Raw genomic sequence first — 144179 nt, 5'->3', positions numbered from 1 at the left:
AACCAAGGTGATGATGCTTGCCTTCGCTTGGAGCTAGTCAGACAATTCTGTTATAATTCGCCTTATTACATAATTAGTTATAGTTATTTTACCATATTTATTAAATATTATATTCAAAGCTCAAGGCTTACTGTCAACTTTGTAGACCATCCTCAAAAATTCCCGATCGAGCTTTCTGTTGCCCAATACGTGATATAGAAAACTTGTTTTTCATGCCTGAAAGAAGCTCTAGAAAGCCCTCGAAAGGTGCCGTGCAACTGTTCCCAATGCACTTTTATTGCACTAGCAATTACATGGCCACTCCAAGCGCATTTTTGCCGTCGCCATCGGCGTCGCCGTGCGGTTTCGTATAAAGTCCAACGGCGGTAAAAGCATCGCCGTGCGCCGTACGCTGCGTGTGCGAGTGAAAGCGTGCGTGGGTGAGCCGGCAACCGCAGCTTAATCTCGCGCACGCGAGAGACGAAGGCTGCCGGAAGCGCGCGGTCTTCGTTCGCGCCCGAGGCACGGGGAGGAGGTGACGTAGACGAGGGTGTGGAGGGGTTGGCCGATGGCGGGGTGCGTTCAGCTGCCGCGGCTGCTGCTCACCGAGCTGGCGCGTATGCGCGGTATCTTGAAAGCCACCTGCGATGTGCCCGAAGTGTGCGTCCGCGGGAGCTTCATCTTCACAGCGATCTGCTATGGGGACAAAGTGCATTCGCCGAGTGCCGGTATAGCGTCGTATGCGCTGTGTATTTGACGCTTACTTCGCGTTGAATCGAGAGCCCGCGCGAAGGTCCATTTGCTTCGCTGCCGCTGGCGCGCTTTCTCACTGCAGCGTTTTGATGAGCTTCCGCGGTCATCGAGCGAGATGTGTTCATGTTTACCCGTGCGCGCGTGACACCGTGCTTGTTTATTAGGTTAGTAAGCGAATATTTACAACTTTATATGGCCGATAAAACTATCCTTACATCGATAGCTGTCTACTAATTTGCTATCGCACTCAATGCTTCACCTTTGGGGGGGAAGTACGAATTTCTTTTTTTGTTTCGCGGAAATTCGTTCAACCTTCAACTATATATATATATATATATATATATATATATATATGTGTGTGTGTGTGTGTGTGTGTGTGTGTGTGTAACCGATGATTACGATACTTCCTAATGTAAAAATTGAGCGCAGCTGTACACGTGTTTTTATTTCGGGATATATTGAGGCATCGCACCGACCGCCGCGAGGAGAGGCGCTGCGGTCGCCGAGGTCTGTGGACGTGCTCTTATCGGCTCCGTCATCTTCACATGATTGCGAGCGATTTCTATACAATTTCGCCGAAGTTCTTGCACCAAGAGTTTCGTGAAGTTCCAAGGAAACCGTGGATACCCGATTTGGAGGTAGGGCACTATTTTTGACGATTCTACGAGAACTTTTATACCGCGTCCACGCTGCTACCGAACTGAGCCTCACAGGACGATTGAAAGAAACACCGTGACCGCAACCCCTTGGCACTAGCGGCGAAAAGAATCAAGAACTCATGATCAGTGATCATTGTGTTTGATGGACTTCGCGTCCCAAACTTCGTAAGATATGGACCAACACTGGTACCCTGCTCCTTATATGGCAGACAAGTGGACATATGCTACGTATGCGGCAAACTCGGACATCGTGCGAACGTTTGCCCCGAGCCAGGCTCCACCGAGTACAGGGGCGGTGGGCTTCCTAACCCCACCTCATCCCATGTGTGCGATCCGAAATGCAAGCTGTGCGGGGGCTTGCATGCGACAGCGGACAAGGTGTGTAAGAACCGCTATCTCATTCCATACGTAGTACGCGCACGACGACAACGAGCGCGGCTGGAGGAACAAGAGAAGGCACAGCTAGTCGAAGAAGAAAAGCAACACGCGGAACGAGGCCGATCTACGTCGAAGACGCCGGGACGCAGCCGCTCACGCTCTCGATCGAGGAGCCGCACACCTGCGAGGACAAGCAGGAGTCGTTCAAGGTCACAGGTGCGCTTCGGTAGAAAGAACAACGGAGGCGACGGCACGTGGGCAGACAAAGTCAGAGGTGCTACGACGACCACGCCAAAGGAAAGTGAGTCCCGCAACCCAGATAAAGAGCCGATAGCTATGTTAGAACAGGAACTAAGAGAGCTTAAAGCCGCGTATACTAAGCTAACACTCGAATTAACTGAAATACGTAAAGCGAACAGCAGTAGGCCAACGCGCACTCCCGGACCACCAACCGACATCGAAATTCCCCAGCCAGTTGAGATTTCGAGACAGGGAGAACAACGCGAAGAATGCCCGCCTCCTAAGAAGCGAGCTGTAACGCAACCGCGAATGGCCGTGCGATCAGACGTTAAGGACGCCATGGACGCCATGAGCGAGAACATGAGGCTAATGCACGAGAGCATGGTGCGAATGAACGAGAAAATGGACATATTTAGCACGCGAGTTCAGAAAAATGGAAATGTATCTAAACAACACTGTAGTACCGTCCATGGAGAGGATGAGTTTACAACACGTTGGTGCGCAAGGCCCACCACATGACGGTTTCACTGCAAGTGAAGGGGGCTACAACAGCCAACATGACAATGACAAATAAGACACGAACTCTCCGCATCTGCAAATGGAACTGCAGGGGGATCGCCTCAAAAAAGGCGGTCCTCCTGCAGATGGTCAAATCAGAAACCGAGAAGCCACATGTCATCTTGCTACAAGAAACGCACATAACTGAACTGGCCCTTACGGGATATAAAGCCGAAGCCCACAGAAACGAGCAAGGCAGAGGCGTCGCTATTCTGATTGGAAAGAAGATCCCGTACATTCGGCACGAAATCCGCAACACAGCCTGCTATCTAGAACACCTCACGATCGAGATCATACCAAACGACCACGTACGGAACAAGCAAAGATTTTTCTCACTAATCTGTAAAGCAGCCCTAAGAACACGAGGCAAGGGTTCAGAAGCTTACTGGGCAAGACCGCGCGCATCGCCAAAGATAGTCCGCTGATTGTAGGTGGGGATTTTAACGCCCCACATCAGGCATAGGGCTACGCGTATCCCTCTAGCAAGGGAGATCGTCTTCACACGACAGCCTCCGATCTCGACTTCACGCTGATCACAAACCCGGAAACCCCAACTAGATGTGGCACTTCCACATGTCGAGACACCACACCGGGCCTCACTTTCGTCCGGGGCGTAGAGAAATGTGCCTGGCACAACTCGGGCATAGACCTTGGCAGTGACCACTATATTCTCCGAATTGATGCAGAGCTCCCGGGAAAGAAGCAAAGGGAGTACAAACTAATCGATTGGGACAAATTTCGTGCAATACGGACGCAGACATCCAACTCAACAGGAGCAAACACGAAGCACATGATAACTAGTTGGACCGAACAGCTCAAAGCAGACATCGTAGCCTCGGAACGAACGATTACGACGGACGTTAAGGTAGAGAGAATGGACAGTCGGCTAGCGAATCTACTCGAAGCAAAACAATCCATACTAGCGAGGTGGAAGGGTCAACGTTTCAAAAGAAGACTACGAAGGAAACTCGCCGAACTCAACAAGACCATTGAAGAATACTGCGTGGTTCTCTCCCGACAACAATGGGACGAAGTCTGTAACTCCCTCAACGGGCAAATACGCAGAGGGAGTGGGTGAAGGCTCATAAAACACCTCCTCGACGAAAACGGAACAAAGTCCAAAACTATGCAACGGATTAGGCTAAGCAAATGAGTACACCACGCGAAGCAAAGCTGTACTGCCGAAGCCCTTATAGAAGACCTTGCCAAACGGTACTTGCCACTTAAATCGGGGCAGTCTCGTAGCTTACAAAGGAAGAACTACGACGGCGTCCGTTTCGCAATTCACAACGTTTCGAAAGTACGTTTCGCAATTCACAACCTCAACAGCAACTCTGCAGCAGGGCCCGATGGTATCACAAATCGGGCTCTCCGAAATTTAGACGACACTTCGGTCACGTTCTTAACGATCAACGAAGCCTGGAAAACCGGCCATCTACCTGCAGAGTGGAAGCATGCCAACACGGTCCTCTTCCCAAAACCGGGCCCGCTGCTGGGGCTACCAAACCTGAGGCCGATCTCACTAACGTCCTGCCTTGGAAAACTAGCCGAACACGTCATCCTGAACCGACTATCGGAATACGTAGAGGAAAAGGAGTACTTCCCCTACAATATGATCGGCTATAGGCCGGGTCTCTCAACGCAAGACGCTATGCTAAGAATCAAGAAAAGTCTGCTGGATCGCCCCACACAAGACACCAAGGCGCTGCTAGGACTTGACGTGCAGCAAGCTTTTGACAACATCCAACATCAAGCCATTCTCAAAGCCATATCTGAACACAATCTCAGAACACGTTTCTACCGCTACGTCAAGGCGTTTCTGGAGGATCGAACGGCCACTCTCCGGATAGGCGAGCACGTCTCGGAGATCTTTGAACTGGGCGATAAGCGAACACCGCAAGGCTCGGTACTTTCGCCATTCTTATTTAACTTGGCAATGACAAAGCTCTCTCGCGCACTGGGTGAAATTGCCGACGTGGAGCACACCATATACGCAGCCGATGTCACCATCTGGAGCACTGGTGGCAGTGATGCGTAATTAGAATCTCGCATGCAAGAAGCCATCTCGGTTACTGAAGCCCATCTCACCCCAATGGGATTTCGCTGCTCTTTCAGAAAATCCGAGCTACTCATCTACCATCCCCCAAGACCTGGGCGCCCGTCCAACGTCTGGCGCAGACACCACACTCCATGCATCGAGTTACACGACAGGGACGGAAATCGCATACATACGGTTGACAAAATACGAATCCTAGGACTAATCATCCAAAGTAACGGCTCCAACTGGGTGATGCTGGACAGCATCAAGATCAAGATTGCGAACGCGATCCGAATGTTTCGGCGCATCATGAATAGGCACAGGGGACTGAGCGAGGACAACGCCATTAGAATGGTCCACGCTTTTGTACTCTTTCACATCACATACGTGGCTGCGATGCTCAACTGGAAAAAAGAACACCAGAAAAGGCTCGAAGTACACATACGACGAGCTTTCAAGACAGCGTTGGGGCTCCCCGATAATGCCTCCACTGATCTACTCTTACAGCTAGGAGTGCACAATACCCTTGCCAAAATCATCGAGGCTCAGCACACGGCACAGATCGCACGCCTGTCAAGCACTAAAGCGGGCAGAGAGATTCTCGTCAAGCTGAGCCTGAACACCATAGCGGAAAGGGACAACGTCTTGCAGTTACCTAAAGTCATGCGAGAAGCAATTAAAGTGCTCCCCTTTCCAAGAAACGTACACCCGATCCACAATCAAGGAAGACTCGCCCGCACCAGAGCCCTCGCGGCAGACGCGACAAGGTTTCCCGACCAGACAGCTTTCGTTGATGCTGCGTACATACCGGGAAAGCACGCCTACTCGGTAGCAGTAATCGACGGACACGGGCGAATGCGCAACTAACTCACGCTTTACACTAAGAAGCCAGAGGTAGCTGAACAAGCAGCGATAGCACTAGCTCTCACAGACTCGAGCTTCACAACTGTATACAGCGACTCTAGAGCAGCCATTCCAGCTTTCGCCAGGGGCGGGATAGACAAGACGACGCTACGAATCTTAGGCGGAAGTAACATCACCGATCACTCCATTGTATTGTTCCCGGCACACATGGGCAGCTTAGGGGGCGGCCTGCGGAATCTCAACGAGATCGCACATGAGGCGGCGCGAGGACTCATCGTCCGCGTCCCTCCGGTTTCCCTCGCTACCCCACATATCGAGAACAGGGATCAATATTTCACTTACAACGAGCTCACTAAGCACTTTTATTTAAGCAGACGAGAGTTCCCCCTCCCAGATAAGAAATTAACGCGCAGCCAGTCAGTCACGCTACGCTTGCTCCAAACGAACTCATACCCCAACCCCTGGCGCATGAAGCACATCGACCCACACTACGACGGACAACATGTGTGTGAACATTGCAGTAAACGTGTTGATTTGAATCATATGCTGTGGGGTTGTGCATCGAGTGACGCTTACGCTAAAAACAAGGAACAGTGGGACATAGTGCTAAAAAGTGCTTCACTACACGACCAACTTCGGGCTGTCCAGAAGGCCGCGAGGCGGCGGAGAGCTTCGGGCTCTCTGTGCCGACATGGGAGGTGCCCTCTACACCTGGCGCCTAGCCGAGTGTCCTTCAGCACCCCTTATTTGGGAAATAAAGTTTTACCACCACCACCACCGACCGCCGCACCGACCTGCAGAGCCTCTACGCTCACAGCTATATAAAGATGGCCCCACAGTTGCCGCTTCCCGGCAGCTGCAGCTTATGCAATCGTAATCTTTACCGGGCAACGCTTGCGGCGGACGCTATGTACGAAGGCGAGCTCTCTGGTTCTTTTTAGGGGCAAAGCTCCTTAGGGTGTGGGTCTGTCTCTCCACTGCAGTATGTAGTAGTAGTCGTCGTCGTCGTCGTAGTGGTAGTCGTCGTCTTCGTAGTAGTCGTAGCCACGTCTACTTTTATGAGAAAAAAAAATCCGAAAGTTGTGTCCGTAGCGGATTCGATCCAGGGACCCCTCGCTTCCGAACGCGCGGCGCTAACCACTACTCCACGAAGCGCACATGGACACGCGCACCAAGATGGCAATAAATACCCAACATTTACGAAAGACTGCGCGTTTCTAACGCGTTTGTGCTAGCGCGTTACGGCCCGTGTAAGAAGCTGGTGTAGGACGCTGTGGCCTCTCCGCCTTACCCCCGTATTCATAAACGTTGATGGCGTCGGCAAACGCGGTGCACGTTCCGGCATGTGTAAACTGCTGCGTAAGACGCTGTGGCCTCTCCCCCTTACTAGAGAGTACTGCACGTTTCTAACGTGTTTGTGCTAGCGTCCCCTTAAGCGTGAGATGGTGCAATTATAATGAAGGGCGCTGTTATAAAATAGGAATGACGTCACATATGGCGCGTGTCATTGGTGGAAGTCAATCGTTCGATTTAGTGCGGCGATACTGGGCGAATTACACGGAAGATTCACGGTTTACCGATGATTCCCTCCGGAGCTTCGCCCACTCATCATCATTCACCCCGTGGATATGCGGTGTTTTATTGCGATAGCAATTATATGGACACTCCAAAGCAGATTTATGCCGTCGCCGTAGCCGTCGCCGTCGCCGTGAGGTTCCGTATGACGTCAATGGAGATGAAATCGTCGCCGCGCACCGAACGCTGTATGTGCGCGTGAAAGGGCGCGAGGGACGCGCGCATTCACGGGGAGTGAACCCACGGCGGAGAACAAACGCGCGTTCTGCGCCTTGCTCCCTTAAGGGCTGCAGAAGTAGGCATCTCTTTCCTCCTTTACAATCACCCTATATGTAGAGCAAACGCGCCTTCTTCCGATCGCGAAAGGCCGTGCGGGGGGGGGGGGGGGGGGGGGGGAGCGAAGGGAGGCGACGTTTAGCTGCGGCACCAAGTGCCTATTTATATCAGAGGCTCTGGCAACAGTCACCAACGCCGCACGCATTTTGAGCGAACGCGGGCAAAACGCCGACGGCGTCGACAACAGTTCTGCGCGTTGCTGGTGCTGCTGCATGTCCAAATTTATACAGCTGATAAAACTACTATCCTTACTCCGTATAGCTCTCTACAAATTTGCTATCGCAAGTGATGCTTCGCCTTTCAGGTGAAACTGCGTTTTTTTCTTTCCCCACACGGCCAGTGCCGCTGCTGCCGCGGATTTGCTGAGGTTAACGCCATCTGGTGGTGCTTCAAGGCGACTTCCTCCACTCTCCTCCTCATGCTTCTGCTGCCTCGCCCTCGCCGTATTTCATCCCCTGCTGTGTTCCGCGTTCGCTCTTCATTTTTCGCTGTTCACGTTCGCTCAGTTAGGCCACTGAATCACGCCGATGCTGAACGCTGGAACAGGCGCCCAAGAACTACGTTCTAAAAACTTTTATGTAGCACGTATAGAGCAACAAAAAGATTTATCGGGAATATTTTATGATTGCCTACAATGTTTTATTGAGAATCTTGCTCTCACAAAATACAAGTGCATTTCACATAAAGTCAGTAGCGTAGGTAATGATTTAGAATGCAGTCAGCAGCGGAGGAAGGTGCAGCGGAATGTTGTTGCGGAAAGCGGAGGTGGAGAGTATGGCGAAAACGGGAGGGGGGAAACAGCGTTGCATGTAGGCTCTCTATTCTTTCTGAACAATAAGCGACGGAAGTGCTTCGTCGGCCGCTTCTGCTTAAGAAGCTGCGTGAGCAGAGGCCCAGCGCCGCCGCCGAGAGCACCCTGCCGTTCATATTCATATTATTTGCCTCAATATAACGTGAATTCAAAACACCTAAGCACCTGCTCTCAAATTTCGCATTAGGGGGTATCGTAATCGTCGTTGAATTTTTTTTCGTTGCGGCTTGAACCAGTAAACATACCATTGGCCTAATTTTGAGAGTGTAAAGTCTTGTGTCGCCGAAGTTGCCCTTCCAAGTTATTCAAGCGGAGATCAAGGTGATAACCACGCGCCCTCTGTGCGGAACAGCAGTGACATATTGAGTGGCGATGGTGCTTGTGGGAATCAAACTAGTATAAGTAGAAAGCAATATGAAATGAATTTTGGGTGACAGCCCGTCTAGCCAGTCTGCTTCTACATTCGCGGCCATCACTTGAATATAATTGCAGTTGCAGAGTTCCGGGGTAAGACAGAACTGTGCCTTTGTTATCGCGGGTCTGCGATGAGCGTTTATTAATGTTTTGAGAATATTTCTTTACACTATCCCATCATTCGGCGAAATAAGTGGCGTAGTTTTATTTGTAGGTTGTGGATTTTAGCCTGGTCGCAGGACTAATATCCTATACAGCATGCCGGCTGAAGCAAGCCCAGATACAGGATGCAGCATGCCGTAAATCGAAATTCATGAAGACAGAAAAGATGTGAAAACCCGCACAAGTAAGTGAAGCTATGCGTTACATTTTCTCTCAGTATAATCTAAATGCCCACAATAGTGAGGCGGTTTACAGCGTTTCACTTAGGTTTATTAATAACGGATGTAACTTCAGTAATAACATATCATCGAAAAAAAGTTAGCTTGTTTAACAGTCGCTACCATGAGACTGGCAGTTATAGCAGTAAATTATTATGCCGTTCAAAGCAACGAAATATTCAGCGAACTGCGGCAGGAGACAAGTGGTACTCGCTAGAGCTCGCTCCCTCACAGTGCCAAGTCAGCTAGCACCAGGAACGCGGGCACATTTTCACAACAAACAAATCAGTCAAGCAACTGAATAGTCAACTTTGCCTCGCTACAGGCCACACCGTGCATGGACTACAGTAGGCGACGCAGCACTGTGTGCTAGCTACAAGTTTCTTTGCCATCTATGATTTTAGCCACAAAGCAGCTTGCTCACCGGAACACAAGCTGGAACTCCTTACCACGTGAGTCGGCGCTCCTGTCTATGAAAGCTGCGTGGTCGTAATCAAGGTAAATGAATAAACTAGTGTCATAGGCAACAATGCACTACTTGTATAATAAATCTAAGGTCACCACTAACTAAGCTCATGTAATAACCGTACGCTTTACTGAAATATTAGCAACAACATGTCCTTGTCTAGATGAATCACTTATTAGAGTGCCTAAGCAAATATTAAGCGTCTGGTCGACGCAGTTAGGGCGATTTCTGTCCCCGCCCCCTATGTGGGGCTGGTGCCTATTGTAAGGTGCTGACAATAACAAATCAAGAACAAGGAGGAGAACTATTCATGACCATTTTCTCAAAAGAACTCTGCCGCACAAGCCAATTGAGATTTTACTGCTAGTTTGCTTACCATAATACGTGCCTTGACTTCGGGTCTGAGGGCAAGTTTAAATCAAGTAGCGAGCTTTTTCGAGGTGCTGACTACTAGAATTCCGGTAAAAGCGTATACTGGAAGGCTGCATGTGGCCCGACTTCCTTAAGTTTACCCCGGAGTAGGTGAACACATTAGCAATTTCATCATGCTGGCGTGAGCTTTGTCATGACGTAAATGTCAGTGATGCCAAGTCTAAGGTGCTGAGTCAAAGTGGAGCACCAGATGAAAATAATGGGATTTTCAACCTTCATACTTTGCTAAGTGCCACCTTTTAGAGCGCGAGAAGAGCGTAAGGGGATTTCGATAACATCAAAAATTTGCGCGTGCGCATTTCAAACACTGCGTTAGCTTCAGTGCGCTGCAGCCAAGCCAATTGAACAGGTTTGTGTCCGGGGCAAATGGAAACTGGTATCACAAAACATAGTGCCCCCTCCCCCCCCCCCCCCCCCTACTATCTCTCTGGTCATGTTGAAATAAGCGCACAAGCCATTTCACCTTCACGTCTATAGCGTCATTACGCGAACTCCTCATTCCACCGTTCTAATCATTACAAATATTTAGAATTTGACGCGGAGCCACATCGGAAGTGCGTGATAGGCTTGAGCTATCTTATGCGATAATAGAGAAAATATTTTTTGCCGCCATCTATTTGTTTTGTAGTTGTTTATGATGAAACCTTAAATGTGCAGCCCATCCCAACTCGCCAAACAGTGTAAACTGCTGGATGAATGCGCAAACGCCATGCGATTATTGCGAGCAGCACTTAGATGAACAATATTGGCGAACTTGCGCTGCCGCCATGATGTTGCATTTCAACTTCAAGTGTGGTAAGAGCCTATTGGGCACCTCGTGCTTTTGCTCTCGGTGCGAGGGAAAGTGTGCCGGGTCGAACCAAGAAGACTGCTGGAGACTGGTGGCTTGGGGCACACCAGCTTCTCGCGCGCCTAGTGTTGCAGGTGGTGGTGGAAAAAACATTTAATCAGAAAAGTACACAGAGTTGCTCTACAGAAACACTTTGGTGGTCTCCCTATTCCGGAAGTCCACTGGAAATGATCGCCGCTCGGGCGCGGGCCACCAAGAAGCGTTGAGCGTCCAGGGTAGAGCAGCACAGCAAGAACTCCTCCCAAGCCTCTCTTGTGGGTAAGGGGAAGGGGGATGAAAAAAGAAGGGGCAGGTCACGCGATCTCAAGTTTCCGAGATGCCGTGATGCAAGATGGAGCCCGAAGTGCTTCCTTCCCACCGCCGGCGCTTAAACAAGTGATGAAGTCCTACCTCCTCCGTGGACTTTTGTTGTCGTCGAGCATCAGCACAACGGTTAGCATAGTAGTTCCTCCAATGCTTTTGTGGGGGGTCACGTCTAATTACTGCGTCCAAACGGCATTGTCGCGTTCCCCAGGGTTCGTCAGACGGCATTGTAGCCCCACTCTACCAAAACGTCGTTGACATCACGCCATCTCGTCTCCCGCACACATTCCATGACTTCTTATCCCCCGCCTGCAAGGCAGCAGCAGCAGCAGTGGAAAAGTCGAAGGGAGCTGCACAAAAAGTTTGATTTAAAATTAAATATAGGTAACTAAGAGAACCTTTGTCAATGCATCGAAAACATGTCCACAATAAGTGTCCTCAATCATCGCCTGACACAGCTCAAGCACAGTGCGCGCATCGGAAGCTGATCTGCCTCAGATCCTACGTACTTATATAGAGCATATCGAATGGAATGCGAGTAAGAGAAAAATTATGTCGGTGTGCCGGCAAAAAAAAGTTTCTGAGCTTATTTCGACAAGGTGACTAGTTTCATAAGTCATGCAATGTTGCCCAAGACACTAACCTATTCAGTTGACTTGATTACGACCACGGACTAAAATAGACAGGAGCTCCGACTCACCTTATAAGGCGTTTCATCCTTTTCATCCTTTTTTGATAAGGCGTTTCATCATTTTGTGTCCCGTTGACCCTGCCTATTTGTGGCTGAAACAAAAGATGGCACAGAATCGTGCTACTAGCAGCCAGGGCTGCATCGCCGGTAGCGACCCATACGTGCATGGTGTGGCGCGTAGCGAGGCGAAGTTGACTTTGAGTTTGTTGACTGATTCGCTTGCTGTAGAACTATGCGCGCATTTTGGCCGTTATTCGCCAGTCGACGTTCGCTAAATATTTCGTTGCTTCAGAATGCATAAATATGTACTTCTGTGACTGCCACTACCTTGGTAGTGGCTGTTAAGCAATCCAATTTTGTATGTCCATATGTTATTTCATTTTTGCGTTAAAGAATACAAGGATTTTCGGACCATTAGCTTGCTTTCAGTATTGCATAAAATATTTGCAAAGATGATTTCCAATACAATGAGGGCGTATGAGTAATCTTCATGAGTAATTGCATGAGTAATCTTCAGTGGGCATTCAACCTCTCTCAATGGCTTTCATAGATTATGAAAAGGCATCTGATTCAGTAGAGCTAACAGCAGACATGGAGGAATTGCGCAATCAAGGTGTACAAGTACAAGGGGTATTGCGTGAATACCTTGGAAAATGTCTGTCACGTCGCCTTTAAGACCTACAGTTGGGCTAGTTGGTTAGTCATCATTCATTATAGCAGCGAATTTTGAAACGATGACGTGACACCGAGTAAAGAAGCATGGCGCTCGTGTTCGTTTATTCTGTGTTGCGTTACTGTTTGCAAGTGCGCTGCCATACCCCATCTTTACAATATCTCTACAGCTACACAAATTATCCACAACAAAAGTGGGAAATTACCTAAGAGTACAGGAATCAGGCGACGACACACAATCTGACCGTTGCTATTCAATGTATGCTTAGAATAAGTATTCAAGCTATTAAGCAAGAAATACTTAGGAGTGAGGGTCAACGGCGAATATCTTGACTACCTTCGGTATGCAGGTGGCACATTCTTGTTCAGCAACACTGGGGATCAACTGAAACAAATCATTCAGGACCTTGACCAAGAAAGTGTTAGTACAGTCGAAGATTATTAGGCAGAAGTCAAAGGTACTGTTCAATAGCCTGGCATGGGAAAAAGGAATTATGGTCACCAGCCAGTCTCTGAAATCCTTGCATGATTACGTCTGTCTAGGTTAATTACTCACAGGGGACTCTGATCCTCGAAATGTAATTTACAGAAGAATTACCATGTGTCGGAGTACGTACGGCAAACATTACCAAATTCCCGATTGGGAGCATACCAATGTCGTTGAAAAGAAAAACGTACAAACATTGCATTCTACTGGTGCTAACATATGGGGGCAGAAACTCGCTGGTTAACAAAGATGTTTGAGAACAAGTGCCGTGCAAAAAATTGATGTAACGAAAAAATGTCGCAGTTTCACCCGAAAGGCGAAGCATCATTTGCGACAGCAAATAAGTAGAGAGCTACACGGAGTAAGGATAGTAGTTTTATCAGCTGTGTAAACTTAGACATGCAGCAGCACCTGCAGCGCGCCGAACTGTTTCTCGACGCCGTCCCCGTCTTGCCCGCGTTTGCACCGAACGGGCGCGGCGTTGGTGGCTGTTGCCGGTGCCTCTGGGGGTGGCTAGGAGGTTTTCGACAAGATCAGAACGGTACACTCGTCGAGCAGAGTCAGAAATCTTATCCACCTTCTCGCCTCACAACGTTTTAGAGTGTAAGTTGTTACGGGCTCATTTCAATAGCCGTTTCGGGTCACGATGATGCCGCCTCCGCCGCCCCGTAGCCGCTATCGCACGCGAAAAAAAGTACCCGCTCTCCGCTGGATGGAACCCAGGCCAGCTGCGTGGGAGGCGGATACTCTACCACTGAGTCACGCAAGCGCTTGCTATTCGAGGGAGGGAAATGCGCTAGCCATCGGCGATGCAACGCGTCGGCTTGCACGCACGACGGCGTCCCAAGCAGGCCGCGTCGTGCGTGTTGCAATGGGAGCGAATGTGACAGCCATATTTGCATTGTCGGCCGCTTGGCTGGGACGAACGGAGCTATCCATCGGCGATGGAACGCGTCGGCTTGCACGCGCGACGGCGTCCCAAGTGCGTTCCTGACGCATTCACTTAAATTACTAGGTAGTACTGTCGAAACGCTCGTCTACCTTACGGTGTGACTGTGCTGCGTGTGCCGCGCAGGCCCGGCATTTTCTTGCGATAGCAATTATATGGACACTCAAAAGCAGATTTCTGCCGTCGGCGTCGCCGTCGCCGTGAGGTTCCGTATGACGTCAATGGAGATGAAATCGTCGCCGCGCGCCGAACGCTGTATGTGCGAGTGAAAGGGCGCGAGGGGCGTTCCGCTTTCACGGGGAGTGAACGCACGGCGGAGAACAAACGCGCGTTCTGCGCCGTAGTAGTAGTGATTTTATTGAAGAAGAAAGTGACGCTTATTTCTGCTGCCCAATAGGGAGCACGGCGCAGCGTCGTTCTGCGCCGTGCTCGCTTAAGGGCTGCAGAAGTAGGCGTCTCTTTCCTCCTTTACAATCGCCATATATGTAGAGCAAACGCGCCTTCTTCCGACGCGCGAGAGGCCGTGGGGGAGGGGGAGGGAAGGGAGGCGACGTTTAGCTGCAGCACCAACTGCCTATTTATATCAGAGGCTCCGGCAACAGTCACCAACGCTGCACGCATTTTGAGCGAATGCGGGCAAAACGCCGACGGCGTCGACAACAGTTCTGCGTGTTGCCGGTGCTGCTGCATGTCCAACTTTATACAGCTGATAAAGCTAATATCATTACTGCGTATAGCTCTCTACAAATTTGCTATCGCAATTGATGCTTCGCCTTTCAGGTGAAACTGCGACAACTTTTTATTTATATAAATACGCATTTGGTGCCGCAGCTAAACGTCGCCTCCCCTCCCGTCCACCCCCATGGCATTTTGCGCGACGGAAGAAGTCGCGTTTGCTCTCTATATATATATGGTGATTGAAACGGAGGAAAGAGACGCAGCCATTCAGGGAGCACGGCGTAGAACTCGCGTTTGCTCTCCGACGTGCGGTCGCTCCCCGTGAAAGCGCACGTCTCTCGCGCCCTTTCACTAGCACATATACAGCGTCCGGATCTGGGAGACGATTTCATCGCCGTTGACGTCATACGGAACCTCACGGCGACGCCGACGGCAGAAATCCGCTTGGGAGTGTCCACATAATTGCTTCGCAACAAAGCTTTGCGACACATATTGCAATTTACGAATTGTATCAGGTGAGCTTGTAAGGCGAGTATCCACTTGGAATGAATTTCCCGAATGACACCACTTTGGGGATAAGCACCATAAAACTCGCCGTAAAAATGCAGAGTTGTTCCACTTACTTTTTCACCAAAGCGCTGTTTTATATATTGAAGGACAAAAGTACTGGAATGCCCACGCATTTCGTCCCCCACTTTGGAAAATATTACCTCGAAACTGGTGTCATCCTGAAAATATATTTCAAGTGGATACGCCTTCCAAACTCAACAGCTACAATTCGTAAATTGCAATATGTGTCGTAAAGTAAATAAATAAGAAGTTCATTAGTGAATTTTTGTTAATTAGTTGAATATATGTTTCGATTTCTCGTGCCTCATCGAATAACCCAGCTCAATCATAATCACTCTACCTGCCACCGGTGATTTCAAAAAATTGCGTCAAGCTTAATTTGGAACACCGTGCAGTATTACTGCGAAGACTGCATTGTGCAGCAGAAGGTTAACATATGTTGAAAAACACGAGGCTATCAAGGTAAATTGTGCTAATAACGGGAATACAGCTCCTGGATTGAATGATTGATAGGACTATCCCGGAACATGTTAGCTGAGAAATGCACCCTATTGTTTGAATGGGTGCAGAATTGCGTTTTTTTTTTTCAAGCGAATCATGTATACGCTAGTCTGCGCCGGCGATGTAACGCTAAACTCCCGGTCCAGCGGCAGCTCGCCGGCGCCGGTGCCACAGCTACACCGTGGCTGTAGCACATGCGCCGGCCGCAGCTGCATGGGGGGCGCTGCGGCTCAGGGGCCGATGGGGCGTGGCTACAGTGAACACGATCTGTGCGCGCTCTCCGCCGTGGCGGACGGCGAGTGTCAACACCTGAAGTATATTTCTTACACCGGGGACACGGTGCCAGCTGCGTAGGCGCGCGCTCACGCCACCTGCGCAGCCAACCAGAGCCGTTTCGTTTCCGCCTTGGAGGGAAAGGGCAGGAAAGGGTATCGCGCGCACTGTATGTAATTACAATAGTTGATAAGTATTTAAGAATTATGTAATTACCTTGGTTGTGTCCAGCTACGTGGCACTTGCATATTTTTTAAATTTTGGAGCGTGATAGTTGGGACATTCTGTATATTCTCCTGGCGTTTCCATAGAATTTGTTTTTGATACACATGTTTTATTGTTTATTATGTACTTGCACTCAAGTTCCTATCGTATGTATTTAACAACGTACTCTCTTATGCAACATTTTCTATTTAGTATTTAACAATTTACTCTCTGACACAACATTTTCTATTTCTACAGTTAGTAAACATGAATCGTTGGTCTCACTCTGACAGTCTTTGAATTTGAGGCATTTTTCTGTATGCATTTATTCCAACATGTATTTATACTACATCTTGTAAACATAATAGAAATATACAGAACTGTAATAAAGTCAATATAGCGTAGCCCATGGGCTTTAATTTGCCTGCCCGCTCAGCAAAACAATATGAAAAACATGCCACAGCTGTCCAATTGGCCCGGACTTCAACAAGCAGGTCTTCTCCACCTTCATGCATCAGGCCTTCACCCACGACACTGTTCCGAAATGGAACCCTGGAAACATGAACCTTACTCGAGAGGGAAACAGCGCATAATAAACACAAGAAGAGAAGGGAGACACACACCAGCGCTGACTGACGACTGAATTCTTTATTCAAAAAGGAACACATATATACCAAAAGAACATGTTCTTTTGGTATATAGAACATTTCTATATTTCTATATTTATATATTTATATATTTCGTATATAGAACATCTAGAACATATGGAACAAAAGAACATTCTTTTGGTATATATGTGTTCCTTTCTGAATAAAGAATTCAGTCGTCCATCAGCGCTGGTGTGTCTCTGCCTTCTTGTCGTGTTTTTTTGCGCTGTTTCCCTCTCGAGTATGTACCGACTCGCCCAAGCCTCTACGGTCTTGCAATGAACCTTACTACATTGGTGTATTCGCCTAAAGTCATACTTTCTAAATAAAATATATGCAGATCCCACGCACTGTGAGAATTAATGTAAGCGATGCTTTCTGTGCTGTTTGTCTTCATTGACGATGTTCGGCGGTGATGTTGAGGGCATCTGACAGTCATGATGTGATGTTAAATGTTACCTTGCCTGCTGCACTTCTGTTTGTCGCCGCAGTAGACAGAACAGAGAGAAGGGTGTCATTCATTCACTCATTCCTTTGAAGAGAGTCCCAATGAGCAATGCTTTCAGACGAAACATTTTCTTTATTTCTCCCGTATCATGTCACGTGAACTGCCACGAGCGCAGAGCGCTAAGCTTAACCACCCCTTTCCTGACTGCGTCAGTACGGAATCTACTTGTACCCATTCCCGGCCTCAGATCTCTCTATTCTCTCTCTAATGTTTTCCCTAAGTCCTCCCTGGACTGTCGTTGTCGTTGCGCGTGAGCACAAAGGCAAGCGTGGTAGTTCCTCCAATGCTTTTGTGGGGGGTCACGCCTAATTACTGCGTCCAGACGGCATTGTCGCGTCCCCCAGGGTTCGTCAGACGGCATTGTAGCCCCACTCGATCTACCAAAACGTCGGTGACGTCACGCCCATGTCGTCTCCCGCACCCATGCCGTGACTTCCTGCCCCCCCCCCCCTCCCCCTGCCAGGCAGCAACAGCAGCAGTAGTGGAAAAGTCGAAGGGAGATGCGCAGAATGTTTCACTTAAACTGAAAGTAGAGATAAGTGTCAGCCGTGGACGACCTTTACCAGTGCATCGAAAACATGTGAACAATAAGGGCCCTCGATAATCGCCTGATACAGCTCAAGCATAGCGCGCGCATCGGAAGCTGATCTGCGTCAGATCCTACGTACTTATATAGAGCAGAGCGAATGGAATGCGAGTAAGAGAAAAAATATGGCGGTGTTCTGGCAAAAAAAATTTGTGAGCTTATTTCGACAAGGTGGCTCTAGTTCTATAAGTCGTGCAATGTTGCCGAAGACACTAACCTATTTAGTTGACTTCATTACGACCACGGAGTAAAATAGACAGGAGCTTCGACTCAACTGATAAGGCGCTTCAGCTTTTGTCCCGATGGCCCAGCTTATTTCTGGCTGAAACAATAGATGGCACAGAATCGTGTTACAAGCAGCCAGGGCTGCATCGCCTGTAGCGACCCATACGTGCACGGTGTGGCGCATAGCGAGGCGAAGTTGACTTTGAGTTTGTTGACTGATTCGCTTGCTGTAGGACTATGCACGCATTTTTTCAGTTATTCACCAGTCGACGTTCGCTGAATATTTCGTAGCTTCAGAATGCATAAATATGTACTTCTGTAACTGCCACTATCTTGGTAGCAGCTGCTACGCAATACAATTTTCTTTGTCCATATGTTATTTCGGTTTTTCGTTAAAAATTCAAGGATTTTAGGACCATTAGCTTGCTTTCAGTCTTGTATAAAATATTTGCAAAGAAGATTTTCAATACAATGAGGGCGACACTTAACTTCAATGAACCAAGAGAACAGGATGGCTTCATGAAGGGATATTCTATACAATTAATCAGTAATTGAGTAATCTGCAGTGTGCCGTCAACCTCTCTCAATGGCTTCAATAGACTTAAAACGCGGAACACCTTGACACAGAGAGCACTCCTTTCTGAAACACGACATGCTGTGCTTGAGCACCATTACGGTGGCACATAATTCAAGGACAGAGCATTGCAGTACTAGAACATACTTCACGAGCTGCTGGCAACAAACATCTTTTCATCATTAGTATCATCATTCGCCTATATTTATGTCCAATGCAGGATGAAGGCCTCTCTCTGCGATCTCTAATTACCCCTGTCTTGCGCAGGTCGATTCCAAGTTGGGCCTGCAAATCATCACGCGATCAAGTTTTCTGCCATCCTCTACTGCGCTTTGTTTCTCCTGGCGCCCATTCTGTATAAGTCTAATGGTCCACCGGTTATCTACCCTACGGTTTACATGGCCTGGCCAGCTCCACATCTTTTTGTAAATCTTGTCATCATCATCATCATCAGACTATATTTATGTCCACTGCAGGACGAAGGCCTCTCTCTGTGATCTCCAATTGCCTTCGTCCTGCGCTAGCTGATTCCGCATAAGAATGGATAGTTGGGCGAGTTGGTACGGTAACATATTCTTGATTTAAGCGCGAAGAAGACACGGACGGTGGCGGAAGAAGTCAGGACGAGCGCTAACTCACAACTAAATCTTTATTGGAAAAAACAAACATATATATATATATATATATATATATATATATATATATATATATAAGTGATTGCAAAAAACCGTAGCAAAGAAAGCATCACATGGTCAAACGGATAGCAGTTACCAGAAAAATCTAATCAGGAAAAGGTGAAGCCGCTAAAATTTAAACAAGAAAAAAAGAAAGAAAAAACTCTACTTTGCACTGACGCACGTGCTGAGCAAATATTCAAATTCACCTTCTGACATTGATAATGATGCCTGGCCAACACAAGTTTCTCCTAGTCTTTTAATGTGAAATGCCTCAATAATTTCGCGCGTAGTTTGGCATTTGTGACTAGAAAGGACTTTTGTGTCCTCAAACAATGGCCTACAACTGCACGTAGACACAAAGTCCAAACTACACGAGAAATTATTGAGGCAATTCACATTAAAAGACTGGGAGAAACTTGGGTTAGCTATCAATCATTATCATTGTCAGAAGGTGAATTTCAATATTTGCTCAGCACGTGCGTCAGTGCGAAGTAGAGTTTTTTTTCTTTTTTTCTTGTTTAAATTTTAACGACTTCACCTTTTCCTGATTAGATTTTTCTGGTAACTGCTATCCTTTTGACCATGTGATGCTTTCTTTGCTACGGTTTTTTGCAATCACTTATATATGTGTTTGTTTTTCCAATAAAGATTTAGTTGTGAATTAGCGCTCGTCCTGTCTTCTTCCGCCACCGTCCGTGTCTTCTTCGCGCTTATATCAAGAATGTGTTTGCTGATTCCAACTTGCGCCTGAAAATTTCCTAACTTCATCAACCCACCTAGTTTTCTGCCTTCTTCGACTGGGCTTCCCTTCTCTTCGTATCGATTCTGTAACTCTAATGGTCCACCGGTTATTCATCCTACGCATTACATCGCCTGGCCAGCGCCATTTTTTCTCTTATTGTCATCTATAATATCGGCTACCCCGTTTGGTCTCTGATCCACACCACTCTCTTCCTGTCTCTTAAGGTTATGCCTGAAATGTTTCGTTCAATCGCTCTTTGTGCGGTCCCTAACTTGTTCTCGAGCTTCTCTGTAAACCTCCAATTTCTGCCCTATATGTTAGCCCTGGTAGAATGCAATGATTGTAAACTTTTAACAGGATTTGGCAATGCCTGCCGTATGCACTCCAACTCAATTTTATTCGTCTGTAAATTTCTTTCTCGTGATCAAGGTCCCCTGTTATTATTTGACCTAGATAAGCGTGCTACTTTAAGGACTCTAGAGGCTGACTGGTGATCCTGAATTCTTGTTTCCTTGCCATGCTATCGTCATCATCATCAGTCTATATTGTATGTCCACTGCAGGACAAAGGCCTCTCCCTGCGATCTCCAATTACCCTGTCTTGCGCTAGCGTATTCTAACATGCGCCGGCAAATTCCCTAACTTCCTCACTCCATCTGGTTTTCTGCCGGCTTCGACTGCGCTTCATGCCTTTCAAGGCCTTTCTAAATTCATCGCTAGTTGTAAAACGAGCCTCTGCATCCTGTTCAACACTAATTCGAATGGAAGTAACTCGGCTGCTCTGGCCACTGTGTAGGTCAGTATAGAATTCTTCCGCTGCTTTTACTATGTAATTATATGGCATATCTTGTAGTATACCATAAGTACAGAGAAAATGCGTGCCTCTAGTCTAGATAGTTTACAAGACTTCTTTCTCCAAAGACTTTTGGTTTCGTTACCTGGGAGTTAGATGCGCCAGGACGTCGTGGTCAAATGGTTTGCTTTGTTCCCGCAATCGCTGCGGATTGGGTGCTTGCTCCAATGCCACCAAAATAAACTTTCCTAACGCCTTTGCTGATATTTTATCAGAGTACTCATTACAGATAACCTCTGCTCTGGACAGAGTCCGGAAAATGTGCTCTGCCTCAGCACTTCACAATATCGGCGATGACATGGACAGACATTCCGGAACCAACTTTAAACAAATGCGAAGTGTTTTCGAACCTCTATAGAAGTCCCTTGTCAGCGTTGTAAATCTGGGAAGCTTGCTGAAACGCATCTGCAATTTTCAAAATGTGTGTTCGAAGTCGTGTAAGCTGGACGCTGTTAGAAGCCGTCATCAAGACGGCTGCTTAAACGGTTGCAACCTGTTTAACACATTAAGAAAGCAGGCTTCATGGAAACAAGTGCGGTGCTTTGCTCGTACGATTAGTCGAAAGAAGCGGTTCGCAGTAAGTGAAAGCCTTCAAGTCATCAGAACTGGTCGAACTTTAGGCATCTCTGATATGAACCACGTTGATGGTAGGACAGTAGACATTGGACTGATGTTACAGTTTTCGCTCACTTGCACGACGTTTTCCGTCCCCTTGCAATACATACCAACGTCAAAGCCAACGCAAGGCAAGGACATGATGGCGACAGAGCTTTCGACGGCGTGCTGTGAGATGCAAGATCAACTAGAGCGATGGTCGGTGAAATCTAATTGGCGAACTCTAATGACTCTTCTTGCATGTTATTTACATGCAAGTAGTAGTCCATAAGTTTACATCCTTGATTATCTCCATATTATGTAGAATATCTATCTATCTATATATCAATCCATCTATCTATCCATCTATATAGGCTTTTTCGCTGACCCAGTGACCTAATTTGTCTGCTAGCTTTAGGCAATAGGTATGTTCTCGTCGTCGTGATTGCGTCGTGGTCGACCCATAATTGTCATTCCAGCTTCGTCATGCGACTCCCGTCACGCCGTCATCCTTCCTCTCCCGTCGTCATACGGTCGTCTCCATCACGCTATCATCGCAAATATTGTCATTATTGAAGAAACGTCGTCTCGTTGTCTTTCTTATACTGCCATCGTCATTCCATCGACGTCATTCCTTCGTGATTGTACTGTAAACATGCTGTCGTAGTTCAATACTGGTTATGTCGCCTTCATTGTTATGCAATCATGGCTAGTTCCGGCTCGTCCTACATTTGCCGTTATCCAGTTGTTAACACACTGTTGTCTTGACGCCATCATGGCTGTTACAATAACGTCATATTATCTTCGTCATCCGTTCTCGTAATACCGCCGTTGTCAGGAGGATCTTCGTCAAGCAATTGGCAGTCATGCAGTCATCGGATGAGGACTGCATAACATATGTCGTTGTCTTTATCCTCATCATTATTTCTTCATCTATCCTTTTAAGCTTTTTTTTAACTTTTTCTTACTTTTATTTTACCAGACATGGGCATTTCAAATGCAACTATTTGGTGTGGCTGTAAGTGAAGGCAATCAGAGCAGCCAGCCCTTGAAATTGAAGTGTCGCTTCATCCTTCCCCTTGGGCGGTGCTGCTCGTGGTTGACGCGCTGCAGAGGAGCTGCAACACTAAAAAAAACACCGTTGACCATAGCCTCACAATGACACGTCCACCAGATCAGGCCACACGAGCCTGTCAGGCGTTGAATGACAGCTCCATTGTTCTTATCCTTAAGAGGAAACTCCCACGTGTTCTATTCAAATACATGTCAAACGCCGAAACGCTTTTTTGGGATAACCCCTATGCAGATTTAATTAAATTTGTTGCAATTGAGTGAGACAGTTAAATTATTGTAACCAATGGAAGGGCAATTTCGATTTATGGCCTCAATGTTTTAAAAAGATTTTTCAAATATTTGAATGTTCGAAAAAAATAGAAGCACGAAGTTTACAAATTAATAGCTCTGCATCAAGAACAGATATCGTGGTTCTGTAAACAGCATCCATTAGATGATTCAAAGTGGACCTATTCTTGATGTCAATTTATATCTTACATGAATTTATTACGTTGTGTACAAGGGTTCTTCAAATACTGTACTTCCATATTAGTAAATTTGTTGAGATGCATGTGGTTACATATAAATTTTCTCCGTTTTAGATGTACTATTGGATGTAATTCACAGAAATATCATATCCTTTTGCACTGCTGAGTTACAGATTTGTAAACTGTTTTGTTTTCAGAAAAGTTGCGATATTTGCCAACTTTGATACAAAATTGATGTCCTAAATGAAAAATTAAAGACCTGCCGTGACTAGATTATAAGTTATTGTTTTAAATGCAACAAACCTCGTGAAATTTGGCGGATTGGTTGGCGAGAAAACCGAATTCTCATTTTACATCTATTTAGACATGAGGCCCTGAGCTAAAGCTTCCACATCTTCCGGTAGCGTTGAGCAGCAAATACTTCATCGTTATAGTTTCAGACAACTATGCATATTTTATTTCATAATGGTTACTTAAAGGACACGGAGGCACTGTCAAGGTTTTATCACATTTTATCCACGTAATGGTGCACTTGAATTATATTTTTATATTATGAGAAAAAATGGGCCCATTACGCAGAGTCAGCACAGTGGCCTTACAGATTGGTTCTGCAAGTAGCATGCGCAACCACTCGGCTCCATAGACAGTACCTCGGCCTTGCGACATCTTTGCGAGGCTATTTATTACTGGATTATGCGAAGGTGATCTACCCACTCTCCATTTTAACCAATATATGTGCTGGCGCAGGCCATGCAACACGCAGGATGGATAACCGGTGGACTATTAGAGTTACAGAATGGATACCAAGAGAAGGGCAGTGCAGTCGAGCTGGTCTATGGCATGTGCTGGTAAAATGAGTGAGTGAGTGAAATAACTTTTATTATAGGTCTGGCGAGGACGCGAACTCGTCGCGCACCCGGCTAGTCCCACGTTGGGACCGGCAGGTCTAGCCCACCGGCCCGGTCGCGGGCACGCCGGACAGCCAGGATTTGCTTGTCTAGAGCGGGGCTACGCAGAAGCGAGTCCCACTCATTCTTGCTGAACTAGGGGTATCTCGACCCGCACTCCCAGAGCATGTGTGCTAGAGTGGGGGTCTGCCCGCAGGATGGGTTTTCGCGATTCCTGACTGCCGTTTTGGAATCGCTATAGATCTCAGACTCACGACCGTCTAGCAGGGCGAGTGCGATGGCGGCTTGCCCGGCGATTTCGTGGTCTGAAGTACGAATTGAAGCGCTATTGGAAAGCTTGCCGCTGCAGTCGACCACGACGACGGCAAAGGTCTTTCCATCGCTGTACTCCGCGGCGTCGACGAAGCGTGCTCTGATGCCTAGTTGATAGATCTGTTTGAGAATTGCTACTGCTCTTGCCTTGCATCTGCCCTCGTTGTCGACGGGATGGACGTTTCGAGGCACGGGAGCCACTTCGAACTTGTCTCGAATGCACCTAGGGATCGGGGTACTGACCCTCGAAGATACCACAGGAGGGTAACCCAGCTCTTCGAGGATGCGTTTACCTGCCGCTGTGGTGGTCACGCGAGCGAGTTGCGCGCGTTCTTGGGCTTCGGCAATCTCCTCGGCGGTGTTGTGTACCCCCAGCTTGAGGAGATCTTCGGTATGGGTCCTAATGGGTAGCCCGAGAGCCCTTTTGACTACTTTGCGGATGAAAGCATTGAGCTTGTCTCGCTCCGCTCTGAGCCAGTTGTGTATAGAAATCGTGTACGTGAAGTGGCATAATACGAAGGCGTTGATAGGGGTGAAGAGATTGGCTTCCTTCATGCCTCTGTTTCTGTTTGCGATTCTGTGAACGAGGCGGAAATTGTTGTTCGTCTTTGCGATGATCTTGCGGAGAGCCGTTTCGTTATCGCCGTTGAATTCGACAAACATGCCCAGGACCCGAATGACGTCGACGCTGTGTATCACCCCTCCATCACAAGTGTGAAGACAGATGCTGCTTTCGGAGACTGGCTTCCAGTCTTTGGGTCTTCCTCCCTTCTCTTTTCTGTAAAGCAGAAGCTTCCACTTGGCGGGGCAGCACCGAAGTCCGGTGGGGCGGAGATACTCTTCGATCACGTCGATCACCTCCTGCATGGCTTCTTCGACTCTGCCCTCGCATCCCCCGGCGCACCAGATGGTAATGTCGTCGGCGTAGATGGTGTGCTTGATGTCCTCGACGCGTGCCAACCTCACGGAAAGACCAATCATACAGATGTTAAATTGTGTGGGGGAGATTACGGCGCCCTGAGGAGTGCCCTGTCCTTCGAGGGGCACATCTTCAGAGCGGAAGTCTCCAATGCAAAGCTTGGCCTTCCTGTCCGTTAAAAAAGAGCTGACGTAGCTGTGGAATCTGGAACCGAGACCTAGGTCCGAAATGGTCTTGGCGATGAAGGCGTGGAGCACGTTGTCGAAAGCCTTCTCGAGGTCCAGACCGAGCAGAGCGTTGACGTCTCTGGAACGGCCGTCCACGATCTGATGCTTGATTAGTTTCATTGCATCCTGCGTCGAGAGTCCGGCGCGGAACCCGATCATGTTGTACGTGTAAACGTCGTTGTCTTCGAGGTACCCGTTGAGTCTGTTGAGGACGACGCGCTCCACGACCTTGCCGACACAGGAGGTTAGAGAAATCGGCCTCAGGTTTATGGCTGGTGATTTATTAATTACTCTTTTCTGTGCTGCTGGTTGCTCACAGCGGAATGAGAAGACTTTTGATGTCGCCGGCAGATCATATATCTCCACATCGGAAGAGGGAGAAAGATATATACAGAAGAAAAGGAAAATGCCGGGAGTTTAACCAGATGACAAGATCCGGTTTGCTACCATGCGCTGGGGGGATAGGTGAGAGGCAGGTAAAGTGATAGGAAAGTAGAGAGAGATAAAGAAAGGGGACAAAAAAAATGTGGTTGATCCCTCTTATATAGGAATCGGTATAGAACACGAAAGTGAAACGTGTCTTCACAGAAGTAGTGTAATGTTTATTGCACATTGATATATAATGTCTATTGGTGTTTTGTGGCTAAAGCGCCCTTAGGCGTTGATGCACCCACGCTGACGCCTGGTGGCACGTCTCCTCCATCACGACTACCAACGTCGATGACCATGAGCAACCGTCGTGCATATGGAAGCTGCACTACGCTGCACACGCTAGCACAACGCGAAAGACGAAGCACGTAACTGACACACTAATACAACGCGCAAGACAAAGCACGTAACTGAATCGTCACCGAGTCAAATCAGCGCGTACAGCGCGTCGTAATTGCAGCCTCCGCGATCAACTTCAGAAACATTTTCAGAGCTAATTGCGGAGGCCACGCTCCGCTGTGCTGAGTACGGTGAACGCCACCTAGGTGGCGTTGGTAGTGCTTCTTGATGCCAGCGTCCCTTCGAATGCGTGGCATCGAGGCGTCGTAGTGCTGAGACCACCGAAGCGTTCACTGTCGGTGCGCGTTAGTGTCATAATGCAGTACTTCTCTTTTCTGCTCGTAGGCGGCGGCACCGCCCCGAGCAAGAGCGCGGGTACACGGAGGAGTGTTAGATATATAAGGCGCGTCTGTGTATTATGTTCTATGACGTATTTCCGTGACGGAAATACGTCAGTGAAGTCTTGGTGGACCCCGGCATAAAACACTTTCGTGTTAAAATACACAACCACCGTCGGTAACTATCGCCACATGCTATCAATGCACAACACAGTAGCCCTTGTAGCACTATAAACATCAGTTCAGGCTAGAGCCACTTCTCCAAGTCTTAGTCGTATATTCTACGGCATATAGGACTATATAAGACTAGGTGTTATATGCCTCAAGGGCTACATTCACTTCTTTGTCAAACTTTTACTTAAAATTGTATTTTGAGTACATACTGCGTGCTATTTTGTCCAGTTTATTTTATTAGTACATGGAAGTGTGACATCTCATTGCTATTTTATTTGATTTTGAATAGTAAAACGCTTAGGAGCTGTGCAAGCAGAGTTAACACCTCGTCAAACATTCACAGCTTTTTGTCTCTGCATCACAGCATATATAATTTATAGGCATGCTGGAATATATTTGAATTCACCAGGTGCATTCTCATCTTTAGCATTTTGTGTTGATTACAGTGACTGTTTGGTGTCATTTTCATCACGATTCTCTTGTGTCAACATGATCATCAGCCTATTTTACGCCTCGTTCAGGAAGAATGATTACCCCTCTCTCGGGTTAGCACCAACTTTGCATACCTGGATGTAACCTATGCTTATTATATAACCTGATCCTATGTCGCCCTCAATTGCGTTTCCCTCACCTTGAAAAATACGTTTTATGCCAGCTATGGCAGGCTCCAGTTAGGGAGATAGGCCACGAATCAGTCCACAGCAGCTAAATATTTGAGTAAAAAAGTAAAACTTTTTTCTTCAATTCCCTTTATTTCTGTTTGCATCCGCCGCTTCCTTCCCAGAACTTTGGTTTTCGTTCCAGATGAATTTTGTTTGCCTGCCGTCACACAAACACGGATAAGCTCAAGCTTTCACCATAACATCAGCAATTGCTTCACTTTCAAACATCTTTCATTGTCTGCATTTCTCTTTGTACAACAGCAATGTCGCCAGCGCGGTCTTCTTTTCAGTTCAGAGTACACCAGCGTCGATAGAGTGCGATGTGATGAAAACATGCTGGTCGTATAGTCTAAACGTCACACGCAATGAAAGAATCTTGTGCCCGGAATGAAAAGCTGAGAAAAAAATAAAGATGAAGAGAGCTGGATGTGTGGCAATTAAATTTGTGCAATATAATTCTGGGCACTGCTGCTGCAGTAAAGATCCAGAGACCATTCAGTACATCCTAATGGAATGCGACAGGATCCGCCCAGCGAGAACGGTAGGTAACCTGCAACTCCCAGAAGCGCTTGGGTTTAAAGTGGGAGGAAACATCAACAGATCAGCCTTAGAGATAAGCAAGAGACGAATAGAGTACTGGTGGAAAAAAAGCAGGGAAAAGATGGATCCCACCTGATCTCTTAAAATCATAGGTAGCGGTACAAGGTAAATTTTTGAAAAAGAAAAAGAATAATGAGAGGTATACAAAAATGCTACATAAAGAACATGTACAGTAAATCAAGCAGGCTAGGTGACTGTTTGTCGCCGCAGCGTTTCAAAGGGGATGCCATTATTAATCATCATCATCATCAGAAGCGCTGGACCGAATCACGGATGCCACTTCACACATTTCTAACCGTTAGCACGCACTGGCGCGCCGTGCGTTTCGGAGGCCACACGCAGGCTTCACGACAGTGGCTCTCACTGGCGCCGAGTGTTCTAGGGAAGCCTAAAAGAGGCGTCCTGCTGCAGTACATGCCTCGTGCATAACCTGTTTCGACGGTGGCAATCCGTCATGTCGCTGTACTGATTAGGAGATGAATTCGTTACCACTAACAGCGTTAATGAGATGAGACCTGGCAAATCATTTTACTGCTTTCTGAATATTTCCCACGTTATTTCGAATATCGCTTACTTTCTTCGTATTTTACTACTTCCTGAGTATTTCCGACGTTATAATTTCAAATATCCCTTAATTTGCTCTGGATGATCAGTTTTCGCACTTCAGCGAATTCTATCCGGTCTCTCAAGTTTGACATTTATATGTTTTATTGTTTCTTTATTAGGTCCTTTGTTACTTGGGCGTGCTTACCTACTGGGTGCCTTGGTGCCTTACCTCCCATTTCAATTGGTTCTTCTGAGATCAGCCTAGTGACGGTTTATTTCATTACATCTATGTTGTCTTCATCTTACTGTTCTAAAGCTGCATATTTGTTTGCGAGCACCAGCCTGAATTGGTCTGCTTTTACCCTGAATGCATCAAGGTTGGCGTGCTTCTTCTTGACAAATTTTTATTCTTTCCCTCTTCAAACTGCGCGAAATCATAGGCCTCACTAACCTATCGTCACTGCACTTTACCCTACCTAACACTTCTTCAACCTGCATGCACTATGATGGTATCGGCAGAAATAATGAAATCTATTTCAGTCCTTGTTTCTCCATTAGGGCTTTTAAAGGTCCACTTCCTGCTGCTGCACTTCCTGAAGTAGGGATTCATTATTCAGAGCCTTTTCCTTTCCGCTAATTATACCAACATCTCTCCTCCAATGTTCCTAGATCCGATGCCATAGAAGTAAAATGGAATACGCTTGATCAATTTGGGACCCATATGCTGAGACATTACCCAGTCTCTCGAACGTGTTCAAAATAATGCGCTGCGTTTCATCTTAAGCAATTATAACCGTACGGCAAGCTTAAATTCTATGAAAAATATCTTGCAACTTGCACCGCTTTCTGCTTGTCGCAAATGCTTTCGCCTAGCTCTGTTTCGTAAAATATACTTCCATAATTCATATCTGCGCGATAATCTTATTTCATCGCCAACCTACATATCTCCTCGCATTGAACATCATCGCAAAGTTGGAGTTTTGCAGTGTCGGACAAAAGCATGTCATGAGTCTTTTCTTCCCAGGACATGTGCATAATGGAACCACCTTCACGGCACGTTGATTGCTATTGAAGACCACGCACAATTTCATACGGTTATAATCGACACCATCGCTTCGGGCATCTCATGTCTATGACTACGTCACTTGCTGCCTTCTTTGTTTTCTTTGTTTTGTAACTTTTTTTTTACCCCACTCCCCTCTGTAATACCTTGTGGTCATGAGGGTATAATAAAGAAATGAAATGAAATTGCTTGTTCACCAGCCTGCCTTTTCCCACTTTTGCATTGAGGTCGCCCTTGACTACAGCATTCTGAATTTGTACCTTTGTCATTGCTAATTCAACATCTTCATAAAATTGTTGTATTACCTCATCATCGTGACTGGAGGTAGAGGCGTAGGCTTGTACTACCTTCTACAGCTCCTATTCAGCTTTATTACGATGACCCTCTCATTAATGCTGTAGAATTTATCAATGTTGCCCGCTATGTCCTTATGGATATAACCTTAAGAGACAGGAATACAGCGGTGTGGATCAGAGAACAAACAGAGATAGGCGATATTGTAGTTGAAATTAAGCGGAAGAAATGGAGCTGGGCAGGCAACGTAATGCGCAGGATGAATAACCGGTGGACCATTAGAGTTACAAAATAAATACCAAGAGAAGGGAAGCGCGGTCGAGGACGGCAGAAAAATAGGTGGGGTGATCAAGTTCGGAAATTTTCAGGCGCAAGTTGGAATCAACTAGCGTAAGACAGGGGCAATTGGAAATCACAGGGTGAGGCCTTCGTCCTGCAGTGGACATAAATAGTCTGAAGATGACGATGTCCTTATGGACTAGAAATCCTACCCCGAATTCTCTCTTATCTGGAAGACCTCTGTAGCAGAGGACGTGGCCGTTAGTCAGCACTGTAGAAGCCTCAGCAGTTCTTCTAACCTCATTAAGGCCAATAATATTCCAGGCAATACCTGATCATTTCTCAAATAGCCCCGCCAAGCTAGCCTCACTCGATAGGGTGCGCGTGTTGAACGTTACCAGGTTCAGTGGTAGTGCATAGCCTAGCCCAAATAAGTGGCAAATACCTTGCGATAGCCAATCAATAGCTAATTCATAAGCGACAAATAATAAATTCCGAGAAATGCTGGTAGTGCTTAGCCTAGCCCAAATACGAGGACAATACCTTGCGATAGCGAATCAAAGCCAATCAATAGTTAATTGATACTCGAATAATATTCAATAAATTTCTGAAAATGCTGGAGATGACTTGGTGGTGTTTAGCCTAGCTCAAATACGTCGTCTATACCTCCTGATAGTCAATCTATAGCCAATCAATAGTTAACCAATCATCTATAAATAATCAATAAATTCCGGGAAATGCTTGGGACGACTTGGTAGTGCTTAGCCTAGCCCAAATACGTGGCCAATACCTTGCGACGGCCAATCAATAACCAATTATTTGCTAATGGATAATCGAACACTAATCAATATATTCCGGGAAATGCTGAGCATGACTTGGTAGTGCTTAGCCTCGTCCAAAAGCGAGGACTAGCTAGGTTCCCATCAGCTCCGCTGCCTATTTAGCATTGCGCCTCCAGTGCAAGCTACGCTATATATATATATATATATATATATATATATTGTTGGGGGGGGGGGGCGCTTCACTGTCACTTTCTGAGAGTTGAACCTATAATAGTTTCAGTGTCATTTGTGGCTGTCGCACAAATTTAAACATGGCTTGGTACACATTTTCTCCCTGTTTCTCTCCGTTTTTCTCTCCGAGGGTAGTTGTATGCCAGGAAATGCATACACAAACACACACCCGCACATACGAACACGCAGACACACACGCACACACACGTTCACATGCATACGTGCTCACACACGAACGAACATGTTCGCACACATATTTCAGACGCGCCCAACATACACGCATGCAAGCACACACACAGCAGGTGCACGCACTCACGAAAGGTACACAGGCAGCACACTTGCACACGCACAGACTCATGCAGGCTGTTAAGTTTTCGGCGGCAGAACGACTGCCGGTAGTCGAGGAACGAACGACCAACACCGAGGCCCGGAAGCGAATCCTACTTATTTTTGTGAAATGTGCTTATTTTTGTGTGCGCTTCCGGACCAATCACGTTGGCGCAAAAAAAAAGGAAAGGGAGTGTCGAAAACCGTGGTAATCTTATCTCAAGAAGCAAGCGTGGACGAAAGGGCAGCACTGCAGACATAATAAGGGGCTCACTCACGGGCACACACACGCACGCAAACCCAAATGTCCACATACGCAAACACAGGCTCGCATACTCACGCACGCATCCACGCACTAGCACGACCGCAAATGAATTACGCAGACACACGCACGGGCACACAGACTCAAACACAAGCATGCGCACAGTCAAGCTGTGAACACGCCTAATCACTTTCTCTCCCTCCCTGCTACCTCTAAAAAGCCTGCGCGTGCAAAGAAATTGATTGAGACTGGTTCTGGCATTATCTTTCCAATGCCAGCTGTCATAAATCGCTTTATTCTTTAGATTTGTCGCCTCTTCCACGGGGTGACTTCGTCTGCTGGCTGGATGGTGCATAATGATTTGCTCCTGTTATGCGATTCACCGCTCATCCCTGACCAAAAACGTCCCCCCAATGCTGCGACTAAGTGCCTTAAATGCATATGTTGTTAGAAATGCGCAGTTAGATTTGTTAGATATAACTTGTTTAACCTCGGCCGATATTTTTAAGTGTAATTTCTTAAAAATCGTGCCTATTCGGTTACACTGATGCATTGCCGTGAAGTTTGACATAATGCGGAAGAGGTAATTTCCGAAATTTCTTGTATGAGAATGGACGTACACTGATCATGTACCCAATGCAATTGCGCCTGCCTCATTTATTGAAATGATGATTTGAAAACCACTCTGTGTCTTATGTTACAAGCGCTCGGCACTGCTTGTATGATATTCATGGGTAACAAAGACGCTGTCCTTGTGACACACCAATATCCACCAAACCAATCTTTGGTTACAGTGTTTTTAAACAGAAAGTGAGAGATGCATAAAGGAGCGATGCCTTTACACAATAGAAATTCCTAATGAAGAAACCTAATACTCTACGGCTGTATGTGACCCTGACTACCTAAGTAATACGGCGCATGCAGTCAACGGCCGAAGTACGAGAAGGCCCTTTATCATACGCACGTTTCAACGTACCTAACCACGTCACACTAGGCTGACAGCGCATCTTCATCAGTAATTTTACTGGACATACTTTATTATAATTTCTGCATTACGCCAGGGGTCGGAAATAGACTGTCCTCTCGAATTTGAAGTGAGCATTGAACGCGTGTGGCAGCAATAGCTACGGGGTACCAATATAAATGTTTAAAACACATTTTCTTCAGAGGACAAATTATGTGACAATGCGGCACGCTGCAGCATTTCTTTCACCTGGAATAAAGCCTGGTATTTTCATGTTTCCTTTTTTTATTGTATCACAATTTCATAGGAGCTATTCAGACTTTGATTCTCCGTCGCTGTCGTCTAGTGGATAGCGGCAAACCTCCTGCTGATATTCCCCTTTAAGTAAACACTTGAGTCGACGTCCGGCTGTCGTCTGCAGTCCGTCAGCATTGCAAATCTTCCGCAGCTCCGTGAGCTCGCTGTGCTCTTCTGAGGCAAGTTTCGACGCAGTGAATACTATCGTAGCAGTATAGTTGCATTTCTGAAAATGAGGGAGAAGTACGTTAGCCATCATTTTTTCTGATCAAGTAAAAAAAAAAACGGTAGTACACTACCCAGACGGATGTGCTCACATACAGAAAGCGTGCAAAATGTACGTGTAGCAATCAAATGATAGAATCAATAATGTTGAAGCATTGTATAATGCTTGCCACCTTTTACTTTCATATTCTTATCTTCCTGTTTGTACACTTGTACTTCAAGAAAAAAAACACTTCATTAACATACACCCTCATTCAGATCATTAGCCTGAACACCAGAGCAAATAGCCATAATGATGAAAGAGAGGAGCATAACATTATTAGCTGCGATTCTAAATGTCCCTGTAATGTCATCTTCTGATGGTTGCTCTGATTCCTCAAATCAGAGAGGATCAATTTCGCAAGTACACTTGGTCCAAGTATGAGACATCAAACTGGACAACCGGCTGATTTTTGAAGTAATGAGAAGGAAGGATGCGAAAGTTGAGCGGTACTTCAGGTAACGCTGCCAGTGCTACCACCTCCCGCTACGTTTAGCGGTGAAATATGGCGGCGATGGCGGCTACTGGATCTTAATCGCCATCCCCAAGATGCAGCGAGAGTCCCTCTTCACCAGCGCGACCACAGAAATGAGCGTGGTTACATGATCTGAAACGAAATTCATTTCTCGGCTGCTTTGACGGCGATACTGTGAGCGCCTTTCGGTGTTCTGATTTGGAATCAGGTTATCGAAAAAAGTCCGTGCGAATATAGCCAGATCACCCCTTTTTACCAACCAGGTCAAAATAGACATTTTGGGAAAGATTAAAAGCGCTCAAATACAATCACGCGAAGATTTCGTTAATTATTTCTCCACATTGTCCACATTATAGGCTCAGCATCATTACCGTCATCAGCCTAATATCGCGATATCTACTGCAGGAGGAAGGCCTCCCTAACAATTTTCAAGTTACCGATGCCTTCCTGCCGGTGACTCCATCTTAAGCCTGCATGCGAAATTTATCTGGGTCACCAGGTAAGCCTCTCCTTTCTCTACAGCTTTTCTCATCCGTTGGTAGGCAATAATTTAGCTTAAGCATCCACCGATTGTCTACAATATTTGCAGGACTTGCCCAACTGGATTTCTTGCTGTCCAATTCAATTAGAATATTGCCTACCCTATTTTTTCTCATACGCAAAGCTGTATTCGTGTCTTCTAACGTTATGTCTGTCATTATTCGTCCAAACGCTCATAGCGCGGTCCTTATTCTTTCACGTAGCGTTTTGACAGCCTCAAAGAATCTTCCTGATATGCCAGTATAACAGAATGCACTGAGTATACGCTATTTCTAAAGAACCTAATGGTAAGCTGCCTGTGATGGATCGAGATGGCCTGCCATACGTGATCCAACACATTTTTTTTGTTCTCGCTATTTCTTTCTCTTGTTTTGGTTCTTTATACAGTCGACCAAAAAATATGGCCATTCTTGCGCAGCTTATACAGGCCCACAAACATTGACAAATTCTAGTTTTCTTGAAATTTTTCTCGTATTCTTTATAATGCATACTATAAGTCTTTAAAATTTTCGCAGGCGAAGTATATAAATGAAGGAAATGTGTTGCGAAAATAAGAAGCAAATACTTGTGTAACTGTCATTGCCGAAAACTATATATAAAGAAACCTTTTATTTCAATGGAGTCTGAAATCAGAAAATATGCTCAGTAGCATACTGAGCACAAAGAATACAATGCACAATGTAACAATACTTTTCGGTATATCAGCAGTTCATAAAACGCAAATGTCATCCTCCATGGATAGGTCGAGTCATGTGTTGATACACAGACAGTGTCAGTATATTACACCCACTTTTGTTTGTCAAAGAAAGTATGGTGTGGAACGAATATAATTTGATAGTTTGTATCTTGTTCGTCTCGTGCTGAAAAGTCAGACATATTTAGGTGCGCAAATCTTACCCGGGAGATAAATTATCGATGAATAAATTTCAAGCGTCCTAGTTGAGCTTGATGCTGTGGCAACAAATTTGCTGCATTCGTTGGAATCTGTATCGGTGAGTCGGTAATTCTGCACTTATAGTAGACAATGCCAGCCACGTTCTTTTGGATAACTTCTAGTTTGTTCATATCTTGTTTAGTGTAGGGGTACCATAAGACGGTGGCTCCTGCTAATACAGACCATACGTACGCGTTATGTACTAGTAACTGGGTAACTGGTGCGAGGTGTAGACACCTTTTAAAACTAATAAAGTGGCGGTGCATTTTGAGGTTTCTTTGGACTATAACAGGTGATAGCAAACCAAGGTACTTAGGCTATCAGAGTGCGTTTAGAGCTGCATATTGCGAAATGCAAAAACGCCTGTGTGCTTGCGTTGTAGTGCACGTTAAAGAACCCCAGGTGGTCAAAATTATGCCGGAGCCCTTCTCTACGGCGTGCCTCATAATCCGAGCTGGTTTTGGCACGTAAAACCCCGGAAAGACGAAGAAGAGTTGCATATAGTTGGATACAGATTTCCTTTTTTTTTTCGTTTGCTAGTACTGCGCATTTAGTGTCATCTACCATATACTGTGAGCCACTTACTCATACTTTCCAACGCGATTGGCAGTACAGCATGATCACTATCGCAGTTATTCGATATTATATAATAATCATGTCAGTATCAGACTGTTTACAGGATATTGCGTTAATATTAACGCAATATCCTGTAAACAGTCTTATACTGACATGATTATTATAGGCATAATATTCATGAATATGAAAATAAAACACGTACAACATCGACACCTTTACGTACTCCGGCGGCTACGTGTACTAAATCACTGGTTCGATTGTCAATCTGAACAAATCGGTTACGCCCAGTAGGCAGTCAGTAACCCAGGCAAATGTGCATTCTGTCCTGATACCCAATTTAACCAGTATTTTTCTATTTTCATTGTGAAACATTTGGTTAGCTAAGAAATACTCTCATTTGTTGGCATTGAGTAAGATATCGATGGGTGCTTTCTCTATACTCGGTTACTGTGCAATGTCCTCACGTCTGTGGGTATCTGTAGTGAATCTAGCACCCTTTCATTTCCTTTCAAGACGTTATGATGATGCTGACTACAGCACACAGGCTTCGCATTGACCCAATTTATGACATAAATAGGTCCACTGTTCAATGTTTACTTCGTAAAAGTAAACGTGAATCAATTCTCTTGGCTGATTGAACAAAAATCATAAACTGACTGTATTTAAACGCCGATTAACATATATTTTTTCTAATTTTCCAAAGGAAGCTTATGGGCCTATATTTTTGAAGATGTTCTAACGTCTCCATACGAGATTCATTTATCAGTTCCATATCATAAATATTTTCGCAAAGTAGGTATTAGAGTAAGCGCTGATGTTAACAAATCCATAAATGTGCTCAAAAATAGACATCCCAGTTGCGTAAACTGCAACTTTTAGAGAAATTAAAACGAATGAAATTGTTACGTCATTTTTTACCTTACGTGAAAGTGTTTACTATGTTTGCAATCGGTTTACGAAAAGTATAATCACGAATTATTGATTTAGGTTCACTTTATTTGTAGCGTCAGGTGCAGGCCTGATAATTGTGATATCGTTTTTTTAGGCTGTGCTAAAAAGTTCAAAAATTAGTACACGAGCTTTTTATTATTGTAATTATTACGAATTGTAGCAAATAACAGCCTAAATGAAACGTTTGCGTGCTACAGTCAAATATTTCAATTTTTACTTTTAAATGCAAGAAATCTAATCAATATTGGTGAGCTAGTTGTCCAGCGGAAAATTCCGACAGAATCCATTCCAAGATGTCGGCGTTAATGCCGTTAGCACTCAAGCAATGTTGCGTTCAAGCAAACCATTAGCGTTCAAGCAAACCGTTGTGTAACGATGAACACAAATCTTCTGGACACTTATTCGCTTGTCGATTACGTCTCCATTGATTTGGTACCATCTTCTATGGCGTATACAAGGTGGTTGCGACGCACGTTTTGTCGCGCATTGTCACTCAGCTTTGGTGGAACGGCCTCTCCCCATCGCGTCCCACTCCTAACCCTTTCAGGCCCAAATTAATTCTGTTCAATGTAAAAAATTTATCTTTACTATTTGAGATGTGCATGATCGTGGTAGGCAAAAAAATTAAAAATCTGTGCTCACACTTTTCAATAAAAACTTATTTAATGATTCCAAATGGAATCAGTGGGTCTTGGTTGACTTGAAATGCGTCGTTTCAAGTAATACGTGAAAAGTCTACTTTAGATGAAGCTCTTTAAAGCAATTCTATTCTTTGTTGAGGCAGAGGTGTGTGCCACACTTCTCGCACCGAATGCGGGAGTAACAGCACATTCTTCTCTATTTTTTCTGGTTTGGGCGATGACTTCTTTTTCATCGGACGAATCAATGTCACCTCGAGGGATCTGCACAAGCTTCGGGACTTTTCTTTTCCCCATAAAACTCGCATGTGCTGATTGTCGCCATCTGTTACAAAAGAAAATCTTTCCGTATTACGGAGGTATTTCCCCCCAAAAGTTTATTTACACGGCCTAAGCTCATATCAACAGCATAAAATCACAAAAAGCAGAGCAAGGCTCCACCAACAATACAGGCTCCAGACACGATAATGATCCATCAGGTAACACGCGCCCAAAGCATGGCCAAGTACGGCATGAAAACACCGTTTGAGCGCGAACACACACGCGATTTAGCCAGTGAGGTAACGTAAATCGAAAATGCATCACCTGAGTAGTCGGAGCCGCTACGTCCCAATGATTCCATTTGGAATCATCAAGATTCGCAAAGTTCTCCGGTACCCGCAAATACTTTTCGCCGAATAAATTCACTGCGAAGGGATAGCATAACCCCTAACAGTCAAAGTCCAAATGTTCGAGACGAAAATAAAATGATTGTCGTACCTCTGCACGGTGAAAAGAAGAGGAGATCTCAGCGAATGGCGGGAACAGTGCAAGCGATTCTTTAATTTTTTTTGTTCAGAGGTGGCAGCAATTCCTTGAGTCTACCAGCTTGCCAGCATATGTAGAGCAAGGGCTAAATATGAGTTGTAGCGTAAGAACAACCTTTATTTTCTAACCCAGGGTTGCCCCCTGAGCTACAAAATGATGATTACAATTGGAATCACTGGGCCTTAAAGGGCTAATTAAACGGTCTGTAGGTGGTTAGCTGCCTCAGCACGACGCAGTTTGCTCTCTCCGACCTCTAGAAACGTTAAGGCCTTCTAAGGTGAGGCCGTGACAGTACTGAAATAGAGCCGCTTCAAGCTGTTTTATATATAATTGAGCGCGATGTCATTTTGAGGGCAACCTACTGCACTGTCATTGGATCGAAGTACGCATGCATTTGTAGAATTTGCCTTCAGCATGTCGCACTTCGAATTAGCTACAGCGTGATTGCAAAACTTCTTTGTCAGGTGTAAACCTACAGTTCTTTTATGAGCTAGGAGAGCCCACGTTTTCGTTTTATGTCATGAACGCAACCCACTTTCCAAGCGTCTCAATGCGCTAGCTTGCATGGTTGAAGCTGGTAAGGATGCTATGTGGGATTTAGAGGCGTGCGTTCATGCTCTAATTTGGGGAGCATCTGACCTATGAGCAGAGGGAACCGGGTTAGAAGCCAATGGTCGTACAGGGTTTGTTGATGCGAAAGTGTCAAATGGCCCATTGAATTAAAAACCCGGCGTCTGTCGCTTGGAACACTGAAACGGCGCCTAAATTCCCATTGACTGCGACGTCACGTCTTGAGGTAAGCCTAGATGGAGCAGAGAGGGTGAAAAAAAAAAAACGCCTACTGCTGCGATGGCACGTCAGATTTCCGGCGCTGGCAGTCGGGGCATGAGCGAACGAACTTTTCAATGTAGTTGTACATTCCTCGCCAGTGGTAGCGTTGTCAGAGGCGCTCGGTAGGTTTTGAAAACTCCCGAGTGTGCGCACTGTGGATCGGCGTGAAAGGATGCGCAGATTCCGGAGCGCAGACTCTGAGGAACTACTAACAACCACTGGCGGCCGTCTGCGGCGTAACTGCGTCGGTGAAGCAGGTTGTCGCGGTGGCGAGCCTGACGACGCAACGTGCAAGTGGTTGACTGCGGTGATGGGTCAGCAAGCAAGTCTATAATCGAGGCAATCCACGGGTCCTTGCGCCGCTAGGAAGTGATTGTCTCAAGGTCGATTGGAGAAACAGCGAACTGGTATAGTGAGCAGCGGGCATTGTCGTCAGGCAAGGGAAATCGTGATAGGGCGTCGGCGTGCGTTGCGGTACAGCACGCGGATATCGTAGTCCTGCAGGCGAAGTGCCCAGCGGGCAAAACGACCTGAAGGATCCTTCAACGATGACAGCCAACATAGTGCATGGTCGTCCGAGACGACATCAAATGGGCGGCCATACGGCCGGAACTTAGTAAGAGCCCATATGATCGCCAGACATTGTTTTTCTTTGACAGAGTAATTGGTTTCGGCTTTCGTAAGGGTGCGACTGGCATAGGCCACGACATATTCAGGAAAGCCAGGTTTGCGCTGCGTAAGGACAGCGCCGAGGCCAACACTGCGGGAATCTGTGTGTACCTCTGTAGAGGCCGTCGGGTCATCGTGGCGCAAAATTAGGGGAGTCGCCAGCAAATGACGGAGATGTGTGAACGCTTCCTCGCACTCTGACGACCAGGAATGAAGGGGTCAGTTGCTTCCAAGGAGCTTCGTCAGAGGTGATATGATGGCGGCAAAATTTCGAATGAAGCGTCGTAAGTAGGAACATAAACCTACAAAACTTCGCAGTTCTTTGATGGACGTAGGTTTAGGGAATTCGGCGACGGCACGAAGCTTGGCTGGATCGGGGAGAATTCCATCCTTGGAAACGACGTAACCCAGTATCGTCAGCTTCCGAGCTGCAAATCAGCACTTCTTTAAGTTTAGTTGTAGGCCAGCATTCCTCAAACATGTGAAAACACGCCGGAGGCGTTGAAGGTGCGTGGAAAAGTCCGGAGCAAAGACAACGACGTCGTCAAGGTAGCACAAGCACATGTGCCATTTCAAGCCGCGTAGAACGGTATCCATCATGCGCTCAAAAGTTGCTGGCGCATTACAAAGTCCAAACGGCATGGCATTAAATTCGTATAAGCCGTCCTACGTGACAAAGGCTGTCTTCGGTCGATCGTCATCCGCCATAGGTACTTGCCCATATCCGGAGCGCAGATCGAGAGATGAAAAAAATTCTGCTCCTTGTAGGCTGTGAATAGCGCGGTCGATTCGCAGAAGCGGGTAAACGTCCTTACGAGTGATCTTGTTGAGCCGCCGATAGTCCACACAGAACCGTACAGAACCGTCTTTTTTCGCAACAAGGACGACGGGAGATGCCCATGGACTGTGGGAATGTCGGATCACTTCGCGGCGGAGCATATCGGCCACTTGTTCAATAATCACGCGGTGTTCTGTAGCTGATACATGATATGGGCGTTGCCGCAATGGCGATTGGGAGCCAGTATCGATGTAGTGCGTAACAGTGGACGTCCGGCCCAGGGAAGGTTCCCGACGTCGAAAGGAATACGAAATTCTTGTAGGATGCACAGAAGCTGTCATCGCTGGCCAGGTGTAAGGTGATCAGCAATAGAAGAATCGAACACATCATCTATGGGCAATGGGTCAGCCGTAGAAATCGAGCCGAGCGTACTGTAATGGGCACAGTATGTGTCTTCGGGAACGTCCGTAATTTGTACGTCTTCGATAGCTTCGACAATGCTGATACATTCTCCTCGGAGTAGCAGCACAGTTTACGGGAACGGGTTACAAATAAATATAGCACTCGAGCCCTGTGTGATGTTCACCGTCGCAAAAGGTAGCAGGAGACCTTTTCGAGTGTAAAAGCGGCCAGATGGAGAAAGTAGTGCGACGGCGTCAGAGAGGCTGCTGCATTACATAGAGACAAGCACTGATGTGTTGGGAGGAACGGTGGTGTCGTGTCTGACGAGCAGTTTGTTCGGAAGAGAAACATTGTCGGCGAGCGTCAAATCTGAGAGCGGCGACAGTTCTAGTTCGGCTCGTGCGCAATGAATGACGGCATTGTGGCGGCAGAGAATATCCCAGCCGAGGATATTATCATGGGAGCACGACGAAATTACAATAAATTCAATGGCGTACACAACGTCCTCAATGACAACACGAGCTGTGCACGCGGCTAACGGGTGAATACGCTGGGCACCGGCTGTGCGGAGGGACAGTCCACTAAGGGGCGTCGTGACTTTCCGAATCAAGCGACAAAGTTTAGCGTCCATAACTGACACGGCGGCTCTGGTGTCCACGAGTGCATATGTGTGAACACCATCAACAAACACGTCTATCACATTTGTCGGGCTATCCTGAGGACTTTCGCGTTTCGCCGGCGTCGCAGCCCTTGCCTCGTGGACTGCGACGATTAGTTTTCCCCCTTCCGAGCTGCGGGACGGGGCTGCATCAGTGATAGCGAGCGTCGGCCTGGAGAAGGTGAGCGGCGGGTATTGGGCGTTGGGCGGAACGTCGGTGACGATGCCGAAGTGTCGTCGTAACATGGGCGGGGAGAACCGACCATACGACTTGGCGCATACGGTGTAGCGCCAGGTGACTGCATGCGATTACACTAGCGTGCGACGTGACCTGCGTAGCCGCACGCAAAACAGATAGGCCGGTTGTCAGATGTACGCCACCGATTCGCTGTGGTGGGCCCCGTCCACGTAAGAGGACGCGTTGTGCGGGGCGGCTGGTGATACGGTTGCATGGCGGGCTGTGGTCGGGGCATAGTCAAGACGTCGGCGTAAGTGAGAGGCCCACCTTGAGGGAAAGGATGGGGCCTGGCGACGACTTCAGCGTAGCGGAGAGGTGCGGCCGCAGGAACATGTTGATGGCACTCTTGCAAAATCTTCGTGCGCGATGGCGCTGCGGAGCGGGGGCTCAAAACTTTGACGTCGGCTCTTGTACCGGTGGCGGTTGTTCAAAGGCCATCAAGCAGAGCTGGCGTGCAATTTCCTCGCGCGCGAAAGCCTTCATTTCCGCCATCAACGCTGACGGATGAGAAATGGCCGTCAAGCCAGCGAGGTGTTCGTCGCGCGATGTAGGGGGACGGGTCAATGACCGCTGCCTGCGTAGCTCCTCGTAACTCTGGCACAGCGTAATTATCTCCCCCACCGTGCAAGAATTCTTGGCAAGCAGCATGTTGAAAGCGTTGCCTTCTATGCCTTTCATAACATTCCCGATCTTATCAGACTCCGACATGGTCGCGTTGACTTTCCTGCAAAGTCTAGGATGTATTCGATGTAACTTGTGAAGGATTCACCTACTTTCTGAGCTCGTTCCCGCAAACGCTGTTCGGTACGCAGGCTTACCAACAGCAGGGCGACCAAAAACGTCGACAAAAGACGTCTTGAAGTCTGAACACGTCGGAAAATCTGTTTCGTGGTTGTTGTACCATAAGCCGGCCCCACCCGCGAGGTAGAAGAGCACGTTGCTGACCTTAGCTGCTTCGTCCCATTTATTGTGGGACTCACCCGCTCGTAGGTCGTAAGCCAATCCTCAACGTCGGTGTCATCCGCGCCAGGTGAAGATAGCAGGGTCCCTGTGGCGAGGCACACCAGAGCACGGTGCCGGTGCAGGGGGAGGCAATTGCTGGGAGGCTTCTTCAGGCATGGTCGACGGTACGGTGCGGGATCGAAGTTCCAGGTTGCCGATTTCGAGGGCGCAGCACACTCCACCAATTGTAAAGGGCTTTATTAGAATTCGGAGAAGCGCAGCGGCGACAGTCAAAATAGAGACACGGCTTTCAAGCACGAGCGCCGTTGCCGAGCAAAAGCGCTGGACTCACTAGCGGCTGGGCCCACTAGAGGTGGACCTACTGGCGTCTCTCTTCGCTACAATATGTACAATTTTGAAGATCAGTAGACTCTCTGGTAGATAATAAAGGTTCCTCAAAGATTTGCCGCTGTGCCATGTCTGCGTTCGCAACGCCCTCTCTTGGTCGTCGTTCCAAACTCATGTGTGCGTAGTTTTCTTCCGCTCTCCCAGGGCGGCGGCACCGTCGTGTGTTATCGGAAAGACGAACTGGCATTCTCCATTTTGAATTTCACTTCTCTCGCCGTAATGGGGAAGCCGCGTGTAGGGCGAACTTCTGAGGAGCAACGCGCCTACGAAGAGCGACGGCGAGAACAGATGCGAGAACGCAATCAGCGGCGGCGGGCGGCAAACACCGATGAAGATTGTTCTCAAAAGGCTAGCCGCTTGCGTCGTCTCCACGCAAGACGACGCAAGAAGTGTGCTCTGCGTCGTGTGCCATCCACCTTCCCGGAGTGTAATGGTTCATGATTGTTTCTTTCGTGACTACGCTTTTTCACTCCGCTGTTCTTTCCGTCTTTCATTGCCCCTTACCCTTCCCCCAGTGCAGGGTAACAAACCACAAACTTTTCGAGTTAACCTCCCTACCTTTCCCACCCCGTTTATATATATATATATATATATATATATATATGCAGGGTGTCCCAGCTATCATGCAGCACAATTTAAAAAAAGAGGAACGGCATTACGTGAAGCAAATCTAGTGCGTATTATTTCCAGTACAGTGGAGTAGCCGCCAGTAATTTTTTTTTTCGTTACTGAGATTGAATTATCTAATTTTCAATAATTATCTAAGTCGAGAAGTACTGTCCTAATTATCAAAGTGTCGATGAGAAAGTTGTCGAGCAACATGAAAAACTCTCGATACAGCTTTCTGTTGCTCAATACGTGCTACATAAACGTGTTTTTCTGAGTGTGAAAGAAGCCAGCAAATACATGCAGAATTGCCGCCCGACTGGCCGCTCGAGGCACTTTGCATGTATTCGCGTTCTTCTTTCACGCTCCGAAAAACACTATATATAGAAATATAGGAATCCACCTTCCAAGAATTACAAATGGCTTATATGGTGAACCAAACATTATTCATGTATATGTTCATATAATACACTCTGTTCAAAGTAAAGAAAACACTATTCAAACGCATTATCACTCTAAATTTCCTGACTTCATCAATGCTTAGTACAATGATTAAGTTCTCCTTTAACCTGTTTTTTTTTTCTGGGAACACTTATATCAGAGTCTAAAAGGCATGGGATAAGTATACTATGGTAATAGTTTAATTGGGATATTATTCTTGGCATCAATAATTATGTACCAATGAAAAAATGAAATAAAAAATACATATATACCCTGAATAGCACGAGAGGGTCGTCATCCCATGCCTAAGTAAAGCTGCCTAAAAAATCCCTAAAACAATGGATTTCCCTCCACAACAGGAACAAACTCACAAATGCTATTACTGACATGTATTCAAAATTGAAATTCAGAAGAAATGCCTACTTCAATACACTTCGAAATTTTATACGAACCTACCTTGGGAAGTTATAGAAGCACCTTAACTAAAACAAAACAAAAAATGACAGCGCGCCTTCTCAAGAAGATTGTTTACAATGCGTTAATGGCATGAATTACAGAAAATCTGTCGGCCCTTCCACTCTGAGGAGGAGGTTATCCTGCGAAGCTGAAACGTGCGGCTCCGGTGTTTGTCACTGGATTAATCCCGAGGGTTCATTAAAGTACTTTTCAAATATGTGGTTACACATACGTTCCGCTGCGACAGAGCGAATGACGTCACTGACCGTATGCCCGCAGCACGCCGTTGTAACGAGTTTGCTCGGCGGCGTGGTTAGCAGCATTCGCCCGCCCAATGTGACTTGCGATTCTTCGAAATTAAATTGCTTAAAAATTAAGTCTGCCCGTTACGTAAAACAATGAATGGCTCATACCCCCTTAAGCAATCGCACATACCTCCGTCAACGCGGCCTCCTCATTACGATGACAGAAGAGAAGTGAAATTCTACGCCGGAATGATGACTGGCAATGCAGCCAGATGTGGAAGCAGGCGACGACGATGAACATGGGAGCAGTGGCACCAGCGCGTGTCAAGCCCGAGCACGCGCTCCGGGAACCGCGTCAACCTCATTCATGCATATAAAACCCCGTTTTAAATTGCGCGTATGATTAAGAGAGAGAGAGATAAACATGCTTTATAGAGATGCTGGAGATGTTAGCCTGGCTATTCGCCTGACATGCTACTCGAGGTGGTTGATGCATGTAAGTTCTGACGTATGTAAGATTCACAGGAGTTTTTGCTGCGTTCATTTGGGCATCAGATTGGGAAGTATGTATCCATATGAACTTGTTTAAGGGACACTAAAGGGGAAAAAATTGGCGGTGGCTGAACCCACATATGCCTGGGTGTGCGTAGAGAGAGGTACGGTTAATCTTATTGTTTAGCTTCGTTCTCTGTACGGTGTCATCTTCATCGTTTAGCTTCGTACGGCTGAGTATTGAGGTTTGGTTGTTACCTCTCGTTGAGTAATGGTTACAATAAAGACTAGACATTTTTATAGTGTAACGCATTTATTTTGAAAGTCTTCATCTTGTTGTGTCTCAAGTGCCACAAAGATAGCCCGATGGTCGGTGAGGCGGGAGGATAAGGGGTTGTCGTCCAGTGACTTGAACACGTTTCGGGTGCTATCCCCATCTGAATCCACTCGCCTGGCCGCTTCGTACTTACGACGCTTCACGAGGCGATGCGGCTCATTCTTCCTCCGTCTCCTCGGCTCGCTGCCTCCTCTTGGTTTCGTTCCGACGACGAAGCTTGGCTTCTTTCAGTCTCTGACTCACCTTCCACATCTGCCGACGAATCCCACCGAGCCGCCCCTTCTATATATACGATGCAAGGCCGGCTCCTCCCCTGTTGTTGCAACGCGGTTTTACCGGCTCCTCCTCTGACGTCATTCCAGATGGCGTGGCGAGCGGCGCTGCCAGCTGCGGCGGTTGCTAGGCAACGGCTCATCGCGTGCTGAGCCGTTGAACTGGCCACTGCGAAACGGCCACTGCGAAACGACTAGAATACGGCCCCCCCCTCTATATATAGGATGCAACGCCAGCTCCTCCTTTGTTTTGTTGTTACGCGATTTCACCGGCTCCTCCTCTGACATCATGCCAGATGGCGCGGCGAGCGGCGCTGCTAGCAGCGGCGGTTGCTAGGCAATGGCTCAGCTCGCGGTGCGGCCACCGGCCATAGCGAAACGGCGAGAATACGGCCAATGTATCTCTCGCTACAAACTTATTTCTTCAGTATCAGCAGATTTCCCTTCCACAATACCGAAAACACCAGTATTACCACGAGGAGCCGCTTGGTAAGCCAGAAAAAAAAAACAAAAACACAGAGGCGAGTTCGCGCCCTAACTCACTGTGACGTCATGGACTTTGGAAGCGTCTTCGAGGTCCCCGTTAATTCTTTAGCGGTAAAGATTGACTACATTGCGTTCTCAAGGAGCCCAACACTGAATGTGGCAAGTTTCTCGAATTTTTACTCAGCCAACGTGGCCCAAATACGAAAAATTACATTAGAAGTCGTGACGTCACACTGAAGTGCTGACGTTGAGGTTCCCTCACGAAATTAAAAAGAAATAAATTTGAGCTTCAGTTTCTCTTCTAATAACTGACCTATTGCAGTTTAAATAATGACAGCAGAGTTTCCGAAGCATACTTTATCAGCCTAAGTTGCTTTATTGTTTTACTTTAGTGTCCTTTAATCGGCTCAAAGATGGGGGCGTAGCTAGACCTGTCACATCCTTTAACGCGACAGCGTTAAGGGTCCGTGTTGCAGAAAATCCGGCGTCAGCGTCGGTGTCGTCGGTGTCGGCGTATGGCGGAAATAATTATGCCGAACCACTCCATCCCAAACCACCCCGCTAGGGCGGGCCCTTCGTGTGGCGCAAGGGGTTAGTGAACAAAAATTGAATTTTTCATAGTAAAATCCGCCAGAAAAATCGTAAAGTACGACTTAACCACAACCTATAGCGGTGATAGCGTCATGATAGCCTCGGATTGTAATTTGAATATGTGAGAGAAAAGCATTATAAGCAGCCAGGAATCTTTGAATGCTATCGCGTTCCACTCTTAGAGGCGAAGCTTGAGCGTCCTCCAATTCTGATGGTGTTTCGCTGTACTTTGGTTCTAGGCAACATTGAGGGAAGGGTTGCAAACCGCGCCTTTATAAGTTTTGATCGGACCCCATGTCGCAGAAAACACCTTGTCGGTGTCACCGGCAATGGCGTCCAATGACGCTATCGCCTTCCACTCTTAAAGACGAAGCTTAAGCGTACTCCTAGTTTTTGGGTGAAACACCTAGTGAGCAGGTTTACTTTTTCCGAGACGTGCGTGACCCCTTTCTGCGAACAATATGCCAGTTTCGACTGAGCAAGCATCTGCCGGCTTATGTGGTAAGCAATGTAAATATGCCTGGTGCCCTTCGAGGGTACGTAAGGGAAGTAGTTGACAGCATCCGTTTTCTCTCCGTACGATTTTCTGATAATTACCTTTTTTTCGGAAGTGATTCTATAGCTGAACGCTTGCACTGTTGTCTGCGTTTTGGCTTTGTTTCGTTGCCATCTCTGGGAGCTGCCGCTCCCTCGTTGCGGCAATGGACGAAAATACTTCCGAGCACCTTCCTGGCGCGCAGCCGTCAGGCCGGCTTACGTCCAGGAAACGCGGGAGCCAGTCAAGTTACACGGACAGCGAGGCCACCGAGTTGTACTCGGACAGCTACGATTCCTCGGACGACGACTTCAAGGTTGTCATGAGCCGAAAGGCAAAAAGAAGACTGCTGCGAGCGTCATCGCCGGCAAGTGTCTCCACCGTGACGGATACACCACAGCACTGGCCGCACACTGTGCTCTTCTTGCCCGTGGACCCCACGACCAATCTGCGGCTCCTGAACAGGCAGGTCCTTTCAACGTTACTCGAGGGTATTGCACCGAATGAGATTAAGGATGTGAGAATCAACTCACGGAAGAATGTCATGGCTGTAGACATTTTCCATCGTAGCGAACTACAAAGCCTTCGGAATGTCACAGAAATTGACAAAGTACAAGTGCGACCACAGATTGCTACTGGCGGTAACGGCACTGTTGGCGTCATTTATGACGTCGACATTTCCATTCGAGCGACGACTTGCCAATATTAATAAAGCCAGCAACTGAAGGCACGCTCATCGCTCATCTTACCAGACCCGGAAACACACGCTGCGTGAAGCTTGTGTTTGAGGGAGATTGCCTTCCCTCTCACGTCAAAGTTGGTCATGTCCGCCATCCAGTTCGACCATACATACCGAAGCCCCTGCAATGTCACAAGTGCTTCAAGATTGGCCACATAAAAAGCATTTGTGCGAACAATGCCGTGTGCCCACAGTGCGCTGAGTCCCGTTTGGAAGACGCCTGCCACGCGACCGTCCTGAAGTGCCCTAATTGCGGCGGTTCCCACGAAGCCTCATCGAAGGATTGCCCGCGGGTGCGGAAGGAATTCGCGGTTCTAAAGCGCATGGTTCGGGATCATTCCACACACCGCGAGGCTGCCGCTACACTTAGACGGCGACGGCATCGCCACCGAAAAGCGCAACGTAAAACCGCACAAAGCAACACAACGTCTTCCGCCACAACGGCTGCTCCATCAACGCGGAGCGCGAACATGAAAGATGCCGCGCAAGCGAAAAAAAATGTCAAGTGTCGATCATCCTGAAGAGTGGCCCGCACTTCCAAGTGCACAACCTGCCACGGAGACACCTCGAATGCCACCTCCACCGACACCCTCAACAACCACTGTTCCAACGACGACTGATGATCACCAAGTTCTAATAATGTTGTGGTCACTGATGGATGCTATGCGAGTTCTACACAACAACATGAAAACCCCTGCGGCGCAGAGCGCGCTGCAGGTGCTGGACGCCCTGGGTCCAGTGCTTGCGGCCCTAGGTAAAGCATTGGCCCACCAGAAGTCATCGTTCAGAGAGGAGGTCCAGAATGCATCTGTTTTTGAATGGAACGCCAGAGGACTTAAGTCGCGTATGTCCGATTTTCGACAGTTTGTATTCGTAAATCAGTTTCCCATTATTGTCATTTGTGAGCCAAACCTGTCATATCCCATCAGACTGTCCGGGTATGAGTGCATTACGTCTTCCACCCAGGGGCAATAGAGCAAGGTTATTGTTTTCATACGCTGTGACTTGACATAGGTTCATCATCCAGTGCCACCTGACACTGAAAACCAGTACGTGTGTTTGACTGTGAAGAAGAGCAAGGTCACCTTCACAATTCTGGGAGCCTACCTATCACCATCAAGTCGTCTAAACTGCGAGCGCTTACGGGAAATTTTGACAACGACTCCACAGCCATGGGTTATCACTGGGGATTTCAATGCCCACCATTACCTCTGGGGGAGCTCCAAGATTAACTCGAGGGGCAGAAGATTGGTGTCGATTGCTTCTCAACAAGAACTTTGCTTGTTAAATGACGAAAGCCCCACCTATGTGCGAGGAACGGCGTATAGTAGCTGTCTTGACCTCAGCTTTGTTTCGCGCTCCTTTAACATAAGAGTTAAATGGTTCGCGGACTTGGAAACGCGGGGAAGTGAGCACATCCCAACTTATCTGACGATTGAGGGGCTGACTAGCTCGAAGTGCTCCGGTGCCGTCCAATCCATCGACTGGCCGAAATTTAAATCAATCCTGAAAGACCGCTGTAGAGACGAGATGCCATCCAGCCTAGGGGACGCTATAAAAGGTGCCTTACAGGTTGCCACACATTCGACTCTGAAAAGCTCCAAACGCATTGAATTCGACATCGAGCTAGAGAAACTTCGTGCACTTCGACGCCGTGCGGAACGAAGATATAGGCGTACAAAGTCCATTCATGATTTGAGATTGGCCAGACGCACACAGAAAAAAATACAGCGTCGAATGAATAAGCTGGCTTCACAACGATGGGCACCTTTCTGCGAGTCTCTGGATCCCCGAAAGCCTTTGTCTCTTATATGGAGAACTGTTCGGGGCCTCCATGCAACCCCTGGACAGCGCCACCCATTTAATTCCCTCGCCCTTTACCTACAATGCAGCGAGATTGAAGTCGCAGAATCCTTCTGTAGGAGGATTGTCGGTGTAGCAAGTTCCACTGGAACGCAGACTCCTGACCACTCACCATCCTCACGTGATCCCCGTATGGAGTGCCCTTTTTCTCTGGACGAACTTGAAGCTGCGCTCGCTTTATGCAGGCGTTCCTCTGCCCCAGGACCAGATGGCATTACATACCGCGCTTTGTGTAACCTTGGTGAACCAGCTCGAATGGCACTCTTGCTCCTGTACAACGACTCGTTGCAGACAGGCACCGCTCCCCAGGAATGGAAATCAAGTCGCCTGATTCCGCTCCTCAAAGCTGGCAAGTCGCCTTTAGACATTTCGTCATACCGTCCGATCGCGCTTGCAAGTTGTGTAGGCAAAGTAATAGAACGGATGGTTCTAACGCGACTGGAGTGGCACCTAGAGCACTATGAAGTTTACCCAAACAGGTTGACAGGATTCAGGCGCGGCCATTCGTCTATAGACAACTTTGGAATGGCGGGCAGTGCGAACTGCAGCACATGTGGTGTTCAGGAAACCACCAGACATCTCTTATGTGACTGCCCTAGATACGAAGAAGAGAGGATTGCCCTTCGGACTGCTTTGGGGCACTTAGACGACAGGCCTTTTACGGAGGAGAAGATCTTGGGCCCGTGGCCTCGTGCGTCTTCTGTGTACAGGGCTACAAAGGCGCTGCTGCGCTTTTTGAAGTGCACAAGCCTACATGACCGCCTGTGATGAAACTTAGCCATGAACGCTTGACTGTAAATGTGTGAGGTGTGAACTGTGAACTTCTCTCTTCCTTCTCCTCTTTCAATCCCTTCTCCCCCTTCCCCAGTGCAGGGTAGCCTACCGGGCTCAGCCTGGTTAACCTCCCTGCCTTTCCCTTATGACTTCTCTCTCTCTCTTGTCGATTTGGTAACGTATGTCGAATTCCAGAAGGTCTGTAAACGCTTGTCTGCTGCCTTGTTTCTAGACGTTAAAGGAGCGACAACGTCACCCATGAAGCAATCCTTAAAGCGCTAGAAGTAATAGGACTTGGTGGCAAGACACACCTCTGGGTTCGCAGCTACCTACAGATGCGATCATTCTACGTGCTCACCGGGGATGGCCCGACACCTCAGTATTACAGTAGCCGCGGAGTCCCTCAAGGCGGTGTCTAAGCCCGACGCTTTTTAATCTGACCCTTATCGGACTAATCGAGAACCTTCCAAGCACCGTTCGACTCTCTATCTACGCCGACGACATCTGTATCTGGACGTCGGGGGTGACACGGCTTCAGCTTCGCGCTCGGCTTCAGAAGGCGGCCTCATCGACATCATGCTACCTTCGTAAACAAGGACTGGAGGTGACGTGGGAAATGTGCGCAGTGGTGGCATTTACGCGGAAGCCAATGTCTGCATACGGCATATCAATCAACCGACAAGTGATATCGTTCAGCAAGAGTCACAGGTTCTTGGGAGTTGTGATTGACAGAGATCTGTTCTGGACTCCTCACGTCAACCACGTGAAAAAGCGCCTGATGGCTATTTGTCATCTGTTCAAGTTCCTTGCAGGAAAGAACTGGGGGGTATCCACACAACCCATGTTACAGCTATACAGGGTGTTGTTCGTTGGGTTCCTCCGGTACAGCCTACCTGTTATATCCAACACCTGCAAAACTAATTTGCGCACAATTCAAAGCATTCAGGCGCAAGCTCTTAGGATATGCCTTGGAGTACCACACAGTGCGTCAACGGCTGAAACTATCGCCATTGCTCAAGATTATTCCATCACAACGCACATCGCCATCGAGGCAATGCGTGCACATGTCAGGCACATTGCCCGGACTCCTTGTCACCACCTCGCCGCACTCACCGTGGAAAGACCCCGCACGTCATATAGCACAACTGTCAGTGCATATCGTGCCTCGATTACATCGGGGTACGCAACTCCGGCCAGGCTGGTGTCTCCTCCATGGTGTTTGTGCCGCCCTGAAGTCCGACTCAGAATTCCAGGAATTCAGAAAAAGTCAGATTTATCACCGTCTGCACTCAAACAATTGAGCTTACTTCTGTTGTACGAGAGATACAGCAGTCACGTGCACGTCTATACGGACGGATCGACTACATCGACCAGTTCTGGCGGTGCTGTGTTTATACCGACGAGAGGACTAACAATCCGATTCAAGACCTCACATGTCACGACGTCCACGGCTGCAGAGCTCACGGCTCTGCGCAGTGCACTTCAATTTATAGACGCAGAGACTCCTGGTACATGGGCCGTGTTTTCCGACTCGAGACCGGCTTTGCAAAGTATGCAGGCAGTTCTCCGACGTGGAGCTCAGGAACAACTAACGTATGAAATTGTCAAACTTCACCACGAGGTCAAACAGAAAGGCCACGAAATTATTTTCCAATGGCTACCTGGCCATTGTGGCATCAGTGGAAACGATCCCGCTGACAAAGCTGCCCGAGAGTCACATCAAGAACAGAGCGTTCCCATTCCTCTTTCCAGGACAGACGCTGGAAGGCAGCTTCGTCAATGGGCACGCAAGCTCTCTTTAACAGAGTGGAAAATCCCAAATATAAGGCGCACGCGGCTACACGAACTGAACCCTTCGCTCCAACTCCGACCTCCACCCGGGATTCACCGACGTGAAGCATCGCTTCTATACCGGGTGTGGTTGGGAGTGGCTTTCACGAAGGCATACTGTGCTTTGATTGGAATGACCGAAGGTGCCACGTGTGACGTCTGCGGCAGCGAATAGAACATAGAACATTTATTGTGTCACTGCGATCGATTTCAGTTGGAAAGACAAACTTTATCGAACGCATTGCGACGACTTGATGATCGACCGTTGTCCGTGCAGGTGCTCCTTGAAGACCGTCCCCATCGCTCGTCAGCCCACAAAGCTGTGAAGGCACTGTTGTCTGACTTGAGGACGACTGGCCTATGTGAACGCCTTTGAATTGCTCAGACCCTCCGCGAGCGTGCGCGATCTCATCGTGACCTTCCTCCCCCCCTCCTCTCTCTACCTCATCTTTCTATTCCCTCTTTCCCGTCCCCCAGAGTAGGGTAGCCAACCAGACGCCTTTCTGGTTAACATCCCTCCCTTCTCTTTCTCTCCTACTCCTCCTCCACCTTTTTTACGGTGTCACGGAAGAAACTATGCAGGGATGCACTTGACAGGATTATACCGGTTCCTATGTACACAGCCATAAACATTTGAGGGCAGGGATATGACTTTTAAAGCGTGTAAAAAATGCAGGCGCATTCAGGTACTAAATCAATTTTTTCTTTAAGTACATACTGGGACTTTGCCGATACGGGCCTTTTTACAATAGCATGGTTTTCATTTACCTTTGCGAGAAAATTGCTTTATATGAAATCAATCGACCGCGTTTTTTTATATTTCAAAAGGGGTTTATTCTTGGGACGTTCTTCAAAGAACACTACAGAAGGAGTTGACCTTAAATGTATTAGGTATTAGATTTTTAACTATAGAAAATGAGGACGAACTGTCTTTGGACCTAATTATGCTAGTCGGCCTCCATTGTTTGTGGCGGGCTCGAGTGGGAAGTCTGTTTTTAGGCCTTACCGGCGGCCTGCACGATTATTTCTCGGGAAGGGTGGTTCCAAGTTCATTGACGTAAAGGAAGATCAGGAATGCCCCCGGCATTGGCTGACCCCACAATATGTATGCATGCAAGTTTGAAAGTATGTTGCCGTGGTAATGTGTATAACTATGTACAGCTTTCTTTTGAAAAAAAATTGATGAAATCTGTGTTGCTGAAGTGAAAGTTCCGGGAATAACGAAAAAAAAGCCAAGGTGACTGAATCGGTTAACGTGGTGGTCTCGTAACCTGGAGGTTGGTGGTTCGAATCTGCAGCCCGATGAGCAATTGTTATTTTCTCGCGGCTTGCGTTTTTTCACAGAAACACCTTCTCTTATACTCATCGCCTCTCCTCGTCGCGCCCAGCGCGCCCTCTCATTAGTCGCCTCCTCCCCCAGCGCGCCTCTTCTCCCCTGCTGGTCGCGTGACCTGCACTCCAGGGGCGTGGCTGTAACTATCTCCTGGTCACGTGACCTGCGTGACACCGCCGAACAGACAGACGGCGAAGGCTCGACTTAGAACAGATTCGTTGTTAGAAGGACGGTAGAATGCCATAACTCGAGCCACGGCTTCGCAATCATTTAGAACCAATCAACGTCATTGAGCAGGAAATATTCTATCTTCTGCTGAATTTGTACACAAAAATGTTCTCCTGACGTGATAACGTACCAAAAATCTTCTCAGAATATTTGGTGTAATTCTTCATAAATAATTGCGCATACGCGCAACCATTCGCTAACCACGTGTACACACCCTAAGGAATGGAAAAAGACAGAAATCGTGCCTGTAAATATAGGCCATATATTTAACTTGTACTGCTTGCAAACTCTTTACAATGCAATACCTAAACAACTAACCGTATACCTTTAAAATGAGAATTTATTAACAATTTTCTGCGCCCGCCTTTCAATGAGGGTTCCAAGCTGTAACCGAACTAATTGAAAAGTTCAATGACTTATTACTTCGCATAGATAATCAGAAACAAGTACGCCTAATTTTACTGTTTTTTGAAAAGTTTCGAGCACATATAACGTAAAAAATAATTACGAAACTTCAGTCAGCGATAGACAAGGAACCTATCGTTGGCTCGAGTAATGACATTTTGACTGGTCGTAACAAATTTGTTAACATTGCCAATGAAGCCTGCTGATGTAGACATTGTTTCTTCCGGAGTACCACTTGGCCGAAACCTGGCTCCTGTCCCATTCATTATCTTCAATAATTATCTGCATAGTCAGTTTAACGTCAATGTAAGACTTATTGGCAGACTACTGCATGATGAAGCAGTACGGAACAACACATTGGAAAAGAAGTACGCTACTGAAAAAAAAAAAAACATATTCCCCATCACTCCCATATCCAATAACGTAACAGGACATATGGAAAATCGAGCTTGCATATGAGAACTGTTATGTTAAATATCAGATTAATGGATATAGATGTTATGGGGCACAATGATTTTTCCAGAAAGTAAGGAGTGCACAGACAGGCTAATGACTCTTAACACTACGAAATGCGCAGTGCTAAGAATAACAACAGAAAAAATAAACCTGTATTCTAGTACCAGTGGCGTAGCCAGAAATTTTGTTTGGGGGGGGGGCTCAGGTTGCCGCGCGGCCTCCTCCTTATAGAATTTGTCGAGGGATCAAATGCATGAATAATAACTGCATTGCCAATTTCATTGTATATTAGATGCTGCAAACGAATTATTGAACGCTATGCGCTGTCCATTAAAATATGTATGTTTTCATAATATAATATATTCGTATGCCCCAAAAATTGCGGCAGAAATAACTGATATCAATGCTTCCGTGTTGTTGTTGTTTTTGTCTAATTAATAAGTAAAGAAAACATCACATGAACTTTAGAACTATTGACCCTTTTCGCGGAGCAGTTTGTTTTAGAGAAACGAGATGGCGCTCACGGCGGCACGCCATACCTCTCCTCAGCGACCGCGCACGAATACGAAACCATTACTGACTCTACCTTGCTTCTGTGCGATCAGCTGTCGGAAATGCAACTGAGTTTTCGCTAACACACTGTGCTCCAATCATGCTAGATTGAATAATGTGGATTGAAGACGTGTGCAGTAGTTGGCTGCAAAAATAGTGTCTGGCATGTTAAGGAATAGAATGAACCTGTGTGGCGAAGCTCGCGGACCGCTGCTGCAACTGTCCGAACGTGTTACCGGCACTTCGTGATGTACGGCTTTCCTCGAGGATACAGAAATTTTCTCATCCGCCAGCTTTGTATCGCTAAACTTCAAAGAAAGGGCTTCATTCCCCAGAACGTCGGCAAAGTGAGTACCACTCGTTAAACAATGACAAAGGGAGTAGTGCCACTGCCTGTCATAGTAAGTTTCGCGTACGTTATCTATACACATCTGTCCAAATGGCAAGGAAAACTTACGCCCACTCTATCGCCGACGTATCAAGAATAAGTGAATGGACGCACACTTGAATATATGCGCACTGTATACACACAGTAAATGACGGACTACACCTATGGCGCTTCAATGGTCGAAGCTGAATGTTTCGTGATGGTCCACAAGAGTAAGCAAGTTACTAGCTGTAATATATCTTTGCTACAAGGTATTACAATGTACAAAACAGCTACGTTTCAATGCCTTGTGCGCGGCAAGAACAAATCTATCGGATTCGGAACTGAGCACACCCGCGAGCGATTAGGCAGAAAATAATCAGATAGTGGCCGCACCGAGTAACTTCACTGAGTCAGAAACTGACAAGCCACTGCTTCAAAATATTTGCCGAATAAAGAGCAAAGAGCAAAACACACTAATCCTGACTGAATTCATAATCGCAAAGCTTGGAATGCATATTATGCCCCGATTTAAGAAGAAGGACCATATAAACTGCCTGCGCCGTTTGGACATAGCTCAATCAGCTCCGAAAGCGCTTTTGCATGTTCTCTGAAGCTGTGATCAAAGCTTCGTGTCGTCCGCCTAGTCTCCGTCTACGATATCTCCGAAAACAGAGGTTTTCTCAGCCGCGCCGGCGTCATACACTTCCATTGTAAACAAGGAGGCAACGGGGGCAGTTGAGGCAAGCAATGGACGCGTCACCACGTGATCAAATATGACAGCGCCCACGGGATCGCCGCGAAAAGGGTCAATATCAGTTCGAAACCAGCAAAGCAGTGCATGCAGCTTATATGAAAAACGTAAAGGCCATGAAATGAATAAGTTGAGGACAAATATTTTGATGAATCTTTGTCATTCAAGAACCTTGTTTACATTTTTCTACATATGCAACGGCCAGGAAGAAACCTCAATGACGCTATCCCTCGTTGAAGCTAAACCTCAATGACGCTATCCCAACAGGAATAATGCCTAAATCAGTACGAAAATGTGTGATTTAACTGCCTGAACAACGCCAACAATTATTCTGCACCCAAAATTAAACGAGGGCATTTCTTCGTTTCAAAAAAGAAATAAAAGCAGGTAGCTGAAAAGGAAAGACAAGGACAAACGAAGGCCACAGATGATGCGGTAAGTTGAACTACCCAATATCCGAGTGTTTTTGGCGAACGCCGCGTGGGCCGGGCTTTCAATGAGGAAGGTCGGTCAAAATTGGTTATTGGTATCCACGTAATTTTTGTATTGGCGTGATAATTGTGATCATGATGCTAACTGCTAGAATAAACGGCAAAACTTTCTGCGGTTTTAAAGGCTAATGAGCGGTCATACGTTTTCATAATTAAGAACTTATGAACCTGACGGAACAGTGCTTTTTACTTGCATTGATTTTTGCTGCCTCCATATCTAAAGCAAAAACTTCTCTCGGCGGGAAAGTTGAGCGAAGTGGTCAATGACTTCGGACACGTTGATACCGACGTCTCTGTGGGTGTATAGAAGCGCCAGCCTAACCGCGCGTTCCACAGACATTGTAGAGCGCAAGTAGTTTTTTAGTGAACTCTTGTTAAAAAAATATTCTCTCTGCGCTGGCAGTGGTCACTGGAAGGGTGACTAGAAGCTGCACCTGTATTTACACATTTAGATAGAACCTGCTGTCGCAGTGAGAGATTGGCATATATTCCGGTGCTAAAACCTAAAACACTCCCTTGATGTCGTTGGCATACTTGTTTAGGTACCTTGCAGAAACACTAGGCTATTGGATTCCAGCGATGTCCGTCGTTTCGTCAGGAAGTATGGAGAAGCAGCCTGCTTTTGAATCTAAGCTTTCTTTGATAATGTCACCACAAATTTCTATAATTTGGTTTTGTGCGTCTGGGCTTATATACGAGGCAATACTGGGGCAACTTTCCAAATGGTCCTTCAGATATGTATCTCCACAATCAGCTCGCATGCGAAGAATCACTCTGAAACTGCCTGTATTTTCAGCAGGGGCATTGCTTAAATCCCCAGGGCCCCTGTCCCTTTGGCCACGGAAAGCCAGACCTTGTCGCCCCCCCCCCTCCCCCCCCCAAAAAAAAATCCTCAATAATAGGCCGTTCACTTTCTTCTGTTTTCTCATATTTTACTTTGCCTGCCCTGGTCCAGCTGATCAATCACATTGGACACGCTTCCTGAAAATGTTTGGAGAAAATTATCAGCTGCTAGCTGGCAGTCACGGTGATATTTAGTATTTTCGTTCGTGTGGGAGATTGCGAGAGCGCGCTTCCATTTATGGAACGGCTTGGACACGAGCGTTCCAGTGCGCGCATGTTGGCCCAAGCTTATAAGAACATTAACCCCATAAAGTTCTAGAATTGAAAATCTTTTAAAGCATGCCTTTGGAAATGTCAGCGCACCTTTCGCGTCAAAAGTTTATGAGAACTTTATACCCATAAAGTTTCGTCATTGAAATCCATGCGCTCCGTATATTCCGCGGCCGCTGCGAGATGCCGCAACGCGCCGGCTCGCTATCGAAAAGCCGTTGAAAGTTTGTGCTCGGATGGGGCTCCTTGCGTTACGTGACTCCAGGTGCAAGGGCGTTGTCACGAAATCCAGCCTGAGTTCGCAATGTTCGTGCCGAAATGTCTTTTCGAGCGTGAAAAGGACATTGTAGACAAAATCCAGAATGATTGCCGGCGTCGGTGGTAGTTTTGGTCGGCGGTGCATGCCAGCACGAAAAAATTTCGGGGGGGGGGGGGGGGCGGGGCTGAAGCCCCATCAGACCCCCCCCCCCCCCTGGCTATGCGCCTCTCTAGTACATCATGAATAACCGAGCTTTCGCTACAGTAACGAAATACAAGTACCTTTGTCTGTTAATCCCTCATGACCTCCGATGGAACTTCCACTTAGGCCATTGCATTTCAACAGCAATAAAGCGGCTCTTGTACATAAAGCGCCGGCTTGAGTCTTACATCTCCCGAAACTAAGTTACGCACAGTGCCAGAGTGTTGCGCACAGAAACTAAGCCACGCACTTGTGCCATTTGCATCCAGAAGAAGATGAGGACGGTCTAGTTCATGAGCTAGCGCCTTGGTCTTTTGTCGGTGCTGCGCTGCGCCTTCGACGGCTCGACGACTCGTACTTACTTTAACGGCTTCCGTTAAAGTACGATTCCGTTAAAGTAAGTACGAGTCGTCGAAGGGGGAAACGCAGCACCGACAAAAGACCAAGGCGCTAGCTCGTGAACTAGACCATCTTCGTCTTCTTCTGGAAGCAAATGGCACAAGCGCGTGGCATTACCCCTCCTCCCCGAAGAGCATCGACAGATCTGTATTAGAATATGCTAACGCAGAATGGTACCCCTTTACTAAACAGGCTGTTATAACCTAACTGGTATGCAGATGAGGGCAGCTATAGTTATCTACAATAAATATACATTTTCTTACTCACCAACCGAGCTTTTAAAAACATTGCAGGAAATCCATCTCTACCGCATGAAGCTCAATTGATCCGACTAAATTTTGTGCTTTTAATAATTTAGAACCTCTTCATTATAGACTCGCGTAAATGCGTCTGAATGTCGAACACAAGACCAAGAACACGGAAAAATTCACAAACAACTAGGTAATTATATTCTAGGTAGGTAATAATGTTCTATGCAATAATTCTTTCATAAAGTACAGGAGAATAGAATACCTTGAACCCATCTCGTATCAACAAGACATTGTCGCATGAATTCCCCTTTGTCATTAAGGATAACGTCTGTAAAATATTAACTACCAATACAATGGCAGGTCCTGTTTAGCTGTTAGTTGGTTTAAGGGTGCTCTTTCTACCAAGTGTATTTTTCGATTCCTGAATCTTCTGAAAAGATACTTTTTATAATAGTTTATTCCGCTTTATTGCGTATTTTACTTGTATCACTGTGACATTTTTGTTAACGTATACCCCTCCTGCTATTGTTGCATTGTTTTACGATTGTTTTTTGTATTATTTAGTATGCATCCTTATTCTAATTGTATTTTCTTACTTCTTGGTCTTTGTATAGTTCATTTTATATATATATATATATATATATATATATATATATATATTAAATCGCGTTGGCAACAGCATTTTGTTTTAATCATTTAAACTTATTTATTCCTATATGCCTCTGCTGCTAAAATCCTGCGAATGATAGGCAATATGTAAATATTCAGCACATTTACCAACCTACCTGGAAACAGTGGATTATGTTGGAAATACGAGTATGTTGGCTGAGTTCTACTGCGGACAGCTTGGGAAGTTCAGGACCCATCTGGATATTTATCCTTTCCCTGCTAAGCAGCGTTTCTTCTTGTTTACTCTTTTCCTACTACTTCAATAGTATTATCACTAATTAACTTATTGTTAGCCTCGCCCAGTGCAAGAAATGCCACTAGCAATGTCCAACTTGGCATTATTTTGTTGACTATTTAATTATTAGGCAAGCCTATAATTTCAAAGTTTGTGGTAACACCCGGTGATCAAGCACTCCTGTGAATGCGAAAACATTATACAGAAATGGGGACGGTGTCCGGTGAATTTAGGTAGCAGGGGAAGCAACCGAGAGCCACTTCCCCACCTCAAACTTTCAGCGTGAAAGATGTAGTAGGAGGCTCCGTGATAGATACTTGAAGTACTTGACGCAGAAAAAGTATCGGCCCAGCTCCGCAACTAAGCATGGGCCGTTTCTAAAGAACACAAGATGCTTCAGTTCCGTTCATCAATGGGATAAAAGAGGAAAAAGATAGTGAAAAAATGTCCAACTGACCTTCTTAACCAGTCTCAAGTTGCCATCCTCTAAACTGTCGTGAGCCCATTTCACTCTTGCCTCCTTCCATCCTCCTGATCCTAAATCCAGCTTCACAATTGCAGTTTTTCGCGCCTGTGGCTTCCGAATCATGGGGACCGTGGCGTTATACAGAAGCGGGACGGGGCTTTGCCAGCCATCCGGAACATGCCAACGGAAGAGCTCCAGACACTGGTTTGCAGGCACTTTCTCGTCTCCCTCTTTCTCTTCGCTACCAGGATCACAAGTTACCAACATCACTATTCCGCTGATACTGGCACTGAAATGAAAACATTTTATTGTTTCAACGCAGTGCCGTATTACCTACATTGGGCTATTATGTTCTGTTCCTCGACAGTGCAAGTAAGACTCCCAAACCCTAGCTACAAGCCCATCTAAAAGAGATAAAATAAACGCAAACAGTGGTTTTACCCTTGGATATTTAATGCCTGTTCGACGTAAATAACGGAATAAAACAACGACTGGTTACAAATAACATTTTACAAATTGACCACAAAAGGTAAACGAGTGTGCACAGAGGTTAAGTTAATGCCTTATGACATTGGAACGTATCTTTTGAAAAATACAATGAAGTATAGAGTGATGAATGTCAAGCGACCCTCTAGAAGCAGAAATGTGGGATCAGCTACACAAAGCACTGCGAAGCAATGTTTTAGCATGCTTTGGCGTGGTCATGATATCGTTTATCGGTCATAGTGGCTAACTATTGTTATTTTATTATTGCTATCCGATTGGTTGAGTCGTGTCAACGTTAATAAATATATTGTCGGATATTGAAATAGAGAAAAAGTTATTAAATTTGGTTAGTGCAGCACGAAAGTAATCTTTCACTCCGTCATGACTTAGATGTTACATTTATATGCCGAATAAAATGTTTACGTTTACTGTTTCAAGAGTTTCACTCCCGCTGTTCGAAAGCACCAATTTCATTCGCCGGCTTCAAAGCCTGTCATTTCGCATAACTATTGGAGGGCATCCCACATTTCTTTAAGCGCAACTCATGACAGCTGTAGTTTCCTGTGCGTTTGAGGTCTGCGAAAGCAACGATATAGCGTTATCAAAATGCGCATGCACATAAAGTATAGAACATTCTCGCATCTCACGAGCGCACGCTTAATGCTTGTGTTGTGGGCCTCGTGTACATGAAGGGCTCTACCTACTGTGCTCGCGAGAAACTGCCGCTCAGTCTTGCTCATCAAGAGGGCGCCAGTGTCATCCTACAAGGGCACTGGTTGGAAGCGACGATCACAATAATTTGCGCGACACACTTTGCAGCTCAAAACCATGCAGCAAGAGCATAGTACAAACACGCGGTTCATGCATTTAACAAAGCATGGCTCTGACTCTAGCTAGTCTTTGACAAACTTGGCTTTCGTAGCGTTTATGCCTGCCGACACAGGGCATAAATGAGCATAGCAATGCGAATGGGAGCATTAACTGGTCAGCGGTCGGGGTAAGCAAGAGCTGTTTATAGTATAATGAAAAAAAAGCAGGAAAGAGATCAATAGCGGCGCAGGTCTATATAGATATATGTTTTTGCTGAAGACAACGATGATCGAGGAAGGCTAGCAATATGCGAGACTGCAATAGATGTAAAACTTAATAAGCTCAAGCTGAATAAGTGAATATTTGTAAGCACCCTGTTTCAATAAATATACTAAAGAAAATCATCGTCTTCATCACAATAATTATTGTTATCATCAACAAAGAAGGCTATATTTGGCCACACCGAACTATAAACGTGCTGAGTTATTTAAGCGTATAACGCAAGAGAAAGCTCACATTCCCGTGTGCAAGGCGTTTATGCAGCGGAATTTAAACTGCCTCTATATATAAAATATGGTCTACAGGTCATTGTTGCTGCACCTTCCCGCATTGGCGACGTAAAAAATGGTGAGCTATTCGTAGGGAAACTTCCCAGAGCAGCTACGCACTCAGATTAGCTGGTCTCGAGCACTTCTGAAAACTTCAGGTATAAACTACCATAAAAAAAGAAGACAGCCCTATGGCCCAGCCTAAAGTCTCAGCGCACTGCCAATAACAGCAAAGTTATTCAACACGCAATGTATAGGCATTTTGCTTTCTTGTATCGCTTGGTACCACAACAAGACACCGATGACACCCAACAGGCAAAATTGCATTAAATGGGCTTAGAGTCTAGCAAGTGTGACGCGCTAGTGTTGTAAAAAAACTGCGTTTTGAACACAACTCTTACTTTATAAGCTTACCATTGCATTCGATAACTCATGAAATTTGGATTTGAACTTCTCGACAGCCTTGCTATGTTCTTTTAGGCATTAGAAACACAGGGCTCGCTCCAATTAGAACGAATTCAGAACACCCAAGCTCACCATGAAAAGTTCCCCGTTTACCGTGCATTGGTGCACGTTAAGGTAACCCAGGTGGTAAAAATTAACGCAGAGCTCCCCACTACGGCGTGCTTCCTAAACAAATCATGGTTTTGGCACGTAATGCCCCAGAATAATATATTTAATCATAGGAAACTGAATCCCTGGTAGTACATTACCGTTACGCAATGCAGCGCGCCGTTTTATTACCTTACCATAAATACTCCCCAACTGGGCAGCCCCACAACACATGAATAACTGATATCGCATTGCTTTATGACTGCTGTTAATTACGTCAAAGCCGATAGGTTCAGAATGAATATTACCACAAACAGTTTGTTGTTCTCTTGATCAGCTGTACTTAGACGACAGAAGGTTAAGGAACGACCTTAGCTAAAATAGCTGAAACCCTGACTTAGCTGAAAATCTGAAGAAGCCATATGTGCACATGCGCGGCACCTCGGCCTATGACACATGCGGAAAGCGCTATTTTTTTCCATTGCGATACTTGCGAATGATTGATTGTAGTCCCACCAGAAAAAGCCAATAATGTTTTCTTTGCTTGATTATGTTTTGTGAAAAGCAAAAATAGATCACGCACCTTAAACGGGTTGCATAATCACTTTGACAAGCCCAAGGGTAAAAGGGGGCGTTTCCTGCAGTGGAACATTTAATAAATAGGACAAATGCGCCTGATATTCTTTGTAGATATGGACGTTGTCCAACACGTATGACGAGTGAGAATAACCGCACGTTTGATGAGTTCTTCGTGAGTGCTGCTTGCATTGGATAATCAACCCAGCCAGGAGAGTGAGCCACCTAGTAAGGTGTTTCATTTCTATTAAGCCGCAACTCGTAACGATGCACAATTCTTGATAATCACAGGAGTGGGTAGCCCGCGCCTTCAATTCATTAAGGAAGCATCGTACGAACACCATTGATATATGTGTCCTACCAGAGTGATGTCATTAACGGGCTGATAACGTACCCGGTCGTTTGTTTTTTCGTACTTTTTTCTAATTGATATTGCTACCATAATGACTTACTACGAGGTCAAGTGCGTACCAGCGCAACACTCAACCTCTGGTGCTCTTCTCCTCTGAAGTTTCACGATCCGCATACCGACGGCTGAGCTTCGCATTCCAACTGGTGTGCCTACTTCTAGTATTCGCCAGTAAAACCAATTTGCGGTGCGCTTGTTCTTTCAAAAATCAATGATGGTGAACGCGCTTTCTAGTGCGGCCTCACCTGTTCGTTTGCTGGCTTGTTTGTATCGAGCTGTCGCCCTCCTCCGCTTGTTCGGAACTCACTGTTAAGCAAAGCCCTTAAAAGAAAGAGAAAGGTACCGAAATACCCAGAAAACACATATAAATTTTACCAAATATATATTTCTAACGCGACCGGCAACCAATATTTATGGTGCCATTTTATGTGTTTGCGTGTGTGTGTGAGAGAGATAGAGATAGAGAGATAGAGATATAACGGAACCTTTACTAGTCGGTGTCCAAATCGGCAGTTGTAATAATGAGAACGTCGTGGGACGTTTTTTATCAGAATATTTCGAACTGAAGTCGCCTTCAGATGGAGCCGTCTTCATGAGGGTGCGACCAATATGCTGTTGATTTCATCGGCTCATTGCCTATAATTTTTTTTCTCACTTGCTCTGTAATAGCTTGGACATTTTAACGCGACAGCGTTAAGGGTCGCAATGGCGTCGGTGTCGGCATCGGCGTTAAACATCGGCGTCTCGTGAAAATATTCATGCTGAACCACATGATCCCGAACCACCCCGAACGGCGGATCCTTCGTGTGGCGCAAGGCGTAAGTCAAAGAAATTGAATTTCTCAATGTAAAATCCGTCAGAAAAATCGTGAAGTACGACTTAACCACGGCCCAGAGATGTGATAGCGTCGGATTGTAATTGAGTTAGGCCTGATAAGCAACCGGGGATCTTCGAATGCTATCACGTTGTACTTTGAAAGGCGAAGCTCAAGCGTCCTCCAATTATGATGGTGTTTCGCTGTACTTCGGTTCTAGGCAACATTGAGGGGAATGCTCAAAACTGAGCCTTCCTAAATTTTCATCGGGCCCCATGTCGCAGGAAATACGGTGTCGGTGTCGGCGTTAACGGCGTCCAATTCGGCGTTCGCGTTCCACTCTTAAATGCGAAGCTTAAGCGTACGCCAAGTTTCTTTGCATTGGTAATTACTCTCGTAGTTATATAATTAATGAGTCTCGTTTCTAACGAAAATAGTCTTTCTTAGGCTACATAAACGCGAAAAACATTGTATGTGTCTCTGTCTGTCTATCTGTCTGTCACATGATTCAACTGACCGGCCAAAACCAAGCAGTTAAAAACATGCTTGCTACAGCAGTGGTGGCACGGGGTCATACACGTCCACGTTATACAGCGACAAAGGAAGCCTCAGGCCTATTTGAGACAAAATATATCTACATAAACGTGATCCGCAACGTTCATTTAATTAAGAATACACATTTGACTGGTTTTTAGGTTAGTAAATGAAAAATAAACGCGTTAGAAATGGTGTCGAAGAGACGCTACGCGTTAAAAACAAGCTGACTTAAGTCCGCGGCTCTGTAGGCTCTGTAGCCGGCTTTAAGCCAAAAGTAATAAAAGGTGCCAACACATGGCGCGAAAGCAGGGCGAACGCGGGAATTTTAAATGGAATTCAGTAAAAAACCTTCATTGCATTCATCATGGGAGGAGTGAGAGGGGAGAGATAGAGCGTGAGGGGGAGAAGAGAGGGTGTTACGTATCAGGGGCAGCAGAAGACTATCATCATTTTACGTCATTTCCAGCGAAGCAAGCAGATATGCGGCCAATTTTTTATAAACGTAATGATCCATTCATGTCATCTAATGTTGAGCTAAGGACAATAGAACAATCAGTAAATTCAGTGTATAAATCTTACCTTCGAATATTGAAAGCTGCAAAGGAGAACACAAAAGTTAGAAAAGCCAGTCATGATGAACAGGCTCATGCAAGAACCTGCAGAAAATACCGAGAAGTTCCGAACGCTCCCCTGCCATCTGACGCTTTCATTTTCTTATTCCGGTTTTCCACCGAATAAGGCGATCACCTCCTAAGCTCTCGTGATATTCCAACGTTGTTAGCATCTAGCAAACAATTACAGGCATGATCTCCCGTGGGAGTTCTCTAAATGGTGCGTAAGCATTTATTTGTTGCGAATCACCTGCTGTTTCATCGTCGTATGCTACTGTGTTTGGTATAATTGCGAGAAACACCGCGAGAGAATCGTGAAACGGAGAAGCGCGGTTGCGAAAATTTAACTGAGGCGAGCATCAGGCGATGAAGAAGAGGCGAGTAGTAGCAGTGTTCACTCATGTTATATGAGGTTCCTGCTTCGTGGAAGATGAGCACTGGCCGATACGTGCTGTAGTGCGTGACGTAAATGAATAGTGTCCTGATTTGTAGACCTCGTACGCAAACGTGGTCAATGACGCGGACTCCGCTCTATGTGAACCTATTATAAACCGTAACTAAGCGTATTCCGGCGATGACTACGCATGGCGCAGCCGCGCGAAAACTATTTTGAAAGCGATCAGGAGAGGACAGAGTGCACCGAGTGCTGATAGATTCTTGTGCGCTATGTTCTCGCCGCTTAGTTCGCGTTGAAGCGAGAGGCAGCACGAAGGTTAATCCGCTCTCTGCTGCAGGCCCTATCTCTAAAGCGATCTTATTTTACGTGATGGTCGGACGGGTTTTCTCGATGGCTAGGCATAGAAATGCTTACGCATTAAAAAAAACTACATTCCACACAGAGATGGAGAAATGCCAGCTACTCGTGAAAGGAGAAAATTTATCTGATCACGGTACGGTCGAACACCTCTACAGCGAAATTACCTGTATAACGAAGGATTTCGTATGCCCCGGCCTAATCCAAACCTGAAACGTGATATGTGAAAGCCTCTACAGCGAACACCCGTACAACAAATTTGCAATTACAACGAAGGATTCTAGGCAACAGTGAGAGTTGATTTGTTGCTCTACAACGAACGTATATAGAGTGGAGCCACCAGTTTCCCTGTGTAGCCGCCACAGAGTGTCAGTGCACATAGGAATCGCCACCGTGCGAGAGGGTGAGGGCACAGCCGCAGCTGTCGTACCCACTCCCCACTCCACTCTCCTAATTTCAACTAACATGATGATCTACTCGGAAATGACGACCGGTGAAACTGTGAAGGCTATCAAAGACGAAATGGAGGCCAATGTCTTCGAAGGTAGCAGTGTTTCAAGAACCTGCCGACGGAACAACAATTTCGACGTGCTAGAGGTATTTGATGCTCTGCAGCTGCTTGTTGCATCACTTCCTGCTTTCGCCTCTAACGCCTGCTGAGAAACTCGTTGTGCTAACATGGAATGCATTCGCACATTCTGTATAACCTAATTTCAGAAAGAAAATTTGTGACCTAATTTACTAAGTATTTCTTAAATTCATCTTAAATAAAGATTCTAGCTTTGCAAATTTGCTTAGCCTGCTGTATAGGCAGTGGTTCGCTGCAAAATGTTTACAACAAAGCCACCTGCATAACGCAGAATTCAGGTAGTCCCAAACCGGTCACGAGGTGCTTCGGTAGACGGTAAGTGTCACGAAAAATCTTACGAAATTAGGTTAGACACTCGAAATGGCACGTTCACCGCAAGACTGAAGCGCCGACACGTATGATACCGAAATATTGCCAATTGTAAAACTCAGTACCTCTAATGAAGTCTTGGTGGCATCGAATGGTATGTTAGGACTGTACAATTTTTCCAGTCAGGAATAAATGTGAATGAAATGTTATGCTTGTAATTCGACACAGGTGTATTGCCAATACATGAAAAAGCTTTGTATTTGCGTGCATATGTTTTTTTTTCTTTATGTAAAGTAGATGCAATCGTGTCCACCTTCTCCTAGTTTTTCTGTGCTTCCAGAGCTCCATTTTACGTGTTTCCGAGCATTGCGACTACAATGTTGCCCTCGTTGTGCGCCGGCCTTAGTTTGCATTTTTACCATGAGAACAGAAGCTACTGATGTTTTCGCAGTATGTGTGCGTAATTTGAATCGTCTTGTCCACAACCATTTTTCACCACAAACAAGAAACATGCATGTTTTTTTGGTGCCTTCTACAGTTCCCAGGGTTTTCCAAAACAATGCTTGCCAAAAAAAAAAAAACATTCTAACTTGCTCAGTGGCCCGCTATGAACTTCTGGGTTAAACCCCTTCTGTAAAGCTTGCAGCTTTATGAAGCTGATAGATAAGTTTTCATGCGGTTTTCTTACGAAAACAAGGAGTTCCAAGGATCTCGCTTGCAGCATCAACACATCCGGCATGAGCTGAAAATTAAAATAACAAGTACAAGTATTTCGTGTTTTGATAGTAATAAGTCTGCCTAGTTAGAAACAACATCATGGCACGTATCTACAAAAAGTTTTTGTGCTAGGCATTTTCATCAGACTATAGTTAGCTAAGGCGTTGCGCTGCTGAGCACGAGGTCGCGGGATCGAATCCCGGCGTGGTGGCCGAATTTCGATGGAGGCGAAATGCAAGAACGCCCTTGCGTTGTAGTGCACGTTAAAGAACCCCAGGTGGCATGCCTAATAATCAGAACTAGTTTTGGCATGTTAAACCCCAGAAAGAAGATAGAATGCAGTAATGGCGGCCACATTAGTGAGTGTGCACGAAATGTTTCAAAAAGCATTTACGAACGAAAACTTGAGAATTAGACTCTATGTCTGCCAACAAAGGCATCTTGGTTTGCTGAGTGGTTACACTAATATCTGCTCTACCTCACAGTTCACTTGGCCCCCGTATGCTAAAGTGTACATAGAACCATTCAGCTGGTGGCTGCCACTAATGATACTTGTATCACTTCATTTCTTGTGCACAACATTTTTCTTTCACAGAGCAAAAAAATATTTATATAAAAATATTCAGAGAAAGTTGTTAGATTGCTTCATATGACTGCTTCGTAAGAATAAAGTTCGGCGAATCCTAAAACTGGACACAGATTAGCGAAGGTGGCATGCAAATGGCAAACACTCCTAAAGAAAAACTTTGTAAATACGTATCCAAGTTTTTTTTTATCTTGTAATTTTTCCGATGTGTCAGAATCCCCTAAGCCCTTTCTTTGTAAGCATTGCAGCGCTCTGCACCATGCCCTTTCCACACGCATCTGTATGACACCGCACACTGCAATCAGATGCACCTGCGCGCATGAGTGCAGCTGTCCTTCCCTTTCTAAACAAGCCTACAAAAGAGGTCTGCGCCCCACATACACATTGTAATCACAGTAACATTTATAAAAGTGAACTTTTCAAAATTTTTAAAAGATGTTTCAAAGTTTGAATAGAGGAACAGTCCTACGGTGGTGTATATATATTTTTAGATGTAGGTGTAACACGAGTGGAAGCAAAGTTACAGGAGTAATACAGAATTCTGGTGCACGCCTGAATGTGTATTTTACGCAGTTACTTCTAACTCAGCTTCGTAGCATCGCGTTGCAGTTTGCGTGATAAACTGTGAACAACTGTATAAATTAGGCGCTATGAACGAGGTCGAGGTGTACCGCAACAATACTTGCAGGTCACAGTGTGTGGAGCGGTGCATTGTACGATGTTTACGTTTTACGTGGTCCATTTTATCGCGTTTGAGCAAGTTATTATTTTACACACACATGCAAGCAACAAAGGTTCTTGCGGCGCTGTTCGAATGCCACAATCACACAGGCGTAAGACTATGCAAATGTGTCACGTTCTGATGGAGCACACGAGGGCGGCTTATTTAAAGAAAAGGTCGTTTTGGTATGGTAGCCGTGGCGCATGTTTCGCTCATCAATGGCAGCATCAAGGCCTTATTGTCGCTAGCCAAAGTGCTTTGGTAATATTGTTTCAACATCATGATTGGCTTGCGTCTCGTATTGCTAACAGCTGCGTCAGAAGAACATTTTTATGCATAAGGGTCCTGGTGCCTCGAAATGTCGCCTAAATATCCCCAAAATGATGCTAGTACGGTTGTGTCCTCTCCATGATATGGTTGTCGACTTTAGACCTCTTTAATTTGCAGCCAACGTGGCAGCTATACTCGGGGTCCGTATCACAGAGAAATCTCACAAAACATATACAAACAACATGAATTGATGGTGCCCTACTGTATTCTCGCACAGAGCGCGCTCAATTGTTCCAGCTTCCATTCTTCGTACTACTGACAATTCAAAGCGGTGATGCCGGTTGGCGTATCAGGACTACGAAAAACAGGCGATAATAAACTTTGCGCCCAACTGCCTTTGTTATGAGGACATATTTTTGCTGTTTTTATCAGTATTTACATCAGATATCTGGTTCTGCGAAAATAGCCTGCTTTCGAAAGGCCAAGATATAGAGCGTTCATAAGCGTTCGGTTTGCTACCACTTGCAAAATGGTAAGATGGAAGCACGATACACAAACAGATTGAACTCAGTCTTCGAGAACGCGTAAAGAATGTGTTCTACCTGTCGGTTTCGAGATAAATATTTAGCTACGCAGCTGCAGAATAATTGCATAGCAACAACAAAAAAGTCGTTTGACACGGCATTTGCTGCAAAACTTTTATACGACTTGCTGCACTAAAAAGAAAATGGCAGAATCTACCAGCACAAGCAGAACAATTTTAATACACCTATTTTGATAAGTATGTCGAAAATTACAAACTTACAAAAAATTACAAACATTTACAAAAAATGATGTCTAAAGCTTTCAACTCTGTACATCTACAATATAAAAGGATATCATGACCCTAAACTGAACCATTGCAGTATCGAGAGTGGCTAAAATTTATGTCACTCACTGCTCCACTAACCAATTATTGCTCCCTGCTGTACTCACGATATGGAAAGATACTACGTTAAGAGTACGCCTTTTGCGAAACCGTCGTCAATACTTCAAAAATTTACCGTGAGCTGATTACTCGCATACCAAGTTTCTCCATTGCAGTTGCTTTAACACATACAGTGAACGTAACTTTCATATCTATTTTTGAGGAAATATTACAATGTTTTTAAATTGATGCTTCATTCTTTTTTACGCATACAAATTGCCAGAAACTGTTGGGAAAGCACAGGTAGGAAAAACTTAATTTCGTGAGCGTTAGGTCGGGCTATTAGGCGTGGTTTCTTCAGGCGGGCCGAATGGCCATGAAGAGATGTTTGATGGCGACCTCTTCAGCTCGTTGTATGGACCTGCTGTTAGGATGTACAGGCCAGAACTGAGCAGCTCCACCTACCATGCTTCAGATGAGGGAGAGGCCATGAGGTTAGGAGGGTGCTTGTTCTCCTCGCAGTCTCATATTATGGGATTAAGTTGTGCTAGTTCCCCACAGAATCTACAGAGTAAGCTTATTTGGTCGGTGTATTTGTGTGCATATATGCGCGGATTTGGGTATGTTTGGTTTGTAGTCGCCCCCAAGTGATTTCTTAGTGTTTGCTGAGCGACTCGTATGGTGGGGTTGTCGTTTGTCGGTTAAGACGATAATATTGTGTGATGTGTTATGTGTATAGATTATCGCTGGGTTGTCCGCGGTCTGAGGGGCTCATCGCTCGGCTGACGAATCCTCGAGCGTGTTAGTGTGCCGCTTCGTTCCCCGCGTTCTACGCGTGTGCGGGAACCCATACCAATTCTATTGTTCTTCATTCCAAGTAGGAGTGCTGTCCTGCGAGGACTCCCATGGTCAGTGTCACTATTCGCCCTATTGCAAAGTTGCTTTTGGCTGCTTTGGAATCACTTAAGATGATCCGAGAGCCAGTGGAGACAAGGACTAGAGCTATAGCTGCCTCCTCTGCCACTTCTATCTGTTTGGTTCGTATCATTGCTGCCGCTGTAATTCTCGCACTGTTGACCCACGTTGGGCCTGTTGTGCCGCAGGTGGCATCTGCTTCCCAACTCTACCTGAATTAGGCGTACCTTAATTAACGTAGCATTATATAGCATAAAGGTCGTGGGTTCTACTCCGACCAATGGCTGTGAGCTTGAGTGCCGTCATGAACTCAATCTTAATTAAATCTGTGCCTTCATAAACTATATCTTAATTAACTGTGCCTTAATTCGCCATAACTCAGACGAAAGGTCGAGGGTGGGACTCCGCCAAAGGCGGTGGGTTCGTGTGCCTTAATCAACTGTATATTACTTAGCTGTGCCTTAACTAACTATGCCTTTTTTCACCCCAAGTGTAGTTGGTTTGACTCCCATCAATGGTCGTGAGCTCGAGTACCTAATGTAACTCTGTCTTATTAACTGTGTCTTAATTACCCCGGCCTTATTTAACACCAGTGGTTTTGGGTTCGAGTGCTGTCAAGAACTAAATCTTAATTAAAAATGTTCCTTAAAACTTATATCTTAATTAACATTGCCCTAGGTAACTTCGCCACATTCACCACCAAAGGTCCAGCGTTGGGCTGCCACCAAAGGCTGTCGGTTCGGTTCCTTAATCAACTGTATCTCAATTACTTACGGCTTATATCACGCCAAACGTCGTGGGTTCGACCCCCGCCAATGGTCGTGGGTTCGAGTACCTTATTTACTTTGCCATAATTCATCATAATCATAATCATGAGCCTATATATTTATGTCCACTGCAGGACGAAGGCCTCTCCCTGCCATCTCCAATTACCCCTGTCTTGCGGTAGGTGATTCCAACATGCGCCTGCGAATTTCCTAACTTCATCACTCAATCTAGTTTTCTGCCGTCCTCCACTGCGCTTCCCTTCTCTTGGTATCCATTCTGTAACCCTAATGGTCAACCGGTTACCCATCCTACGCATTACATGGCCAGCCCAGCTCCACTTTTTCCGCTTAATGTCAACTAGAATATCGGCTATCCCTATTTGTTCTCTGATCCACACCGCTCTCTTCCTGTCTCTTAACGTTAGGCCTAACATTTTTCGTTCCATCGCTTCTTGTGCAGTCCTTAACTTGTTCTCGAGCTTCTTTGTTAACCTCCAAGTTTCTGTCCCATACGTTAGCACTGTTAAATTGCAATGATTGTACACTTTTCTTTTCAACCACAGTGGTAATCTCACAGTCAGGATTTGGTAATGCCTGCTGTATGCACTGCAGCGCAAGTTTTATTCTTCTATAAATTTCTTTCTCATGATCAGGGTCTCCTGTGAGTAATTGACCTAGATAAATGTACTCCTTTGCAGACTCTAGAGGCTGACTGGCAATCCTGAATTCTTGTTCCCTTGCCAGGCTATTGAACATTATCTTTGTCTTCTGCATATTTATCTTCAACCCAATTCTTAGACTTAGGCCTCAATCATTTGCTCAATCAATCAATTCTTAGGCCTCAATCAATTCTTAGGCCTCAATCATTTGCGGAAATTCGTCCCCATTGTTGCTCAAGAGGGCAATGTCATCTGCAAACCGAAGGTTGCCGAGATATTCACCCTTGATTCTCACTCGTAAGCCTTCCCAGACTAAGAGCTTGAATACTCCTTCTAGCATGCAGTGAATAGCATTCGGGAGATTGTGTCTCCTTGCCTGACCCCTTTCTTGATAGGTAGCTTTCTACTTTTCTTGTGGAGAACCAAGGTTGCTGTGCAATCCTTGTAGATATTTGCCAATATATTCACGTATGCATCCTGTACTCCTTGGTTACGTAATGCCTCTCTGACTCCTGGTATCTCTACTGAATCAAGTGCTTTTTCATATTCTATGAAAGACGTATAGAGAGGTTGATTGCACACCGCATATTTCTCTATTACCTGGTTGATGACATGGATATGATCTATCGTAGAATATCCCTTCCTGAAGCCAGCCCGTTCTCTTGGTTGGCTGAAGTCAAGTGTTGCACTGATTCTATTTGAAATTACCTTGGTGAATATTTTATACAATACTGAGAGCAAGCTAATGGGTTTATAATTCTTCAATTCTTTAAAGTCTCCCTTCTTATGGATGAGTATAATGTTGGCGTTCTCCCAGCTATCTGGTACAATTGAAGTCGTGAGGCATGGCGTATAAAGGGCCGCAAGCTTTTCAAGTATATCACCTCCATCCTTGATTAAATCGACTGTTATTCCATCTTCTCCAGCAGCTTTTCCCCTGGTCATGTCTTTCAAGGCCTTTCTAGCTTTATCGCTGGTTATAGAAGGGGCCTCTGTATCCTGTTCATCACTACTTCGAATGAAAGTAGCTTGGCTGCTCTGGGAACTGTACAGGTCAGATATAGAATTCTTCGCTGCTTTTACGATGTCATCAAAATTGCTGACGATATTACCCTGCTTATCTTTCAGTGCATACATTTTGCCTTGTCCTATGCCTAGTTTTCTTCTCACTGATTTCATGCTGTGTCCATATTTTACTGCTTCCTCAATCTTTTCCAGGATATAATTTCGGACATCCCCTACTTTCTTGTAGTTGATCCGTTTCGAAAATTCAGCGAATTCTATCTGACCTCTCGAGTTTGACACTTTAATGTTTTTCTGTTTCTTTATTAGGCCATTTGTTCCTTGGGAGAGCTTACCTACTGGTTGCCTTGGTGCCTTACCTCCCACTTCAATTGCTGCTTGTGAGATCAACCTAGTTACGGTTTCATTCATTACCTCTATGTTGTCTTTATCTTCGTGTTCTAAAGCTGCATATTTGTTTGCGAGCACCAGCCTGATTTGGTCTGCTTTTAAGCTTACTGCGTCTAGGGTGGCCTGTTTCTTCATGACTAACTTTATTCTTTCTCTCTTCAAATTGAGAGAAATCCTAGACCTCACTGACGTATGGTCACTGTACACTACCGTACCTAACACTTCTACTTCCTGCACTATGGCCTAATTAACTTCGCCTAATTTAACGCCAAAGGTGAAGGGTGCGGCTCCAAGCAAAGGTCGTGGGTTCGAGTGCCTTAATTACCTGTGCCCTAATTACATTCGCCTTATTTCAAACTGCCTTAAATACCTTTGCCTTAATTGACGTCATCAACTGCCTCCACTGGCTCACTTGGGCTCACTTGACTTTTTGGACCTTCGTGGTCTTGCGAAAGCCGGATTTTCGGCCTCATATAATGCTTTTGCAATAACAAGCTCGCAAATCATCTCGCCCGCACGTCAGGCGTGTTTACCTTTGCTCCCTTGTCCTCTGCTCTAATGATTACAACTACGCAGAATTTGACGCGTAGCAGCATCGGAAGTGCATGGTATGCTTGAGCTAGGCAGTGATGGAGGGTCTTTGCTGTGACGCACTGGGAAATTCGTCCAGTGTTCATAATAACATTTTTTCAACCTTGTTAACCGATAATGACGCATATGCCTTCGAAAGGGCAAACCATTGAAGTAACAGGAAAGTTCTTGGCAGAATGATGAAAATCTACTTGATATATAGCTGATCAAAATCCGCGGGTTAGGCGTAGGCAGACCTCACATTTACAAGTGTTGCTACCAGAGACGTAGGCACAACACTGATGTTGCTTGGCACAAGAAGGTGTTTGAATGGAAATTTCATGCACCAGAATATTTCACGAACCTAGAAATGACGCCCATACGCATTGTCAGAAAGAAAGTTTCACAGTTAAATAAAAATAATTCACGGTCCGGACAAGGACATTTTTTCCTCAACTGAGAAAGTTTCTTATAAGAAACCCCTATGTTTTTTTTTTTTTGTAGCTATGGGCTACATTTGGGCGGATTAAAATTTTCGTCTACAGCGAAACTGTCTATTGCGAAGGTTCCGTGTTTTTTTCGTGTCCATCAACAGATCTGTGTGTGCAAAAACTCAGGTCCCGAAATTATCGAACACCGCTTCAATCTATGCAAAAGCTCAGACATCTCATCATTTGGATATGCATTTCCAGTAGATTGGTTATCATTAGACACCATTTTGAGGATCAGTAGACTCTCAGGTAGATAATACAGGTTTCTCAAATATTTCCCGCTGTGCAACCTGCGTCGGCCATGTGTAGGCTCGCACCGCCCTATCTTTGTCGTCGTTGCAAGCGCTTGAGTGCCTAGCTTTCCTTCCGCTCTCGCAGGTGTGGCGGTCCGGTCGCGCGTGTCTAGTTTACTCCGGCTTCCGAGGTGCCGATAGTCTCCACGCGAATATATACCGCCGATCAAGACCGCCGATCAAAATAAACGTATGTGTGCGTCTGTGTGTGTGTGCCTTTCATCGGAATGATGGCCGTCGCTGCACAAAAGAAATAAAATTTGCTCATACCTTTCATCTAAATTCTGTGTCACCTCTACGTTGTGTGCCAAACCTCTTCGCTGGTAATCCACCTTCACAGCAGTCGAATGGCGGGTGATTGTTTTGGGAAACCTTGCCTCCACCTTGCACGATTCCACAGATCTTATTTGCGACTTTAGCAGCTGCTTGTTTATTACAACATTTTATGCAATAGAATGGTGTCGGGCACTCCTGTTACTGCGAATTCCTAGGGATCTCACCATAACGGCAATTGTGATAGCTCGCGTCAAAACTTCATGTGAAAATGTCCAGTTTTTCACTTAGAAGTTCAACACTAATTTGACCAATTCAAATTTTGGAATCGCCTCCAGTATATTTGAGGGAGATATGAAAAGATTCCTAAACTTTCTTTCGCTTTCCGATATTAGTTGGACTGGATTTCATTACGCAAGCTAGAAAGACCGGTGCCAATAAAAGCCGCACTATTATTGCGATAGCAATTATATAGACACACCAAAGCGGATTTCTGCCGGCGGCGTCGCCGTGAGGTTCCGTATGACGTCAATGGACGATGAAATCGTCGCCGCGCGCCGTATATGCTGTATGTGCGAGTGAAATTGGGCGAGGGACGCGGGCTTTCCCGGGGAGCAAACTCACGGCTGAGAGCAAACGAGCGTTCTGCGCCGTGCTCCATGAAGGGCTGCAGAAGTAAGCGTCTCATTCCTCCTTTACAATCACCATATATATATATATATATATATATATATATATATATATATATATATATATAGCAAAGTAATATATAAGCAACAGTAACTCTATGCAAGCAGATAACTCGATAATTTTATCTGTGTTTTTAAATGTCTACATATAAGAAAGCATTAGCGAGAGTGCATTGAGTTATATGAAGTACACGCCGCGCAATTATGACTGCAAGCTTCTGCGAAGTGCGTGTATTTACTAATACTATCAGACAAATAAAAATTATAGAGGCACTTAGTTATCTCTACGTGGATAAATGCGAAAGCCTTGCGGCGACGTCAGCAGAAGCGCGGCGACATCCGGTGGCGCCACTGACGAAGTCACGTGACTCTAGCGGCCACGTCTACAGAAGCGCCGTGGGTGGCGTCACTCGTCACAAGGGTCACCACTAACTAAGCTCACGTACTACCCGTATGCTTTAGTGAAATATTAACAACATGTTCTTGTTTACATACATCGCTTATTAGAGTGGGTAAACAAACTTTAAGCATCTGGTCGGGGCAGTTAGGGCGATTTCTGTCGATATTCCGTATGTGGGGATGGTGCGTATTAAAAGGTGCTAACACTAACAAATGAAGAACGAGGAAGGAGAACTACTCACGACTATTTTCTCAAAAGAACTCCGCCGTGTAAGCCAATTGGGAGTTTACGGATATTTTGCTTACCATGATACGTGCCTTGACTTCGGGTTTGAGGGCAAGTTTAAATCAAGTAGCGAGCTTGTTTGAGGTGCTGACTACTAGAATTCTGGTAAAAGCGTATACTGGAAGGCTGCATGTGGCCCGACTTCCTCATGCTTTGCGCGGAGCAGGTGAGATGAGTTCAGCGCTCTGACGTGAGCAATGTCATGACGTAAATGTCAGTGACGCCAAGTCTGAGGTTCTGAGTCAAAGTGTAGCATCAGATGCAAATATTAGGATTTTGAACCATCACACTTTGCTGAATTCCATCTTTTAGAGCGCGAGAAGAGCGTAAGGGGATTTCGACAACATCGAAAATTTGCGAGTGCGCATTTCAAACGCTGCGTTAGATTTAGTGCGCTGCAGTCAGGCCAATTGAGCCGGTTTGTGGCCGGGGTAAATGAAAACTGGTATCACAAAACATAGCCGCCCCTACGGTTTCTCTGGTCATGTTTACATAAGCTCACAAACCATTTCACCATGAAGTCGAGAGGCATTGCGTATAAAGGGCAGCAAGTTTTTCAAGCATGACATCTCCTCCATCTTTAATTAAATCGACTGTTATTCCATCTTCTCCAGCAGCTTTTCCTCTAGTCATGTCTTTCAAGGCCCTTCTTACTTCATCGATAGTTATAGAAGGAGCCTCTGTATCCTGTTCATCACTACTTCGAATGAAAGTAGTTTGGCTGTCTGGCAAATGTAATGGTCAGTATAGAATTCTTCCGCTGCTTTTACTATGTCATCGAAATTGCTGATGATATTACCCTGCTTATCTTTCAGTGCATACATTTTGCCTTGTCCTATGCCTAGTTATCTTCTCACTCATTTCATGCTGTCTCCACATTTTACGGCTTCCTCAATCTTTTCCACGTTATAATTTCGTATATCTCTTACTTTCTTCTTGTTGATCAGTTTCAACAGTTCAGCGAATTCTATCTGACCTCTCGAGTTTGACACTTTCATGTTTTGCTGTTTCTTTATTAGGCCCTTTGTGCCTTGGGAGAGCTTACCTACTGGTGCTCCTTGGTGCCTTACCTCCCACTTAAATTGCTGCTTCTGAGATCAACCTAGTTACGGTTTCATTCATTACCTCTATGGTGTCATTATCTTCGTGTTCTAAGGCTGCATATTTGTTTGCGAGCACCAGCCTGAATTGGTCTGCTTTTACCCTTACTGCGTCTAGGTTGGCCTGTTTCTTCAGGACTAACTTTATTCTTTCTCTCTTCAAATTGAGAGAAATCTTAGACCTCACTGACCTATGGTCACTGCACTTTACCCTACCTAACACTTCTACTGCCTGCACTATGCCCTAATTCGCCTAATTTAACGCCAGAGGTGGAGGGTAAAATCCAAGCAAAGGTCGTGGGTTCGAGTGCCTTAATTAACTGTGCCCTAATTACATTCGCCTTATTTCACACTGCCTTAAATACCTTTGCCTCAATTGACGCCATCAACTGCCTCCACTGACTGACTTGGTCTAACTTGACTTTTTGGACCTTCGTGGTCTTGCGAAAGCCGGATTTTCGGCCTGATATAATGCTTTTGCAATAACAAGCTCGCAAATCATCTCGCCCGCACGTCAGGCGTGTTTAACTTTGCTCCCCTGTCCTCTGCTCTGATGATTACAACTACGTAGAATTTGACGCGTAGCAGCATCGGAAGTGCATGGTATGCTTGGGCTGTCTTAGTGATGGAGGGTCTTTGCTGTGACGCACTGGCAAATTCATTCAGTGTTCTTAATAATTTTTTTTCAACCATGTTAACCGATAATGACGCACATGCCTTCTAAAGGGCAAACATTTGAAGTAACGCGAAAGTTCGTGGCAGATTGATGACAAGCTGCTTGATATATAGCTGATCAAAATCCGCGGGCTAGGCGCAGGCAGGCCTCACATTTACAAGTGTTACTACCAGAGACGTAGGCACAACACTGATGTTGTTTGGCACAAGAAGGTGTTTGAATGGAAATTTCATGCACCAGAATATTTCACGAACCTAGAAATGACGCCCATACGCATTTGTCAGAAAGAAATTTTCACAGTTAAATAAAAATAATTCACGGTCCGGACAAGGACTTTTTTTCCTCAACTGAGAAAGTTTCTTATAAAAAACCCCTGTGTTTTTGTTTTTTTTTTGTAGCTATGGGCTACATTTGGGCGGATTCAAATTTTCGTCTACAGCGAAACTGTCCATTCCGAAGGTTCTGTGCATTTTTCGCGTCCTTCAACAGATCTGTGTGTGCAAAACCTCAGCTCGCGAATTTGTCGAACATCGCTTCAATCTATGCAAAAGCTCAGACGTCTCATCATTTGGATATGCATTTCCAGTAGATTAGTTGTCATTAGACACCATTTTGAAGATCAGTAGACTCTCAGGTAGATAATACAGGTTTCTCAAATATTTCCCGCTGTGAAACCCGCGTTGGCCATGTGTAGGCTCGCACCGCCCTATTTTTGTCGTCGTTGTAAGCGCTTGAGTGCCTAGTTTCCTTCCGCTCTCGCAGTGTGGCGGTCTGGTTGCGCATGTCTAGTTTGCTCCGGCTTCCGAGGTGCCGATAGTCTGCCACGCGAATATATACCGCCGATCAAAATAAACGTATGTGTGCGTCTGTGTGTGTGTGCCTTTCATCGGAATGATGGCCGTCGCTACTCAAAATAAATAAATTTTACTGATACCTTTCATCTAAATTCTGTGTCCCCTCTATGTTAATTGTGTGCGAAACTTCTTCGCTGGTAATCCACCTTCACAGCAGTCGAATGGCGGGTGATGCTTTTGAGAAACTTTCCTCCACCTTGCACGATTCCGCAGATCTTATTTGCGACATAGGCAGCTGCTTGTTTATTACAACTTTTTATGCAATAGAATGGTGTCGGGCACTCCTGTTACTGCGAATTCCTAGGGATCTCGCCATAACGGCAATTGTGATAGCTCGCGTCAAAACTTCATGTGAAAATGTCCAGTTTTTCACTTAGAAGTTCAACACTAATTTGACCAATTCAAATTTTGGAATCGCCGCCAGTATATTTGAGGGAGATATGAAAAGATTCTTAAACTTTCTTTCGCTTTCCGATATTAGTTGGACTGGATTTCATTACGCAAGCTAGAAAGACCGGTGCCAATAAAAGCAGCACTATTATTGCGATAGCAATTATATGGACACACCAAAGCGGATTTCTGCCGGCGGCATCGCCGTGAGGTTCCGTATGACGTCAATGGCGATGAAATCGTCGCCGCGCGCCGTATATGCTGTATGTGCGAGTGAAATTGGGCGAGGGACGCGGGCTTTCCCGGGGAGCAAACTCACGGCTGAGCGCAAACGAGCGTTCTGCGCCGTGCTCCATGAAGGGCTGCAGAAGTAAGCGTCTCTTTCCTCCTTTACAATAACCATATATATATATATATATATATATATATATAATATATATATATATATAGCAACAGTAATATATAAGCAACAGTAACTCTATGCAAGAAGATAACTCTATAATTTTATCTGAGTTTTTAAATGTCTACATATAAGAAAGCATTGGCAAGAGTGCATTAAGTCATATGAAGTACACGGCGTGCAATTATGACTGGAAGCTTCTGCGAAGTGCGTGTATTTACTCACACTATCAGACAAATAAAAATTCTAGAGGCACTTAGTTATCTCTACGTGGATAAATGCGAAAGCCTTGCGGCGATGTCAGCAGAAGCGCGGCGACGTCCGGTGGCGCCACTGACGAAGTCACGTGACTCGAGCGGCCTCGTCTACAGAAGCGCCGTGGCGTCACTCGTCACAAGGGTCACCACTAACTAAGCTCACGTACTACCCGTATGCTTTAGTGAAATATTAGCAACAACATGTTCTTGTTTACATACATCACTTATTAGAGTGGGTAAACAAACTTTAAGCATTTGGTCGGGGCAGTTAGGGCGATTTCCGTCGACGTTCCAAATGTGGAGATGGTGCGTATTTAAAGGTGCGAACACTAACAAATGATGAACGAGGAAGGAGAACTACTCACGACTGCTTTCTCTAAAGAACTCCGCCGTGTAAGCCAATTGAGAGTTTACGGATATTTTGCTTACCATGATACGTGCCTTGACTTCGGGTTTGAGGGGAAGTTTACATCAAGTAGCGAGCTTGTTTGAGGTGCTGACTACTAGAATTCTGGTAAGAGCGTATACTGGAAGGCTGCATGTGGCCCGACTTCCTGACGCTTTGCGCGGAGAAGGTGAGGAGATGAGTTCAGCGTTCTGACGTGAGCTATGTCATGACGTAAATGTCAGCGACGCCAAGTCTAAGGTTCTGAGTCACAGTGTAGCATCAGATACAAATATTAGGATTTTGAACCTTCACACTTTGCTAAATTCCATCTTGTAGAGCGCGCGAAGAGCGTAAGGGGATTTCGACAACATCGAAAATTTGCGAGTGCGCATTTCAAACGCTGCGTTAGCTTTAGTGCGCTGCAGTCAGGCCAATTGAACAGGTTTGTGGGCCGGGGTAAATGAAAACCGGTATCACAAAACATAGCGCCCCCCCCCCCCCCCTGCGGTCTCTCTCTCTGGTCATGTTTACATTAGCTCACAAACCATTTCACCATCACTTCGGGCGTCATTACGCGAACTCCTCATTCCATTGTTCTAATTATTACAAATCCATAGAATTTGACGCGGAGCCGCATCGGAAGTCCGTAAAAATCGTTTGCTTGATCAGCCATTCTTCTGATATGTTAGCCATCGCGGCTCTATTAAAAAATGTCGCAGTTTCACCCGAAAGGTGAAGAATCAATTGCGATAGCAAATTAGTAGAGAGCTATTCGGAGTAAGGATAGTAGTTTTATCAGCTGTATAAACTTCAACATGCAGCAGCACCAGCAACGCGCAGAACTGTTGTCGACGCCTTCGGCGTTTTTCCCGCGTATGCCTCGAACGTGCGCGGCGTTGGTGACTGTTGCCGGTGCCTCTGGGGGCGGCTCAGAGGTTTTCGACGAGATCAGAATGGGACACTCGTCGAGCAGCGTCGGAAATCTTACCCACCTTCTCGCCTCGCAACGTTTTTATATTAATACGCATTTGGTGCCGCAGCCAAACGTCGCCTTCCCTCCCTCCCTCCCGTCCCCTCACGGCATTTCGTGCGACGGAGGATGTCGCGTTTGCTCTCCGTATATGGTTATTGTACCGGAGGAAAGAGACGCAGCCCTTCTGTGAGTACGGTGCAGAACGCGCGTTTGCTCTCCAACGTGCGTTCGCTCTCCGTGAAAGGGCGCGTCGGAGCGGACTTTCAGCGTTGACAGCGCCCGGAGCGCGGCGACGATTTCATCGCCGTTGACGTCATACGGAACCTCACGGCGACGGCGAGGACGACGGCGACGCCGACGGCAGAAATCTGCTTTGGAGTGTCCATATAATTGCTATCGCAATAAAACTTGGCGACACATATTGCAATTTACGAATTGTATCGGGTGAGCTTGTAAGGCGAGTAACCACTTGGAATTAATTTCCAGACTGACACCAGTTTGCAGATAGGCACCATCAAAGTCGCCGTAAAAATGCACTGTTGTTCCACTTACTTTTTTACCAAAATGCTGTTTTATATATTGAAGTAGAAAAGTAACTGGAACGCCCATGTATTTCGTCCCTCACTTTGGAAAATAATACCTCGAAACTGCTGTCATCCTGAAAATTCATTTCAAGTGGATACGTCTTCCAAACTCACCGGCTACAATTCGTAAATTGCAATATGTGTCGTAAAGTAATTAACTACGAAGCTCATTAGTGAATTTTTGTGAATTAGTTGAATATGTGTTTCGATTTCTCGTGCCTCATCGAATAACCCAGCTCAATCATAATTACGCTACCTGCCGCCAGTGATTTCAAAAAATTGCGTAAAGCTTAATTTGGAACACCATGCAGTATTACTGCGAAGACCGATTATAGAGAAGAAGGATAGCAGACGTTGAAACATACGAGGTATCAAGGTGAATTGTGCTATTAACGGGATACAGCTTCTGAATTGGATGATTGATAGGCCTATCCCACGACATGTTAGCTGATCAATGCACCCTAGTGTTTTGAATGGCCGCTGAATTATTTTTTAAGCGAATCTTGCATACGCTAGCCTGCGCCAGCGATGTAACGCTGTAATGCTGTAACGCTGTAATGCTCCGGCTCCAGAGGCAGCTGGCCGGCGCCGGAGTTATGATTCATTAGGCATGGTCACGGTGTAAGAAAAGTTGTCGCAGTTTCACCTGAAAGGTGAAGCATCAATTGCGATAGCAAATTTGTAGAGAGCTATACGGAGTAATGATGTTAGCTTTATCAGCTGTATAAACTTGGACATGCAGCAGCACCGGCAACGTGCAGAACTGTTGTCGACGCAGTCGGCGTTTTGCCCGCGTTCGCTCAAAATGCGTGCGGCGTTGGTGACTGTTGCCGGAGCCTCTGATATAAATAGGCACTTGGTGCCGCAGCTAAACGTCGCCTCCCTTCCCTCCCCCTCCCCCCCCCCCTCCCCCATGGCCTCTCGCGCATCGGAAGAAGGCGCGTTTGCTCTACATATATGGTGATTGTAAAGGAGGAAAGAGACGCCTACTTCTGCAGCCCTTAAGGAAGCACGGCGCAGAACGCGCGTTTGTTCTCCGCCGTGCGTTCACTCCCCGTGAAAGAGCGCGTCCCTCGCGCCCATTCACTCGCACATACAGCGTTCGGTGGCGCGCGGCCACGATTTCATCTCCATTGACGTCATACGGAACCTCACGGCGACGGCGACGGCGACAGCGACGGCGACGCCGACGGCAGAAATCTGCTTTTGAGTGTCCATATAATTGCTATCGCAATAAAATAAACTTCAGGTGTTGACACCCCACGCAACGGCGCGACCAGATCTTCGGCGCAAAACCGGTGGACGCGCAGGTGGGGCGAGCGTTCGTTGAAACGCTAGCATACAATGGCCTAGATTGCCCAAGTTACTCTCGGCCCCATCGGCCCCTGAGCCGCAGTGCAGCTGCGGCCGGCGCATGTGCCACAGCTACACCGTGGCTGAATCCGCTGAAGGGGGGGGGGGGGGGGCGCTGCGGCTCAGGGGCCGATGGGTCGTGGCTACAGTGAACACGATCTGTGCATGCTCTCCGCCGTGGCGGGCTGCGAGTGTCGACACCTGAAGTATATTTCTTACACCGTGGACACGGTGCCAGCTGCGCAGGCGCGCGCTCACGCCTTGTGCGCAGCCAGTCAGAGCCGTTTCGTTTCCGCCGTGGATGAAAAGGGCAGGAAACGGTGTCGCGCGCGCTGTATGTAATTATTATAGTTGATAAATATTTCCATCCTGTATATTTCCATCCTGTATATTTACATCCTGTATATTCTCCTGTCGTGTTCATAGAATTTGTTTTGATACATATGTTTTATTGTTTATTATGTACTTGCACTCACATTCCTATCCTACGTATTTAACAATGCACTCTCTGATACAACATTTTCTATTTCTACATTTTGTAAGTATGAATGGTTGGTCTCGCTCTGATAGTAATTTGAGGCATTTTTCTGTGTGCATTTATTACAACATGTATTTCTATTACATCTTGTAAACCTAATAGAAATATACAGAACTGTAATAAAGTCAATAGCGTAGCTGATGTGCTTTTGCCTGCCCGCTCAGCAATACAATATGAAAAACATGCCACAGCTGTCCAATTGCCCCGGACTTCAACAAGCAAGTCTTCCCCACCTTCATGCATCAGGCCTTCACCCACGACGCAGTCCCGAAACGGAACCCTAGAAACATGAACCTTACTTACTACATTGGTGTATTCGACTAATTTATTTTGCCTAAAGTCATACTTTCTAAATAAAATATATGCAGATCCCACACACCATGACAATCGATGTATGCGATGCTTTCTGTGCTGTTTGCCTTCATTGACGGTATTTGGCGGTGATGTTGACGGCATATGACAGTCGTGATGTGATGTTAAATGTTACCTTGCCTGCTCCCCTTATGTTTGTCCCCGTAGTAGACAGAACACAGAGAGGTGTGTCATTCATTCACTCATTCCTTTACTGAAGAGAGCCCCAGTGAGTAGTGCTTTCAGACGAAGCATTTTCTTTCGTTCTCCCGTATCATGTTAGGTGAACTGCCACGAGCGCAGCGCGCTAAGCTTAACCACCCCTTTCCTGACTGCGTCAGTACGGAATCTACTTCTACCCATTCCCCGCCTCAATCTCTCGATTACCTCATTAACATTTTCCCTACCTCCTCCCTGGACTGTCGTTGTCGTTGCGCGTTAGCACAAAGGCAAGCGTGGTAGTTCCTCCAATGCTTTTGTGGGGATCACGCCTAATTAATGCGTCCAGACGGCATTGTCGCGTCCCCCAGGGTTCGTCCGACGGCATTGTAGCCCCACTCCACCAAAACGTCGTTGACGTCACGCCCATCTCGTCTCCCGCACTCATGCCGTGACTGCCTCCCCCCCCCCCCCCCCCCCCCCTCCTGCAAGGCAGCAGCAGCAGCAGTGGAAAAGTCGAAGGGAGATGCACAGAAAGTTTGATTTAAAAATAACATATATAGCTAAGTGTGAGCTCCAGACGACCTTTGCCAGTGCATCGAAAACATGTGCACAATAAGGGTCCTCGATCATCGCCGGATACAGCTCAAGCACAGCGCGCGCATCGGTAGCTGATCTGCGTCAGATCCTACGTAGTTATAGAGAGCAGAGCGAATGGAATGCGAGTAAGAGAAAAATTATAGTGGTTTCCTGGCAAAAAAGTTTGGGAGCTTATTTCAACAAGGTGGCTCTTGTTCTATAAGTCGTGCAATGTTGCCGAAGACACTAACCTATTCATTTGACTTGATTACGACCACGGAGTAAAATAGACAGGAGCTCCGACTCACCTGATAAGGCGTTTCAGCTTGTGTCCCGTTGACCCAGCTTACTTGTGGCTGAAACAAAAGATGGCACAGAATCGTGCTACTAGCAGCCAGGGCTGCATCGCCGGTAGCGGCCCATGCGTGCAGGTGTGGCGTATAGCGAGACGAAGTTGACTTCGAGTTTGTTGACTGATTCGCTTGCTGTAGAACTAAGCGCGCATTTTTGCAGTTATTCACCAGTCGACGTTCGCTGAATATTTCGTTGTTTCAGAATGCATAAATATGTACTTCTGTAACTGCCACTATCTTGGTAGCGGCTGTTAAGCAATCCAATTTCGCGTGTCCATATGTTATTTTGGTTTTGCGTTAAAGAATTCAAGGATTTTAAGACCATTAGGTTGCTTTCAGTATTATATAAAAAAATTGCGAAGAAGATTTCCAATACAATGAGGGCGACACTTGACTTCAATGAACCAAGAGAACAGGATGGCTTCAGGAAGGGATATTCTACAATGCCCATGTCACAAATGAGATAATTGAGTATTCTCCAGAGTGTCATCAACCTCTCTCAATGGGTTTAATAGATTATTAAAAGGCATCTGATTCAGTAGAGATAACAGCAGACATGGAGGCATTGCGCAATCAAGGTGTACATGTACAAGAGGTATTACGCGAATACCTCGGGGAATATCTGTCATGTCGCCTTTAAGACGTACAGGTGGGCTAGTTCGTTTGTCATCATGCATTATGGCTGCGAACTTTGAAACGACGACGTAGCCCAAAATGAACAAACACAGCGCTCGTATTTGTTCATTGTGGGTTACATCGTTGTTTTCAATGGCGCTGCCATACCCCATCATTACAATGTCTCTACAGCTACGCTAATTCTCCACAAGAAAAGTGGAAAATTACCAAAGAGGAAAGTGATCAGGAAAGGGAACACACTATCACCGTTGCTAGTCAATGCATGCTTAGAAGACGGATTAAAGCTATTAAGCCAGAAATACTTTGGAGTGAGGGTCAACGGTGAATATCGCGACAGCCTTCGGTATGCAGGTGGTACATTCTTGTTCAGCAACACTGGGGATCAACTGAAGCAAATCATTCAGGACCTTGACCAAGAAAGTGCTAGTACAGTTGAAGATTGTTATGCAGAAGACAAAGGTAATGTTAAATAGCCTGGCAAGGGAAAACGAATTTATGGTCACCGGCCAGTCTCTGGAGTCCTTGCATGATTACGCCCATCTAGGTTAAATACTCACAGGGTACTCTGATCCTCAAAAGGTAATTTACAGAAGAATTACCATCGGTCGGAGTACGTACGGCAAACATTAGCAAATTCCCGACTGGGAGCTTACCACTGTCGTTCAAAAGAAACGCGTACAAACATTGCATTCTACTGGTGCTTACATACGGGGGCAGAAACTCACTGGTTGACAAAGATGTTTGATAACAAGTTAAGTGCCGCGCAAAGAGCGATGGAACGAAAAAATCTCGCAGTTTCATCCGAAGACGAAGCATCAATTGGGATAGCAAATTAGTTGAGAGCTATACGGAGCGCTGATAGTAGTTTTATCTGCTCTATAAACTTGGACATGCAGCATCACCAGCAACGCGCACAACTATTGTCGACGCCGTCGGCGTTTCGCCCGCGTTCGCACCGAACGGGCGCGGCGTTGGTGGCTGTGGCTGGTGCCTCTGGGGGCGGCTCGGAGGTTTTCGACGAGATCAGAACGGGAAACTCGTCGAACGTCGGAAGTCTTTACCACTTTCTCGCCTCACAACGTTTTTATATAAATACGCATTCGCTGCCGCAGCTAAATGTCGCATCCCTGCTTCCCTCCCGTCCCCCACGGCCTTTCGCGCGACGGAAAAAAGATCACAGCATATCCACGGAGTGAATGATGATGAGTGGGCGAAGCTCCGGAGGGAATCATCGGATCTCCCGCTTAAGGGGACGCTAGCACAAACGCGTTAGAAACGTGCAGTACTCTCTAGTAAGGTGGAGCGGCCACAGCGTCTTACGCAGCCATTTACACATGCCGGAACGTGCACCGCGTTTGCCGACGCCATCACATGACTGCTGAGAGAGTATACCCCCCCCCCCCCCCCGTATTCATAAACGCTCCTCGACTTGAACTTGACTTGCCACCGCCTTGGGCAGCGCGTTCGAGACGCGTTGAAGGTAAGGCGGAGAGGCCACAGCGTCTTACACCAGCTTCTTACGCGGGCCGTAACGCGCTAGCACAAACGCGTTAGAAACGCGCTAGAAACGCGGCCTTTCGTTAATGTTGGGTATTTATTGCCATCGTGGTGCGTGTGTCTATGTGCGCTTCGTGGCGTAGTGGGCTAACGCCGCGCGCTCGGAAGCGAGGGGTCCCTGGTTCGATTCCGCGCTACGGACACAACTTCGGAATTTTTTTTAACACGAAAGTGTTTTATTCCGGGGTCCACCAAGACTTCACTGACGTATTTCCGTCACGGAAATACGTCATAGAACATAATACAAAGAAAGAAACCAGAAGAAAAAGTTCCACAAACATGCAAAATTTGGGAATCGAACCCACGACCTCTCGGTCCGCGACGATAGATCGCCGAGCGTTTAACCCATTGCGCCACAAACGCATTCGCAGAGAGCTACACAGACGCGCCTTATATATCTAACACTCCTCCGTGTACCCGCGCTCTTGCTCGGGGCGGTGCCGCCGCCTATGAGCAGAAAAGAGAAGTACTGCATTATGACACTAAAGCCCGGGATACATGGAGCGAACTTTCTCGACGAACTTCACGCGTCAAGTAACGACGCGGCGACACGACGCAGGATGTTTGCTGTGTTGCAATACATGCGGCGAACGCCGCCGCGCGTTGGCCGCCGTGTTGGCGGCGGTCCCGGCCGCCCGCTTCGAACTGAATTTGGCGTTGTCCTTGTAGAATTCACTTAGTTGGAAGCAAATGACTGCGTAAACGGCTTTCGCTTAGTCTCAGGCCGCTTCGACGACAGAGTATTATGGATAACCTTGAGTAGTTTTCGAGATCGCTTCTCGTTTCGAACGCGTCTAAGCCTAGCGAAAGAAATATCCGATGCCAACGCCATCTATCGGGGAAGTCGGGAGATAGGCATGACGACAGCATGTGGCCTCTGAGATCAGAAGATTTCTGTTGAAGGTTGTTGTAGAGAGCTTGCACTGCTTGTCTGTTTCCTCGCAGATCAGCGGATATGGGATGTACAAATACAACGCGATTCCTGAGAGATCATACTAGGAACTACTCAATCGGTGCAGAGACATGCAGACACGGCAACACCAACGCGATTGCAGACGACGCGAAAAGGCGCGCGCGCGCGAAACACCAGCATGCATTGCGACCGGAACTAGTGCCTCCTGATTGGCTGTCGTCCACCGCTGCGCGCTAGACGCTTCCGGCGGCGGCGTTCGCCCGACGAAAATGTTTGGACAGGCAGATCGGCTGCGGACGGCAAATTTCTTGACGCCGGCCGTCGGACGTTCGCCGCCCGACGAAGTTCTTCGCTCGGACGCCGGTTATTCGCTCCATGTATTCCGGCCTTAACGCGCACCGACAGTGAACGCTTCGGTGGTCTCAGTACTACGACGCCTCGATGCCAGCATTCGAAGGGACGCTGGCATCAAGAAGCACTACCAACGCCACCTAGGTGGCGTTCACCGTACTCAGCACAGCGGAGCGTGGCCTCCGCAATTAGCTCTGAAAATGTTTCTGAAGTTGATCGCGGAGGCTGCAATTACGACGCGCTGTACGCGCTGATTTGACTCGGTGACGATTCAGTTACGTGCTTTGTCTTGCGCGTTGTATTAGTGTGTCAGTTACGTGCTTCGTCTTTCGCGTTGTGCTAGCGTGTGCAGCGTAGTGCAGCTTCCATATGCACGACGGTTGCTCATGGTCATCGACGTTGGTAGTCGTGATGGAGGAGACGTGCCACCAGGCGTCAGCGTGGGTGCATCAACGCCTAAGGGCGCTTTAGCCACAAAACACCAATAGACATTATATATCAATGTGCAATAAACATTACACTACTTCTGTGAAGACACGTTTCACTTTCGTGTTCTATACCGATTCCTATATAAGAGGGATCAACCACATTTTTTTCTCATTTTTATCAGACTGGTTACACACTACTGCTACTACGACGGGGACGGAACGGGTGCCGCTATATGGAGCTTCGCTCCTAAAAGCGGCGTTCGCTCTACGCCGTGCGTTCGCTCTCCGTGAAAGCGCGCGTCCCTCGCGCACTTTCGCTCCACATACAGCATACGGCCAATGAGAACTTTAGGCCCGAAGCTCCTTATGGTCGAGCCTTGTCTCCCGTCGCGCCGTTGTAGCCACGCTAGTACTCGCCGCTCCAGTTGAGGCGCAGCTGTGCTCTCTTTCTCTCTTGTATCATACGCTCTCTCTCTCGTCCGTAGCTAGGGGCGCTGCGGTGCACAAGGGCGTTCGTTCCCGACACGCGCTCTCTTTCTCTCTCGTCCGTAGCTCTGGTTTACCCGAATGATCACCCGGTGCTTCGCCCACACATCATCATTCACGTCGTGGATATGCGGTGATTTTTTTCTACATCCGGACGCGACCATTAACACTCAAATAGATTAACAAAAAGATTAACACTGAAAAACCAATGGAATGGGTTCGGATGTTGTACTAAGTGAGGGAAAAGGCTAAAGGGTTGATGGTTGAAGTCATAGTCATAAGCATGACTAAGCCTTTCGCCTTATGGTCTATTATGTGTAGCTAAAGGGACTCCTGAGGACTCATGACATGAATGTCATGGCATGCGTGTAATGCAGGTCATGCAACAGCCGCCTACGTCTTGGTGGTCTCATCGTTGTTTCCTTGACTTGGTAGGCTCCCCGCCCACTGTTTCGCATAACATCGATTCCCACAGGGCGTGGAATCGGCCGGCTTTTTTTGATACGATGCTCTCTAGATGCAGGATGCAAGAAGCCTATGCAGGCTTCAGTTGCAATGTTTGCGAACAAAGCCCCTTTGGTGATGTAAAAATCCCAAAAAGAAGAAAAAAAAGCCGGCAGATTCCACGCGCGGTGGAAATCGATGTTATGCGAAGCAGGGCGCGGCGAGCCTACCAAGTTAACGAAGCGACCATGAGAGCACCGAGACGTAGGCGGCTGTTTCATGATCTAAATGACACGCATGTCATGACATTCATGCAAGGAGTCCGACTGATCATTTATGTACAGACACATTTCAGTGGTTTTGGAGTGTTCATCTTTTTTCGCTGCGTTATTGCCATTTTTGCTGAGTCATGCTCATGACTATGACTTCTACTATCATCCTTAAGTCTTTCTTTCACTTAGTGCCCACATCCCAATCCATTCCAGCGGTGTTTGAGTGCTAATAATTTTTCGATGAATTATTGTCACTTTTGCTGAGTCATGCTCATGATTATGACTCCTACCATCTTCTTTTAGCGTTTTCTCCACTTTGTGCCCCCGCTCGAAGCCATTGTAGTGATATTTTAATGTTATTCTTTTTCGCTGAGTCATTGCAGTCATTTTGCTGAGCCATGCTCATGACTATGACTTCTATCATCACCTTTTAGTGTTTCCTTCACTTAGTGGCCACATGCGAACCCATTCCAGTGGGTTTCAGTTTTAATCCTTTTTCCTTGAGTCATTGTCATTTTTTACTGAGCTATGGTCATTATTGCATTCTACTATCATTATCGTTACTATCATAACCATACTTGCCCCCATTACCAGCATTATTTCTCGATTATTTGCCACTTCTGGTTTCTTTTTTTACCCTAGACGTAGGCAGCTGCTTCATGATCTACATGACACATGGCATTCATGTAATGACCTTTCATTTATGTTCGTCATACACTCTTGTCATACTATGGTAATTTTCGTGCATACCATGCTAACAAAACGACAATGAGAGTACCAAGGCGTCGGTGGCTAGATAGATAGATACTCTCAAAGTAGGCAAATTTTCGCTAAGAAATGCTTAGCATTTATTAGCGGGCGAGTTTTCACTCGGTCGTGAACAGCTTAGGTACAGCGAAGGTGTCAATACTCAAGTCTTTCCCTGGCTGCTACTGCTAGGTACTAACTTCGTTGCTGCAAGGTCTTAACTTGGATTAACCTAACTACGCAGGTAGGGAAGGTCTTCTCGAGCGATCGTTTTAGGAGGTACCTTCCTTTTTGAGTCCTTTCGCGTGACTAGCGCTGGACGCTTCGGCGCCTACGAGCGACAGCGTTCCTGGTATGCCACAAACCTAGGCAGGCAGGCAGGCAGGCAGGCAGGCGCCACGTTTGTGTCGGGCGAAGCGAGCGCGCGCCAGCGCCGCCGCTTACTAGGCAACGCAAGGTGACGTCATCGCTACTGCTTCGGCACATGCACGGCTAGCCAACGCGGGCGGCGTCGGCAGCAGCTCTGCGCGTTGCCTCCTTGGTGCTGCTACAATTTCTATCTCTATCTCGCTCTCATATTGACTTTCCCTCTCCCGAGCATTGCACGCGCCGCGCGCATACTCTCCTTCCCTCTCGTTAACGTCCCATGTCAAGGCAACATATGCATGGCACGGAGAGGTGGCGAGGCACACGCCGCTCCGCGAGGTCGTTGCTAGGCAGCGCAATGACGTCATAGTTCGGCGAGGTATTGCGACAGCAGTCGCAACTTTTTACGGTTACCTTGAGCAGCGTCGCTGTTAAAAATACATGAACCATTACCCTCTGCGAAGTTGGATGACCAGCGAAGCTGTTAAGAGCATGAACCAGAGGTGAAGCAGATTTTTGAACAAAGCCACGAACATATTTATTGTCCTGATCGGTGGTCATCGTGAAGATAGGTATGAACAGACATTCGCGCATCGCCTCTGTTACTAAATAAGTCCGTCACGTAAGACAATGAACGGCTCATACCCCCTTAAGCCATGGCTCATGCCCCGTAAACGCGGCCTCCCATTACAAAGACAGAGAAGAAGTGAAATTCGACTCTGGAATGATGAGCGGCAACGGAACCAACTGTGGAAGAAGACAACTACCACGGGAGCAGTTGCACAAGCGCATGCTGAGTACGAGCACAAGCACAACGCGAGGGGTGCCAATGAGCCAGCTGCGGAACAAGACGATGACCCCCGAGCCATTGCTGATGATGATAGTTTTCCCGCGCGGACTCCATGGCCTAGCCATAGTTAGCTTCACTGTGAAACACGCGGAGATAAAGGACTGCTTTAAAGGGCAGAATGGCTATAAGCACACAGACAAAAGGACACCGAGGCTTCAAGTGACTTCTATACTGGAAGCGCGATGCTGGTGTCACAGACCCCGTGAACGAGGTGCCACCACCGGGCCAAATTCTAAAGCCGACTTTGCAGCTTCTGAAAATAACCCCACGAAAGCAAGGACAATTAATAAGGGGCCCTCTGGTGCGCCAGCGAACGCCGGTCGTGGTCCAAAGACAGAGACAGAGCCCAGAGTTGTCGGAACACAAAAACTATACGGGTATTCTTCAAACAAGGCAGTTACATACACTTCGGCTAGACACATCACAATACAACTAAGATGGGTATTAACAAAACACTGTAAAATTATTAACGACAAGGACTAAGAGTCCAACACGTAAAGTACAGAATGAATAGGAACACAAAGTGTCCAATCGTATTTACCCATGCTGGTCTTGAGCCGGAAGAGCTCGGCGTACCTCGAGGCAAATCTCGAAAAAGGAACTTTTGCCGGAAATGCAGAAGGCTCGAGTAATCCGTCGACTTGCTTGCCGGGGAATCCCCTTCGTCCGCAGGCGGTCAGTCTTCACGTCACATCTCTTCACCGGGCGCGGTCTGATCCCCTTATTGATTACTGCACGACGCTTTTATTGCCTTTGCTGGCGCTTAATTCACGAACCTTCTGACGGAGTCGTGATCCCACAGCATGAATAAAGCCTGGGAATCTCGTAGACATTTCTCGCATTTTTGACCATGGCTGCCGAAGTCTTCGAGGAGGGTGGTGACTCATCCGTTGGCGCACGCTCACGCTGTAGTACTCCCTCTCTATCTCGATTCGCAGTACGTCGGGATCTGAGGGGGTGCTTCGGCGCGCGCCCTCTTTTCTCCTCTTAACCTTCGCGTATCTTGTCGAAGCTTCTAGATTCCGTTGATCGCGTCGGCTGTCTGTGGCGTATGCGCTCTCTCCCTCTGTCGAAACTGCCACGGGGCCGGCGTGCTTCTTCGCCGGCTTGCGTGACGCGTGGCGCGCGCTTTCATTTAGCGCACTTTTGTGACACCTGCAAAGCGCTAAGTGTGTAGACAAGAAGTTGAGTAGCGTGAATACGGAGGCTAGTTGTTGGTATTTAATGTCTTTCTTGTGTTTTTGTTACAGCCGTCATCGTCCTTGTTTTTGTTGTTTAAAAGACAGCAAAGAAAAGCGGGAGTATAAGCCGTGCGCTGGTGATATCTTTACATCTTCTAGATACTCCCCTTTCACTCAGATGAGCTAATTTTCCTAGGAGGTGAATATGTTATTTGCCACCGGCCATTTATTGAAAATGCAATTATACGGACGCTCTAGTAGCTGTCGTTGCGTCAGCGTCATGTCCGATCTCCCGGCAACGTGCTTTTCGAGGCAACAGAAAACGCGGAACACCTTCACACAGAGAACACTTCTTTCTCAAACCCGACATGCTGTGCTTGAGCACCATTACGGTGGCACATAATTCAAGGACTGAGCATTGCAGTACGAGAATACACTTCACGAGCTGCTGGCAACAAACATCTTGTCATCATTATTATCATCATCAGCCTACATTTATGTCCAACGCAGGACGGTAGCCTCTCTCTTCGATATCTAATTACCCCGGTCTTGCGCTCGTGGATTCGAAGTTGGGCCTGCAAATTTCCTAACTTACTCACGCGACCTAGTTTTCTGCCGTCCTCTACTGCACTTTCATTCATTTGGTGCCCATTCTGTAACTCTAATGGTCCCCCGGTTATCTACCCTACGGATTACATGGCCTGGCCAGCTCCACATTTTTTTCTAATCATCATCATCACCATCTTCAGCCTATATTTATGTCCACTGCAGGACGAAGGCCTCTCCCTGTGATCTGCAATTACCTTCGTCTTGCGCTAGCTGATTCCAACTTGCGCCTGCACATTTCGTAACTTCATCACCCAACAGTGTTTTCTGCCGTCTTCAACTCCGCTTTCCTTCTCTTGGTATTCGTTCTGTAACTCTAATGGTCCACCGGTTATCCATGCTACGCTTTACATCGCCTGTCCAGCCCCATTTTTTCCACTTATTGCCAACTAGAATATCTACTATCCCCGTTTGCTCTCTGATCCACAACGCTCTCTTCCTGCCTCTTAAGGTTATGCGTAAAATGTTTCGTTCCATCGCTCTTTGTGCGGTCCTTACCTTGTTCTCGAGCTTCCTTGTTAACCTCCAAGTCTCTGCCCCATATGTTAGCCCCAGTAGAATGCAATGATTGTACACTTTTGACAGGATTTGGCAATGTCTGCCGTATGCGTATGCACTCCAACCCAATTTTATTCTTCTGGAAATTTCTTTCTCATGATCAGGGTCCCCTGCTATTATTCGACCTAGATAAGCGTGCTCCTTTAGAGACTCTAGAGGCTGACTGGTGATCCTGAATTCTTGTTCCCTAGCCGTGCTATTGAACAATATGTTTGCCTTCTGAATAATAATGTTCAACCACACTCTTACACTTTTTCGGTTAAGGTCCTAGTCATTTGCTGTAATTCGTCCCCATTGTTGTTGAACAAGGCAATGTCATCTGCAAACCGAAGGTTTCTGAGATATTTGCCGTTGATCCTCACTCCTAAGCCTACCCAGTGTAAGAGCTTGAATACTTCTTCTAAGCATGCCGTGAATAGTGTTGGAGAGATTGTGTCTTCTTGCCAGACCACTTTCTTGATGGGTAAATTTCTACTTTTCTGGTGGAGAACCAAAGTTGCTGTGCAGTCCTTGTAGATATTTGCCAATATATTCATCTATGCCTCCTGTAGTCCTTGATTACGCAATGTCTCTATGACTGCTGGCATCTCTACTGAATCAAATGCTTTTTCATATTCTATGAAAGCCATAGAGAGAGGTTGCTTGTACTCCGCAGATTTCTCTATTACCTGATTGAAGGCATGCATTTGATCCATCGTAGAATATGCCTTCTTGAAGCCAGCCTGTTCTCCTGGTTGGCTTAAGTCGAGTGTTGCCCTTATTCTAATGGAAATTATCTTTGTGAATATTTTATACAATACTGAGTGAGCTAGCTAATGGGTCTATAATTATTCAGTTCTTGAACGTCTCCCTTCTTATGAATGAGTTTGATGTTGGCGTTCTACCAGCTTTCTGATGCACTTGAAGTCATGAGGCATTCCGTATAAAGGGCCGCAAGCTTTTCAAGCATGATATCTCCACCATCTTTGAATAAATTGTCTGTTATTCCATATTCTCCAGCAGCTTTTCCCCTCGTCATGTCTTTCAAGGCCTTTCTAACTTCATCGCTAGTTGTAAAAGGAGCCTCTGTATCCTGTTCATCACTACTTCGAATGGAAGTAACTTGGCTGCTCTGGTCACCGCATAGGTCAGTCAGTATAAAATTCTTCCGCTGCTTTTACTGTGTCATCATTATGGTATATCTTGTAGTATACCATAAGTGCAGAGAAAATGCGTGCCTCTAGCCTAGATAGTTTACAAGACTTGTTTCTCCAAAGGCTTTTGGTTTCGTTACCTGGGAGTTAGATGCGTCAAGACGTCGTGGTCAAATGGTTTGCTTTGTTCCCACCATCGCTGCGGATTGGGTGCTCCAATGCCACCGAAATAAATTTTCCTAACGTCTTTGCTGATATTTTATCAGAGTACTCATTACTGATAACCTCTGCTCTGGAGAAAGTCCGAAAAATGTGCTCTGTCTCAGAACTTCACAATATCGGCGATGACGACATGGGACAGACATTCCGGAACCAACTTTGAACAAATGCGAAGTGTTTTCGAACCTATATAGAATTCTCTTGTCAGTGTTGTAAATCTGGGAAGCTTGCTGAAACGCATCTGCAACTTTCAAAATGTGTGTCAGAAGTCGTGTAAGCTGGACGCTGTTAGAAGCCATCGTCAAGACGGCTGCTTAAACAGTTGCAACCAGTTTAACACATTTAGAGAGCAGAATTGAAGGAAACATGTGTGATGATTTGCTCGTACGATTAGTCGAAAAAAGCGGTTCAAAGTAAGTGAAAGCCTTCAAGTCATCAGAGCTGGTCGAACTTTAGGCCGTTCTGATATGAACCACGTTGATGGTAGGACAGTAAACATTGGACTGGTGTTACAGTTTTCGCTCAAATTCACGACGTTTTACCTCCCCTTGCAATACATACGAACGTCAAAGCCAACGCAAGGCAAGGACATGACGGCGACAGAGCTTTCGACGGCGTGCTGTGAGATGCAAGATGAAGTAGAGCGATGGTCGGTGAAATCTAATAGGCGAACTCTAACGACTCTTTTTGCATGTTATTTAGATGCAAGTAGTAGTCCATAAGTTTACATCCTTGATTATCTGCATATTATGTAGAATATCTATCTATATATCCATCCATCTATCTATCCATCTATATAGGCTTTTTCGCCGACCCAGTGACCTAATTTGTCTGCTAGCTTTAGCCAATAGGTATGTTCTCGTGGTCGTGATTTCGTCGTAGGTCGACCCATCGTCGTCATTCCAGCTTCGTCATGCGACTCCCGTCACGCCGTCATCCTCCCTCCCCCGTCGTCATATGGTCGTCTCCATCACGCTATCATCGCTAATATTGTCATTATTGAAAAAACATCGTCACGTTTTCCTCCTTATACTGCCATCGTCATTTCACCAACGTCATTCCTTCTTCGTGATTGTACTGTAAACATGATGTCGTAGTTCAATACTGATTATGCCGCTTTCATTGTTATGCAATCATTGCTAGTTCCTGCTCGTCCTTCATTTGCCGCTATGCAGTTGTTAACGCACTGTTGCCTTAACGCCATCGTGGCTGTTACATTGACGTCTGTGATGATTATGTGTGGGCGCAGGTCAGCCAGACGCACAAGAAAGCAACCAGAGACACAAAGAGACGTATTTATGACACGAACGGCACGTGGGACAATACATGAACATGAACTATACAGATAAGCTGGTTAAGTGTCACGCTCGAGCACTCACAATTCTAAACAGGAGTCCGGCCTCGTGGCGACGGCTCGGCGGACTTGGCTCTGACGGCGGTGGGTATACGGGTGGCGGTTGAAGCTCAGGATGGCTCCAGGACGTAGCCTGGTTCCGGAGCGTTAGCTCTGGGTCATAGCCCGAGCTCGGCACCGTAGCGGTGGGATGAGAGCCGGGGCGAAGCCCAGCACAGCAGTGGGTGAAAGCTGGGGCGGCGCCCGGTTCGGAGAACAGGACCAGGGCTCTGGGTCGTAGCCCGAGCCTGGAACACGGCAGCGGTCGTGCGAGCGGGAACGAGGCCCAGCTCAACAGGACCCGCGACGATGGTAGAAGCCGGGGCGGCGCCCGGTTTGTGGAACAGGACCAGGGCTCTGGGTCGTGGCCCGAGCCCGGCAGCACGGCAGCGGTCGTGCGAGCGGGGACGAGGCCCAGCTCAACAGGACCCGCGACGATGGTGGAAGCCGGGGCGGCGCCCGGTTCGCAGTGCAGGACCGGGATGCCGGGACGTGGGCCGGCGTTCGGTCCGCTCCATCTCGCTGCACTGCCCGTTCTGTCAGCCTGGCTGCCCCGTCGTTCCAGATGGTCTCTCCCGACACGCGCACCGACCACGCGCACCAGCGACGCTCACTCCCGCGCTTTTCGGCCTCGCACACCGAGCACAAGCACGGAAAAGCCCGCGCATTTTCAAATATTGCTTCCGCACACCGATCACAAACATTAAATTGTCGTCCTCCTACCACAACGTCATATTATCTTCGTCATCCGTTCTCGTAATACCGCAGTAGTCAGGAGAATCTTCGTCAAGCAATTGGCAGTCATGCAGTCGTCGGATGAGGACTGCATAACATATGTCGTTGTCTTTCTCCTCGTCGTTCTTTCTTCATCTATCGTTTTAAGTTTTTTTTTTACTTTTTCTTTTATTTTACCAGGCATGGGCATTTCAATGGCAACTATTTGGTGTGGCTGTAAGTGAAGACAATCAGAGCAGCCAGCACTTGAAGGTGAAGTGTCGCTTCATCCTTCCCCTCGGGCGGTGCTGTTGGTAGTTGACGACGCTGCAGAGGAGCTGCAACAATCTTTAAAAAAATACCGTTGAACACAACCACACAATGACACGTCCACCGCATCAGGCCGCACGAGTGTGCCAGGCATTGAATGAAAGCGCCATTGTTCTTATTCTTAAGCGGAAGCTTCAGCTTGGGCCGAACTCCCACGTGTCCTATTCAAATACATGTAAAACGCCGAAACGCTTTTTGGGGGATAACGTCTGCATCTATTTATTTAAAATCGTTGCAATCGAGAGAGAAAGTTAAATTATTGTGACCAATGGAAGAACAATTTCGATTTAGGGCCTCAATGTTTTAAAAAGACTTTTCAAATATTTGAAAGTTCGAAAAAAAGTAGAAGCACGCAGTTTACAAATTAATAGGTCTGCATCAAGAACACATATCGTGGTTCTGTAAACGGCATCCATTAGATGATTCAAAGCGGACATATTCTTGATGTCAATTTATATCTTACATGAATTTGTTACGTTGTGTACAAGGGTTCTTCAAAAGCTGTACAACCATATTAGTAAATTTGTTGAGATGCATGTGTTTACATATCAATTTTGTCCGCCTTAGATGTACTATTGGATGTAATTCACAGAAATATCATATACTTTTACACTGCTGAGTTACAGAATTGTAAACTGTTTCGTTTTCAGAAAATTTGCGATATTTGCCAACTTTCATACGAAATTGACGTCCTTAATGAGAAATTCAAAACCCGCCGTAATTATAATATAAGTTCTTCTTTTAAATGCAACAAACCTCGTCAAATTTGGTGCATTGGTTGGCGAGAAAACCGAATTCTCATTTTACATGTATTTAGATATGAGGCCCCGACCTAAAGCTTCCACATCTTCCGGTAGCGTTGAGCAGCAAATACTTCATCATTATAGCTTCAGAGAACTATGCATATTTTATTTCATAATGGTTACTTAAAGCACATGGATGAAGTGTCAAGGTTTTATCACAGCTTATCCATGTAAGGGTACATTTGAGTTATATTTATATATTAGGAGAAAAAATGGGTTCATTAGGCAGAGTCAGCACAGTGGCCATACAGATTGGTTCTGCAAGTAGCATGCGCAACAATTGGGCTCCATAGACAGTACTTCGCCCTTGCGACATCTTTGCGAGGCTATTTCTTAGTGGATTATGCGAAGGTGATCTACGCAGAATTCATTTTAACCAATATATGTGCTGGGCAGGCCATGCAATGCGCAGGATGGATAACCGGTGGACCATTAGAGTTACAGAATGGATACCTAGAGAAGGGAAGCGCAGTCGAGTTGGCCTATGGCACGTGCTGGTCTATGGCTGGTGATTTATTAATTAGTCTTTTTAACACGAAAGTGTTTTATGCCGGGGTCCACCAAGACTTCACTGACGTACTTCCGTCACGGAAATACGTCAGCTTACAATGTACACGAACATAATACAAAGAAAGAAACCAGAAGAAAAAGTTCCACAAACATGCAAAATTTGGAAATCGAACCCACGACCTCTCGGTCCGCGACGATAGATCACCGAGCGTTTAACCCATTGCGCCACAAACGCATTTGCAGAGAGCTACACAGACGCGCCTTATATATCTAACACTCCTCCGTGTACCCGCGCTCTTGCTCGGGGCGGTGCCGCCGCCTACGAGCAGAAAAGAGAAGTACTGCATTATGACACTAACGCGCACCGACAGTGAACGCTTCGGTGGTCTCAGCACTACGACGCCTCAATGCCAGCATTCGAAGGGACGCTGGCATGAAGAAGCACTACCAACGCCACCTAGGTGGCGTTCACCGTACTCAGCACAGCGGAGCGTGGCCTCCGCAATTAGCTCTGAAAATGTTTCTGAAGTTGATCGCGGAGGCTGCAATTACGACGCGCTGTACGCGCTGATTTGACTCGGTGACGATTCAGTTACGTGCTTTGTCTTGCGCGTTGTATTAGTGTGTCAGTTACGTGCTTCGTCTTTCGCGTTGTGCTAGCGTGTGCAGCGTAGTGCAGCTTCCATATGCACGACGGTTGCTCATGGTCATCGACGTTGGTAGTCGTGATGGAGGAGACGTGCCACCAGGCGACAGCGTGGGTGCATCAACGCCTAAGGGCGCTTTAGCCACAAAACACCAATAGACATTATATATCAATGTGCAATAAACATTACACTACTTCTGTGAAGACACGTTTCACTTTCGTGTTCTATACCGATTCCTATATAAGAGGGATCAACCACATTTTTTTGTGTTGCTGGTTGCTCAGAGCGGAATGAGAAGACTTTTGATGTCGCCGGCAGATCGTATATATCCACATCGGAAGAGAGAGAAAGATATATACAGAATAAAAGGAAAATGCCGGGAGTTTAACCAGATGACCAGATCCGGTTTGCTACCATGCACTTGGGGGAGATGTGAGAGGCAGGTAAAGTGATAGGAAAGTAGAGAGAGACAAAGAAAGGGGACACAAATACACAATCACCGTCGGTAACTATCACGACATGCTATCAATGCACAACACAGTAGCACTTGTAGCACTATAAACATCAGTTCAGGCTATAGAGCAGCTTGTCCAAGTCGTAGTCGTATATTCTACGGCATATAGGACGAAGACTAGGTGTTATATGCCTCAAGGGCTACGTTCACTTATTTGTCAAACTTTTACTTAAAATTGTATTTTGAGTACATACTGCGTGCTATTTTGCCCAGTTTATTTTATTAGTACATGGAAGTGCGACATCTCATTGCTATTTTATTTGATTTTGAATAGTAAAACGCTTACGAGTTGTGCAAGCAGAGTTCACACCTCGTCAAACATTCACAGCTTTTTGTCTCTGCATCACAGCATATATAATTTATAGGCATGCTGGAATATATTTGAATTCACCAGGTGCATTCTCATCTTTAGCATTTTGTGTTGATTACAGTGACTGTTTGGTGTCATTTTAATCACGATTCTCTTGTGTCAACATGATCATCAGCCTATTTTACGCCTCGTTCAGGAAGAATGATTACCCCTCTCTCGGGTTAGCACCAACTTTGCATGCCTGGATGTAACCTATGCTTATTATATGACCTGATCATATGTCGCCGACAATTGCGTTTCCCTCACCTTGAAAAATACGTTTTATGCCAGCTATGGCAGATATGCCACGAATCAGTCCACAGCAGATAAATATTTGAGTAAAAAAGTAACATTTTTTCCTTCAATTCCCTTTATTTCTGTTTGCATCCGCCGCTTCCTTCCCAGAACTTTGGTTTTAATTCCAGATGAATTTCGTTTGCCTGCCGTAACGCAAACGCGGATAAGCTCAAGCTTTCACCATAACATCAGCAATTGCTTCACTTTCAAACATCTTTCATTTTCTGCATTTCTCTTTGTACAACAGCAATATCGCCAGCGTGGTCTTCTTTTCAATTGAGAGTACACGAGCGTCGATAGAGTGTGATGTGATGAAAACATGCTGGTCGTATAGTCTAAACGTCACACGCAATGAAAGAATCTTATGCCCGGAATGAAAAGCTCAGAAAAAAATAAAGATGACTGAGAGCTGGATGTGTGGCAATGAAATTTGTGCAATAGAATTCTGGGCACTGCTGCTGCAGTAAAGATCCAGAGACCATTCAGCACATCCTAATGGAATGCGACAGGATCCGCCCAGCGAGAACGGTAGATAACCTGCAACTCCCAGAAGCGCTTGGGTTTAAAGTGGGAGGAAACATCAACAGATCAGCCGTAGAGATAAGCAAGAGACGAATAGAGTACTAGTGGGAAAAAAGCTGGGGAAATATGGATCCCACCTGATCTCTTAAAATCATAGGTAGCGGTACAAGGTAAATTTTTGAAAAAGAAAAAGAATAATGAGAGGTATACGAAAATGCTACATAAAGAACATGTACAGTACATCACGCAGGGTAGGTGACTATTTGTCCCCGCACCGTTTCAAAGAGGATGTCATTATTAATCATCATCATCATCAGAAGCGCTGGAGCGGATCACGGATGCCACTTGACACATTTCTAACCGTTAGCACGCACTGGCGCGCCATGCGTTTCGGAGGCCATACGCAGGCTTCACGACAGTGGCGCTCACTGGTGCCGAGTGCTCTAGGGAAGCCTAAAAGAGGCGTCCTGCTGCAGTACATGCCTCGTGCATAACTTGTTTCGACGGTGGCAATACGTCATATCGCTGTATTGATTAAGAGATGAATTCGTTACCACTAACAGCGTTAATGAGATGAGTCCTGGCAAATCACTTACTTCTCTAGTTTTCGGCCTTTTCCATCATCATGTTTAGCGTAGCCAAATGACTACGTCCTCGGTTAACCTGCTTGTCCTTTCTTGTTCATTTCTTCCTCTATTCCTCTGTGATGTTTAGCTTTTGTTTCTTTGTGGCGGGCCTTACCTATTTCTATGGCAAAGTACACAGTGCAACAAACCTAACTGGGCTTGTAGAGGGCCGCTTTCGTCGGAGTAGTGAAGTGCTGACCTGAAAACCGCGTCTTTTTTTTTTCGTATATAAACCTAAATGCCAGCAATTCAGTCGAGGTGAGTTTACGCGAGCTCGTGGTTTTAGACTACTGACGCTCTTCACGCAGCACTTCAGTGTTTTGCGTGGTTGGGAGCTGGAGCTAAAAGCAGGTGGGTAACACTCGTTCCCAAATTGAAGCGTTTGGCAGAATAGCCCTCTGCTCTAGGATTGGCTATATGTTTAGGGCCCACTGTGTTTACCACCTTCAAGTCGGTATCTGTGCAAGGAAGAATTGAAGTGTACCGTTTTGAAGTGGATTGGCTTGTAAATATCCTAAATCGAACCTGGTTCAATTTCTACTTCTCTGCCGTTCGATGAAGCCTGAATAATAAGCATTTAGATTATGTTCGTTCTTGAAATATACCGGTAATCGTAAAGTTGTTCTTTTTGGTACCTCTTAGAGGGAAAAAATAAGTTGTGAATAATATATCATTTATTAAAAAGCGTAAACGCACAAGCAGTCCTATTTTGGTTCCCATTATTCACTCAGTAAAGATGTAGCACTTCTTTATTGTCAGGTTGTAGAGATGGTGAAAAACAAGACAGTTCTAAAAGTGTGAGGGATGAATCTAGCATTATTTCAGGCGAACATGTGCCCTGAAAAACAAGGTTTGCTCAACACACTACACTAACTACGCGCATGTTGTCCATCATCGGAATTTGATCTGCGGGTCAAGGCATCGCTTAATGAGTAATGAAACATCGTACATTACAATCCAATCACTGGCGCTTACGTGTGATGGAGAATCTGCGCAAGTACTCGCTTCACGCACGCAATCTGGTTAGGTAGCACTTATATTATAGGTAGAACTTATCGCTTATGTTATGGGAATTTCTAATATACTCGTATGCAGGCGTAAGTTCATAAAGTTGATTGATCTCAAGAAAACCTGTCCAAGCTAGATTTGGCAGTGGCTTTCTCAGAACCCTACTGCAGAATCTATATGCATGGTGCTTTCGTAATTTTGTACCAAATTTTGAAAATTACATCAATGTATTTATTGGTGACATGATCGTTTTTATAAAAGTGTCCAGATTGGTGACATCAAGATACAGAATAAGCGGAGTCGTTTTGTGCGTAAAAAATGAAGGTACGGTAATGACCTTTTTAGTAATTGATATTTGGTGGCCAAAGGCAAATGAATGTTGTTTGGACGCCGTCCTGGACGTCACCTACCTGAGTGATGAAGTGTTTTTTTAAACAAACTCCTCTAAGAGCTACGCGAGCAAATATTTTGCATTTAAAGGCTCTCTGAATGCGCAACTACTGCGAAATTAGTGTCTATAACGTTGACTTGACCTCACCGAGCCTTGCATGATCTCGCTATTTTCATCATTGGCATAGCCTGGTGAGAAGGATCCTCGCGGCAAGCGCCATTTCCTTTGTGTTCCCTTTGGTTTATCAACGGCAAGCAGTTTTAAGTTTTAATGTAGATATAGTAACGAAGGTATGTTATTGAAAGCTTGCTTTCATTAACATAACCTTTAGAGACACTATAACTACAACCTTTAGAGACAGGAAGAGAGCGGTGTGGATCAGAGAGCAAACGGGGATAGCCAATATTCTAGTTCACATTAAGCGGAAGAAATGGAGCTGGGCAGACCATGTAATGCGTAGGATGAATAACCGGTGGATCATTAGAGTTACAAAATGCATACCAAGAGATGGGAAGCGCAGTCGAGGACGGCAGAAAACTAGGTGGGGTGATGAAGTTAGGAAATTTGCAGGCGCAAGTTGGAATCAGCTAGCGCAAGACATTGGTAATTGGAGATCACAGAGTGAGGCCTTCGTCTTGCAGTGGACATAAATTGGCTGATGATGATGATGTCCTTATGGACTAGAAATCCTACCCTGAATTTTCTCTTATCTGGAAGACTTCTGCAGCAGAGACGGGGCCGTTAGTCAGCACTGCATAAGCCTCACCAGTTCTTCTATCCCCAATAAGGCCAATAATATTCCAGGTAATGTTGATAATGTCTCAAATAGCCCCATCAAGCTAGCCTCACTCGATAGGGTGCGCGTGTTGAACGTTTCCAGGTTCAGGTTCCAAGCCAGGTTCAGTGGTAGTGCATCGTCTAGCCCAAATACGTGGCCAATACCTTGCGATAGCCAATCAATAGCTAATTGATAATCGACAAATAATCAATTAATTCTGGGAAAGGCTGGGGATGACTTGGTAGTGCTTAGCCTAGCCCGAATACCAGGCCAATACCTTGCGATAGCCAATCAATAGCCAAGCTATAGCTAATTGATAATCGAACAATAGTCAATACATTCAGGGAGCTGCTGGGGATGACTTGGTAGAGCTTAGCCTAGTCCAAAAGCGAGGACTAGCTAGGTTCCCGTCAGCTCCACTGCCTATTTAGCAGTGCGCCTCCAGCGCAAGCTACGCTATTTTTTAAATTCTTTTTTAGGGGGGGGGGGGGGGCGCTTCAGTGTCGCTTTCTGAGAGATGATCCTATAGTTTCAGTTTCATTTGTGGCTTTCGCACGGATTTAAACATGGCTTGGTGTAAATTTTATAGTCCGTTTCTCTCTCCGAGGGTAGGTGTATGCCAGACAATGCACACATAAACACACACGCGCACATACGAACACGCAGACATACACGCACACACATGTTCGCACGCATGCATGCTCACACACAAACTAACATGTTCGCACAGATAATGCAGACGCAGCCAACATGCACGCACGCAAGCAAACACACATCAGGTGCACGAGCGCACCAAAGGCACATATGCAGCACACTTTCACACGCACAGACTCATGCAGGCTGTTACATATTAGATGGCAGAACGACTGCCGGTAGTCGAGGAACGAACGACCAGCACCGAGGACCGGAAAAGAGTCCTCCTTATTTTTGTGAAACGTTTTTTGTGCTCTTCCTGACCAATCACGTTGGCGCAAAAGTAAAAAGAAAAGGGAGTGTCGAAAACCGTGGTAATCTCATCTCAAGACGCAAGCTTGTACGAAAGGGCAGCACTGCAGACATAACAAGGGGCTCACTCACGGGCACACACACGCACGCAAACCCAAATGTCCTCATACACAAACACGGGCACCCATGCTCACACACGTACGGGCACACAAACACACGCACAAGCATGCGCACGCACAGCCACGCTGTGAACACGCCTAATCACTTTCTCTCCCTCTCTGCTACCTCTCAAAAACCTGCGCGTGCAAAGAAATAGATTGACACTGGTTCTGGCATCATCTTTCCAATGCGAGCTGTCATAAATCGCTTTAATGTTCAGATTTGGCGCCTCCTCCAGGGAGTGAATTTGTCTTCTGCCAGGTTGGTGCATAATGAATTGCTCCAGTTATGCGATTCACCGCTTATCCCTGACCCCCAAACAAATAATAACTACTTTAACGTACCTCTAATACTGCGACAAAGTGCCCTAAATGCATATGTTGTTTCAGCGGAATAACCTCGCGCGCTGTTAAATGTGACTTGTTGAACCTCGGCCGATATTTTAAAGTATACTTTCTTAAAAATCGTGCCTATACAGTTACGCTGATGCATTGCCGTGAACTTTCAAATAATGCCGAGGAGGTACTTTCCGAGATTTCTTGTATGAGAATTGGCATACACTGATTATGTACGCAATGTACTTGAGCCTGCCTTATGTAGTGATATGATGATTTGAAAACCACTGTGTGCCTGACGTCAGAAGCACTCGGCACTGGTTTTATGATATCCATGGGTAACAAAGACGCTGTCCTTGTGACATAGCAATATCCACCAAACCAATATTTGGGTACAGTGTTCTTAAGCAGTAGAAATTCCTAATGAAGAAACCTAGTACTCTGGTGAGGTATGTGACCATGATTACCTAATACGGCACATGTAGTCAACGCCCGAAGTACGAGAAGGCCGTTTATCATACGCATGCCTCAACGTATCTAACCACTTCACACTAGGGTGACAGCGAATCCTCATCAATAATTTTACTGGACATAGTTTATTATAATTTCTGCATTACGTCAAGGGCCGTAAATAGATAAAATGTCGTCTCGAATTTAAAGTGAGCATTGAACGGGTGTTGCAGCAATAGCTACGAGGTACCAATATAAATGTTTAAAACACATTTCCTTCAGACGACAAATTATGTGACACTGCGGCACGCTGCAGCATTTCTTTCATCAGGTATAAAACCGGGTGTTTTTGTGTTTCCCTTTTTATTGTATCACAATTCGGAAGGAACTATTCACCATTTCATTCTCCGTCACGGTCGTCTAGTGGATAGCGGCAAACCTTTTGCTCATATTCCCCTTGAAGTAAACACATGACACGACGTCCGGCTGTCGTCCGCAGTCTTTCAGGGTCACAAGTCTTCCGCAGATTCGTGAGCTTGTCATTCTCTGAAGCATGTTTGAACTTAGTGAATACTATCGTAGCAGTGTAGTTGCATTTCTGAAAATGAGGGAGGAATAGCTTAGCCATAATTTTCTCCCATCGAGTAGAAAAAAACATAAGTACAATACCCAAACTAATGGGCTGACATAGAGCGAGCGTGCGAAGTGTACGTGTATTAAGAATTGATAAAACCAATAATGTTGAAGCATTTGCTTGCCACATTTCACTGTCTTTTGTTTTTATTTGAATATACTGCAGGCCCTTCACGGTCCGTGCAGGAGTGGTACAGAAATGTAATGATCAAAAAATCAAGGTGAACAGTCAATACACTGAATGTCATACAGAAATGTAATGATAAAAAAAATAATGGTGAGAAGTCAATACACTGAATGCGGTAAATAAAAGAGTCGATATTATTGCAACACACAATATCGTTAGTTAACTTGTTCCACTGGGAAATGGTTGACGGAAAAAAGGAGTGTTTGTGAACATTAACACGACTTGGGGGAGCATAGATTGTTTTGGAATGGTTTAGTCTGGTTGAGCGTTTTGGGGAATGTTGCAAGTAATGAGAACGTGTTATCTGAAAATGACCATGGTATAATCGATAGACGAATTTTAGTCGTGAAATTGCTCTTCTCTGCGAGAGGGATTTTAGATTTGTCCTTGCGATCAGACCTGAGATACTAGACGGCCTTTAGTAATCCGAATACACAAACCTAACTGCTATATTTTGTATGCGTTCTATTTTATTTATAAGGCGTTCTTGATGAGGGCTCCAGATTAAATCAGCGTATTCTAGGCATGGCCTTATTAGTGTTTTCTACGCATTTAGTTTGAGGTGTGGTGGTACTGCGCGCAGTTTCCTTTTTAAAAAGAAGCTTTTTGACAGATGGTCGAGATGTGGGGCTCCCAGTTAAGGTTAGGCGTGAGTTTAATACCTAGATATTTTACCTGGTCGTTTTTGTTGATTATTGAGCTTCCGATCGAATATGTAAAGTTAAGCGGGAGTTTCTAATTTGTGAAAGAAATGTGATGTGTTTTTGATGTGGTCAGTTTCATGCCCATGTGTTGCACCAAGAGTAAATTATTTGCAGTGAATTGTGAAGTTCTATCTGGTCGTCTGAGTTGTGTACGACTGTGTACACGACACAGTCGTCAGCAAACAGGCGCATCTGAATTGAGTTTTTAATGGCAAACTGGATGTCATTAATGTACATCAAGAACAAGAGTGGTGCCAGAACCGATCCCTGAGGTACTCCGGAGTAGACACCGAGTGGTTGTGAAAGATGGTTGTCGATTGCAACGCTCTGTTTACGATTGGTTAGAAAACTGTTGATCCAGGATATTATTTTATTACTAATACCAATAGCCGATAATTTTGTGAGTAAATCCTGCTGCGGAACTACGTCGAACGCTTTAGAAAATTTAAAAAATGCATTTAATCGGCCATCATTATTAAGTACGTTACCTATGTCGTGAGGTTACTCAGCTAGTTGGGTTATAGTTGACAGTCTTGATCTGAAACCGTGCTGTTGTTTATACAGAAGTTCGTTTGTTTCTAGGTGAGTTATTATGGCCTCAAATAATACGTCTTCCATTATTTTGCAGCATGAGCTTGTTAATGGCACTGGGCGGTAGTTACTTAAATTTAATTTCGAGCCCGATTTATGTATTGGAATTATTGCAGCCTTGCGCCCATCGTCTGGTAACACTGATGTTTGAAGAGAAGGAGTGAATATTTTAAATAGATACTTTGATGTCCAGTTTGCGTATGGACTTAGGAATGAGTTATAAACCTGATCGGGGCCGGTAGATTTTTTAAGATCAAGCTTATGCAATAGAGAAAGTATGCCCTCTTCACTTACAGTTAATTCTACCATTGGTATTTTGACATCGTAAGGTGCTAAAACTGCATTAGTAGGACGTTTTCAAAAACTGACTGAAAGAAGTTCATCTCATTAGCAATGTGTTCAGGATCCTGAATAACATGATCCGAAATTTTTATTTGCGTTATTTTTTCTTGTTCATCTGACAAATATCGCCAGAATTTGTGAGGGTCATGCGCCATAAACGAAGGTAACGTAGTGTCAAAGAAACGGGCTTTTGCTTCCGATATTTTTGTTTTAATGTACCGATAAGATCATCTAACGTGAACTTGGTTCCCCTTTTCCGCCGTCGTTTTATTTTAATTTTTAGTTGCATTATTTCACTTGTTATCCACGGTATTCTCGGTTAATGCGCTTCTATTTATTTGGAATGAAGGTTTCTTCGCAATACTTAACAATATTTCTAAAACGCGTCCAGAGTGCTTTACATTTGTTAGTTCACTGAATGTATGAAACTGGCATTCTAGGAAACCTAGTACAGCAGGATCATTTGCGCGAGTATAATCCTTAAAGTAAGTAGTTTGTGGTTTATTTTTTTATTTTTTGTATTTTCGCGAGGTTGAAATGGAACAGGTTAGAATAAGCGCTTTGTGATTTGAAATGCCCTTATAGATGGACACGGAAGATCCTTGTAATGTACTACTTATAAGAACTAAGTCAAGTAAAGGTGATGATGTTAAAGTAATACGGGTCTTATCAGTTACCATTTGGTTCAGTGAAAACGTGAACGCCACGTCTAGCAGTGATTCTGAACTTGCGACGTCACGGCCTTCATCTGAGCGGTTGTTCCAGTCTATTCCGGGAAGGTTAAAATCCCCGGCAATAATAAGTTTTGATCTAGAATTAGTATGTTTTGAAAGGTAATCATGAATCTGATCGATGAAGTCAGGTACTGCATTTGGAGGCTGATAAACGCCCCTTACAGTTATGTTTTTGTTACAGTACGTTATTTTGCACAATAAACTTTCATGGCCGGCTATGCCATCAAGTTCTAAGGACTTTATATTGTTTTTAATTGCTATCGCAACACCGCCGCCTTTTGATCCTCTGTCCTTACGGAACAGTCTCTATGAAGGAGGAATAACTTCAGAATCACGTACACCAGGATTAAGCCATGTTTCTGTTGTTACTAAAATGTGTGGTTCATAAGACCGGATTAGGTTCTCTAATTGATCAAATTTATTTACCACACTTCGAGCATTTAGAGAAAGGATTCGTAGAGTTTTGGTACTGGGCTGTCATTTTGAAACTTTCTTGTTCTTAGAGGATTTCAGCGAAGTCGAAGTGCAAAGGGAATGATTTGAAAGACTTGCTTTCTGTATTAATTCAATTCTAATGTTCTTCACTGAGTCCCAAGTATACATTTTCTCATCGATTCTCAGTTTGTCGAATGTTAGCCTAACTTTTGCTCCGTTTGCCCTTTCAGTTGCGCTGAATGCCACAAGTGCATGCGCATTTCCCTTACTCTCTTTGAAAAATCATCGGAAACAGTTAGTGGTGTGCCTTTCAGTTGGTAGCAGCAAGATAAGATTTTGTTTTTTTCGGCGTAATCAAACAATCTAAGGATGATCTAAGAATTTTCTCATCACTTAGTAGCCTACCATTTAGTTTAAGTATACACCGATTGTCTACAATGTTTACACGACTCGCCCAACCCGATTTCCTGCTGTCAAAGTAATATAGAATATTGCCTACCCTGTTCTTTCTCTTCTGCAAGGCTCTATTCTTGTCTTCCAACATTAGGCCTATCATGCGCACGCACAGTCAGTAAGCGCGATCCTTTATTTCTTCTGTAGCTTTTTTGGTGATGTCAAAGTTTCTTCCTCACATCCCAGTGAGGAACAAGGCTACTATTAGTATGCACTGACTTTACTCTAATTATTACGCACCTAATGGAAAGGTGCCTGTGGCTGCTCGAGATGGCCTGACATATGTGCTCCAACCAATTTTTAGAGCGAAACTGTATACCTCTACCAGCCAAGGAAATTTTCGTGTCGTCGTAAGCGAAAAACGCCATGTGTCGCGAGGAGGGACATGGAAGGAAAGCGGGTTCGCGCACTCTTCCCGGCTACCCTCGCCTCTCCTTTGAAATCAGGCATACAGCATACAGATCAGCACTCGTTTTCAAAAGAAAGCCACAAAACAAGTATAAAAACCACATGATGGATTATAAGGTGCGTGGGAGCAATGGGAACACCCTCCGACGCGTTCCGGCTAAGATTAGGTTTGCAGCTCCTTCGAAAGGGGTTGACGTCATTCAAAACCCTCGTGAAACCAGTGTCTCTCGTTTCACTCTTTGTAGAGCCACGTGTGTAAATTCAAGTGACGTCACAATGGATAATAATCGTTGTGGGTGTCGTTTAGAGCTTTCTTTCTCCCATGTGTGTTTCCCGGTAAGGAGCTCGGTTGCGTAAGCTACTGAGTGGAAAAGTACCCAACACCATAGAAATCACGTAGTGACGTAACGATCTAGCAACTCATTCATTTCATTCCAGGATACCATGGGTAGACCACGGAAAGTAAGGACGCCAGAAGAACATCGTGAATACAATGTTGTTGTGAAGTAATAAAGGGTGTGGTTAAGTACATCTCACTTGTCTCTGGTTTTACTCTTTGCAGAGCCACATGTGCGAATTCAATTGACGTCTCAATGGGTAAGCGTTGTGGGTGTCCTTTACAGCTTCGCTGTCCAACCACCTTCACAGCGTGGATTGGAGACCCAGTTTTTTTTATTGCAATTTCCTTCTCATACTGCGGCTTTGTAAACAATCGGCGCAGAAATATAGTCGGTTCTTGCTCTGCTTATACAGGCCGATTAAGAATAAAAAATTCAGAGGTTTCTCGTAATTTCTCTCGTATTATTTTATTAATACGTACTGGCAGTCTTCTCTAGAATTTTATCAGGGGAAGTATTGAAATCAACGAACTGTGTTGTAAAAATAAGAAGGGAGCACTTGTGTAGATGTCATTATCGAAAAATATACAGAAAGAAAATTGTTATTTCAATGGAGTTCGAAATCAGAAAATACGCTCAGTAGTATATTGAGCCCAAAAGAATACAATGCCGATCGAAACGATACATTTTGTCATATCAGCAGTTCACAAAACGCAAACTTTATCCTGGTTGGTCGACAGGAGTTCCTCCATTCACGTTCTGTTGATACAAGACAGTGTCAGTCTATTCCTCTCCCTCTTGTTTGTCCAAGCAAGTATTCCCTAAAACATTCAGTGTGGAACGATAATAATTTGAGGGTTTGTGTCTTGGTTATCTGGTGTCGAAAAGTGAGACATATTTAGGTGCATAAATCATAATCCGGGGAAAAATATAATCAATAAATAAATTACAAGCGTCATAGTGGAGCTTGATTCTGTGGCGACAGATTTGCTGCATTTCTTGGAATGTGGGTTGGTGAATTCGTAATTCTGTATTTATAGTTGACAATGCCAACCACGTTCTTTTGGATACCTTCTAATTTGTTTATATCTTGTTTAGTGTAGGGGTACTATAAGATGCTAGCTCTTGCTAATATAGACCACACGTACGAATTATGTACTAGTAGTTGCGTAACTTGGTGCGTGGTGTAGACGACCTTTTAAATCTATTAAAATGACGTCCTCTATTAGACGTTTCATCGGACATTATGAGGTAATAACAAACCAAGGTACTTAAGCTATTAGATTGCAATTAGACCTGCGTATACTTACATACAAATTCACAGTTTTTTTCTAGCATCGTTCTTGCTAGTATTTTTTAGTTTCTAGTAGTAGGTGCCTTAAGCGTCATCTACCACAGTGAGCCACTTACTCACACTTTCCGACGCGATGGTCAGTACAGCATGACCACCATCGCAGTAATTCGATAATAAGGAACGAGGCATCATGTAAACAGTCTTATATTGACTTGATTATTATAGACAGATTATTGATGAATATGACAAATGCAACAGGTAGCACAACGACACCTAGACGTACTCCGGCAGCGACGTGTACTAAATCAGGGGCTCGATTGTCAATCTGAACAAATCGGTTACGCCCAGTAGGCAATGTGTAAACCACGCAAATGTGTATTCCGGCCTGATTCCATCTTAACCAGTATTTTACTATTTTTCGTGTGAAACATTTGGTTAGCTGTGAAAACTTTGTTGGCATTGACTAAAATATCGCCGGATGCTTTTTCTACTCGATGAATGTGCAATGTCTTCACGTCTTCGGGTATTTCTACTGAATCTAACACCCTTTCATATTCTCTCAAGACATAATAATGATGCTGGTTGCAGGCCACAGGCTTCGAAATAACCCATTTTATGACATAAATAAGGCCCACTGTTCAACATAACTTCGTAAACCTAAGCGTGTATCAATTCTTTTGGCTGATTTAACTCAAATGTTCATCATCAGCCTATATTTATGTCTCTCTTGCGCTAGCTGATTTCAAGTTGCGCCTGCAAATTTCCTAACTTCGTCACCCCACCTAGTTTTCTGCCGTCCTCGACTGCACTTACCTTCTCTTTGTATCCATTCTGTAGCTCTAATGGTCCACCGGTTATCCACCCTACGCATCACATGGGCTGCCCAGCTCCATTTTTTTCCTCTTAATGTCAACTAGAACATCGGCTATCCCCGTTAGCTCTCTGATCCACGCCAGTATCCTCCTGTCTCTTAACGTTAGGCCTAATATTTTTCGTTTCACCGCTCTTTGTGCGGTCCTTAGCTTGTTCTCCAGATTCTTTGTTAACATCGAAGTTTCTGCCCCATATGTTTGCAGCGGTAGAATGCAATGATTGTACACTTTTCTTTTCAATGACAGTGGCAAGCTCCCAGTCCGGATTTGGCAATGCCTGCCCTATAGACTCCCACTCAATTTTATTCTTTTGTAAATTTCCTTCTCATGATCAGGGTTCCCTGTGAACCTAGATAAACGTACCAATTTACAGACTCTAGATGCTGACTAGCGATCCTGAATTCTTGTTCCCTTGCCAGGCTATTGAACATTATCTTTGTCTTCTGCATATGAATCTTCAACTCAACTGTTACACTTTCTCGTCTAAGGCCCTCAATAATTTGTTGTAATTCGTCTCCATTGCTGCTGAATAGGACAATGTCATCTGCAAACCGAAGGTTGCTGATATATTCGCCCTTGATCCTCAATCCTAAGCCTTCCCAGTCTACGAGCTTGAGTACTTCTTCTAAGCATGCAGTGAATAGCATTGGAGAGATTGTGTCGCCTTGCCTGACCCTTTTTGATAGGTAACTTTCTACATTTCTTGTGGAGAACCAAGGTAGCTGTGGAATCCATGTAGATATTTGCCAAGATATTGACGCATGCCTCCTGTACTCCTTGATTACGCAATGCCTTTATGAGTGCTGGTATCTCTACTAAATCATATGCCTTTTCATAATCTATGAAATCCATAAAGAGATGTTGATTGTACTCCGCAGATTTCTCGATTACCTGATGGATGTAATGGATATGATCTATTGTAGAATATCCCTCCCTGAAGCCAGCGTGTTCTCTTGGTTGACTGAAGTCAAGTGTTACCCTGATTCTATTCGAAATTATCTTAGTTAATATTTTATGCAACACCGAAAGCAAGCTAATTGGTCTATAATTATTCAATTATTTAACGTCTCTCTTCTTATGGATTAGTATAATGTCGGCGTTCTTCCAGCTCTCTGGTACACTTGAAGTCGAGAGGCATTGCATATAAAGGACCGCTAGCTTTTCAAGCATGATATCTCCTCTATCTTTGATTGAATCGACTGTTATTCCATCTTCTCCGGCAGCTTTTTCTCTGGTCATGTCTTGCAAGGCCCTTTGAACTACATCGCTACTCATAGAAGGAGCCTGTGGATCATGTTCATCACCACTTGGAGTAAAAGTAGCTTGGCTGCTCTGGTGAAGTGTACAGTCCAGTTTAGGATTCTTACGCTGCTTTTACTATGTCATCGAAATTGCTGATAACATTGTGATGTAAGAAGGCTCATATTGCCCATGTAAAAATGTCTTCCCATCAATGCATTTGTGTTCAAAAGTGAAGCAGACTTTAAGGGAATCGGTGTAAGCTCGGACTTTGTAAGCTGGGTTTCCCACATCGTGGGTTGCAGTGAAGCTTACTCATAAAGAAAAATGTGATCCCAACGAGTCCCGATAACGCTATCTCATTCCACTCTGAAACCCGAAGCTTAATAGTCCTCCAATTTTGAACTGCTAGCATATTTTTTAACATTGCCAACCAAGCCTCTGATGTAGATACAGTTTCTTGCGGAGTAGATCAAGATAGAATCCTGTCTCTGGTCCTATTCGTCATCTTTTATAAAGATTTGCCTAGCAAGGTAAACTTCAATGTAAGACTTATTTGTAGATTACGACATTGTTTTTAACACTGACGAGGTTGAAACAGTAAGGAACAATACATTGAAAACTAAATACCCTACTGAAATGACATCGATATTCCCAATCACTCTCACATCCAATAACGTCACATGACATTTCGGAAGAACTAGCTTTTACATGGGAACTGATATGTTTAATGTCAGGGTAATTGACATTGGAGTTATGGAGTACAATGATTTTTCAATAAGGTAAGTGGCCCACAGGCTGGCAGATGACTTTTGACACTACGAAATGTGCAGTGAGAATAACAAGAGACAGAAAAAAAAAACTGTATTCCAGTGCACCATCAATATCGCAGCTCTCACTATAGTAACAAAGCGCTAGTACCTTTGTGTTTTAATGGCTGATGAGACCTCCACTTAGACCATGTCATTTCAACAGAAATAAAGAGTCGCCCATACATAAGGCGTCAACCTCTGTCTTACATCTCGCGAACCTAAGTTACTAGCCTAGAACGAGCACGTAAGATCAGGGGCGGAATTCTGTAAGAGTCTACTACTGTCCATTTCGGCTGTCGCTGATTGGCTGCTGCTCGACGTGTAGGAAGGAGACTGGCTGGCACCTTCCTGCACGTCAAGCAGGAGCCAATCAGCGACAGCCGAAATGGACAGTCCTCTAGGTAGACTCTTACAGAATACCGCCCCTGTATTAGAATATGCCAATATAGAATGCTACCCCTTTACTAAACAGGCTGTAACAATTAACCTAGCAGATATACAGAAGAAGTCAGCTAGCCTTTTGTACAATGAACATACGTTTGATGACATTTCACCTCTATCGAAATGCGCAGTCGAAGTGCTAAAACGCCCGTGTGCTTGCGTTTAGTGCACGTTAAATAACCCCAGGTGGTCAAAATATTCCGGAGCCCTCCACTACAGCGTGCCTCATAATCAGAACTGGTTTTGGCGCATAAAACACCAGAAAGAAGACTACCAACGGAGCTTCTAAACATTCCAGAAAATCCGTCACTACAGTATGGAGCTCGATTGCCCCAACTAAAATTAACGCATCTTCTAATTTAGAACAATTATAACACAGACGCACGAAAATACGCCTCAATTTGAAACACAATATCAACAAAACACAAACACTCACAAGCAACTAAAGAATACTCGTTTCACACCGACTGTTACAGGTATTAGTTCTTTCATAAACTACAGAATAATAGAATAGCTTGAGCCCATCTCGTGTCAACAAGACATCATCGCATGAATTCCTCTTTGCCATCCAGGATAACGTTTCTAAATTATAAACTACATATATTATGACACGTCCTGTTTAGCTGTTCGTCGATTTAGGAGTGATCCTTCTGCCAAGTGTATTTTTCGAAATACGAATCTCCTAAAAAGATAATTTCTACAATATTTTATTGCGCTTTCTTGAGTATTCAAGCAAAGCTTGTTATAACGTACAAATTTCGGTGGCATCCGTGTCCGCAAAAACTATCACCATCAGGAATGCCTCGAGCGTCGTCGCCTAGCTTCTTCCAAAGGCAACAACAACAACAACAACAACCGCTGGCACGTTGGCGCCTCCAGGCGAAACCGCGTAAACGCACTCGTGCCATTGCTCCCGCGTTCGTCGTGAACGTCGTTTTCCAGATCTGGCTCCGTTGCCGCGCATCATCCCAGCATAGAATTTCACTTCTCTTCTGTCAACGTAATGGCGAGACCGCGTTTAAGGGGTATGAGCAATTTATTGTCTTACGTGACGGACAGATTTAATTTTGAAGCAATTTAATTTTGAGTATTCGCAAGTAGCAATGGCGGGCGGTTGCTGTTAACCAAGCCGCCGAGCAAGCTCGATACATCGAACACAAGCGTTTGTGGTTCGACAACAACTTGTCCCTCATCTTTGTGATCCGCTCCGACGAACAGCGTTTAAACAAGTATGAAGAGATATTATAAGGCAGGATCAAGAACAATGGCACATTCCAGTAAAAATAAAGTTGATGGCGAAGGGGCGGTCAGGTATACAAACGGGCAAGCTACGCTTATCAGCCATCTTCATGGAGTGGAAGGGCTGGCGAATTTTTATTTGTTATAATGTAACATATTTTTGTTCATGTGTACCCCTCCTGCTGTTGTTGCATTGTTTACGAGTGTTTTAGTTTAGTCTTTATAGAGTGTGCTTATTCTAATTGCATTTTCTGATTTCTTGGTCTTTGTTATATTTCGTTTTATATTTTTTTGTTAAGTTACGTTGTCAATAATTTATAGCTTTCACGTGACGTCACGCACCCACCTTATCACCGTTTTGGGGCACCAACATGGCGACTACGAGCACTTCACTCCAATCCATCTTATTGAAAGCTTTCACGTGACGTTATGGGCCCAGCTTATCATCGTGTCGGTACACCAACATGGCGGCTACAATGACGTGGTGCAAGCCATCTATATATAGTTTTTATTATTTCAATTTATTTATTCATGTACGCCCCTGTTGCTAAAATCCGGCGAAAAATAGGCAGTATGGATTATAAATACATAAATGGCCCTCTGAATGCAAGAAACCTGTCGTGCAAATATTGATGTCATGTACCAACCCAAATGTGCCTTGGAGATTTTTCATGTAGTCCATTTCACAAATACTCAGAATTCCTGCCAACCTACCTGGCAACAGTATATTATGTCAAAAATATGTTGCCTGAGTACTAATGCAAAGAGCTTACGGAATTCTGGACCCATGAGAATATTAATTCATTCCCTGCTAAGCAACTGTTTTTTTTTTGTGTACTCATTTTTGACTACTTCCATAATATTATCACTACTTTATTACTACCTAATATTATACCACTACCATAATATTATACTACTCGTCCAGTGCGACAGACACCGCGAACGATGCCCAACTTGCCATTGTTTAGTTGACTATTTCATAATTAGGCAAGTATACATGCACGCACATATCTTCGGGCAAAATACTTTCAAAGGCTGCGCTAACACCCGGTGACCTAGCGCTTCTGTGAATATGAATGCAACATACAGAAATGGTGACGGTGTTCGGTGAATTTGGGTAGCGGAAAAGCAATCGAAAGCCACTTCCCCACCCCAGAAACAGTTAAAGGTATTGTTCTCGCGTTGTTTCACGCCTAAAAATTTCAGCGCGAAACATGTAGTAGGAAGCTCTGTGATAACTACTCGAAATCCTTAACTCAGAAAAAGTATCGGCATAACTCGTCAACTCAAAATATGGCACTTCTAAAGAAGGCAAGATGCTTCAGTTCCGCCAGTTGATGGGATAAAAGAGGAAGAAAATCGTGAAAAATGTCCAACTGACCTTCGTCACCAGTCTCAAGTTGCCGTGGTTTAAACTGTCGTGAGCCCATTTCACCTTTATCTCCTTCCAACCTCCTGTTCCTAAATCCAGCTTCACAATTGTAGTTTTTCGCGCATGCGGCTTTCGAATCATGGGCACAGTGGCGTTATACAGAAGCGGGACGGGGCTGCGCCAGTCATCCGGAACGTGCCAACGAAAGAGCTCGAGACACTGGTTTGCAGGCACTTCCGGATCTTCCCCCTTGACTTCGCTACCAGGATCACAAGTTACCAACATCACTGTTCCGCTGATACTGTAATTGAAATGAAAATACTTTATTGTTTCAACGAACTGCAATGTTGCCTACGTTGGCTTATTTTCTTCTGTTCATCGATAGTCTAAGTAAGACTCCCAAGCACTAGCTATAAGCCCATCAAAAAGACAAAATGAATGGAAACATTGGTTTTACCCTCGGAAATGCCATGCTTGGTCACCGTGAACAACAGAAGAAAACCACAAATGATCAGTTAAAACATTTTGCAAGTTGACCGCAAAAAAAATAAAAACTGGAAAAAAAAACGAGTGCGCACAGAGCTTAAGTTAACGCCTTATGACATTGGAACGTATGTTAAAAAAAACACAATGAAGTATAGAGTGATGAATGTCAAGCGACACTCTACTGAAGTAGAAATGTGGGATCAGCTACACAAAGCACTGCGAAGCAATGTTTTAGCATGCTTTGGCGTGGTCATGTTATCGTTTATCGGTCATAGTGGCTAACTGTTGGTATTTTATCATTGTTATCTGATTGGTTGAGTCGTGTCACCATTATTAATTATATTTTTTATGGAAATACAGGGTAAATTATTAAATTTGGTTAGTCCAGCACGAAAGTAATCTTTTACCCCGTCATTACTTGGATGTTACATTTCCGTGCCGAATAAAATACTTACGTTTACTGTTTCAAGAATTTCACTCCCGCTGTTCGAAAGCACCAATTTTATTCGCCAGATTCGAAGCCTGTCATTTTGAATAACTATTGGAGGTGTGATAGGAGTTTGTGATAGGGGTTAGACTGTGTTTGTATTGCGCAGCCGAATGTGTGTGACTGTTGTGTCAGGAGGAAGTGTCAGGTGGAAAATCACTCGACCAACTAGTGATGCCAAAAGACCTTAGGGTGAAGTTGATGAAGTTAGCACATGAAGGGACCCTCGCCGGTCACCAGGGTGTGACGAGAACGGTGGACCGCCTAGGTACTGAATTTTTCTGGCCAGGGGTCCAGTATGGAGACGAAACGGTTTGTGAAATTGTGTTACGTCTATCAACGAATAGTGCCACGTCGTTTAGTCGGATCCGCTCCACTAAAGACGATGACTGTAAATAACCCCGTACGAATAGGCAGTTATGCTACTAAAGGAGCTGTTACAGCAGCCGGTACTGAACGCTCCAGACTTGAGCAACCACTTTTTGCTACGCACGGACGCATCTTCTAGAAGTCTCAGAGCAGTTGTTTCGCAAGAACACGATGGACGTTTGCTCCCCGTGTCCTACGCTAGCCGGAAGCTTCTCCCGCGTGAAGCTGCCTATTCCACAAGTGAGAGAGAGTGCGAGCGCTTCGTCATTGGGGGGGCTTTCGATACTCCGCCGTGCTAGAATCCTCCTCGACTTCTTGAACTTGGGGGGAAATATGATAGGAGTTTGTGATAGGAGTTAGACTGTGTTTGAATTGCGCGGCCGAATGTGCGTGACTGTTGTGGTGCGCGATGGACGAGGAAGAGGAAGAGCCGGTGCCAGGCGCTAAAGGGGCAGCCATGTCACCAGTCTATACTTTACACCTGGTTAGTGCGACATCTGTCTTTTTTGTCTTTTACTTGGCATTTCTTGCTTTCTTGTTTTAAAATATGAATTTTCTTTAGCATTCCCACTGCCGCCAGATTCTTGGCCTATCCCCCTTAGTGGGTGCGAGCCATAACGGAGGTGTATCATCATCATCATCATCATCATCATCATCGTCACCAGTCTGAGCTGCCGGGTCTGGGCTTTCGTCCCGAACGAGCCAAGCAGTGCATCTACCCAAGGCCGGTGTTTCTGGGTGAGCTGGGAGAGCGGGCCGGGCTGTCCTTGTGCCTGGTCTGAGCCTTCGTGCCTCATGAGCCGAGCTGTCCATCTACCCTAGGCCGGTGTTCCTGGGTAAGCTGGGAAAGCAGGTCTCGCTGTCCCTGTGCCTGATCCGGCATGCTGCACTGCTGTGTGGGCATATGACGCCGGCGTGTTTCGGTGCAGCTGTGGTGGGCTGACGTCCCGACACAGCTGTCACGCGAGTGGCTCATGTGCCGGGCCTCCGCCCCGGCCTCCATCCCCTGCGCCACCCGCTGCTAGATTCATCACTGACTCCTCGTGATGTGAGTGTGTGACACCGACACGCTATTAGACTTCATCCGACAGTGACGCTGTATGAAAGCGACAGACAACTAACAAGTTAATTGGGCGTGTGTTCTCGTGTACGTTGTCCTAGTCCCGTCCCCGTGTCATTAAAGCCTCTCTGTGTTCATTGTGCCATCTCTGTGTGCTTGAGGCCTGGGCCCACATCATCACCACAGAGGGCATCCCACATTTCTTTAAGCACAACTGATGACTATTAGACAGCTATAGTTTCCTGTGCGTACATATAAGGTCTGCGAAAGCAACGATAAAGCGTTATCAAAATGTCCACATGCACATAAAGTATAGACCATTCTCGCATCTGACGAACGCACGATAAATCTGTGCGCTTGTGTTGTGGGCCTGAAGGGCTCACAACACGGGTACATGAAGGGTTCTACCTACTGCGCTCGCGACAAACTCCCGCTCAGTCTTGATCATCAAGAGGGTGCCAGTGTCATCCCACAAGGGAAGGGCACTGGTTGGAAGCGATGATCACAATGAACGGCGCAACACACTTTGCAGCTCAAAACCGTGCAGTAAGAGCACCACTACGTAGTACAAACACGAGCTTCGTGCATTTAACAAAGCATGGCTCCGACTCCAGCTAGCTTTGACAAACCTGGCTTTCGAAGCGTGTATGCCTGCCGACACAGGGCATAAACGAGCATAGTAATGCGAATAGGAGTATTACTCTTGTCAGCGCTCGGGGTAAGCACAAGAAGTTTATAGTATAATGAAAAAAAAAAAGCAGGAAAGAGATCAATCGCAGAGCAGCTGGTACAGACATAGGTAACTGTACGGTACATAGATAGATGTTTTTGTTGAAGAGAACGATGATCAAGGAAAGCTAGCAATTTGCGAGACTGCAATAGATGTAAAACTTTATAAGCTCAAGCAGAATAACTGAATATTTGACAGCACCCTGTTTCAGTGAATATACTAAACAAAATCGTCGTCTTCATCACAATAATTATTTTTATCATCAAACAAGAAGGCTATATTTGCCCACACTGAGCTATAAACGTGCTGAGTGATTAAAGCGTATAACGCAAGACTATGCTCACATTCCGGTGTGCAAGGCGTTTATGCAGCGGAATATAAAACTGCCTCTATATATAAAATATGGTCTACACGTCATTATTGCTGCAGCTTCCCACATTGCCGACGTAAAAATGGTGAGCTATTCGTAGGTAAACTTCCCAGAGCAGCTACGCACTCAGATTAGCTGGCCTCGAGCACTTCTGAAAACTTCAGGTATAAACTACCATGAAAAAAAAAGAAGACTGCCCTATGGCCCAGACTAAAGGCTCAGCGCACTGCCAATTACAGCAAAGTCATTCAACACGCAATGTGTAGGCATTTTTCTTTTCTTGTATCGCTTGATACCATAACAAGACACCGATGACACCCAACAGGCTGAATTGCGTTAAATAGACTTGGAGTCTAGCAAGTGTGACGCGCTAGTGTTGTAAAAAACTGCGTTTTGTTTGATTCAACCTTTTTAAGCTTCACATTGCATTCGATAACTCATGAAATTTGAATTTGAAGTTCTCGACAGCCTTGCTATATTTTTTTAGGCATTAGAAGCACAGGGTCCGCTCCAATAAGAACGCATTCTGAACACCCAAGCTCACCATAAAAACTTCCCCGTGTAACGTGCATTGGTGCACGTTAAGGTAACCCAGGTGGTAAAGATAAACCCAGAGCTCCCTACTACGGCGTGCTTCCTAATAAAACCATGGTTTAGGCACGTAATGCCCCAGAATAATATATTTAATCATAAGAAACTCAATCCCTGGTAGTACATTAAATCTACGCAATGCCGAGTGCCGTTTTATTGCCTTAACTGAAATACTCTCCAACTTGGCCGCCCCATAACACATGAATAACTGATGCCGTATTGCTTTATGGCTGCTGTTAATTACGTCAAAACCGACAGGTTGAGAATTAATTTTAACACAAACAGTTAGTTGTTCTCTTGATCAGCTGTATTTAGGCCACAGAAGGTTAAGGAAAGATCTTAGCTGCAATAGAAGAAGGCTTCTAATGGGAACAGACATCAACCTGAAGAAGCCATACGTGCACATACGCGGCGCCCCGGCCCATGACACATGCGGAAAGCACTATAATTTTCCATTGCGATACTTGCGAATGATTGATTGTAGTGCCACCAGAAAAAGCCAATAATGTTATCTTTGCTTGATTATGTTTTGTGAAAAGCACGAATTGATCACGCACCTTTAAGTGGTTGCACAATCACTTTGACAAGCCCAGGGGTAAAAGGTGGCGTTTCCTGCAGTGGAACATTCAATAAATGGGACAAATGCGCCTCATATTCTTGGTAGTTATGGACATCGTCCAACACGTACAACGAGTGAGAAAAACCGCACGTTTGATGAGTTCTTCGTGACTGCTGCTTGCACTGGATAATCAACTCAGCCAGGAGAGTGAGCCACCTAGTAAGGCGTTTCTTTTCTATTGAGCCGGAAGTCGTAACGATGCACAATTCTTGATAATCACAGGACTGGGTAGCTTGCCTTCAATTCATTAAGGAAGCATCGTACGAACAGCATTGATATCTGTGTGCTACCGGAGTGATGTCATTAACGGGCTGATAACGTACCCTGTCGTTTTTTTTCGTCCTTTTTTCTAATTGATATTGCTACCATAATGACTTACTACGAGGTCAAGTAAACGTACCAGCGCAACACCAAACCTCTGGTGCTCCTGTCCTCTTAAGTTTCAAGCTCCGCATACCGACGGCTGAGGTTCGCATTCCAACTGATGTGCCTACTTCTGGTAATCGCCAGTAAAACCAATTTGTAGTGCACTTGCTCTTTCAAAAATCAATGATAGGAACGCAGTTTTTACTGCGGCCTCACCTGTCCATTTGCTGGCTGGTTTGTATCGAGCTGTCGCTCTCCTCCGCTTGTTCAGAACTAACTGTTAAGCAAAGCCCTTAAAAGAAAGAGAAAGAAAGAAACCGAAATACCGTGAAAACAAATACATAAATTTTACCAAATACATATTCCTAAAGCGACCGGCAACCAATATTTATGGTGCCATTTTATGTGTTTGTGTGTGTGTGTGTGAGAGAGAGATAGAGAGAGAGAGAGAGATAGATAGATAGAGAGATAACAGCACCTTTACTAGTCAGTGTCCAAATCGGCAGTGGTAACACTTAGAACGTCATGGGACGTTTGTTATCAGAATATTTCGATCTGAAGTGGTCTTCAGATGGAGCCGTCTTCATGAGGGGGCCACCAATATACTGTTTATTTCATCTGCTCATTGTGTATAATTTTTTTTGCACAATTGCTCTGTAATAGTTTGGACATTTTAACACGATAGCGTTAAGGGTCCCGTCGGCGTCGGTGTCGGCATCGGTGTTAAACATCGGCGTCTCGCGGAAATAATCATGCTGAACCACATCATCCCGAACCACCACAAACGGCGGATCCTTGGCATGGCGCAAGGCGTTAGTCAAAGAAATTAAATTTCTCAAACTAAAATCCGTCAAAAAATCGTAAAGTACGACTTAACCACAGCCTAGAGATGTGATAGCGTCGGATTGTAATTGAGTTAAGCCTGATAAGCAACCGGGGACCTTTGAATGCTATCACGTTGTACCTTTCAAGGCGAAGCTTAAGCGTCCTCCGATTATGATGGTGTTTCGCTGTACTTCAGTTCTAGGCAAAATAGAGGGGAATGTTGAAAACCAAGCCTATCTAAATTTTCATCGTGCCCCATGTCGTAGAATATACGCTGTCGGTGTCGGCGCCAACGGCGTCTAATAATGCTTTCGCGTTCCACTATTAAATGCGAAGCTTAAGCGTACGCCAAGTTTTTTGGTTTGATAATTGCTCTCTTTGATATATATTTAATGAGTCTCGTTTCTAACGACGATAGCCTTTCTTGGGCTACATAAACGCGAAAAACATTGTCAGTCAGTCAGTCAGTCAGTCAGTCAGTCAGTCAGTCAGTCAGTCAGTCAGTCAGTCAGTCAGTCCAGTCCAGTCCAGTCCAGTCCAGTCCAGTCCAGTCCAGTCCAGTCAGTCAGTCAGTCAGTCAGTCAGTCAGTCATTCAGTCAGTCCATTCAACCACCCGGCCAAAACCAACCAGTTAAAGGCAGACTTCCTACTAGCCCTGGTGGCACGGGGTTATACATGTCCACATTATACAGCACATAGGAAACCTCAGGACTATTTGAGGCAAAATATATGCATATAACAGTGATCCGCAGCATTAATTTAATTAAGAATAGACATTTGACTGGTTTTTACGCCAGTAAATGAAAAAAAAAACAACGCGTTATAAATGGTGTCAAAGAGACGCTAAGCGTTAAAAACAAGCCGACTGAAGCCGCGGCTCTGTAGCCGGCTTTAAGCCAACATCAATAAAAGGTCCCAACAAATGGCGCAAAAGCAGTGCGAACGCGGGAAACTTCAATTGAATTCAGCAAAAGCTCCATTGCATCCATCATGGGAGGAGTTAGAGGGGAGAGGAAGAGCGTGAGGGGTGAGAGGGGGAGAAGAGAGGGTATTATACGTATCAGGGGCAGCGGAAGACTACCGTCTTTCTACGTCATTTGCAGCGAAGCTAGCAGATATGCGGCCATTTTTTTATAAACGTAATGATTCATTCATGTCATCTTAATGTTGAGCTAAGGACAATAGAACAATCAGTAAATTCAGTGTATCAACCTTACCTTCAAATATTAAAAGCTGCAAAGGACAACGCAAAAATTAGAAAAGCCAGTCATGATGAACAGGTTCATGCAAGATCGTGCGGAAAAGAACGAGAAGTTCCGAACGCTCCCCAGCCATCTTACACTTTCATTTTCTTATTCGGTTTTCCAGCGAATAAGGCGATAACCTCCTAAGTTCTCGTGTTATTCCAACGTTCTTGGCATCTAGCAAGCAATTACAGGCATAATCTCCCGTGGGAGTTCTCTAAATGGTACGTAAGCATTTATTTGTTGCGAATCACCTGCTGTTTCATCGTCGCATGCTACTGTGTATGGTTTAATTGCGAGAAACGCTGTGAAAGAATCGTGAAACGCAGAAGCGCAGTTGCGAAAATTTAACTGAGGCGAGCATCAGGCGATGAAGAAGAGGCGAGTAGTAGCGATGTTCCCTCAAGATATATGATGGTGCGTTTAGATGATGCTGCTGCTTCGTAGAAGATGAACACTGGCCGATGCGTGCTGTAGGGCGTGACGTAAATGAATAGTGGTCTGATTTGTATACTTTGTACGCAGACGTGGTCAATGACGCTGACTCCGCTCTATGTGAACCATTATAAACCGTAACTAACCATATTCCGGCGGCAACTACGTATGGCGCGGCCGCGCGAAAGCTATATTGAAAGCGGTCAGATGGGGACACAGTGCACCGAGTGCTGATAGGTTCTTGTGTGCGATGTTCTAGCCGCTTAGTTCGCGTTGAAGCGAGAGGCAGCGCGAAGGTTAATCCGCTCTCTGCTGCACGCCCTATCTCAAAAGCGATCTTGTTTTACGTGATGGTCGGACGGATGGGTTTTCTCGATGGCTAGGCATAGAAATGCTTACGCATTAAAAAAACTACATTTCACACAAAGATGGTGAAATGCCAGCTACTCGTGAAAGGAGAAAATTTATCTGATCACGATATGGTCGAACACCTCTACAGCGAAATTGCCTGTATAATGAAGGATTTCGTATGCCCCGGCCTAATCCAAACCTGAAACGTGATATGTGAAAGCCTCTACAGCGAACACCCGTAGAACAAATTTGGCATTACAACGAAGGATTCTAGGCAACACTGAGAGTTGATTTGTTGCTTTACAACAAACGTATATAGAGTGGAGCCACCATTTCCCTGTGTAGCCGCCACAGAGTGTCAGTGCACATAGGAATCGCCACCGTACGAGAGGGTGAGGGCACCGCCGCAACTCTCGTACCCACTCCCCACTCCACTCCTCTAATTTCAACTAACATGATGATCTACTCGGAAATGACGACCGGTGACATTGTGAAGGCTATCAAAGACGAAATGGAGGTCAGTGTCTTCGAAGGTAGCAGTGTTTCAAGAACCTGCCGACGGAACGACAATTTCGATGTGCTAGGCAATAGAGGTATTTCTACAACTGCATGTTGCAACACTTCCTGCTTTCGCTTCTAAAGCCTGCTGAGAAACTCGTTGTGCTAACATGGAATGCAGTCGCACATTGTGTATAACCTAATTTCAGAAAGAAAATTTGTGACCTAATTTACTATGTATTTCTTAAATTCATCTTAAATAAAGATTCAAGCTATGTAAATTTACTTAGCCTGCTTTATAGCCAGTGGTTCGCTGCAAAATGTTTACAACAAAGCCACCTGCATAACGCAGAATTCGAGTAGTCCCAAACGGTCACGAGGTGCTTCGTTAGACGGTAGTATCACGAAAAATGTTACTATTATTAGGTCTGACATACGAAATGACACATTGACCGCAAGACTGAAGCCCCGACACGTATGATATTGAAATATTGCGAATTGTAAGACTCAGTACCTCTAATGAAGTCTTGGTGGCATCGAATGGAATGGAATGGAGGACTGTACGATTTTCCAGTCAGGATTAAATGTGAATGAAATGTTATGCTTGTGATTCACCCCAGGTATATTGCCAACACATGAAAAAGATTTGTATTTGCGTACATATGTTTTTTTCTTTATGTATAGTAGATGCTATGGTGTTCACCTTCTCCTAGTAGTATTTCCGTGCTTCCAGAGCTCCATTTTACGAGTTTCCGAATATTGTGACTACAATGTTGCCCTCGTTGTGCGCCTGCCTTAGTCTGCATTTTTACCATGAGAGCAGAAGCCACTGATGTTTTCGCAGTATGTGTGCGTAATTTGAATCGTCTTGACCACAACTATTTTTCACCACAAACAATACACATGAAGGTTTTTTAGAGGTAAGAAGTAGCTAGTGCCTTCTACTGTTCCCAGAGTTTTCTTAAAGAATACTTGTAAAAAACATTCTAACTTGCACAGTGGCTCGCTATGAACTTCTGGGTCGAACCTCTTCCGTAAAGCTTGCATAATCGTGACTGCAATTACCATTAAGGAATGCGGGTGTTTGTTCAAATCATGATGCTGATACATAAGTTTTCATGCGGTTTTCTTACGAAAACAAGGAGTTCCAAGGATCTCGCTTGCAGCCTCAACACATCCGGCATGAGCTGAAAATTAAAATAACAAGTTCAAGTATTTCGTGTTTTCACAGTAACAAGTCTGCCTAGTTAGAAACATCATGCAACGTATCTACAAAAAGTTTTTGTGCTAGGCATTTTCATCAGACTAGTTGCCGGCATACGCCGCGGTGGCTTTAATGATCAAGCGACAAGTGAGGTAGCCAGCTTTAACTGTGACCGAGAAAGTAGAGCCAGTGAGTGCAAATCTGCCTGTCTAATCATACAATTGACCACGACATCAAACCTTTAAATATTATTTGGAGCTATGGGCATTTTTAAAAATGCGAGCACACCTAAGCGCAACTAGTTGGGAATGCACAATCATTATTGTCTAATTGAATGCCCCTGAGCGGTCCTTCGAGTTATGAACTTCTCGCGTTTAAGCGAGTGCGTTGAGACGCTTGGCCCACACCTGATAGCGCAAGGCCGGTGCACTTCAATCCGTGACGTAATGCTATACCGCTTTCGTCACGCCGCGCTAGGCAATGTAAATTTCAGTTCAAGTAGCATGATGTCATGAAGCAGAGCGCACAGGCCTGTTATCTAGGAGGCGCCGGTTCAGTCCAGTGGTTAAGATACACGGCATCTGAGCGTGGGGTAGTAGTTGCGAAACTCACTACCAGCAACGTTTTCCCTTTCGAATTTATTGTTTTTTTATACACTGTTTCTTTAAAGCAATTACCCAGTCCATACTAGAAAGCAGGCGAGAGCTTGCGGGGGCAAGGAATGCGCGAATAATACAGGCTTCGGAGAGCGAGGGTGCTGTGGCGTAGCAGTGTTTCCCTTTCCCCTCACGCAACACCTGGCGCGCCAGCTCGAGCGCAGGTGTTCCCTTTCGCCTGCTCTGCTCCTTCGAGGCCCGCACGTGATGTGGCGTCGCAGCCAATGGGAATTTGAGTGCAGTTTCGCTGCTGCAGACGCCAGCTTTTTCGCTAAATGGGCCATTTGATGCTTTCGCATTAACACACACACATTTTATTGAAATAGTGCACGCTTTTGAACCGGGTCTTTCATTCTCCTAAATTTCTTATTTAAGTGCCCTATTCTTGGGACGTTTCTTATGGACCAGTTAGCATGTGCCAATTCTCGGATAATCATCCAAGAGAGTTTGTGACACGGTGAGGCAATGAGTATTTAATGCCTAAAATTAATGTACATATTTTGATGTGGTATTCTGTGTGCACATATCTATCATCACAATTCCGTTTGTGAAAAACACCTGAAATGGTGTTCTTCTTCGTGACACCGATGTGTCGATGTATTACAGTGTGCATAAGCCGGGTTTGGTGTTTGCATTTCTTCACAACTTGGCAAAGATGTACTGCCCAACCATAAAAATTGCATGAGATTTACGTCGCAGTCTCTGCCTCACAATATGCAGAGTGTATGGGCGGCGCGCAGCAGACGACACACCGGGATGACGCCACGGCGCATGCGCAGTAGCGCGCAGCTGGTCGGAGTTCGGCCGAGCCGCCGCCAGAGGCGCCTGCTGCAGTCGCCTGCTGCAGTCACGGACTAAAGCCCCTTGATCAAGGGACTTTATCGCGGACTAGGGAGCCTACATGCAAGCGCGGTTTTAAAGGGCCCCTAAACGACCCAGAGGTCGAAATTTAGTTGTGGTGTTGCAGTTGTGCACGAGTCTACAACGAACACGTAGCCGCGATAATATTTAGAAATGGTGCCGTTATAGCGGAGTTACACGCGTTTGATGATAGAAAAACCGCCCTCGCTCGTTTCGCTCTTTCCTTCGCTTTTCTCCTCGTCGGCTCGTCTCCCCTCCTCGCCGAGTGCTGCTCGAAATGTCACGTGACATACGTCATCGCCAACGCGCTTCTCAAAACACTGCCTACTTCCGGTTAAGGCACGTCCACGCTAAAGCCCCTACATCAAGGGACTTTAGTCCACGCTAGCCATACTAGCGGTACATATACGGACGACGAACCGGCCTCCTGTGCGAGAGGTGTCCAAAGTAGACGGCAGTTCGGCCGGCGCCCCGCCCGCTGCACCATCAACTGGCCAATCGACGACCGCGAAGCTGCGCGCCTCCGCCACCGGCAACGAAAACATCGGCTGCTGCTGAGTGCACGGCTACCGACGGGAGACGACCGGCTCGGCTCTGCTCGCATCGCAGCCGACGGCGCCGCTAATATCAGCGTATTTTTCTTCTTTGTGTACAATTAATGCGAAGAGCGATAACAACGATAAGAAAATATTGCTGCTTGTGAGCGTCGGCAATTCATTTCGAAGCGCCGTCCGCTTTAGCTTTGAAGGGAACCGGAAAAGGCCTAGCGACGATATCGGCGCCGTCGAGCGATCAGCGGCGGTGAGGCTGCCGCACAAATGAGTCCCGGTCTCATCCTCTCTACGTCCGGCAAGGAAATCTCGTCGCTCGCGAGCAAAACCGCTGTCGAACGGCGGCCCGCGAATGGCAAACGGCGCGCGGCGAGTTTGCGTGCCGGTAACGTGGACGTGGACTCGGCGCTTCTTGGCTACCCGATGTTGCTGCGGTGCCGGCGCGTGTTATGCGAAGCGTGCCGCTATAGACCCAGTGTTGCGCACACGTTTGGAAAGGCCAACACTGTCGCACTCTATTGGCGCAGCTAATCAGACCGCTAAGGATGACTGTGTTGGAACACAAGTGATTTGGCACTTGCGTTGCGGGCTGTAAATACCGATGCACAAACGCGCACAAGCGAGCAACACGACGAGGGAGAGCAGAAAGCGCGGGTACCTGCTAGCAGACAAACCGGAACTCGTAGGTTCTTGTTCGACCAATGGACATCGTTTCCACCGTTGACATCACCAGATTCCCCCTGGTGACGTCGTGACGACCGCTGTGGTTCCGGAAAGGCGAGGGGAGGAGGACGGCATTGTTTTTTTTATATGTGGCGCGCCCGCGGCGCGTAGCGCTGCAGCGTTTGGCATCGTTGATCGTGATTGCATTCTGAACTCGATGCGCGTGTTTACTTGAAATGTTCAAAAAATATCTGAGGTGGTTTAGGGGCCCTTTAACACAGCGCTTGCATGTAGGCTTCCTATCACGGACACCACGAGTATTCGGTGCTAATCCGGGGAAACGGAGAAGCGCGGATGGCGTCGGCAGCACCTTTACGCGTTGCTTTGTTGGTGCTGCTTCAATTTGTTTCTCTCTCTCTCTCGCTCTCATTTTCTCTTTCTCTCTCCCGAGCATAGCACGCGACGCGCGCACTCTCTCTCACTCTCATTTTCTTTTTCTCTTTCCCGAACATATAGCGCGCGATGCTCCGCGAGGTGGTTGCTAGGCAACGCAGTGGCAGGCGGCACACATTACGGCTGGCGCAAACAGCTCCGCAGTTAAAATTAATTTGCTCTGGGTTCGTGGACACCGTTTATACTAAAACGAAATTCAAGATTTAGTAGCCAGAACGCTTTTAAGTGGACCTTTAATTTCTATCAGATACAGCTTTCCTCACTGCATCGAGATACAGAAAATGTTGCCTAGAAAATGATTTAGGCAAATTATCGCTGATACTTTCTCCAGACTTTCAGCATCTCGGTGTTTGCTGTATGAAGAAGAAGACGCGCCTCTGTCCAGTGGCATCGCCAGCGCATGGACCCGCTCTGCTGCGCTGCTCGTCGCTGTTGTCTTTGGGGACGGTGCCCACGCTGCCTCGCCGTTTTTTGAACTCGTAGCGTCCTTGACGGCCACCGCCAATAAACCTCTTCTCAATTGGTAGAGGCTGCTCGAATTCCCCCGTCGCGTGTACCCTATAGCTTCGAAGCCGAACGCTTCCCCCCATCATGACCGACAACACAGACCCGCCAGCGCCTGCGCCCCAGTCCGTCATCTGCACCGGTGTTCCTCGGCAACGTGATCCGCAGGTCTTCAGCGGTACGGATTACATCGACGTGGAAGACTGGTTTACGTCGTATGAACGGGTGAGCGCGCGTAACAAGTGGGACGACGTCGCGAAGTTCACCAACGTCCTATTTTATCTTACTGGCGTTGCCCAACTGGGGTTCCATAACCACGAAGTCGACATCCCGTCATGGTCAACTTTCAAGACGTCTTTCACTCAAGTGTTTGGTCGGCCAGCTGTCCCCAAACTACGCGCTGAACAGCGCTTGCGAGCCCGTGCACAGCAGACAGGGGAAACTTTCACGAGCTACGTTGAACAAGTCGTCACATTTGTAAACGTGTCAACGCCGCCATTCCCGAAGCTGATTAACTTCAGCACATCCTCAAAGGCATCGATGGCGGTGCATTCCAGATGTTTTTGGCCAGGAATCCGCGCACCGTTTCTGAAGTGGTCACGCTATGTCAGAGCTACGAAGAGCTGAAGAAGCAACGCACCCTGACTTGGCAGCCTCTGTCGACCGCCGACTCGCTGTCGAGTCTCGTTGCTGTTTCCGACCAGTCTCCACTTCTTCAGAAGATTCAAGACTTCGTGCACGAGTAGGCTGCCCGTCAACCTTCCTTGGTCTGTGCAGCAATGCGATTTCGACACCCGTACGGCTAACCTTTTCCGGCATCGCTTTCCTCAAGGAATGCTCAGAACGCCCATCAAGTCGAATGGCGGGGCATTTGAATATACAGATGTAATGGCAGGCCTCCGAAAGCAAATGTCGCGCCTATGAGAACAAAATGACGTCACTTCTGTTTTTAATGAACATGACGTCACATTATTTTTTCTTCTGCCGTAAGGGTTCCCTCCTCACACAGATGGCGCTACGTCCCATGAACCGCCGATGGGCCGCCATGCTTTGAACACATGGGCTTCTATGAAAGCTTCACTACCAGGTATATTTACCTTGGGGGCCTCATATTCAAAGCGATCTGTGATGCGGACAAAGTGCATTCGCCGAGTGCCGGTATTTTCGCATGCGCTGTGTTTTCGACTTTTACGGCAGCGCGAAGGTCTATCTTCGCGCTGCCGCTGGCACACTTTCTCACTCCATGCGTTTTAATGAGCTTCCGCAGTCATCGAGCGAGATGTGTTCATGTGTCCCTGTGCGCGCGTGACACCGTGCTTGTTTATTTAGTTAGTAAACAGGTATTTAAAACTTTATAGGGCCGATAAAGCTTCTATCCTTACCGCGTAGAGCTGTCTACTAATACGTCTGCTAATTTGCTATTGCAGTCGATGCTTTGCCTTTCAGGCGGAACTTAAATTTTTTTGGTGTGTTTCGCCGAAATTCTTCGAACATCCATATATATATATATATATATATATATATATATATATATATGTGACCGACGATTACGATACTTCCTAATACGAAAATTGAGCGCGGCTGCACACGTGTTTTCATTTCGCGATATATTGGGGCATCGCACCGATCACCGCACCGCCTGGCAGAGCCACGACTGGCCACACAGTTGCCGCTTGCCGGCAGTTGCAGCTTACGCAACCGTAATATTTACCGCGGAACGCTTGTGGCAGACCTACGTACGAAGGCGTGCTTTCTGGTTATTTTTTATTTCTTTCCGCCGCACGACCGGTGCCGCCGCTACCGCGGATGTGCTGCGCTGAGGGGCATCTGGTGGTGCTTCCAGGCAGCTTTCTCCACTTTCCTCCTCATGCTTCTGCTGCTTCGCCCTCGCCGTATTTCATGTATATATTTCATGTACAAGTATGTACCAACAGGCCCAGCAACAGACTCCTCTACGTATTTCATCCCCCGCTGTGTTATGACTGTTATGTAGCACGTGTAGAGAGCAACAAAAATGTTTATCGGGAATATTTTATGATTGCCTACAACGTTTTATTGAGAATCTCGCCCTGACTTATTTCCCACCCCAGTGTAGCGTAGCAAACCGGAAACTGACTTCTGGTTAACCTCCCTGCCTTTCCTCTCTCGCTTGCTCTCTCTCTTGCTCTGACAAAATACAAGTGCGATGTCACACAAAATCGGTAGCGTAGGGGATGGATGATTTAGAATGCTGACAGCAGAAGAGGAGGAAGGTGGAGCGGAACGATGAGGCGGAAAGCGGAGTGCTACACTAGACATGTTTCTCAGCGGCGACCCACTGCGTATGCGCTACTTCGCCTGCGACGCCTCCGCTCCATGCGCACCCGTGTTCTTTCTGAACAATGAGCGACGCAACCGGCGGAAGTGCTTCGTCTGGCGCTACTGCGTAAAAAGCTGCATGAGCCGAGGCCTCAAGTCCCTAGATTTCCTGTTTTTTTTTTCAAGTGGCGACGTCTACTCCGTCGGCTGCCATTATCGTCCTAGATAGCATGCGACCATCAACGGCCGCTGTTATCTACGTTGCTCGCAGCAGTGTGCAAATGATTGCGGGGGAACAGCGTTAGGAAGAACATGGCTGCCGTAATGAGCGCCGCCCAGTGAGATTCGTCGGTGGTGCTTCAAAGCTTGTCGCTACTTAAAAGAAAGCAAAAAATTGCTAGGGACTTTACAGAGGCCCAGCGCCGCCGCCGAGAGCACCCTGCCGTTGAGTGTCAAATTTGCCTCAATATAACGCGAATTCAAAATACCTCAGCAGATTCTCTCAAATTTCGCACTAGAGAATATCATAATCGTCACTGATTTTTTTTTTTCGGTTGCGACTTGAACCGGTAAGTATACCATTGGCCTATTTTTGAGAGTAGAAAAGTCTCTTGTCGCCGAAGTTGCCCTTCCAAGTCATTCTAGCGGAGATGAAGTTGATAGCCACGCACCCTCTGAACGGAACAGTAGCGTCATATTGAGTGGTGATGGTGCTTGTGAGCGCCAAGCTAGTATAAGTAGAAAGCAGCATGAAATGCTTTGTGGGTGACTGCCCATCAGGCCAGTCTGCTACTACATTGACGGCAATCACTTGAATAAAATTACAGTTGGAGAGTTCTGAGGTAAAACCGAAGTGCGCCTTTGTTATTGCGGGTCGGCGATGAGCGCTTAGTAATTTTTTACACTGCCCCCATCATTCAGCGAAATAAGTCGCGTTGTGCGTGGTACACACATATAAAAGTTTTATTTGTAGCTTGCGAATTTTAGCCTGGTGTTGGACTAATATGATATATAGCATGCCGGCTGACGCAAGCCCAGACACAGGATGCGACATGCCGCAAATGGAAATTCATGAACACACGCAAAAAAAAAAAAAAAAATCCGAAAACACGCACAAGTAAGCAAAGCTATGCGTCACACTTTCTCTCAGTAATATTCTGAATGCCCACAATAGTGAGGTGGTTTACAGCGTTTAACTTAGGTTTAATAATCACAGATTTAACTTCGGTAATAACATATCATCGAAAAAAATGTTACGTTGCTTAACAGTCGCTCACATGACACTGGTAGTTACAGTAGTAAAATATTAAGCTGTTCAAAGCAACGAAATATCCAGCGAACTGCGGCAGGAGACAAGTGGTACTCACTAGAGCATGCACCCTCACAGTGCCAGTCAGGTAGCAGCAGCAACGCGGACATATTTTTACAGCAAACAAATCAGTCAACCAACTGAAAGTCAACTTTGCCTCGCTACACGCCCCATCGTGCGTGGGCTGCTGTAGACGACGCGTCACTGGGTGCTAGCAACAAATTTCTTTGCCATCTATGATTCTAGCCACAAAGCAGCTTACTCACCGGAACACAAGCTGGAACGCCTTATCAGGTAAGTCGGCGCTCCTGTCTACTCCGTGGTCGTAATCAAGGTATGTGAATAGGCTAGTGCCTTCGGCAACATTGCAGTACTTATATAATTAATATAAGGTCATCACTAACTAAGCTCACGTACTACCCGTATGCTTTAGTGAAATATTAGCAACAACATGTTCTTGTTTAGATAAATCACTTATAAGAGAGGGTAAGCAAACTTTAAGCATCTGGTCGGCGCAGTTAGGGCGATTTCTGTCGACGTTCCGTATGTGGGGATGGTGCGTATTATAAGGTGCTAACACTTACAAATGAAGAACGAGGAAGGAGAACTACTCACGACCATTTTCTCAAAAAAAAAAAAACTCTGCCGCTCAAGCCAATCGAGATTTTGCCGCAATTTTGCTTACCATGATAGGTACCTTGACTTCGGATTTGAGGGCAAGTTTAGGTCAAGTAGCGAGCTTGTTTGAGGTGCTGACTACTAGAATTCTGGTAAAAGCGTATACTGGAAGGCTGCATGTGGCCCGACTTCCTTAAATTTACCCCGGAGGAGGTGAGGAGGTGAGCAACTTAAGCGTGCTGACGTGAAAACAATGTACTATGTCGTGTCGTAAATGTCAGTGACACCAAGTCCAAATTTCTGAGAAAAATTATAGCATCCAATGAAAATATAATAAGCTTTAGCCCTTCACACTTTGCTACATTCCATCTCTTAGAGCGCGAGAAGAGCGTAAAGAGGTCCCTGTAACTTCGAAAATATGCGAGTGTGCCTTTCAAACGCAGCGTTAGCTTTAGTGCGTTGAACTCTAGCCAATGGAATACGTCTCTGCCCGGAGCAACTGGAATCTGGTACCACAATACATAGCCCCTTTCCCCCCCCCCTCCCCTACCATCTCTCTGGTCATGTTGAAATAAGCGCTCAAACAATGTCGCCTGAACGTCGGGTGTGTTTTCGCGAACGCCTTTCCATCGCTCTAATTATTACAAATACATGGAATGTGACCTGGTGGAAGTGCGTGGTAGGCTTGAGCGGTCATAGGCGATGATCGATGATCGAGCAAATATTGCTTTACTGAAGTATTAGAAACAACACGTTCTTGCTTAGATAAATCACTTTGTCGAGTGGGTAAACACAAATGAAACATCTAGTCGCCGCATTTAGCGCGATTTTTGTCGACGTTCCGTAAGTCGGGATGGCGTGTATTATAAGCTGTCAAGTTTCTTGAAATGGGTATAGTTTCACGAAAGTGTCATTCTTTTGTGTAAAAAAGTAGGTTGTAGCGTATTAAAAAAAATTAAATTATGGGGTTTTACGTGCCAAAACCAGTTCTGATTATGAGGCACGCCGTAGTGGGGGACTCCGGAAATTTGGACCACCTGGGGTTCTTTAACGTGCACCTAAATCTAAGTACACGGGTGTTTTCGCATTTCGCCCCCATCGAAATGCGGCCGCCGTGGCCGGGATTCGATCCCGCGACCTCGTGCTCAGCAGCACAACACCATAGCCACTGAGCAACCACGGCGGGTATAGCTTATACGTAACGTGAAATGATAAAGGGACCGTGCGTTATGAATAGTAATTTGGGTACCCTAAGGTTGGCGCACGCCAAAGAACCCCACGTGGTCGGAATTAATCCATCGCGTCCCACAGCAGTGTGCCTAAAAATCAGATCGTGGTATTGGCACGTAAAACCCCAGAATGGTTTTGTATAGCCTAATATTTGAACAAAGCCGCGGTATCTGACTTATCAGACAAATGGCTGATCAAGCGAATGATTTGTTTTTGTAAAACGCCAAGCTTAATAACATTCTCAGACGTTGTGTTGGGCCACAAAAGATTACTGTAGTATAACGGGTGTTCAAAATTAAGCTTTACAAAATTTTTAGAAATCGCCTGTGGCAGGTATAATAATTCAGAGCTGGCTAATTCGATGAGGCGGACGTTAGTAGCGCAAGAAATTGAAACACATATTCAACTAATAACAAAAATTCACTACTTAACTTCTTAGTTAAAAACTTTACCACACATATTTCAATTTACGAATTGTAGCCAGCCAGCTTGACAGGCGAGTACCCACTTGGAATGAATTTCTAGAATGACACCAGGTTGGAGATATACGCCATCAAATTCGCCGTAAATATGCGCTGTTGTTCCACTTACTTTTTTTTAACCAAAATGCTGCTTTATACTGTGAGCTTCAGCTCTAAACATAGCTTTATTCAGAGACGAGGTCAAGCAATCTTGAGAGTCGTTGGACGTTTTGCGAGAGAAGAGCGGAGAGCCGGAGTTTTTTCAGCCTCAAGCAATGAACGCAGTTTATAATTTTGCCAATTAAACGTTTTTCAACCTTTTTGCCCGCTTCCTCCGCTCACAATACATTGAAACACGAAAGTAACTGGAACGGCGATGTATTTCATCCCCCATTTTGGAAAATAAAAAGGTTGTCGCAGTTTCACCTGAAAGGCGAAGCATCACTTGCGATAGCAAATTTGTAGAGAGCTATACGGAGTAATGATAGTAGCTTTATCAGCTGTATAAACTTGGACATGCAGCAGCACCGGCAACACGCAGAACTGTTGTCGACGCCGTCGGCGTTTTGGCCGCGTTCGCACAAAATGCGTGCGGCGTTGGTGACTGTTGCCGGAGCCTCTGATATAAATAGGCACTTGGTGCCGCAGCTAAACGTCGCCTCCCTTCCCTCCCCCCCCCCCCCCCCCCCCCCCACGGCCTTTTGCGCGTCGGAAGAAGGCGCGTTTGCTCTACATATATGGTGATTGTAAAGGAAGAAAGAGACGCCTACTTCTGCAACCCCTAAGGGAGCACGGCGCAGAATGCGCATTTGTTCTCCGCCGTGGGTTCACTCCCCGTGACATCGCGCGTCCCTCGCGCCCTTTCACTCACACATACAGCGTTCGGCGGCGCGCGGCGATGGCGCTGAGCCGTGCTCCCTCAAGGGCTGCAGAAGATAGCGCCAACCTTTCCCTTTCCCTCAAGAACCACTTATCGCGCGGCGACAATTTCATCTCCATTAACGTCAAACGGAACCTCACGGCGACGGCGACGACGACGGCGACGCCGACGGCAAAAATCTGCTTTGGAGTGTCCATATAATTGCTATCGCAATAATATCTAGAAACTGGTGTCATCCTGGGAATTCATTTCAAGTGGATGCGTGTTGGAACCTCACTGGCTACAATTCGTAAATTGCAATATTTGTCGTAAAGTAATTAAGTAAGAAGTTCATTACTGAATGTTTGTTAATTAGTTGAATATGTGTTTCGATTTCTCGTGCTACTAACGTCCGCCTCATCGAATAACCCAGCTGAATGATAAGAATTATGCTACCTGCCCCAGGCGATTTCAAAAAAATTCCGTAAAGCTTAATTTTGAACACCCTGTAGTAGTACTGCGAAGACCACATTATACAAAAGAAGGTTAACAGATGCTGAAAAACACGAGGTATGAAGGTGAATTGTGCTATTAACGGGAGACAGCTTGTTAACTGGATGATTGATAGGACTGTCCCAGGACAGGTTAGCTGAGAAATGCACCCGTCTGTTTTGAATGGGTGCAGATATCTTACAGCGTTACATCGCCCGAGTTTGACGATGTAAAGCGGAACTCCGGCTCCAACGGCGGCTCGCCGGCGCCGGAGCGCGAGTCATTGGCGCGGTCACGGTGTAAGAATTATAATTCAGGTGTTGACACGCCACCCAACGGCGCGACCAGGTATTGTTCGCCAGAAAACCGGCGGACGCACAGGTGGGACGAGTGTGGAAAAAAAGAATAATACGAAAGGGAAGAGAAATGCGGCCCTAATGAAGCACAGATGACTATGGCGATACAATAGGTACGAGGTGCTCCGGGGTATGTGGAAAGGTGTAATGGTTCCAACGCTTACATTTGGAAAACACACAGGCAAAGAAGTTTGTTTTTAAATACTATATTTGTTCCATTCAAAGTTTTTCAATATCAATTTCTTCTTTGAAAGCAGATTCAACTTAAATATTCGGTATCTTTAGAAATCTCAACTTTAATAATATAAGGCCGGCAAGAAGGTATTAGGTGTTTCCAATTTATGTTTTCAGAACCTTTCAAGAAAATGGACCGAATTGTTATAGAGTGTAGTTGGATAAGTCAAACTTCCACCCCTTCCTAGGTCTAATGAAAACTATTGCAGATGACATTCGAGGCGGTAAAATGGCAATTGTGAATATGTTAAAAGATTGGCGTCGGAATGTGCGTAATGCTATTGATGATGTGTTTTATAGGCACGATTTCAACAACCATGGCTTAAGCTGATTTAGCACTCCTTAGGCTAAAAAGCGCTCCCACTTCCTTGTTTTAGAAGACAAGTCTTATAAACACGGTGTCTGCGTTACGTGGATCATCAGAACTGATGACTTTCCTTCTTACTGGTGAGGTGGATATTAAAAGGAAATGTCATTTAAACTTTGGCTAAATGAATCTTCTGGGGTTATATACCATCAATTACAATCGTTTTATTAGTATATGGAGAAAAACCAGTGATATATAGTTAAATATTCACCGAGTTCGTCTTACCACCTCCGGCGAGAATGTGCATAGGATAAAGTTGTACAATGTTCTTTTAAGGAGCGGACCTCCTTAGTGATATAATTTCTAAAATAGTTGTAAAAAGTGAGCGCTTGAATGCAACTTCTTTTCGGGAAATTTTTTGTGCAGTAGCCTCGGCCTAAATATAGGTGTAGGTAGGTGAGTAATTCATCCCATCCGGCCTTTCTTTGTTGGCGTGATACTCTTCTGTAAAAAATACTTGCAATAATTACCAATAAGCATTGCTATGAATTGATCGTACTCAATACTTCGATCATCCTCGGTGCGAACCTCCTGCTATTGTACCATATCTAAAGTATGTTCAATCGACGCGAGTGTTGTCGAACTCATTGCGGGGTAGACGTGCCGATGTCTTGCTCAATCAGCTGCATGATCTCGCATGCCAACTGTCTTATAGATCCATAAATCGTCAGAAATTATTTAACTCATAACGCCAGATTGCAAGTAAGCGTCCTGTAATTCGGTGATTAAAATGCCTAAGCGAGTCTCATAATGAGTTGGCACGTTGTAGTGACGGTGTAGAAAACGCAGTCCGAAACTGTGAATGACTAATTTACCTCTGTGTTAGGCAAACTTGTGCGGACAAGTTTGCCTAACATCGCCTAATTATTGCCGCAAGCGCAGTCATCAATGTCTATGCTTGCCACAACTGTTCGGCGGGTCAAACGCTTCCAAGTCGTGAACACATGACTCGTAAATTCGGGCGTAATCATTGGTGCTGTCGTATGTTCTAGAATGTACACCACTGTTGTAATCGCGCCTACTATCTTATTACAGGCAGTCTGTTTTAACTATAGATTCCGCGATACCATTTCAATATATCTAAGCACGTCTTGCACTGAGCGATAACTTCGTAGCATTCCTTAGCCGGTGAAAAACGGTCACCCGAAAAAATATAAATGTGTAGGCGTGTCAATATCATTTAGGTGATACTACCATGTTATGACATATCAGTTCAATTATTAGACTCAAATTTCTTTTATTTCTCCCATCGGCAATTAAATATTCTTTCAATTACCGCTTATATTATGGTAAATCGTGTCATGGATGAACTCTAGCAAATAATCCAGAAATGAGAATAACGCCATTTGTAGGTTTTAGCAATGTAAGTTTCAACAATAAATATTTCAACAATATAGTTTATAACAATAGCATTTTAAAATCTCGTAACTCAGCCATTGTCTGTTAACAGTTTTCACTCTGTGTGAATTAAATTCGAGGCGGCATAAGGACGCCACGACTCCCTGGCCTTTAGCGGTCCCCAAAAGAAGCCTGGTGCGCTTCCATGTAAACGACATCGGTCTCGCTTGTTGACGAAGAGGCGATGAGCGTGATCACAACGACACGCACTGGGGTGATACAAAGAAACACAAGAAAACTTTATTCCAGTTTTTACACGCTCCGCAACAGCAAAGTACACATCAATCACTACAAGTGCATTATATAACTTGGAATAATCCACCACTTATTCGATAATAATGCATATTGAATATGCTATAGACTAATAAAGTAGCAAACCAAACGTGCGGCCGAGTAAGGACACAGTTACTGCATAGTTCAATAACTATTTATTTATTTATTAATTTATTTATTTATTTCGTTCCTGCTTTGGTTTTGCTGTCATTACAGCAGGGAGTATACAACTCATTCAACATCGTGTAATTGACACTCAAATTAAACACACATGATGCCGAAAAATTATAATTCGAAATCATGTTAACATTTCCAGGCAGAAAAGCATTCCAGTATCTTATAGTCCATGAAAAAGAAAGATAAATAACACAAGGCGCCAACTCTAAAACAAAATTAATAAATTTACAGATCACGGTCCTTTGTTTGCGTGATATATGATGGTGGTTTAACATACGTTTCTTTATCATTTACTGTTTAGAGAGGCATAGGCCGTAAAAAAATTAAGTACACGAAGCCATTTTCTT

At 45.7% G+C, this 144179-nt stretch overlaps 1 protein-coding gene and 1 long non-coding RNA gene across 4 annotated transcripts; both read right to left on the bottom strand.

Annotated features, from left to right (window-relative positions):
- Positions 1-32809: 32809 nt before the first annotated feature.
- LOC125945624 (uncharacterized) lies at positions 32810-125815 on the bottom strand. 3 transcript variants are annotated; one of them, XM_049667810.1, is made up of 3 exons: positions 120517-120759; positions 60910-60980; positions 32810-33186 (listed from the first exon to the last, which is right to left on the bottom strand). In XM_049667810.1, the coding sequence occupies exons 1-3, from the start codon at positions 120719-120721 to the stop codon at positions 32974-32976; spliced, it is 489 nt and encodes a 162-aa protein (XP_049523767.1). In that variant the 5' UTR covers positions 120722-120759; the 3' UTR covers positions 32810-32973. The 3 variants fall into 3 exon arrangements, with proteins under 3 accessions (XP_049523767.1, XP_049523766.1, XP_049523768.1); XM_049667809.1 differs by lacking the exon at positions 120517-120759 and adding an exon at positions 125731-125815 and having other exon boundaries at positions 32839-33186; positions 60910-61207; XM_049667811.1 differs by lacking the exons at positions 32810-33186; positions 60910-60980 and adding an exon at positions 108607-108940 and having other exon boundaries at positions 120446-120779.
- A 1747-nt stretch (positions 125816-127562) lies between these two features.
- Positions 127563-138164, bottom strand: LOC125945350 (uncharacterized). Its single transcript, XR_007466839.1, has 3 exons — positions 138053-138164; positions 130002-130055; positions 127563-127573 (listed from the first exon to the last, which is right to left on the bottom strand). It is a non-coding gene; the product is annotated as an uncharacterized LOC125945350 (long non-coding RNA).
- Between the last annotated feature and the right edge of the window lie 6015 nt (positions 138165-144179).

Source organism: Dermacentor silvarum, chromosome 5 (assembly GCF_013339745.2).
Source record: "Dermacentor silvarum isolate Dsil-2018 chromosome 5, BIME_Dsil_1.4, whole genome shotgun sequence".
In the NCBI taxonomy this organism is placed as follows: Eukaryota; Metazoa; Arthropoda; class Arachnida; order Ixodida; family Ixodidae; genus Dermacentor; species Dermacentor silvarum.
This window is presented reverse-complemented; position numbering and strand designations above follow the sequence as displayed.

Bases quoted from the DNA above. Each gene is read 5' to 3' on its own strand.
- LOC125945624 (XM_049667809.1), bottom strand. The intron at 33,187-60,909 runs GTCAGTTGGACA...CCTCATTTTCAG, and splicing joins ACTTGAGACTGGTTAAGAAG to AAATGCAACTATACTGCTAC.